Source organism: Pristiophorus japonicus, chromosome 15, assembly GCF_044704955.1.
Source record: "Pristiophorus japonicus isolate sPriJap1 chromosome 15, sPriJap1.hap1, whole genome shotgun sequence".
NCBI classification, from domain to species: domain Eukaryota; kingdom Metazoa; phylum Chordata; class Chondrichthyes; family Pristiophoridae; genus Pristiophorus; species Pristiophorus japonicus.
The window spans coordinates 52,983,149-53,127,327 of record NC_091991.1 but is presented as its reverse complement, the minus strand read 5'-3'; the positions used below and the strand labels follow the sequence as shown (position 1 = coordinate 53,127,327).

The 144,179-nt window shown below is 45.1% G+C and overlaps 1 protein-coding gene across 1 annotated transcript; it reads right to left on the bottom strand.

Moving 5' to 3' along the window:
- Positions 1-56,987: 56,987 nt before the first annotated feature.
- LOC139281478 (protein mono-ADP-ribosyltransferase PARP12-like) lies at positions 56,988-132,245 on the bottom strand. Its single transcript, XM_070901649.1, has 12 exons — positions 131,799-132,245; positions 87,159-87,294; positions 84,473-84,737; positions 81,830-81,931; positions 79,765-79,888; positions 77,784-77,952; positions 73,304-73,406; positions 70,671-70,767; positions 69,400-69,496; positions 64,729-64,859; positions 59,797-59,951; positions 56,988-57,310 (listed from the first exon to the last, which is right to left on the bottom strand). The coding sequence occupies exons 1-12, from the start codon at positions 132,131-132,133 to the stop codon at positions 57,048-57,050; spliced, it is 1,977 nt and encodes a 658-aa protein (XP_070757750.1). The 5' UTR covers positions 132,134-132,245; the 3' UTR covers positions 56,988-57,047.
- Between the last annotated feature and the right edge of the window lie 11,934 nt (positions 132,246-144,179).

Genomic DNA, 144,179 nt, shown 5'->3' with positions numbered 1-144,179 from the left:
GAAGACACTCCGTACAGACCCGGGAGGCCGGAATTTCTGGGCCATTATCTGTCATGCATTTAAATAAACAAATCATACAATGTGTGTTTATTCAAAGTTAATGTAATTCTTCCCCACAAACCTGTAGTTTGAACCAACCTTGTAACATATGTATCAGAATAAGCTTGGTACAGTGATCTGAAATGCAATTATTTTTTAAATTGCTGATATACAGTGATTGGATTTAAGGGCCAGCGCTAATTAAAATTAGCCAAAAATGCATAATCTTTGTCAAACCAGTATTCACAGTGGTGTGTATAAAGTTAAAAGGGGTTTTGATATGGCACTGGGGATATTTCAGACAGGTCCAACAACAACCTACATTTATAAACCATGTGCAGGAAGACATCTTTGTAACAAGGAGTGAAGGGATACAGTGGACACCAAGCATGAGGTGACAAAACGGGGGAAGAGGGAAAAGTAGATAGAGAGCTAATGGAATGGTTGAAGAGAATGATTGTAAGAATGATTTCTGAAAGTAAAGAGGGAGATGGGTATAACGTATGCATCTGTGAGTATGCTCGCAGGTGTGTAGAGCTGTTGTGCTCAGGCTTTTTGCCTGGAGCACGACCCGTCTCCTCTATCTGTGAGTCTTCCTTAGCCCTGACGCGGAAGCCTGGCCGGCGAACTGGCAGGAGCTGGAGGCCAAAGTCGCTGCTCGCCTAGGACGCTGGATAGGACTGCTCCGAGTGCTGTCCTACAGGGGTCGAGCGGTAGTCATAAACCAGATGGTGGCCACTATGCTGTGGTACCGGCTGGTCACTTTGACCCCTCCCCCTGCATTTGTCTCCAAGATACAGAAGAAGCTGGTGGATTTCTTCTGGAACAACAGGAAGCAGTGGGCCTCTGCTGCAGTCTTGAGTCTCCCGCTTAGGAAGGGCGGTCAGTCGTTGGTGTGCGTCAGCACCCAGCTAGCGACTTTCCGTCTTCAGACCCTGCAGAGATACCTTTACGTTGAGCCCCCTCCTAGGTGGCGTGCGCTGGCGACGTATTTCTTCCGCCAGCAGCACAGCCTCAACTACGACACGCAGCTCCTGTTTGTGAGCCTGGGGGGGCGTCAGGACCGGCGTCCAGGGGCTGCCTGTCTTTTACCAGAAACTCATCAGGGTTTGAAACAAAGTCTCCACCAAGTGCAACTCTCCACCAGCTGGAGTGGCCTGCAGGAGCCGCTGCTCAGGAATCCGTACCTGCACGACCGAGGCTTTAGGTGGCAGGCGGATGAGAGGGCTGTGGCTGGCGAGGTGGCCAGGGTCAGGGACCTGCTCGATGGCGGAGGAGCGGGCTGGATGGCGCCAGTCGTGCTGGCACGGCGCCTAAATTCGGCCGATGTCCGCCACACGGCCGATGCCATCGAGTCGCTAAAAACAGCTCTGGGCTCTGACTCCGTTAGGTGTGTCGAGGAGGCTCAAGCACGTGGGGAGATCCCGTCCGAACTGACCCCCATCCGGACGGAATTCCTCATTGGCGCCAAACCCCAGAACCTCCCTCGGGAGCCGGCGCCTCACAACTTGAGCCGCCTCGGGGAAATCCCCTCCGTGCCTTTCAGTTCTGCGCAGAGGGGTTTCCTGTACGGGCTGCTCCTGCACACTCTCAACTTTGCCATCCTCGTCTGCCGTCCGGACACGCCATGGCGTATCATCTTGCTGTCCAGAGGAAGCGGGGGTCCCTGATGGAGTGCACTCTACGCGGGAGTCCTCCCACTATTTATCGGGGACTTGGCCTGGAGGGTGGTGCACGGAGCAGTCCCGTGCAATAAATGTTTAAGCCGGTTCACGGGCTCCCAGGCCGCCTGCAATTTCTGCGGTCTGGAAGAGTCTGTGTTCCATGTTTTTATTGAATGCACAAGGTTGCAGCCCCTGTTCAACTATTTAAAGGGGCTGCTCCTGAAATTCTGGCTGCACTTCAGTCCCACACTCCTGATCTTTGGGCACCCTGTGCGGAGGGGAGCGGGTAGGTCCGAGGACCTCCTCAACTGCCCCTGGGCACAGCCAAGGGTGCCATCAGCCGGTCCAGGCAGCGGGCGGTCGAGAGGGTCGTTCAACCTGACTGCCTGCCTCTCTTCCGCTCTTACATCCGGTCTAGGGTGTCCTTGGAGATGGAGCACACAGTGTCCACCGGTACGCTCGCGGCCTTCCGCGAGAGGTGGGCACCGGAGGGACTGGAGTGCATTATTACCCCCGGCAACCAAATTTTAATTTGATTTTATCTGTTTTAAAGTTTAATTTGTTTTAATTGCCGGTTTTAGTGTCCCCCTCCCCTTTTATAGGGAACACTTGTAAAATTTATTATTTTAATGCCCAAAAAAAAAATCCCCAAAAAAACACAAAAAAGAAAAAAAAAAAGAAAAAAAAAGGGGACAGTTGAAAAGTGTCTGGAATGTCCCCCAGATCGGGGGGCACTTGAACTAATGTTTATTTTGTGTCCCCAAAAAGAGTTGTAGAGCTGTTGTGCTCAGGCTTTTTGCCTGGAGCACGACCCATTTCCTCTATCTGTGAGTCTTCCTTAGCCCTGGCGCGGAAGCCTGGCCGGCGAACTGGCAAGAGCTGGAGGCCAAGGTCGCCGCTCACCTAGGGCGTTGGATAGGACTGCTCTGAGTGCTGTCCTACAGGGGTCGAGCGGTAGTCATAAACCAGCTGGTGGCCGCTATGCTGTGGTACCGGCTGGTCACTTTGACCCCTCCCCCTGCGTTTGTCGCCAAGATACAGAAGAAGCTGGTGGACTTCTTCTGGAACAACAGGAAGCACTGGGTCTCTGCCGCTGTTTTGAGTCTCCCGCTTAGGGAGGGCGGTCAGGCGTTGGTGTGCGTCGGCACCCAGTTAGCGACTTTCCATCTTCAGACCCTGCAGAGATACCTTTATGTCAAGCCCCCTCCTTGGTGATGTGTGCCTAAACCAGCTGGTGACCGCTGTGCTGTGGTACTGGTTGGTCACTTTGACCCCTCCCCCTTCGTTTGTCATTGTTATATATCGATGTGTGTATCGTCCTGCGTCCTGGGGGGGGAAGTGAGATGTTATGTATTGATGTGTGTATCGTCCTGGTACCTTAAATGTATAATAAGCACAGAAGGCGCTGTGGTGGGAGACCTGAAAGTACCTGCAAGAGGCCGTATAAAAGGCTGACCGCCACACCTGAGAGTCACTCTGGAGCTGTTCAATAAAGGACAAAGGTCACAGCAGTTAGATCAACACCAGGCCGTGTGGAGTCAGTGATTTGTATACTACGTACACCACAGTTGCCAAGATACAGAAGAAGCTGGTCGACTTCTTCTGGAACAACAGAAAGCACTGGGTCTCTGCTGCAGTTCTGAGTCTCCTGCTTAGGGAGGGCGGTCAGGCGTTGGTGTGCATCAACACCCAGCATGCGACTTTCCGTTTTCAGACCCTGCAGAGATACCTCTACATTGAGCCCCCTCCTGGATGGTAGCGCTGGCGGCGCATTTCTTCCGCCAGCAGTACTGCCTCAATTACGACACGCAGCTCTTGTTTGTGAGCCTGGGGGGCATCAGGACTGCCATGCGTGGGCTGCCTGTCTTTCACCAGGAACTCATCAGAGTCTCGAACAGAGTCGCCACCAAGCGCAGGTTTCCCCTGTCTGGCGTTGCGGTTGTCCTTCGGGAGCTGCTGCTCAGGAATCTGTACCTCCACGACCGCGGTTTTAGGTGGCAGGCAGATGAGAGGGCCATGGCTGGCAAGGTGACCAGGGTCAGGGACCTGCTTGATGGCAGAGGAGCGGGCTGGATGGCGTCAGACGAGCTCGCACGGCGCCTATCCTGGGCCGACGTCCGGCCAATGCCATCGAGTCGCTGAAAACAGCGCTGGGCCCTGACTCCATTAGGTGTGTCGAGGAGGCTCAAGCACGTGGGAGATCCCGTCGGAACTGACCCCTGTGCGGACTGAATTCCTCATTGGCGCCAAGCCCCAAAACCTCCCTCGAAAGCTGGCTCCTCACAACTTGAGCCTACTCGGGGAAATCCCATCCGTGCCTTTCAGTTCCGCGCGGAAGGGATTCCTGTATGGGCTGCTCTTGCACACTCTCCACGTTGCCATCCTGGCCTGCCATCCGGATACGCCATGGCGCACCATCTTGCTGTCTTGGAGGAGGCGGGCGTCCCCAATGGAGTGCACTCTACGCGGGAGTCCTCTCTTTATTTATTAGGGACTTGGCCTGGAGGGTGTTGCACGGAGCAGTCCCGTGCCATAAGTTTTTAAGTCGGACTGCCAGTCCGTCTGCAATTTCTGCGGTCTAGAGGAGTCTGTGTTCCACGTTTTTATTGAGTGTGCGAGGTTGCAGCCCCTCTTCCAATATTTGAAAGGGCTGCTCCTCAAATTCTGGTTGCACTGCAGAACTATACTTCTGATCTTTGGGCACCCTTTGCGGAGGGGAGCGGGCAGATCAGAACGCCTCCTCGTAGGACTGCTCCTCGTCATGGCCAGGGGGGGCCATCAGCCGGTCCAGGCAGCGGGCGGTTGAGGGGGTCGTTCAGCCCGACTGCCTGCCTCTCTTCCACGGTTACATCCAAGCCACTGTGTCACAAAGCACACTCAAGTGTGTTGTTTGTATTTTGCAATGAGAATGCCACAAGATTCTTCTGCTTTTTCACCCTCAAAATAGTCTTTCATGAAAACTTTGATATCCTGACATCAACTAAATTGCCTTAAATGCACCTCCCCAAACTCAGGAACATTTTTTCTATTGAATTATCAACTTAAGCTTGACTGAGTGATATTACTTGTGCCTCTGAGTTAGAAGGTTATAGGTTGAAGCTCAAAACCCACTAAAAGATCTGAACACATAATCTAGGCTGACCTTTCAGTGCAGTATTGAGGGGATGCCACAGTGAGGTAAGTTCATCTCTCAAATAAAATGTTAAACTGTGAGCCACATCTACCTGCTCAGGTGGAAGCAATCATGGCACTATTCAAAGAAGAGGAGCGATCCCAATACTGAGTTAGTAGTAAGACAGAACCTGAACTAGACAATATGAACAAGTGTGTATAATTAATAATGTAAAAATAATTGGCTACATTTCTGCTAGTATCAGACATTCAACACTGGGTTGTTCCAATACAATATAAAGAATAATTTCACTATCAAATGGAAGAAAATCAGTACTCTTGGCCACTGCAACTGTGGGAAAGAAAATCTGATAAAAGAAAAGCAGCTATGAGAAAATCAGATACAAAAAAGCATTGGGGAGATATTGGAGAAGAGATGAAGCAGATGATATAGAGCACTAAGCATAAGAAACACAGGAGAGAAATTGGTCCCCAATGCGCCTGATTCTGGGTGGACAATAGAAGCTGGGTGGGCCAATGTCCTGTTCCCAATCTCACTGGAAATTGGCAGTCAGATACCTCCGAGTGCCCGCTCATCAGCCACCTATGCTCCATTCAGTTTTTCACGGTCTACAGGTGATCTTTAAAATGCTCTTACTTTAATGTGGAACCAAGAGGGGCAGAAGTGCAGAAGCAGAAAGAATTATTTCTGAGTCATATCTAAGAAATGTGTTTCTCAATCGTACAGTTTTTGTTCAGTCGTGAGCAAGTGTCAATTTTCCCTCATGGCAATTGCAGAAGAGAAAGCAACAGGACTCTGCAGAAAAAATTATAGAAGAATTTTAAGAAAGAAAAGAAAGACTTGCATTTATCTAGCACCTTTCACAGCCTCAGGACTTCCCAAAATGCTTTACAGCCAATTAAGTACTTTTGAACTGTAATCACTGTTGTAATGTAGGAAATGCAGCAACCAATTTGCGCACAGCAAGGTCGCACAAACAACGATAAAATACATGGCCAGATCATCCATTTTATGTAGTGGTTGAGGGATAAATTTTGGCCAGGACACAGCTTAAAAACGTTTCACATTACCAGTGACTTATTAGATTAGTAAGCCTCGTACCTTTCTTTGACTATTCTAAAGGACATTTGAATTGATGTATTAAATCATAGAATGGCTTCATTTTTATCATCAGAAGACATCAGAAACATAATTGAATTGTTTTTGAACCTCTATTAATCTATCAATAGATTGAAGAGGTTGTGTGTCAGTTTTCAAATACCACAATTTATGGTTAATAATAATTGCATATGTTGTCAATATACTACCTTGATCACTGAAATTGGATTATGTCATATTATATTCATGTTAATCATGTTGATGTTTTCAATGGCGCATTCTGTCCCTGCCCAAAAGGGTCACCTTCTCCCCTTGTAAAGCATTCTGAGATGTTTCCCTAAGTGCGGAATGATACATAGCTAAGTTGTTGTTGATCGCGTCTGGAGCTATAAAGTGTTCATTCTGAAAGTCGTGACAATTAAGTCTAAGAGCAAGATTTTACACTTTTTTTGCATGCATAATGCCCACTTAATGTCCATTTTATCACTGAGATGAGGTATAACGCCCAGATATCGCCCATTTAGCCACAAAATGGAAACTGACGTCCATTTTTCGGACACTTATCGGCGAGCGTTACTTTCCTCATGTGCGTAATGCCAGGAGAAAATAATACCGCCCGCCCACTTTTTTGGGGCGGAATCATCAAAATGGGCGAAACCAACGCCCATAATATCGCCCAGCATTACTTTCCGCACGTAATTAACACCGAGATTCAATAAAACTGACCGCCCACTATTTTTTGTCATGAAGATCACATTTGGTGAAACTAACACCCAGGAGATCGCCTAGCATCACTTTCACCACCTTGCACACATCTCGGCCACAATATCGCTCATCCAAAAAACAGCTCAGAAAAAGTGGAACTGTTCTGAACGAATCACAACGGTGTGGGTGCCATTTTTTAAATCACAGCTCGCTTCATTCAAAAGGCTGCTTCTACTTTGGGGGAGTTTGGATTCACTCTGGAGTTCTTCTCAGGTGAAGTGACCATCTCAACAGACATATTTTCAGACTCTGGACTATTGGGGTTTACTGTAGGTGTATTTTAGTGAGGAAAGTATTGCTGCTGATCAATCGCTATTATACTTTCAGTGCAATGGGGCCAGCCATTTCTCAGCCTGCATCGATTAATACGCAGATGCTGCAGAGTGCAAATGACTCAATGTGTAATGCACATCATTATGTGCCCAATTTAAGACATGCCAGAATGAGGAGGAGGTCCAGACCATACACACCCCGCACTGAAAGGGAGAAGAGGTCTTACCTTGATGTGTCTGAGCATACCTGCCTTTGGAGACTGTGCTTCCACAAGGTAGTGATTAATGAAATATGCAAGCTCATCAGGCCACACTTTTGTGCAGATCATTGCATGATATCATTGCTAGGTACTGTCACAGAGACTGATACAACACATAAGCGACAGATGTAATCATCATTATTATGATAATTATAATTCTTCACCTAAAGACATACACCGTGACCGTAGTCTTTGAGTGCAACATTCCCGATAAAAGTAAAGACCTCACATCTGATGATAGTCACTCATGACTTACAAATCAAATTATATACATAGAAACATAGACATAGAAACATAGAAAATAGGTGCAGGAGTAGGCCATTCGGCCCTTCGAGCCTGCACCACCATTCAATAAGATCATGGCTGATCATTCACCTCAGTACCCTTTCCTGCTTTCTCTCCAAACCCCTTGATCCCTTTAGCCGTAAGGGCCACATCTAACTCCCTCTTGAATATATCCAATGAACTGGCATCAACAACTCTCTGCGGTAGGGAATTCCACAGGTTAACAACTCTCTGAGTGAAGAAGTTTCTCCTCATCTCAGTCCTAAATGGCTTACCCCTTATTCTTAGACTGTGTCCCCTGGTTCTAGACTTCCCCAGAATTGGGAACATTCTTCCTGCATTTAACCTGTCCAGTCCCGTCAGAATTTTTGATGTTTCTATGAGATCCCCTCTCATCCTTCTAAACTCCAGTGAATACAGGCCCAGTTGATCCAGTCTCTCCTCATATGTCAGTCCTGCCATCCCGGGAATCTGGTAAACCTTCGCTGCACTCCCTCAATAGCAAGAACGTCCTTCCTCAGATTAGGAGACCAAAACTGAACACAATATTCCAGCTGAGGCCTCACCAAGGACCTGTACAACTGCAGTAAGGCCTCCCTGCTCCTATACTCAAATCCCCTAGCTATGAAGGCCAACATGCCATTTGCCTTCTTCACCGCCTGCTGTACCTGCATGCCAACTTTCAATGACTGATGTACCATGACACCCACGTCTCGTTGCACCTCCCCTTTTCCTAATCTGCCGCCATTCAGATAATATTCTGCCTTTGTGCTTTTGCCCCCAAAGTGGATAACCTCACATTTATCCAAATTATACTGCATCTGCCATGCATTTGCCCACTCACCTAACCTGTCCAAGTCACCCTGCAGCCTCTTAGCATCCTCCTCGCAGCTCACACTGCCACCCAGCTTAGTGTCATCTGCAAACTTGGAGATATTACACCCAATTCCTTTATCTAAATCATTAATGTATATTGTAAACAGCTGGGGTCCCAGCACTGAGCCCTGCGGCACCCACTAGTCACTGCCTGCCATTCTGAAAAGGACCCGTTTATCCTGACTCTTTGCTTCCTGTCTGCCAACCAGTTCTCTATCCACGTCAGTACATTACCCCCAATACCATGTGCTTTAATTTTGTGGGACCTTGTCAAAAGCCTTTTGAAAGTCCAAATACACCACATTCACTGGTTCTCCCTTGTCCACTCTATTAGTTACATCCTCAAAAAATTCTAGAAGATTTGTCAAGCATGATTTCCCTTTCATAAATCCATACCTAATACATGTAAATAAATGTAATACTTAGTCTTGCGGATCCGACAAGGTCGTTCCATCGTTTGCGGCATTGGTTGCCCTCACGCACCTCGTTGGTCGCTGACAGGACCACCTCTGCTATATTGGCCCATATCTTCTGGTAGGCCTTTGGAGTGGGCTTCCCACGCCCTCCCTGGGTCAAATCACCCCAGCTTAACTCAACCTCTTGCAGTAGCTCCAGGCCTCCGAGGCTACGTGGGAGGGGCCTGACCCTAGCCCTGGCCGAATGGGTTCACCAGTCGAAGGTCGGACTGGTCCTCCCTCCCCGTTCAGCTCCCTCCTCCCCCTCCCTCTCATTCAGCCTTCCTCCCCTCCCTCTCCCCGTTCTCCCCCCACCTCCTCTCTCCTCCCCCTCCTCTCCCTCCCCCTCCCTCCCTCTCCCCCCGTTATCCTCCCTCCCCCCTCTCTGTCCCCACCCCTCACTGTCAGAAACACAGAGACACTGACAGAGACAGAGACAGAGACAGAGACACTGACAGAGACAGAGAGACACTGGGGGTGGGGGGAGGGGGAGGGGGAGGCGCGTCCCAGCATGCTGTTGGAGGGCTCCCGGTGCTGCAGTAGGTGAGTAGAAATAACTTTTTATTGATTGATTGATTTTTTTAAATATTTAATTTTTTAATTTTTTTTGATTGATTTATTGGTTGATTTATTGACTTATTGATGTATTTATTATTTATTATTGATGATGGCTCTTTATTTGTAAAAGTGAAGTGTTTAATGTTTGTAAACTTCCCTCCCTCCCCCCATCTCTCATTCCCTACGTCTCATTTCTAAGTGTAGGCAAGGTTTTTCTGAGCGTACAAAAATCTACTTACTTATTTACTCCATTCTAAGTTACTTTGGAGTAAGTTTTCGCTGCCTAAACTTGCAAAACAGGCGTAAATGGCTGGACACGCCCCCTTTTGAAAAGAAAATCTGTTCTAAAATGAAACTATTCTAACTGACTCGAACTGGAGCAAACTAAATGCCAAGAATTGCAATTTCTAAGATACTCCATTCTACTAAACTAGTTGCTCCAAAAAAATGGGAGCAACTCAGGCCGAAACTTGAGCCTGAGTATTACACCTATTAATATCAGTTACATATAGTCTATCAGTGAGTTATTGTATTATGTTGGTTCTGAGGGGAATCTGAGTGTTACCACTTTACTATTAGTTATCAGTGCAATATCAATGAGTTACTATTAGTTACTGGTGGAATCAAAGTTCTTTCCAACTTCTGGTTTGCCCCTGTGAATCGCTCCCCCCTCTTCAGATTCCCCACCCTTGCTTTCCCTTCATCCCCACCCTCAGTTTCCCTCTTCCTCACCCTCAGTTTCCCCTCTTCCTCACCCTCAGTTTTCTTTTTCGTCACCCTCAGTTTCCCTCTCCTCACCCTCAGTTTCCCCTCTTCCCCACCTCAGTTTCCCTCTTCCTCACCCTCAGTTTCCCCTCTTCCTCACCCTCAGTTTTCTTTTTCGTCACCCTCAGTTTCCCTCTCCTCACCCTCAGTTTCCCCTCTTCCCCACCTCAGTTTTCTTCTTCCTCACCCTCAGTTTTCTTCTTCCTCACCCTCAGTTTTCCCCCGTCGCCTGCAAACATCCTGGTTCTTGGAACTTATGGAACACATGCTGCTGGCTTGAAACCACATGCAAAAATATTCAACTACAGGGGACTGAAGATTTAAAAGATAAATGCAATAACATTTGTAGAACCCATGTGATCGGGCATCACATGGTCAGATGTGGTCAGAAAGTCACATGATCAAACCTTCAGGAATGCCTCCAACCAGAATCGCAACCCTTGGGATGAGATGGCAGATTGCTTAATGTGCCTGGTAATCCTGGCTAATATCTTCAGAGGTCACTTTGAGCAATTATATAGATGTTGTGGGTTGAGTTAGGTTGTTTCCCAATAGGGTCTGGTCGCCAATGGGAACATATGACAACAGTGCCATCCAGTGGCCAGATTTTGCAGCTACATGCAGAATCAAAGCCGTTTTCAATATTTCCCTGTGACAAACCAAGCGTTACACCTCCGTGTCTCAGATTAATATTGGAAATCCTATTTATGCATCACCTACATGGGGAATAGTTACAGGTAAGTGCACTGCAGCAACTCACCAAGGCTTCTTCGGCAGCATTTCCCAAACCTGTGACCTCTAACACCTAGAAGAACAAATGCAGCAGGCGCAACACAATTATGTAATTTTGCCCTCTTTTATATGGATTCACTAGCTGATGTTTCCAGTGCACTTGAAAAATGATGTGGTACAAAGCAGACAGAGATCAAGTAGCAAGAATCTTGCCACGTTTTCAGATCAGTTATGCATGTTTTATGTCCCTTTATCAACTGTACAAGTTGAGAGGTAAGTGCATCTTCATGCAAGTTACCACAGAAAAAAGACTGTCATTAATTCACAGGCATTATGAGATCTCAGTCATCTCCAAAGTATATAATCATCAGTTAAAGATTATCAAACATCGATCCTAATTCCACTATTATTTGTACTTAAAAAGGATGAAGTCCACTGTAAATAATTTGAAGATGTTCAACACCATATTTTTGGGAACATCATTTGAAATTCAAGTCCTGCAATAAACATTTCTATCAAAGAGCTGCACTCCATTAATCAAATCAAGATCAGGGTCAGGAAAGTTGAACGTCACCATCAAACTTTTAGTCTTTGGAAGCTATTGATTGAGGTAGTTTTGGTCTTTTGATTCTCAAGGCATTGATCAAATAGTAGAAGCTACTCCAGAGATCTTTCTCTGTCAACTGTATTATATCATCTCACTAGGTGGCAACTAATATTATCCACATCCACAAGGGATAAGAATCAAGCACAATAATTATGGGCCAGTGTTCTTCCTGCTAATAACACCAAAGCCCATTGAAATCATTGTTAATGAGAAACTTTTGCATTACATACTATAGGCTCATGAAATTGGATTCAAATTAAGTTGTTTAACTTACCAGTTGAATGGGAACTGTGATATAGGAGCAGTGCCAGAGGACTGAGGATTGCAAATGTTACATCCCTTTTCAAAAAAGGGAAGAGGGATATAGCCAGCAACTACAGATCTTTCACCCTAATGTCAGTGGTGGGGAAGCTTTAAGAGACAATGGGCTGAAACCTAGGAGAACAGGAGAACGTGGCTGGGAAAATCCAGGAGAACAGGTTTCCCGCAGGCTCTGCCAATTTTAACAACAGCCTGATTTGCATTCAAAGCTTCTGTTTCCCACCTGCAGCCAGCCAGATTGAGAAATGTGTTTTATTTGATGGTGTCTGTTAGCATGGAGCAGACCTGATCGGCAGCGGCGTGTGACATAATTGAAATCATTATCACGTAGTTTACAGGCACTTGAGAGTCTGCCCCCCCCAGCCTCCCCACAGCCCCCCCACCCCACCACACTTGAAAATTTTTCCTGCATGCAGCTCGGGAACCACATCTATCAACCTGAGATGGGAGTTTTGTGGCCATTGCTCCAGCTGATTACTTGACAGCATGGAAAATAAAGCAAAATAAAAACATGTTGATTACATCAGCTAACAGATTGATGGAGATTCTGTTGTACTTGAAAAACTACTGGTGAATGTTAATTTTTCACTGGCTATTCTGAGCTGTTGCCTTCCAACTTTCTGCAGAGGTTCTCTCATTTTTCCATTGTTAACTTCAATGGAAGAGCTGCAGAAATCCCAGAAACGCACTGTAATCACCACTTACACTGTTTGTCAGGGATTCCGCAGTTCTTCCACTGAACTTGCTCAGATTTTAAATCCACCTCTTTACAGATTTAAAATCTGCTTAATTTTACGCATTACCTATACACACACATCTTTTATTTGTACCAGTTACTGATATAAAAGTCTATAGATTTGTGATTGAAGCACCAATAACTTACCAATTAATGTACTTTTTAAATTATGTTCTTGATCATATTTGTAGATGGAGTCATATTACTTAATGATAATTTTATTTAAATATATATATTTGTCACTCATATATAACTTTTATTATATTATTGTACAGTAACTTTTCAACACCCACTATGTTAGATTGAACTTAAAATGTAAGATGGCCAGGGTCCCTTTAAGGATACCGGCTTAAAATGCATCATGAATGACATCACCAGACCGGCTCCATTGAATTGGGCTGGGTAACATGCTGGATGGGCTTAATAGGCCCCATTAAGGTAAGTTAATTTTGTACACTGGGATGGAGCCAGCAGCAGGGTCGGGACCTGCCACGGACAATGGCCGCACCGGACCCACCAAGGTAAAGACAATTCCGGCCAATGCAGATCAAAGAAGAGGCTTCTAGCGTCATTGTAATATTTAAATTGATGTCCAGCCCCCTAGCAGTGGGTTGGCTGCCCGCCCCATCCCGCCCACTGTCATGCCTTCATTAAAGCCAAAAGTGGGAGGGTTGGAAGTGGGTTCAGGTCGGGCTTTCGATTGTTAACAATTTAACTACACCCATGCTCTAAATCCACCTATTTCTTTGAGTTAAAACTCCCCCCAATAATCCGAGACAAAATTAATTGGCACTTGGAAAAATATGGGTTAATAAGTGACAGCCAGCATGGATGTGTTAAATCATGTTTGACTAACTTGATTGAGTTCTTTGATGAATTAACAGTGAGGGTTGATGAAGGTAGTGCAGTTAATGTTGTATATATGGACTTGCATAATAGACTGTTAGCAAAATTGAAACCCATGGGATTAAAAGGACAGTTGTGTGGATATAAAATTGGCTAAGCGAAAGCAAAGAGTAGTCGTGAACGATTATTTTTTCAAACTGGAAGGAAGTATAGAGTGGTGTCCCCCAGGGGTCAGTATTGGGACCACTGCTCTTTTTGATACATATTATTGACCTGGACTTGGGTATACAGCACATCATTTCAAAGTTTGCAGATGAAACAAAACTCAGAAATGTAGCAAACAGTGAAGAGCATAGTAACATACTTCAGGAGAACCTAGTGAAATGGCAGGCATATAGCAGATCCAATTTAATGCAGAGATGTATGAAGTGATGCATTTTGGTAGAAAGAATAAGGAGAGGCAATATAAACTAAATGGTACAATTTTAAAGGGGTTCAGAAAAAGAGAGACCTGGGGGTGTAGTACATAGGTTTTTGAAGGTGGCAGGACAAGCTGTTAAAAAAGCATTCGGGGTCATCGGCTTTATAAACAGAGGCAAGCAAGGAAGTTATGCGAAACATGTATAAATCACTGGCCAGGCCACAGTTGGAGTACTGTATTCAATTTTGGGCACCGTACTTTGGGAAGGATGTCAAGACCTTAGAGAGTGTGCAAAGAAGATTTACTAGAATGGTACCAGGGATGTGAGACTTCAGTTATGTGGAGAGACTAGAGAGGCTGGGGTTGTTCTCCTTAGAGCAGGGAAGGTTAAGAGGAAATTTAATAGAGGTATTCAAAATCATGAATGGTTTTGATAGAGTAAATAAGGAAAAATTGTTTCCAGTGGCAAAAGGCTTGGTAACCAGAGGGCAAAGATTTAAGATCATTGGCAAAAGAACCAGAGGCGACATAAGGAAAATAATTTTTACACAGCAAGTTGTTATGATGTGAAATGTACTGCCTGAAAGGATAGTGGAAGCAGATTCAATAATAACTTTCAAAAAGGAATTAGATAACTACTTGAAGGGGAAAATTTTGCAGGACTATGGGAAAAGAGCAGGGAAGTGGAAAGGTTAACTCCTCATCTGAGAAAATCACTGCACACAGAGATAGAGGGCAAGACCAGCTACATAAAATGGTTTGCACAGGTTAGAAATTTGTTCATACAACTAGAGGTCATATTGGGTTCTTCATAAGGTTTTTTTATGTCATTCCAAAATAAACAAAAATCAGGATTATATCCTGAAGTATAGATTAGATTCATTCTTCAATTTAACATGCCAGAATGCCACTAATTCAAGGCTCTAAATTCAGATACTATACAGCTTAAAGTCCTTGATGTTCTACTGATAATTCTTATTTATAAATACCCCTATGGAGGTGAAAGAGAACACAAAATGAATCCTAATGATGGATGATTGCAACATCAGCAGCTTACTAGCATTTATACCCCAGTTAAAATCCCTGTAACTTTGTCTAGGTTACATTGCTAATTCCCAGATTGTGCTTCCAATTTACTGACCAGCAGTCCTCTAGAGTTCTGCTCCTCAGTGGAAAAATCCAGAGAATCAGCCTAACCTTTCTGCAAAAACTCTACATGCAGGTGACTCCTGCAGTAATTGGTGATCACTTGAGCACTTTCTTTTAGGCAGATCAGCTCAGTGCTCCTGCTTCAGCATAAAGATTTTTCCGGCTTGATAGGTGGGAAACACCTGAAAGATGAGCAGCTCAGAGTTGACGCGAATACATGACCTCATCTCTCTCATCTGGAGGGAGGCGAGCTAGCCGGGAGATCTCAGAGATGCAGTAATCATGACCATCTTTTAAAAAAGGGACAAGTCCAACTGCGGCAATTACAGAGGAATTTCCCTGTTATCAGCCACTGGGAAGGTCGTCGCTAGAGTCCTTCTCAACCATCTTCTCCCTGTGGCTGAAGAGCTCCTCCTGGAGTTGCAGTGTGGATTTCGTCCCCTACGGGGCACAACGGACATGATTTTTGCAGTGCGACAGCCTTCTTCAACTTTACAAAGGCCTTTGACACTGTCAACTGCGAGGGTCTATGGAGCATCCTCCTCCGCTTCGGACGCCCCCAAAAGTTCAGCACCATCCTCTGCCTGCTCCACGACGACATGCAGGCCGTGATCCTTCCCAATGGGTCCATTACAAACCCAATCCACGTCCGGACCGGTGTCAAACAGGGCTGCATCATCACTCCAACCCTCTTCTCAATCTTCCTTCTCCACCTCACAGTCAACAAGCATGGGCCTTACGCTGGAGTGGAACTAAATTACAGAACCAGTGGGAACCTGTCCAACCTTCGCCATCTCCAGGCCAGGTCCAAGACCACCCCAACCTCTGTCATCGAGCTACAGTACGCGGACAACGCCTGTGTCTGCGCACATACCGAGGCTGAACTCAAGGATATAGTCGACGTATTTACTGAGGCGTACGAAAGCCTGGAACTTACGCTAAACATCCGTAAGACAAAGGTCCTCCACCAGCCTGTCCTCGCCGCACAGCACTGCCTCCCAGTCATCAAGATCCACGGTGCGGCCCTGGACAACGTGGACCATTTCCCATACCTCGGGAGCCTCTTATCAACAAGAACAGGCATTGACGATGAAATTCAACGCCGCCTCTAGTGCACCAGTGCAGTCTTCATCTGCCTGAGGAAAAGAGTGTTTGAAGACCAGACCCTCAAAACTGCCATGAAGCTCATGGTCTACAGGGCTGTAGTAATACCCCCGCTCCTGTATGGCTCAGAGACATGGACCATGTACAGCAGACATCTCAAGTTGCTGGAGAGATACCAACAATGATGTCTCCATAAGATCCTAACAAGTCCCCAGGGGGGACAGACGCACCAACATCAGCGTCCTTGGCCAGGCCAACATCCCCAGCATTGAAGCACTGATCACAAGTGATCAGCTCCGCTGGGCAGGCCACATTGTTTGCATGCCTGACACAAAACTCCCAAAGCAAGTGCTCTACTCGGAACTCCTTCATGGCAAACGAGCCAAAGGTGGGTAGAGGAAACACTACAAGGACAGCCTCAAAGTCTCCCTGATAAAGTGCAACATCCCCACTGACACCTGGGAGTCCCTAGCCAAAGACCGCCCTAAATGGAGGAAGTGCATCCGGGAAGGTGCTGAGCACCTTCAGTGTCATTGGCGAGAGCATACAGAAAACAAGCGCAGGCAGCGGAAAGATCGTGTGGCAAACCAGTCCCACCCACCCCTTCCCTCAACGACTATCTGCCCCACCTGCGACAGAATCTGTGGTTCTCGTATTGGACTGTTCAGCCACCTGAGAACTCATGTTAAGAGTGGAAGCAAATCCTCCTCGACTGCGAAGAACTGCCTATGGTGATGATGATGATGATCAGAGATTAGAAAATCAAAGAATGGTGATATTTTTTCCACACAATAACTAAATGTACCCTAATGTAGTTTTAATGTCTATTACTTTTACTTTGTCAGATGCAACTATCAATGCAATAACATTTTCGAATCACAACCAGTCTGATTTGCCCACTCTACATTCCTCGATTTAAAAATTCTCATCCTTGATTTCAAATCCCTCCTTGGCCTCGCCCCTCCCTATCTCTGTAACCTCCCCCAGCCCTACAAACCTCCGAGATCTCTGCATCCTCCAATTCTGGCCTCTTGCGCATCCCCAATTTTCTTTGCTCTGGCATTGGCCTCTTCACCATCAGCTGCCTAGGCCCTAACCTTTGGAATTCCATCACTAAACCTCTCTGCCTCACTACCTGACTCTCCTCCTTTAAGATGCTCGTTATAACCTAGCTTTAGGTCACTTGTCCTAATGCCTCCTTATGTGGCTCGGTGTCAAATTTTGTTTGATAATTGCTTCTGTGAAGCGCCTTGGGACATTTTACTATGTTAAAAGTGCCATGTAAACGCAAGTTGTTGTTGTTGAAGCTCAACACCATCCAGGACAAAGTAGTCCACTTGATGATGTCCCAACCATTGGATGCAATATCATCCCCCTTCATCAATAGCATACTGTGGCTGCAGTATGTACTATCTATAAAATGCATTGTAGCAATTTGCCATGATTATTTCAACATGATCTCCTACATAAGAAATAAGAGCAGGAGTAGGACAAACGGCCCCTCAAGCCTGTTCTAATAATTAGTTGCACAGTCAGCTCCACTCAGTGCTTTACTTTTCCTGAACCAGTCACCCCCATTATATACCTTCTAGAAGCCTGGATTTTCCTCTAGGTCAGAGCAATTCCCCCAAAATCGGCCAAATCAAGAGAAATGCTTGCGGAATTTTAAGTGCAAATTATGCAAATGAGTTTCTGCGATTTTGTGAGTGTTATGTATTGATGCTTGGGGTCACTAGACACCAGAGGGCATCACTGTTGGAGGTCATCAGGCTGTACACGCGTGTGCACGGTCACTGCACAGGTATTATGTCACGTGTCTACTTTGGGCACGAATAAAGATGGCTCAGGTTTACACCTGAGGCAGTTTATAGTAACAAAACTCTTGAGTCATTACATTTGGCGACAAGGTAAATTAAGAACCTTCGCATGTACAATGGACACGATTGGAATTCTGGAAAAATTCATGGAGGGCAAGGATTGTGCGGATTTTATCAACCGCCTGGATCAGTATTTTGTAGCCAATAAAATGGAGGGGGAGGCTGACGCAGTTTGGCGCAGGGCAGTTTTCCTCACCATCTGTGGTCAGAAAATTTACGGCCTTATGAAGAACCTTCTCTCGCCTTTATGTCCAATGGACAAAGAGTACGAGGATTTGTGTGTTTTGGTGCATGACCATCTTAAGCCAAAAGAGGGGATCATCAGCTCACGCTATCGCTTCTATACGCATGTTCGTGCTGAGGGCCAGGATGTGTCGGGATTTGTCACCAACCTATGACGTCTTGCTGAGCCGTGTAAGTTCTGGAACATGTTGGAAGATATGTTGCGAGATTTCTTCGTGATAGGCATCAACCAGGATGTGATTCTTCGGAAGGTATTGGGTGAAGAGAAGCTGGTCTTAAGAAAGGCCATCGCGACTGCCCAGGCATGTATGACGACTGATGATAATTTGAGGCAGATATCATCGAAGAGTCGGAGCTCACGGCAGGTATTGTAAACAAAATTGAGTCGTCTTCTGGCAGAGCTGCTTATGGCAGGGCCTACTTGATTGTTTATGTGAAACCTGTAGCTGCTCAGAGTCCGCCAACTGGTACGAATCTGATTTCACCCTGTTGGCGTTGTGGGGGCAATCAGCGGCCTCATCAGTGTCAGTTTAAATTTATAATGGGGAATAAAGAAATGGTAGACCAATTGATCAAATACTTCAATTCTGTCTTCACAAAGGAAGACACAAATAACCTTCCGATTGTACTAGGGGACAGTAGGTCTAGTGAGAAAGAGGAACTGAAGGATATCCTTATTAGGTGGGAAATTGTGTTAGGGAAATTGATGGGATTGAAGGCCAATAAATCCCCGGGGCCTGATAGTCTGCATCCCAGAGTACTTAAGGAAGTGGCCGTAGAAATAGTGGATGCATTGGTGATCATTTTCCAACAGTCAATCGACTCTGGATCAGTTCCTATGGACTGGAGGGTAGCTAATGTAACATCACTTTTTAAAAAAGGAGGGAGGGAAAAAACGGGTAATTATAGACCGGTTAGCCTGACATCAGTAGTGGGGAAAATGTTGGAATCAATTATTAAAGATGTAATAGCAGCACATTTGGAAAGCAGTGACAGGATCGGACCAAGTCAGCATGGATTTATGAAAGGGAAATCATGCTTGACAAATCTTCTGGAATTTTTTGAGGATGTAACTAGTAGAGTGGACAAGGGAGAACCAGTGGAAGTGGTGTATTTGGACTTTCAAAAGGCTTTTGACAAGGTCCCACACAAGTGATTGGTGTGCAAAATCAAAGCGCATGTTATTGGGAGTAATGTACTGACGTGGATAGAGAACTGGTTGGCAGACAGGAAGCAGAGAGTCGGGATAAATGGGTCCTTTTCAGAATGGCAGGCAGTGACTAGTGGAGTACCACAGGGCTCAGTGCTGGGACCCCAGCTCTTTACAATATACATTAACGATTTAGATGAAGGAATTGAGTGTAATATCTCCAAGTTTGCGGATGACACTAAACTGGGTGGTGGTGTGAGCTGTGAGGAGGATGCTAAGAGGCTGCAGGGTGACTTGGACAGGTTAGGTGAGTGGGCAAATGCATGGCAGATGCAGTATAATGTGGATAAATGTGAGGTTATCCATTTTGGGGGCAAAAACACGAAGGCAGAATATTATCTGGATGGCGGCAGATTAGGAAAAGGGGAGGTGCAATGAGACCTGGGTGTCATGGTTCATCAGTCACTGAAAGTGGGCATGCAGGTACAGCAGGCGGTGAAGAAGGCAAATGGTATGTTGGCCTTCATAGCTAGGAGATTTGAATATAGGAGCAGGGAGGTCTTACTGCAGTTGTACAGGGCCTTATTGAGGCTTCACCTGGAATATTGTGCACAGTTTTGGTCTCCTAATCTGAGGAAGTACATTCTTGCTATTGAGGGAGTGCAGCGAAGGTTCACCAGACTGATTCCCGGGATGGCTGGACTGTCATATGAGAAGAGACTGGATCAACTGGGCCTTTATTCACTGGAGTTTAGAAGGATGAGAGGGGATCTCATAGAAATGTATAAGATTCTGACGGGACTGGACAGGTTAGATGCGGGTAGAATGTTCCCGATGTTGGGGAAGTTCAGAACCAGGGGACATAGTCTTAGGATAAGGGATAGGTCATTTAGGACTGAGATGAGGAGAAACTTCTTCAGTCAGAGAGTTGTTAACCTATGGAATTCCCTGCCACAGAGAGTTGTTGATGGCAGTTCATTGGATATATTCAAGAGGGAGTTAGATATGGCCCTTACGGCTAAGGGGATCAAGGGGTATGGAGAGAAAGCAGGAAAGGGGTACTGAGGGAATGATCAGCCATGGATCTGATTGAATGGCGGTGCAGGCTCAAAGGGCCGAATGGCCTTCTCCTGCACCTATTTTCTATGTTTCTATGTTTCTTAACAATACTCCTGTAATGGCTGTTCGAAAGTGGGGCATCTTCAGAGAATGCGTCTACAACTGAGCAAGCATACTGCTGCTCATCACATTGTTGATGAGATGAATACCAGTCCAGTGCTGGCCCGGATACAGAACCCGAGGAGGAAGCGTATGGTCTGTATTTGTTCTTGGCAAAGAGCCAGCCGATAATTGTTAATGTGAAGCTGAATGGCGTGCCTGTATCAATGGAGCTGGACATGGTGCGAGTCTGTCGATAATGAGCCAAAGGACATTTTACAAGCTGTGGGACACTGAGGCTATGAAACCTAAGCTGAGTCCAGTCAATGCCAAGTTGCGTAGTTACACTAAGGAACTCATACCAGTGATTGGCAGTGCAGTAGTCAAGGTGTCATATGAGGGTGTGGTTCAAGATCTACCATTATGGATCGTCCCAGGTAATGGTCCATTGCTGTTCGGCAGGAATTGGCTCGAGAGAATCAAGCTGAACTGGATTGATGTCAAAGCATTGTCCTCGGTGGATGATACTTCGTGTGCTCAAGTGTTGAAGAAGTTTCCTTCTTTGTTTGAACCGGGCATTAGTAATTTTACTGGAGCCAAGGTGCAGATTCACCTGGATTCTGATGCAAGGCCTGTCTATCATAAAGCTCGGTCTGTTCCTTACATGATGAGGGAGAAGGTTGAAATTGAGCTCGACAGATTCCAACAAGGTTATGATTAACCAATTTTTGAAACAGGATCAGTATCCATTACTGAAGGCTGATGACCTGTTCGCCATGCTAGCTGGTGGAAAGTCGTTCACTAAGCTAGATCTGATGTCGGCATATGATCTGTTTAAGTGTCTTGTATTGGCCTGTGATGCTTCATCATATGGGGTTGGCTGTGTACTCCAACAAGCAAATGAGTCAGGTAAGCTACATCCTGTTGCGTATGCTTCGAGAAGTTTGTCAAAAGCGGAAAGAGCTTACAGCATGGTAGAAAAAGAAGCTTTGGCCTGTGTATATGGGGTAAAAAAGATGCATCTTTACCTGTTTGGTCTTCGTTTTGAACTCGAAACGGATCACAAGCCACTCATTTAATTGTTTTTGGAAAACAAAGGTATTAATGCCAATGCATCATCCCGTATTCAGAGGTGGGCATTGACATTGTCTGCCTATGATTATGTTATTCATCATCAACCTGGTACTGAGAATTGTGCCGATGCACTGAGTCATCTGCCTTTGCCTACACCCGATATGAAGACACCTCAACCTGCAGATCTGCTGTTAGTAATGGATGCTTTTGAGAGTAAAGGAACTCCTGTCACTGCTCAACAAGTGAGGATCTGGACTAGCCATGACCCTATTTTATCAATTGTGAAACACTGTGTCCTCAGTGGTGATTGGTCTGCAATACCTATGGAGATGTGTGATGAGACCAAACCTTACAACCGTCACAAAGATGAACTGTCCATTCAGTCAGATTGTTTACTGTGAGGTAATTGTGTCATCATGCCTAAAAAGGTAGAGAAAAATTTGTACGTGAAATACATAGCACTAATCCCGGTATTGTCATGATGAAAGCCATTGCTAGGTCTCATGTATGGTGGCCTGGAATTGACTCTGATCGGGAATCATGTGTGCATCAGTGCAATACTTGCATGCAGCTAAGTAAAGTACCAGCAGAATCTCCGCTGAGTCTGTGGTCATGGCCATCTAAACCATGGTCGAGGATCCACATCGATTTTGCGGGTCCTTTCCTGGGAAAGATGTTTTTTGTTGTGGTAGATGCATATGCAAAGTGGATAGAGTGTATTATTATGTCATTCAGTACATCTACAGCTACTATTGAGAGCCTTCGTGCCATGTTTGTTACTCATGGCTTACCTGACATTGTTGTGAGCGACAACGGATCTTGCTTCACAAGTCTTGAGTTTCAGGAGTTCATGAAACTCGATGGTATTAGACATGTGAGGTCAGCTCCATTCAAACCTGCTTCTAGTGGTCAAGCAGAGCGTGCTGTTCAAACAATCAAGCAAAGTATGAAACATGTAACTCAGTGTTTACTGCAGACTCATCTGTCATGTATTGCTCAGTTACAGGACAAGACCTCATATGCTTATTGGGGTTTCCCCTGCTGAGCTAGTGATGAAGAGAAATCTCAAGACCAAGCTTTCTCTTGATTTGAATGATCGTGTTGAAAACAGACGTCAAAGTCAGCAAGGGTATCATGATCGTGCTGCTGTGTCACATGACATCTCTGTCAATGATCCGGTTTATGTACTGAACTATGGTCAAGGTCCAAAGTGGATCGCTGGTACTGTTACAGCCAAGGAGGGTAACAGAGTGTTTATTGTCATGCTCAAGAATGGGCAAACATGCAGGAAACATGTTAATCAGATAAAACTGCAGCACACGAATGAACTGGAACCGTTTGAGGAAGATGCAGTCAGTGACCAACCAACCAATGTTCATTCATCAGAGGACTTTGCTGTCATTCCTGAACCTGGACCTTCAGTCTCTGATGTGGTCATTACCACTCCCATCAGATCAGTTATTGAGCCTTCAGTCACAACTGACTCAGCACGCTCACCTAGAACTAAAGTTGAACTGAGATGATCAATTCGTGAGCGGAAAGTCCCAGACTGTCTTAATTTGTAAAGAGACTGATATTAAGATCTTGAAAGGGGGATGTTGATGGTTGGGGTCATCAGCCACCAGAGGGCGCCACTGTCGGAGGTCATCGGGCTGTACGTACGTGTGCACGGTCACTGGTATATAAGCGTGGGTACTATGTCACGTGTGTACTTTGGCCGTGAATAAAGTTGGATCAGGTTTACACCTGAGGCAGTTTACAGTAACAAGACTCTTGAGTCATTACAGTGAGCTAGTGTAAAAAACATCATGCTGGAAGCGGGCCCCGCCCACTAAACTGGCCACACCCCCAATTTGAATGAACAACCATTGAGTGGATCCGCTAATTGCACCAGTTTGCGGCCTTTGAGGAGGCTCTAAATATAAAGTTGGTTCTTTTGGGTGCAAAGGATACTAATAGGCACGTTTTAAAAGCTTGTGAATATAATTTTTTTTAATTTGCTAAGAAACTGACTACTGTATGCCAATATAACTAGCAAATGGTGTGTGTCATTTTTTTAAAAAGTCATTTTCATTCAGTTAAAATTGGGTTACTCATAGGTGGTGGATTGACATTGATTAATAACTGCTTAGTTTTGTGATAAACCTATTTTCAGCTGTATTAATCAAACTACACCTAGTTACCACTCTTAAATATATTAAGGAATTTTTTTCAAGCAAATTTAAAAAAAAATTACATTCTAAAATGCTGCCCGATTGCGCTGGTTCATGCCAGATTTTACATTCGCCGATATGCAAATGAGTTTGAGCAGAAGCTTGAGAAAAAAAAAGCTTTGCAAAACTGTCGCAATTTTGGGTGCAATTTGCATCTGGATCGTCGATTGCATCCAAAGCAAAACTCTCGCCCTCTGTATCATGAATATAACTACAGTTGACCTGAGTCTCTGGTCCATTTCTAAGGAAGTTTAAACACACTTTAACTTTAATAGGTAACGGAACAATTGACGGACACTATAAAATTAAGTTTAAAAAAAAATACATTCATGTTAATTGTTTCATCATGTGCTTTCAATGGTTCTGTACTGAACAGAACACTTTGTTCTGGGATTCTGTTCTATATATAGTTTCCGACCTAAAACAGTTAATGAGTTACTTATAACTAGAATGGGCTGTGACGACAATCAGCATGGATTTAAATAGATTTATGGAACTATATTTCCCTTTATTTGGAAGTCTTTACCTGAGCTTATTATTCACCAGAACCTAATCTTTTGGCATCATCATATGCACCCAAAATTAATTGACTAACAGTGTAAGATAGATAAATAATGTGAGTTTTTGCATTACTGGCTGAGCCCTGAAGTTATAAGACTTTCTTGTTGAATCTTCACCAGCTCCACCTGGTCTTTCTGCTCCAACCAGAAGCTGACAATAACTTATTGGTCAGCAGTGATTTTGACACCAATACTGATCTAACCAATTGTTTTTGGTTTCTGCAGTTCCAAAGGGCTGCTGTGTTTGTTACATATATAATTGCCACAGCATGAAATGATCATACTGAAGAGCTAGAATCAGAGTGGGCAATTCCTGCTTTGCTTCAAAAAAGTTAAATTACTTTGACATTAACATTAAACTTTTCTCTTTTATTTTAGGCAACTGAAAAAGAATTTTACAGACATGAGACTGAAGATGGTTTCGCTGCTCATTGCACTGCTCTACATTGATGTTACAGGTAGTTTCAATCATATATCATGTTTAGTGCAGTTTATTACTGTGAAGTGAAGGTCCTGGTTTGTCCAAGGCCCCTTGGACAAACCAGGTCCAAGCTCACAGTATTCTTGAACTCTAAAGATCTTACTAAGGTGATCCTGACTTGAAAAACTTTAGCCTCCAGTTCTATTTCATAACAAGGTGACTTCCTTTCAAACTGTCAGCCATTATGTGGGTTTGACATGGACCGTAGGAGGGAGGGAGGGAGAGAGAAAGAGAGAAAGAAAGAAAGAAAGAAAGAAAGAAAGAAAGAAAGAAAAGTCTTGCATTTATATAGTACCTTTCAAGATCTCAGGATGTCGCGAAGCACTTTACAGCCAATGAAGTATTGACGTGTAGTCACAATTGTAATGTAGGAAACTGGCAATTTGCGCACAGCAAAATCCCACAAACAGCAATGTGAAAATGGCTCAATAATCTGTCTTTTAGTGATGTTGAGGGATAAACATTAGCCAGGACACCGGGAAGAACTACCCTGCACTTCTTCCTAATGCTGGAGATCTTTTACGTCCATCTTAGAGGGCAGTCGGGGCCTCAGTTTAACATCTCATTTGAAAGATGGCACTTCCGACATGACAGCACTCCTTGAAGTGTCAACTTAGATTTTGTGCTCAAGTCTCTGGAGTGGATTCAAGTCCACAAACTTCAGAAGACTCAGCGGCAAGAATGCTACCACTGTGCCACAGCTGACCGCAATCCTTATGTCGCTCTATGATAGACAGACTTGAATTGTTTAGAAAGATAGTTTCAAGCAATTTTGGAAAGTAAGTAATAATGTAACGAGAAGGCAACTACAAAACTGAATATCAGGTAGGGCAAATTACCCCAAAATATGCTCTTCCCATTTACAGGCTGCTCTGAGGAGCTTGTTATTTGTTGCAAGATTCGATGGATATCTGAAATAATGGCCATTGGTTGCGATTGGGCTTCACTGGCTGCAGGGTGCCAGCTGTGCTGAAGACAGTGAGCCCGTGTCTATATATAGGACTGCATGACTCTAGAACTATAAGTTCGCAGAATGGAATCTATTAAGTGTTCAGTCTGACAGCGCCATTTAGAGAATAGAATAATAATAGAATGGAATCACAAACTTACTAGTAACCCAGCTATCTATTTCAATTCATGGAGAAGGTTTAATTTAAACGTGGATATTAAAATATCAGGATCTTATTTGTGTATATTTCCTTTTTAGCTCTTAATTCTCAATGTGTCATTATACTCACAACTGCTTCTTCAAGCTATTCTGTTCTTGGCTATGTTAGTTTTATCCCACGAGAGGTTTTAGTTCCTCGTGTTATTTCTGTCAGTCATTCGCCATAATATTCATTTCTTCATCTAGGTCTCAGCTTTTCACTCAAATAGATTTATTTCACTCTTCATCTTAGGTCAAATCATTTTTTTTGATTACCAGTTTTTCACATTTAAATTTTCATTAAAATAAAAATGCAGGAAAATACATTACCAAAGAGTTAATCAATCCTGAATAATTAAAAGTATTAAAAGTATATAATAAGAAAAGGTGAATTTTTATTTATTGTTTCCAAACTATGTAATTACTCTAGATTTGCTCAGATTAAATGCATAGTTATATAAAGTTCCACATTTAGAGTACCGTGCTCAGTTCTAGACACTGCACCTCAGGAAGGATACATTGGCCTTGGAGGGGGTGTAGCAGATTCACATGGGATTGAAGAGATGGTAGTAACTTGCATTCATAATTGTCTTAGGGATTGGAGGCAGAGAGTAGTGGTGAACGGATGGTTTTCTGACTGGAGTATGCAGTGGGGTCCCCTAGGGAACGGTATTAGGATCATTGCTTTTCTTGTTATATATAAATTCCCTAAACTTGGGTATAGGGAATACAATTTAGTAGTTTGGTGATTGTACGAAACTTAGCAATGTAGCAAATAGTGAGGAGCATAGCAGCAGACTTCAGGAGGACATAGACAGACTGGTGAAATGGCAGATGCAATTTAATGCGGGTAAATATGAAGTGATGCACTTTGGAGGAACAACATGGAAAAGCAGTATAATCTAAATGGTACTATTTTAGGAGTGTTAGGACTGTAGGCGATGCTCAACTGCTTCAGGTGGATCTTAATATATTGGGAGATTGGGCTCATGACTGACAAATAATGTTTCATTTGGATAAGTGCAGTGTTATGCATGTGGGCAGGCCAAATGCTCAACATTCATACACCATCCAAGACATGAATGAAGGTAGAGAAAGAAAGAGATCTGGGCAATCTAGTGCATGCTTCTCTAAAAGTACATGAACAATGCCATGGGTGATTACTAGATCAAATAGGGTGTTGGGGTGCATTCATAGGACAATTAATTTTAAGACAAGGCACACTATTTTGTCCTTGGTCTGGCTTCACTTGTCCAGTTTTGATCTCCAAACATGGTAGGTGATGTTGAGGCTTTGGAAAGGGTACAGAGGTGGGCCACTAAACTAATTCCCAGAATAAAGCATCTTAGCTATCAAGATAGGCTAAAGGATTTGGGACTCTTAACTTTAGAGAAGCGTAGACTTAGGGGTGATCTGAACGAGGTTTGTAAGATGATGAAGCAAATAGATTGTGCTCCAGTTGAAAGTTTGTTCTAATTAAATAGGTTAGCGAGGACCAGGGGTCACAATTTTAAGTTGTGCAAGGTCAGATCCAGATTAGTTTTCAGGAGGTGGTTCTTTTCCCAGAAAATGGTGGACCTCTGGCAGACATCAATTCCCTGAATTACTTTAAGCGAGAGCTGTACTTGTTTCTGGTTGGGACACACATCACCTTTTACAAAACGTAGGTACTAGTTTCGACCAACTAGATGGGTCAGAGAGGAACTTTCCAGATTCTTTTCCTAAAATTGGCTTTTAGCTGGTGTTTCGCCTCTCCCAGGAGATCACATGGTTTTAGATGGGGTGGACAGAATACAGAAGTTGTTTACCAGGATGGTACCAGGGATAAGAGACTTCAGTTATGAGGAGAGATTGAAGAAGCTGAAATTGTTCTCCGTAGAGCAGTGAAGGTTAAGCATGCAAGTCCATAAGAATTAGGAGCAAGAAGAAGCCATATGGCCCTTCAAGCCTGCTCTGCCATTCAATAAAATCATGGCTGATCTTCGACCTCAACTCTACTTTCCTGCCGATCCCCATATCCCTTAATTCCCTTAGAGACCAAAAATCTATCTATCTCAGCCTTTGAATATACTCAACAATTCAGCATCTACCTTTCGGGTAGAGAATTTCAAAGATTCACAACCTCTGAGTGAAGAAATTCCTTCTCATCTCAGTCTTAAGCGGCCGACTGCGTTTCCTGAGACTATGCCCCTCTAGTTCTAGACTCTCCTGCCAAAGGAAACAACCTCCCACCATCTATCTTGTCAATCCCCCTCAGAATCTTATATGTTTCAATAAGAGCACATCTCATTCTTCTAAACTCCAGAGAATGCAGACCCAATCTACTCAATCTCTCCTCTATCATACCAGGGATCAATCTAGTGAACCTTTGTTGCACAGCCTCTAAGATAAGTATGCCCTTTCTCAGATAAGGACAAAAACTGTGCACAATACTCCAGGTGTGGTCTCACCAAAACCCTGTACAATTGTAGTAACACTTCCTTACTCTTGTACTCCAACCCCCTTGCACTAAAGACCAACTAATTGTACATGCATGCTAGCTTTCTGTGTTTCTTGCATGAGGACACCTACATCTCTCTGAACACCAATGTTTAATAGTTTCTCACTACTTAAAAAATATTCTGTTTTTCTATTCTTCCTACCAAAGTGAATAACCTCACATTGCTCCAAATTATACTCCATCTGTCACCTTATTGTCCACTCACTTAAGCTATCTATATCCTTTTGCAGGCTCTTTGTGTCCTCCTCATTGCTTACTTTCCCACCTAGCTTTGTATCATCAGCAAACTTGGATACATCGCACTCTGTCCATTCATCTAAGTCATTAATATAGATTGTAAATAGCTGAGGACCAAGCTCTGATCATTGCGGCATCCCACTAGTTAAAGCCTGCCAATCTGAAAATGACCTGTTTATCCCTACTCTCTGTTTTTTGTCCATTAATCAATCCTCTGTTCATGCTAATATATTACCCCCAACCCCATGAGCATTTATCTTGCATAGCAACCTTTTATGTGGCACCTTATCAAATGCCTTTTGGAAATCCAAATATATTACATCCACTGGTTTCTCTTTATTTACCCTGCTAGTTACATCCTCAAAACAACTCTAATAAATTTGTTGACCATGATTTACCTCTCATAAAACCATGTTGACTTTGCCTAATCATATTATGATTTTCTAAGTGCCTTGTTACCACTTCCTTAATAATGGATTCCAACATTTTCCTGACAACTGATGTCAGGATAGCTGGCCTGTAGTTCCCTGTTTTTGCTTTATCTTCTTTCTTGAATAGTGGGGTTACAGTTTCTACCTTCCAATCTGCTAGGACCATTCTAGAATCTCGGGAATTTTAGAAGATAACAACCCTAGGATGTAGGCCATCAGGTCCAGGGGATTTGTCGACTTTTAGTACCATTATTTTCTTAAGTACTTTTTTTCTACTGATATTAATTACCTTAAGTTCTTCACTCTTAGTAACCCCTTGATTCCCCACTATTTTTGGTATGCTTTTTGTGTCTTCTACTATGAAGACAGATACAAAATATTTGTTTAAAGTCTCTGTCATTTCCTTAGTCCCCATTATAATTTCACCTGTCTCCGCCTCTAAGGGACCAATGCTTACTTTTGCTACTCTCTTCATTTTACAGAGTAAAGAGAGAAGGATAAACACAGCAACTACAAGCCAGTCAGCCTAACGTCAGTGGTGGGAAAACTTAGAGACAATAATCCGGGATAAAATTAATTGATATTTGGAAAGGTATGGGCTAATAAATGAAATCAGCATGGATTTGTTAAAAGCAAATCATGTTTCACTAATTTGATTGAGTTCTTTGATGAAGTAACAGAATGGTTTGAAGAGGGTAGTGTGGTTGATAAGAACATAAGAACATAAGATATAGCAACAGGAGTAGGTCATTTGGCCCCTCAAACCTCCTCTGACATTCAATAAGATCATGCCTAATCTGCTACCTCAACTCCACTTTCCTGCACTATCCCCATATCCTTTGATTCCCTTTATATCCAATATCGATCTCCATCTTGAATATACTCAATGACTGAGTCTCCACAGCCCTCTGGGGTAGAGAATTCCAAAGATTCACCATCCTCTGAGTGAATAAATTTCTCCTCAACTCAGTCCTAAATGGCCAACCCTTTATTCTGAGACTGTGACCTCTGGTTCTAGACTCTCCAGCCAGGGGAAACGTCCTCCCTGCATCTACCCTGTCAAGCCCTGTATGAATTTTGTATATTTCAATGAGATCACCTCTCATTCTTCTAAATTCTAGGCCTATTCTACTCAAGCTACTAAATGTAGGCCTAGTCTACTCAGTCTCTCCTCATAGGACAATCCCCCCATCCCAGAAATCAGTCTGTTGACCCTTCACTGCACTTCCTCTATGGCAAGTATATCCTTCCTTATGTACAGAGTACTCCAGGTGTGGTCTCACCAGGGCCCTATATAATTTCAGTAAGACGTCTTTACTCTTATACTCAAATCCTCTTGCAATAAAGGTCAAGATACCATTTGCTTTCCTAATTGCTTGCTGTACCTGCATGTTAACTTTCAGTAATTCATATATAAGGACACCCAGGTCCCTTTGAACAACAGTATTTCCCAATCACTCACCATTTAAAAAATATTGTGCTTTTCTGTTTTTCATACCAAAGTGGATAACTTCACATTTCTCCATATTATATTCCATTTGCCATGTTCTTGCCATTTCACTTAATCTGTCTGTATCCCCTTGAACATAAGAACATAAGAACATAAGAACATAACAATTAGGAACAGGAGTAGGCCATCTAGCCCCTCGAGCCTGCTCCACCATTCAACAAGATCATGGCTGATCTGGCCGTGGACTCAGCTCCACTTACCCGCCCGCTCCCCGTAACCCTTAATTCCCTTATTGGTTAAAAATCTATCTATCTGTGACTTGAATACATTCAATGAGCTAGCCTCAACTGTTTCCTTGGGCAGAGAATTCCACAGATTCACAACCCTCTGGGAGAAGAAATTCCTTCTCAACTCGGTTTTAAATTGGCTCCCCCGTATTTTGAGGCTGTGCCCCCTAGTTCTAGTCTCCCCGACCAGTGGAAACAACCTCTCTGCCTCTATCTTATCTATCCCTTTCATGATTTTTAAATGTTTCTATAAGATCACCCCTCATCCTTCTGAACTCCAACGAGTAAAGACCCAGTCTACTCAATCTATCATCATAAGGTAACCCCCTCATCTCCGGAATCAGCCTAGTGAATTGTCTCTGTACCCCCTCCAAAGCTAGTATATCCTTCCTTAAGTAATGTGACCAAAACTGCACGCAGTACTCCAGGTGTAGCCTCACCAATACCCTATACAGTTGCAGAAGGACCTCCCTGCTTTTGTACTCCATCCCTCTCGCAATGAAGGCCAACATTCCATTCGCCATCCTGATTACCTGCTGCACCTGCAAACTAACTTTTTGGGATTCATGCACAAGGACCTCGTAGGACTGCTCCTGGGCACGGCCAAGGGTGCCATCAGCCGGTCCAGGCAGCGGGCGGTCGAGGGGGTCGTTCAACCTGACTGCCTGCCTCTCTTCCGCTCTTATATCCGGTCCAGGGTGTCCTTGGAGATGGAGCACGCGGTGTCCACCGGTACGCTCGCGGCCTTCCGCGAGAGGTGGGCACCGGAGGGACTGGAGTGCATCATCACGCCCGGCAACCAAATTTTAATTTGATTTTACGTTTTAAAGTTTAATTTGTTTTAATTGCCGGTGCTTTTAGTGTCCCCCTTCCCTTTTATAGGGGGCACTGGGGAAAAATTGTGATTTTCGTGCCCAAAAAAAAACCAAAAAAAAGAAAAACACAAAAAAAAAGGAAAAAAAGGGCCTTGTAAACGTCTGGTGTGTCACCCAGGTCGGGTGGCACGGTTTAATGTTTTGTTTTACAGATAAACTCTAAAAGAGTTTCATGCACAAGGACACCCAGGTCCCTCTGCACCGCAGCATGTTGTAATTTCTCCCCATTCAAATAATATTCCCTTTTCCTGTTTTTTTTCCCAAGCTGGATGACCTCACACTTCCCGACATTGTATTCCATCTGCCAAACCTTAGCCCATTCGCTTAACCTATCTAAATCTCTTTGCAGCCTCTCTGTGTCCTCTACACAACCCGCTTTCCCACTAATCTTTGTGTCATCTGCAAATTTTGTTGTACTACACTCTGTCCCCTCTTCCAGGTCATCTATGTATATTGTAAACAGTTGTGGCCCAGCACCGATCCTTGTGGCACACCACTAACCACCGATTTCCAACCCGAAAAGGACCCATTTATCCCGACTCTCTGCTTTCTGTTAGCCAGCTAATTCTCTATCCATGCTAATACATTTCCTCTGACTCCACGTACCTTTATCTTCTGCAGTAACCTTTTGTGTGGCACCTTATCGAATGCCTTTTGAAAATCTAAATACACCACATCCATCGGTACACCTCTATCCACCATGCTCGTTGTATCCTCAAAGAATTCCAGTAAATTAGTTAAACATGATTTCCCCTTCATGAATCCATGCTGCGTCTGCTTGATTGCACTATTCCCATCTAGATGTCCCGCTATTTCTTCCTTAATGATAGTTTCAAGCATTTTCTCCACTACAGATGTTAAACTAACCGGCCCCATTGCATCCTCCTCACAACTTACATTTGCACCTAGCTTTTTATCATCAACAAAATTAGATACAATATATTTGGTCCTCTCATTCAAATCATTGATATACATCGTGAATAGATGAGGCCCAAGATCCTTGAAGTACCCCACTAGTTACAACCTGCCAACCTGAAAGTGACCTGTTTATTCCTACTCTCTGTCCATTCTATCCATTAACCAATCCTCAATCCATGCTCACATATTACCGCCAATCCCATGAGCCTAATTTTGTTTAATAACCTTTTGTGTGGCACCTTACCGAATGCCTTCTGAAAACCCAAAGACACCACATCCACTGGTTCTCCTTTATCCATTCTGCAAGTTACAACCTCAAAAAACTCAAACAGATTTGTCAAACATGATTTCCCTTTCATAAATCTGTGTTGACTCTGCCCAATCCTATTATTATTGTCTAAGTGCCCTGTTAACACGTCCTCAGTAATAGATTCTAGCATTTTCTCCACTACTGATGTCAGTCTAACTGGTCTCTAGTTCCCCGTTTTCTCTCTCTTCTTTCTTAAGTAGTGGGTTACATTTGCTACCTTCCAATCTGCAGGAGACGTTCTAGAATCTAGGAATTTTGGAAGATGACAACCAATGTATCCACTATCTCTATAGTCACCTCTTTTAAAAACCTAGAATGTAAACCATCAGGTCCAGGGGATTTATCGGCTTTCAGTCTTATTAATTTCTCCAGTACTTTTTTTTACTAATACTAGTTTCTTTCAGTTCCTTATTCTTGTAAGTTCCTTGGTTCTCCATTATTCCCAGGAGGTTTTTTGCGCCTTCTTCCGTGAAGACAGACAAAAGTATTTGTTTAATTTCTCTGCTGTTTCCTTATACCCCATTATAATTTCTCCTGTCTCAGCCTGTAAGGGACCCACAATTACTTTCAATAATCTTTGCCTTTTTTTATACCTATAGAAGCTTTTACAGTCTGTTTTTATGTCCCTCGCTAGTTTACTCTCATATTATATTTTCCCTTTCTTTATCAATTTCTTAGTCCTCCTTTGCTGAATTCTAAAATCCTCCCAATCCTCAGGCTACCTACTCTTTTAGGCAACATTATAATCATCTTCCTTAAATATAATACTATCTTTAATTTCCCAGTTAGCCATGGGTGAACCATTTTTCCTGTGGTGTTTTTATTCCTTAAAGGAATGCATATTCATTGAGAATTATAAATTATTTCTTTAAATGTTTGCCCTTGCATTTCTACTGTCATATCTTTTAATCTAGTTTCCCAATCTACCTTAGTCAACTCACCATGCATAGCTTGCTTTGTTCAGGTTTAGGACCCTAGTTTCAGACTTAACTAAACCACTCTCAAACTCAACATAAAATTATTATGATCACTGCTCCCCAGAGGCTCATTTATTGCAAGGTTATTAATGAACCCTGTCTCACTGCACATACTAGATCTAAAATAACTAATTCCCTCATAGGTGTCTTGATTTACTGATCTAGAAAACTATCTTGAATGTATTCCGTGAACTCTTCCTCTGCACTATTTCTGCAAATTTGGTTTGCCCAGTCTATATGAAAGTTAAAGTCCCCCATGATTACTGTATTACCTTTGTTACATGCATCTCTAATTTCTTGATTTATAACCTGCCCAACACTACAACCACTGTTTGAGGTTCGATAGACTACCCCTATTAGTGTTCTCTGCCCCTTATTGTTTCTTAGTTCCACCCAAACTGATTGTATATTTTGTTTTTCCAAGCCAAGATCCTTTCTCTCTACTGACTTTATTCCCTCCTTTAGTATCAGGGCTACCCCTCCTTTTCCATTCTGCCTGTCTCTTCTAAAAGTCTAATATCCTGGAATATTTAGGTCCAAAGCTTGGTCACTTTGCAACTGTGTCTGTGTAATAGCTACTAAATCAAACCCATTCATTGGTATCCGCGCTATTAATTCATCTATTTTGTTGTAAATGCTTCGTGCATTCAGATATAGTACCTTTAGCTTTAACTTTTTTCTATTTTTCCCTGATGTTATGTACATGTTTGACCATTCAAAAGGAGTTTAACAAACTACCACACAATAGAAATATTAGCAAAATGAAAGTCCATGGGATTAAAGGGACAGTGGCAGCATGGATACAACATTGGCTAAGGGATAGAAAGTCATGGTGAATAGTTGTTTTTCAGACCGGAGGGAAGTTTACAGTGGGGTTGGTATTAGAACCACTGATCTTTTTGAGATATATTAATGACCTGGACTTGAGTAGATGGGGCATAATTTCAAAGTTGGTAAATGACACAAAACTCAGAAATGTAGCAAACAATGAAACGGATAGTAACAGGCTTCAGGAGGACATAGACAGACTGGTGAAATAGACACAGGGCAGATGAAATTTAATGCAGAAAAATGTGAAGTGGGTCATGTTAGTGGGAAGACTGAGGAGAGGCAATATGGTACAATTTTAAAGGGGGGTGCAGGAGCAGAGAGACCTGGGAGTGTATATACACAAATCATTGAAGGTGGCAGCACATGTTGAGAAGGCTGTTAAAAAAAGCATATAGGATCCTTGGCTATATTGATAAAATACAAAAGCAAGGAAGTTATGATAAAGCTTTATAAAACACTGCGTCAGCTGGAGGGGCCAAAATTGCCCCTTTCAATAAGGCCTCTGACCGCCGGAAAGTGCCGACCATGCGGCGACGTGGAATGGCTGCCGCCTCTCTGCGGAGGGGCCGCCATCTTTGAAATTGCCCTTCCTCAGGTTTGGAGCAGTGTCTGAGACTGCTCCGCTCTTTTTCCTGCCACCGCGTGCACCCGTCGACCCCTTACCATCTGGCGGGGACCCGCTCTCTGAAATTGCCCCACGGGAGCGGATCCGCTGCTGGCCGGTGCCCCCGACAGCTTTTTCTGTCAGTGCACGGTGTGTAAAATGGCGGTGCAGCCATAATTAAAGAGGAGGGCACACTGCTGCGGCCGCCATCTTATTTATTTTTTCGCTGACTGCCAGGTTGGCCCAACTATTATGCCCCTGGGTTTGGGCGGGCCACCAACAGGCCCGGCCGAACCCCTCCCTTGTGGCCCAGTGAACATAACTTAAAAAGATGCAGCGCTGGCAGCGGCTGTCCCTTCTAACTGAAGGGGAGAGACGTTGTGAGGCGTCAGCGCGATGACATCACCAGCCTGGAGCTGATGACTGACAGCGGCTGAGAATCCGTCCCGCCTCTACTTCCGCCCCACTAGTGGTGGTCACTCCGATCCTGCCCCCACTTGCTCCTCCATTATGATTGACTTCCGCCCCACTTGAAAAAAAATGACAAAGAACTGAATTTCGCAAGATAGGCTGCCGCATCCATCATGGCAGCCAGAACTTATCAAAAATGGTAGGTGCGTCCCGTTTCCGACAGAGGTGAATTTCGACCACGGAGTATTTTGTTCAATTTTGGGTGCCACACTTTAAGAAGGATGTCAAAGTTTTGGGGAGGGTGCAGAGGAGATTTACTAGCATGGTATCAGGGATGAGGAACTTCAATTACATGAAGAAACTATAGAAGCTTGGGTTGTTCTCCTTAGAACAGAGAAGGTTAAGAGGAGATTTGATAGAGGTGTTCAAAATCATGAGCAGTTTTGATAGAGTAGATAAGGACAAATTGTTTCCAGTGGCAGAAGGGCCAGTAACCAGAGGACACCGATATAAGGAGATTGGCAAAAGAACCAGAGGCGACATGAGGAAACATTTTTTTTATACGGTCGTTGTGATTTGAAATGCACTCCCTGAAAGGGTGGCAGCAGATTCCATAGGAAATTTCAAAAGACAATTGGACATGCACTTGAAGGGGACTAAGTTGTAGGGTTCTGGGAAAAAAAGCTGAGATGTGGGACTAAATTGGACAGCTAAGAGTCGGCATAGGTATGACAGGCCAAATGGCCTCTTTCTGTGCTCTAACATCTAGGCCATGTATGAGTTCAGTTCAAGTTATTTGAGAACACCTTCAGGACAGTAGATCTTACTAAACAAATAGAGGGAGAAATTGGCCTCTTTTGCAGCTCCCATTAGCGCCTCCGGAGGGAGATAATGTTGCATTACCGGCTCTGCGACTGGACACAGCAAGAGTACAGATACCTGCCAACTTGCCGTGAGGCTTTGAGGTGGCGGTAACCCCTAGCGCCATGATCTCCTGCGGTCTGGAGGAAGTGTTATAAGGGAGCCGCCTGGGGAGCGGCATTTAAAGGTAATGCAGCTTGGGTAAGTTAAACATTTGTTTGGAGCGCTTAGGTAAATTTTTCACCATTTTGTTTGATCAACCCTGCGTTCTTTTAGAGTGGTTGGGGCTGATCATCGTGAATCGCGGTTGCTGTTGGCAATGAGGGACCTCATTTCCATGCAGAGTCTGCAGCAATGGTCCTTCCCTTTAAGGGAGGGCAGGAGCCTCCGATCCTGCCACCACTGTACTCGATATTGTGCAGCACTGCACCACTACCACCCCTCTTGCCGGCTTTAGCGCTCCAAGGGAAGTGGTAATGCTTGATTTAGTGCTCCACTTCCTTCCTGGAGCGCTAAATCGAAGTTCGCATCGGCTTCACTTGCATAGCGCCCACGATACTTTTGCGTGGCTGCAAGAGTTATCGCTCCAAATGGGGTGCTATGCAGCTGTAGTCCTCAAATCATCTGGTATTGTCACATTTACTCAGTCATAACCTAGTTCTATCGAGCAGGGAAACCATAATGTCATAGTCAGGAAATATATCAGAGCTTTTTTCCCATTCTGGTAAGCTGTTTTTAACAAAGTCTATTCACCCCCCACCCCCACCCCTGACCCCACCCCTTCCTCCATCCATTCATAATGTTCTTCTCATTCCTAGAAATCACAAGTAGCACTGTGGATGTCATCAGGTGTCTCCTGTTGCTTGACCTCAAAGAAGGGCATGTACAAGGAATGAATCCCTTGTTATTTTGGTCTTCTTCCTCTGGAAGACATGACTGTGACTGGTGAAACTTCCACTGCAGGAAAATTCAGAATCTAATGGCTTGTCAGAACCACAGAATTATGGCAAGAATATAAGAAAGTACAGAATGAGAGAAGTCTACAATAAGGTGGGAGCAACAGTTAGCTTGTAAATCTGTGGATCAATAAAAAGATCTATTCAAGAAGGTATTAGTGAATTAAAAAACAAGTATATATCCCAGAAACGTAAATGAGGTAATTCTGGGTGATATAACTATTGTGGACTTTTCTCATTGTATACTTTCTATACTCTTGTCTATGAGAGTGTTTAACATCAGTATTAAATAGAAAGGCCAGAATTTTACCGGCGCTGAGAGGACGGGGTCGGAGGCAGGTCAGCTGTGAAATTTGAAATGATTGGCAGCAGGTCGGGACCCCGCTGTCAATGCGACTCCATGCTACTTTACCAGATGTCGGGTCTGTCACCGCTGAACAGATCGACATGCAGTGGCGGGGGAGGCAATTGAGGTGATTAATACCTTGTTAAAACGTTATTAAACACCATTTTCAGTTGTACTTACCATTTTTCCAGCTTTTTGATGATGTTCATGACGCTCGGCTATCGCGTCAGGTAAGTAGCTCAGGTGTGCAATTAGTATCCAGTCTTCTGAATAGTTGACAGCTGCAAATGTGGTATAAAAGCTCCAATTTCATTGCTGTTCACATTCCAATCTCAGAAGCTGCTGCTTTCAGCATTTGGAAGACACATTTGAGCTTTATGCAGGTTGGAAGTGTTTGGAGTAAACTCTCTACCTAATATCACCTCATTAGAACAACCTCTCTCACCATTGACAGATCGCTTCTGTCATTTCTACTTCACCTGCCATCTATTTCATTAGCATAGATGCCCTTGAAACTATCTCACCTTGGTCCTCAGAATCCAACCACGATCAGCCCCTACACCAGCATTACCAGGCACACCAGCAGCACCAACAACAACACCAACCTTCTTTGCAATCAACTGATGCTGCATAGGACACAGGGCATCAGCACCCTGGCACATTGCTGCCTGGGACACCAGGAATGGCCTCACCATGGCCAGACTTACTTCAGTTGATGTTATACACCCTGGCTGCCACATGATGTGTCAGGTTGGATTCACCCCACACCAACACTATAAAACATCCCTACAATGCCCAAGCCATTCCTTTCACACTCCTCACCATTGCGGAGGTGGGGGGTACCCTTATATCTCACCATTCACTGCAACTCACTAAGCCACTTCCAAAGGTGCACACAAATCTGTCCAAGAATGCAAAGTGTTGAAAATAAAGATTTAAATGTTTGACAACACATTAACAGAAACCTTACATGAACTTTGGTGAAAACACCCAAGTGCCTATCCTTTTGTGTTGTTAGTTGGTATGATTGGACTAGGATCAGGGTGAGTGTGAGGGGTGGCTAGTGAGACGGGGAAATGATAATGTAGATAGAGAGAGAGGGATGGGTGGAGGTGCAAGGTAAGTTGGTGTGAGTAAGGATGTGTAGGAGTAGGGTAGGGAAGGCAGAGTGATGGGGATGTGGAGATGTGATGAGTGGCACAGCAGGTTGAGATTGAGTGTGGCTTTGCAGTAACTTTTCGTGATTTATTGAGATCATTGAAAGCTTTGCGCCACTGCAGCCTGGTCCCCCTGACGACATCCCTGCTTGTGCCCTCCTGTGCAATGTGCAACCAGGCTACGTTAGTCTCCTGGGGAGATCTTTTCTGCCCATTGGTAGGGAAGAGAACCTCCCTGCATGCTGTGTTTGCAGCAGCTCAATGCTGTAGAACAATGACAGCACAAATGTCGAATTAAAGTTGGCCATGGTCCCTTTAAGGAAAGCGGCTGATGACGCATCATCAAATGACATCAGACCCGCTTCTTTTTAATTGGCCGAGAACCTCGTTGGGTGAGCTTAACAAGTCCCATCAATGTAAAATCACTTCTGCAGAACGGGCTCCGACCCTGCTGCGGCCCCAGCTGAACCGAACCAGCCTCAGAATGGCAAAATCACGGTCAAGCTATGTAAGGGTGAGGTATAATCACAAGAATGAGAATTGGAACATTATAAAAAGCAACAATAGACCAAAAAGTAATGAGGGCAAAGAGGGAGAATGAAAATAAATTGCAGATAATATTAAAGATAGTATCAGCTGGTTTTTATATTTTAAATGTATATCAATAAAAAAGAGTGGTGAAGCTGGACCGTTATTAACGTATCTGACAGAGTGGTCTTCCTGTTATCTGCAGCCAGAGTGCACCTCCCCTTTAAGAGGTGTTAGCTGCCTTTAAGTGATGTCAGAGACGCCCAATATTTGGCCCACAAAAACAGGCTGTTACAGCCAATGAATAGCATGGGTAGTAGGAGCTGCACACCTGATAATGAGCAGGCAGCATGAATATTAAATACTGGCTGGGGCAACATTAACAAGCACTCCCTGCGCACTCGTTTTAGGGCACAATCTTATTTCTAGGTCTATATATTATCTGTTCTTGTACTGCGTCCCAGAATAGTCATTTTTACCTCTATGAAATGACTTATACTTTCATTCTTCCCTGTCGATTGTCCCTGGTATTCCTCTGGTCTATTGAAATCCCCAATGATTTTCACATTACAATTTCCTGCAGTATCTCTTACTTGCCAAAATAGCTCTCCATTTACTGGTTCACCTTAACTGGTTAGTCATTAGTAGTTTCCCATCATTACTTATTGCTCTTATTAATAATTTCTCTACATACTTTTTGCAGCTTACAATTTTTCTGTTATATTGCTTAAAAATTCTTAGGGATATTTCTGTTTTATCATAAATTATATTAAACAATAAGGTATATATTACAGACCTCCTTACCTGGTCTGCCATTAGCTTGATCAGTGATGTACCTATGATTGATAACATTTCTGTTATAACTTAAAATGTTTGGTTTACCCTTTAAATTATACAGCTTGCATAATCTCTGAGGCAGATTATGCCTCAAAATATTTTTAAATGGAACAGTTTAAGTAACATTGTCATTAGCTAGAATTTAGCTTAAGCACAAAGACTGATATTAGGGCTAAAAATTCGTTATAGCCCGGTTTGAGGCCGTGACACCGCCTGGGCACTAATTTTAGCGCCGGGCGATGTTTACCACCTCCAACTGGGATATTCACTATTAGCGTCCCAAAAGGGGAGTGGAACGCTAATAGGGCACTATTCATAGGGCACTATGGGGTGGTAGCGCTGCACGAATAACGAAGGTCTGGCGCCAGCAACCTAGCGTCTAAAGGGCAGCTGGACCACCCGAAAAATGAGAGAAAGCTGAAGGGAGCATTGGAAACATCAACAGCAGTCCGTCAGACCTCACAGAATCACAGCAATGTTGAAATATTTTACACTGAATACCCACCTGCTCCTGCTTTATAATATCACCCCGGGAGCTTCCACGGAACGCCTGCTCTCCCTGTTGGCAACGGCTCCAGGCGAAAGGAGTGAAGTTTGGGATCGTGGCGCTAACGTGGCATTTCACACTCATGACGTTACCAAGCAGGTGGTGCTAGAGTGAGCAATGCTAACTGATAGAGCCACCGCTAAACCACCAATGAAGTTCGCGGCAGGCACCAACAGCGCGGCGCTTGGGCGGTAAGTGCTTAGCGGCCCATTAGTGCCCCTCTCAGGATAACGGGTGACGCTAAATAAACAAATGTTTTGCCCAATGTCTTTAATTAGAAGTAAATAGAAAACTTTTGGGGCTCCTTGTGATTTTTTTCAACTTGTTTATCTTATTTAATTTAACAGCAACCGCCAGTATTCAGAATATAGCAAGTCGATTGAATGAGAAGAAAATTGAATCTCTTCGTCACCATTTGCCTGACAACAATATTCAAATGAAATTTCATCCTCATCCTATTCCTTTTCCTGAGAACAACAACCCAGAAATACCTTATTCCCATCCTATTCCTTTGCCTGAGAACAATCCAGAGATACCTTTATCCAATTCTATTTCTTTACCCAAGGGCAACAACGCAATGGCACCTTATCCTTATCATTATCCTATTCCTTTGCCTGAGAACAACAACCTGGAGTCACTTTATCGCCGTCCTCATCCATTTTATTCTCAGAACAACCCTCCTTTTACCCAAGATTTTGCTGCTCCTTATCCTTTACCCTCTCCCCATAGCTACCCTGTGCATGGCAATGCATTTACCTCTGAGGCCAATCCTTTTCCTTTTCCTTTTCCTTTTCCTAACCCTAATCCCTTTCCTAACAAACCTAAAGAACCATCTTATTCTTATCCTGAAGGGGAACCTTATCCCTCTTCAGAGCTGGAGTCAGAAGTAGAACCTTCTCATTCTCAGGAGAATGCAACAGAAGTTGAAATTTACCCTTCTTCAGAGGAAGAGATAGAAAAGGAACTTGATTCTTCTTCAGAGGATGAGATAGAAAAGGAATCTTCTCCTGCTGCTATAAATGGCTACAACGCTCAAGCACCTTGTTTAATTGGGTGGACATATAGTAGTGACATATCTACCTGTTACAACTTCTTCCAAGTTAAAATGACCTGGATACAAGCTGAGGTAAGAGCCTGCATGTGCTCATTTTTTCAGTTTTTAAAATAGCCTATCAGTTCTTAAATTAAGAAAATGCAGTAAAATAATTCTTCTTTTTGGTTTATATTTAGATTAACAAAGTATACTTTATCGCACATTCAATATTATCTGTGCATTGTCCTATATTTTAGAAATATGGGGCTTACATGCACTGGGTCTGAAAACCCCACAGAAATAATTGGCATTGGATCTCTTTGTTAGCACAGCATGTTGTGGCAGAGTGGCTATAATAGGTAAATAGGTAAATGTGCTGCTAAGTATGGAACTAAATGATAAAATTAGCAAGAACCCCAGGTTCAATCCCCTCTTTTGGACTGGGTTAATCACTGCAGAGACACTACATTTTGTTGGAGGGAAGGAAATGAGGGAGACAAAAGCTACTTACTGCTTAGGCTCAAACACGAAGAATGATCAATTGAATAAAATATTGGACAACAACTGATGCAAGATGAATCATACTTCTGCACAACTTGGCACCTTCAGGAGAGGAGGAAAGAAGACTAGGGCGCACTGACAAAAACACAATTGAGTCATTAACAAAGTCAAAGTTTGGATAATGTTTTTAAATCATTCAAACTTCATTCATTGGGTTGGAAGCCATTTGAACCACTGAGTGAGATTGCTGCCCAGTGAGAACTCCCAGGATTCAATCAGCCTATAAATATATAGTAATATACTAGTCAATCGCTCATGGTTTTGCACATAGGGCATTAAGACCAAGGACACTTGAGTGGAGAGAGATAAAGGTAGGAGGGGAGTAAGAGAAGAGAGGAGAAGGAAATGAGAGGTGGACAGGAGGAGAAGGGAAAGAGTAGAGGGGGAGAAGAGGAGGGGAGGAGAGGGGAAAAACTGGGGTTAGGAAAAATTCCCTATTTTGACTAATAATAATACATATTTTGAATAATAGAACAAGGGGGGCATAGACTCAGGATAAGGGGTCGATCTTTTAAGACTGAGATGAGGAGGAATTTCTTCATTCAGCGGGTTGTGAATCTTTGGAATTCTCTACCCCAGAGGGCTGTGGATATTGAATCATTCAAGGTTGAGATCGATAGATTTTTGGACTCTCAGATAATCAAGTGATATGGGGATCGGGCGGGGATATGGAGTTGAGGTCTAAGATCAGCCATAATTTTATTGAATGGCAGAGCAGGCTCGAGGGGCTGTATGACCGATTCCTACTCTTAATTCTTATGTTCCTATTATGAATAAGATTGGTGGCTACCCACTACAGGTACATCTTGGGCAATTACAATTAAAGAAGTTGGGTAATGTGGCCTTCACAGCCATTCATCTTTACACCAGCAGCCCCAGTGCCAGTTTCTAATGGGCCTGTCGGCCCAATTTAAAAGGGCCAATCTCTCTTCTTGGATGCTAATTTTTTTCAAGGGCCCAGTCCGACCCATGCCTGGACCCCAAGTCAGGCCCACTTGTGCTGGGCAGGTATACCAGCTTAGAAATGAGTTTGCACCAACTTGCCAGCACAAGATGAGAGGAGATGGATAAAGCGAGGGAACAAACACTGCACCTGAACAGGTAAGCCCAAGGTGCACCCGATATTGGGTGTCGGGCCTCATTTAAATGGAAATGGTAAGCTGCAGACACCTCCCCAGGGAGCTTGCCAGTAAAGAGGCTTTTAATTTCGGGCAGCTGTATCGTCAGTAGCTGTACTCAGGTACGTCAGAAAAGGGGAGTGACCGGGAAAGGGAAGTTTTTGGTGGCAGTTGGCAGTGGTTCCTTTAAAGACTGCCTGTTACACCACATGTAGACCTGATTTGCCTAAATGCAGCCAACCCAGTGCCAGATGCCACCCAGTGCTAGTTGCATTCAGAGCAAACCAATTTTGCACAGGAGTCTTTCAAATTGCGTGAGACCCCTTATTTGCATAAAGAAAATGTCGAACACCTCATTCATATGCAGGCCTTTGTCAGCTATTTTCTTTTGCTTATCCCAATTTGACAGCCGGCTCGTAATGAGTGTGTGCTTCCTGCTCACTATATTGGAAGGTTAGGCACCTGTATAGTGGCCGAAAAATGGGTGTACTGCCATTGAATTTCTAGCCCACGTTTCTTCTTCCAGTGTACCAGAGGGTCCCAGCTAGAACTGTGGAAACTTTGGCCTGGGTGTCCTCTTTCCTGGTCTTATGTGGGGGAACATGTTTGGGGCAGACAGAGGCTCCAGCCCAAACAAGGGTCCATTGATACTTGCAGTGGAGGCTGGAACCTGGCGCTAGTTCGAAAACTACACCAGGTTTGGTGCTGGGCCTATGCTGGGAGCAAAAGGGCCTTACTTTGCTTTGTATTTCTTTGCAAGTTTCATTATAATATGTATTACAACATTCAAGGGGGATGTTCAGGCAGTGTAGACATTTAAAAGTATATATTATTTGCTCTTGGACTGTGGGTGATGTTGGCAAGCTCGTATTTATTATCCAACATGAGTTGCTTTGAGAAGATACTGGGGACATTCTCCTGGAACCTCTGTAGTCAATGTGATGTGCTCCCACAATGATTTTAGATCAAAAATTCCAGAATTTTCACCTAGTGATGATGAAGAAACAGTGGTATATATCCAAGTCAGGATGGGCTGTGAGTTGGAGTGGATCTTGGAGGTGATGGTGTTCCCATGATGTTGCTGCTCTTGTCCTTCTTATTGGTACATGGGGTTGGGAGATGTTGCAAAGTAACCTTAGTGAGTTGCTGCAGTGCATCTTATAGATATTATTTACTGCAGCCACAGCCACCAGTAGTGGAGATACTGTATATTGGTGTTGAGTTTCTTAAGTGTTGAGCTGCACCCATCCAGGTGAATGGTGAATACTTCATCACACCCCTGACTTGAGAATTGTAGATGGTGGAGAGACATCAAGGGATCAGGAAGTGAGCCACCTGTTGCAGAATATCCAGCATCTGCCTTACTCTTGTAGCCATTTTGTTGAAAGGGCTTGTCCAGTTAAGCTGTGAGTCAAAGCCATTCAGGATATTGATGATGGAGGATGCCAACAGGATCTATAGCCTTTGCTGTGTTCAGTGTGATCAGCTGCTTCTTAATGTCACATGGAATGAACTGAATTGGCTGGACACTGCTATCTGTGATTGTGGATACTTTGAGAAGAGACCAAGTAGCATTATCCACTCAGCACTTAAGGTCAAACAGGCTGCAGACACTTCAGATTTGTCTCTTACACTCATGTGCTGGGTTCCACCATGGTCAAGGATGGAGACGTTCATGAAACCTGCTTCTCATGTTAGTTACCTGATTGTCCATCACCATTCTTGAATGGATTATGGTAAGGTTACAGAGCTTTACAAGCTCGACCTCTCCACCACCTCTCTCAACCCCTCCACTGCCTCTGTGTTATCAAACTGTTTATCTGATATCCAGTCATGGATGAGCTGCGATTTCCTCCAGCTAAAAGTCAGCAGACAGAAGCCATCACCATCAGCCACATCCCCAAATCTGTACCCTTGCCACCCATTCCATCCTCCTACTGGACTCTATCTCAAGCTGAACCAGACTGTAACCTCAGTATCCTATTCAACCATAAACTGAGCTTTCGACCTTATATCCTTTCCATGGTGGGCCCTACCAGCGCTAGATCGCCTGGTCTCACTATTAATAGCACTGGCCTGCTATTAGGGCAGATTAGGCACAAAGAAACTCTCGGCCTGGAAGTCTTCCTTCCCCACCTTCTGACGTGTCTCATTATGTTTGGGGTGGGTAGAGGCTGTACCCAATCGAGACCCTCCAGGAACTGCTGGGAAGTCTGTAACCTGGCGTTTGTGGGTTCTGGCATTATTCACAACCTTGTGCACTCCCACTGAACTTATGGTGAGTGAGCTGCAAGGGCCACAGGTTTTTGGCTCCCTTTCTTTAAATCTGTCTTTCCTGAGCTTGTTACTTGTTCTGTGTTTTGTAAGTTTACTTTTTTGTTGTTTTTCTTTATGAATTTCTTGAGTTTGTGTTTAGTTCTATTTAATTTGAAGTAGGGATGCCATTTGTTTATTTTTTGCACTCCAAACCTACAGCCACCATGCCTGTTTTAGCCAGCTGAAGCCATACCATGGGCACTCCTTTTGGGATACCTTTGGCTCTTTGCAAGGAGAGGAATGGCCAAGCAGCAACACATGCAGGTACGCAGGTGTACAGGTCCAGACATGGTTTCTTACGGAACTGTAGCCTTGATTGTAACTCAGGTGAGAACTGCAGGCAGAGGGTGGGCTTCGCCAGTCTGAGGCCTGTAAGATTTGGATCATAGGTCATACACAGATTATCCACAGGGTCTTAAGAGTCATAGTTCATTTTATTAAGGAGCGCTAGTTCAAATATAATCAAATACAACATGCAATCAAGTTACACATAGTAGACATACAACCCATAACAGAGATCATTGATTTACTGGCCCTGGAATGGATGGAAAGTCGGACGGACGAATGGGCAGAGGTTGAGGCAGAATGGTGGTCTCGGATCCCTGCAGCCTGCAGCAGTGGTCTCTTCCTCTCTAGTCGTCTCCTGAGCTGGCAGTGGTGTTAAGCCGAAGCTAGCATGAATCCACCCCGGGGAAACTCTTCCGCTCTCTGCCTATTTTTCCCTTTCGGCTGCCTGTTTATATACCTTATTTTGGGGGGCCGGTGATACCTCGTGTAAATCATTTGTTACCCATTCAATTGTCCAATTACAGGGGAACAGGTACCTATGGCAAATCCCACCTGTCCCATGAGATAATTCCTCTGCTTATCTCTTGTTTGGACATCTTGCTACCTTCTGTGAGACAGTTTGTTTATCATGAGACTCCTTACTCGACCTCTTAATAAGCCTGGCTATGTCTACTCAAAGGCCTGTTCTGTGTTATGTCCTTGTAACGATCTCAGCTCTTTGCGCAACTCCTTATCTGACATGATTTGAGTTCTTCTGTGTCATTCGGTTATCCTGGCTGCTGAGCTAGGCAAACCCATTTCTTTTATAAAACCATTTTTTTTTACAATTCACAATTTCTTCCAATTCACAATTTCTTACAGCCCTGCTGATTTTAACTCCCAGGTATTCTAATATGATTGACGGCTGCCTACCTGATCGTGTCGGGAAATGAATTTGCAATCACAGTTTTGAGCTTTCATTGAAACAGCACTGGACAGTATTCTGCTACCAAAAATGTGTTACTAATACTATCCTCGAGGACTCTGTGGAGGTGGTCATGGTAAGGAGTGAGGTATTGTTTCCCAGCACCCATAGGAGCATCCCCATGGCAACTATCCATCAGGCCTGCATAGAGGTGGCTGAGAAGGTCAGTGCCATCACCCCCAGGACCTGGTTAAGTGTAGGAAGAGATTCAATTACCTCATGAGAGCTGCAGGGGTAAGTACAGCTCTTCATCTCTCCATCTGGCATGGTTGAATGCTGCAGAATAAAAGCATCATGACGGCTGCCTGGACACCTTGCACAAACTTGCATGATCCTGTTTGTGTGATCGGAAACTAGCTGAACATTATAGTGTGGCTGTCCTCCTGCTGCTGGCTGCTGTACTGGTGCCCTAATGGCAACATGTATGCAGTCAATGATGCCCTGCATGCAAGGGAAGCTCTGCAACTTCTGCGGAGACTCACTGGGGTGGCTGTGGGAGGTGCAAAGATTGGAGGAGAGCTGTCAGCCTCAGGTTGGTAATGGGTTGCAGCACTTAGATAACTGTGTGCTTTTGCTGTCTGCAGGCATTCTGATGACTTGAAAGGCTTCCAACAATTGCTCAGTTACATCTTCTGATTCACAAGTCAGAGAAAACCCTCTTAAAATGAATGTCCATTGTGTCTCTCACAGGTGCTGAAAGCTTACAGAAAGATTTATCTGACCAGCAGCCTGGCATTGCCAGAGGGACTCTTTCTCCAGCTTATTCACTCACTCTATCATGACACCTCACCTTATTCAATCACCAGCCTAGATACACTCACTTGGCACAACAGCATTAATGAGACAGTGGAGATATCACAGGGTGAATCAACAGAGCACCAGTGAGCAGTTGGAGCTGAGAGAGAGAATTATGAGAAAACAGCTATCTCTCTCAGGAGGGGGCAGAAATAACTCATCTCAGCTGAACAGCCCAAGGGCCAAGATCGCTTAGACCCAATCTTTAAAAGATCTATTATTCAGGAGCATAGATGTCATGCGCAGGCAGAGCAGACAGTTTTCTCTTGTGTGTTTCAGTTGGTGAAAAAGTTAGAAAAGTCCACAAGTCCCATTTGCAACACAATGCAGGAGGTGTAGCACGATGTGAGCAATTTAAATTGTCTGGATTCTCACAGAGGAAACTCGAGCAGTGTCTTAAAGGGTTAGCCCAGGATAGCAGCTAAACATCAGAGCAATCCTCCATATCTACCCCAGACTACTTGTGAGCAATTCTACTGGGGATCTGTTTGTTAAATATTAGTTTTGTCTTTATTGAAAATGTCTGGGAAACTATAATCATATTAAAGAGTGATGGAATTGAACATAATCAATGGAAACAAAAGTATATCACTGAAATTATTTTATTTCAATTTCAAGATGTCTTGCCAAATGTATGTTAAAGGTGGTCATCTTGCCTCCATACACTGGGAAGAAAACAATCAGTTCATTCAGGATTTGATAAAACATAACAATCCAGCGCAACCCAGCACTTGGATTGGTCTGAGCGATTGTCACAAGGTAAAGCTGACTGAGTGATTGTACCCTGGACATTTACTGTTTCAGCAATATTCATTGGTTCACTGAAAATCGCTTCTGAGAATGTCACTGTTTGCTAGAACTGTGGTAAAATCTGCCTTTAAATGCCTTCCCCATGACCATCAATGAAGCAGCAGAATTAATAATCCAGGCTATCAGGTCACCCTCACTGCAGCACCCCCTTCAAGAAACTTACCCTCCGTTATCCAGCTCGATGGGACTGCCCCTTCTTGCTTCCACTCTTACTTATCTGAATATAGCTAGATAATTTTTAACAATGGCTTCTTTTCCCACCCAATTATCTCTGGAGTCCCCCAAGCATCCACCTTTGGCCTTCTCCTCTTAGTCATCTACATGTTGCTCCTTAGTGATATCATTCAATCATACATTGACAACACCCAGGTCTGCATCTCGATTACCTTTTTCAACCATTCCATTGATTCTGTGTTGCCAGACTGCTTGCCTGACATCTAGTCCTGGATGAGTTACAGTTTCTTCCAGCAAAATATTGCGAAGACCGAAACTATCATCTTTCGGTCCCCATCACAAATTCTATAACTTTGCCAACTATTCAACTATTCCATCCCTTTCCATGGTCTCTTCTCAGGCTCAACTAGGCCATACTCAATCCCAAACTGAACTTCTGACTCCATATCCTCTCCATCACAAAGCTTCTGTTCTTATTATCTCTTCCAGCCCTGCAATAATCTATACTCCTAAACTCTACATTCCTCTGACTCTGGCCTCTGGTATTTCCCTCCACTTCCTTTGCCCCACAATTTCCGGCGGTACCTTCAGGAGTCTAAAACCCACCAAATTATCTCTGGATTCTCTCTTTAAACTTCTCCACATCCTTTCTTTCCTGTAAAACCATCCTTATATCCTCTTTGACCAAGCTTTTGCTCACCCATCCGAATCACTGCTTCTTTGGCTCATTATCCCTTTTTTGATCATGCTCTCTATATTAAAGGCGCTATATAAATGCATGTTGTTGTTATATTCATAGTAATAGTTATAATAGAATGACAGCTCTGTAACTCTCCAAGAGTGCAGGCTTCACAGCTGATGCTGACAGTATTTTCCAGTTTTATGTTACGTGATTGATATTTTGATAGATATTAATTAGATTATTTCTCACAAAGGTGGGTGTTTACCTGTGGACTGATGGATCTGCAACAGACTTCACAAAATGGAATCAAGTCCAACCTGATGATAATGAAGAGAGTGAAAACTGTGTGAACATTAATTCTAAAGGTACATTGAGATTGTAAACTGTGTTACGATGTACGTACCTACAAATGAATTTCAGAAGTATGGAAAGACTGATTGATGTACTGAGACAATGGGGTAAATTCTCACCCACAGTAAAGCAACAAAGAAGACCCTGCAATGAGGCTGAGCATTGTTTGCAAGAATAGATCTACTGAAGATCAGGGCTGGAACTGCTCCTGCTCACCACTGTGTCTTCGCTGGAAGTTCGAATGGAAACCTTGTTTACAAGTTAGGGTTAGGGTTAGGATTAGGGTTTACAGAGAGCAGTTTCAAGGAAATTCCCAACTTCAATCTCAGGAAGCTATCAATCCAACAATAATATTTTATAAATGTGAAGGGATTCTTACAAATAAGTTCAATTTGCAAATTAAACAAAGCCCAGGATGAGCCCCTAGAACAGGTGGAATGGGTTCATTATCTGCCAGGCTACAATAGTGGAGAATACAGTCCACTATCCATTTGTCTTTACATTATTTGCTTGCTGGTTTGTCCATGGGTTTAGTTCTATAAGAATTGAATGCTGATGACAGGTATGCTGACGACACCCAGCTCCACCTCACCATCGCCTTTCTCCACTGTCTCTAATTTGTCACATTGCTTGTCCGACATCCAGTACTGGATAAGCAGAAACTTACTCCAACTAAATATTGAGAAGACCAAAATATTGCCACAAACTCCATTCCTTGCCACAAACACCGTTCCCTGGTCACCAAATCCATCCCTCTCCCTGGCAACTGTCTGAGGCTGAACCAGACTTTACGCAACTTTGGTGTTGTACTTGACCCCGAGATGAGTTTCCGACCACATAACCGCTCATCACCAAGACTGCCTACTTCCAGCTTCATAACATTCCCTGACTCCACCCCTGTCTCAGCTCATCTGCTGCTGAAATCCTTATTCATGCCTTTGTTACCTCTAAACTTGTCTATTCCAACGCACTCCTGGCCGACCTCCCATCTTCCACCCTCCATAAACATGAGCTGCCTGTATCCCATCTCACATCAAGTCCCGTTCATCAATCAATCCTGTGCTTGCTGACCTACATTGGCTCCCGGTTTAATATCACCTCAATTTTAAAAATCTCATTCTTGTTTTCAAATCCTTTCATGGTTTCACCACTCCTTATCTCTATAACCTTCTACAGCCCAAAACCCTCAGATATCTGCGCTTCTCCAATTCTGGCCTCTTGTGCATCCCCGATTTTAATCGCTCCACTTTTGGCGGCGGTGTCTTCAGCTGCCTGGGCCCTAAGCTCTGGAATTCCCTCACTAAACCTCTCTGCCTCTCTATCGCTCTTTCCTCCTTTAAAGCGCTCCTGAAAACCTACCTTTCTGACCAAGCTTTGGGTCATCTGCCCCAATATCTCCTATGTGGCTCGATGTCAATTTTTTTTTCAGATTGGTCCTGTGAAGTGTCTTGGGGCATTTTATTATGTTAAAGGCACTATATAAATGCAAGTTGTTGAATAACTGTCATGACTACAGAAAGACTTTGTGCAGTTGATGTAACTTTAAAAGAATTCTGCAGGCATCATGGAAAAGAACCAGTAGTGAGATTCTAATTTGTTAGGTGAGGATAAAATGAAGAAATAATGATCTCCTGACCTAAGTGAAGATGAGAGATTATTTTAAAAAAGAAATAAAGGTGAGTTTTGAGAATCACCTAATGAAGAAACCAGAGCAAATAGAGCTGAGTATAATGATGGCTTGCAACTCATTAGCCCAGAAATCGCGGCCACCCCGGGTCCGTATGGAGTTTCTACGGACCTGGAAAGGCTTCGGAAAAGCGGGTTTTCGGCGCGCAATGCGCATGTGCTGAAAACCGGCTTTTCCAATCTGTCAAGTTTCTGGCTTGATAGGTCGCACACATCTCGGGAGCGAGGACATTTCCACAGCAGAGATTGGCCTATTTGCCCATCTCTTGTCCTGCGAATGTCCTTAAAACTCTTGCGCCTGGTAAAAGCAGGCGCATAGCCTATTTTAACCAGTGTAAGAGTTTAAAAACATATCAAAAACATAATAAAATAAAATTTAAAAATACATTTTTATGTTAAAACCCTGCCCTCTCAGTTAATTTTATTTTAAACCATAATTAAAACTTTTTTTAAAAAATCTGCAAATTTTTTTTTTCAAAAACATTTCTATCAACTTTAATTTCTATTTATGTGAGGTGTTTTTTTAATGTTTTATTTAGTGTTTGAGTGTTTGGGGGTGTTTCTCATTCATAGTAATAGGAGTTTTGGACTTACGAAACTCCTATTATTAGGAATGAGAAAATACTTTACCGTGATTGGGTGTCCACTTGACTCCTACGGACGTCCCAACGTGAACGCACTCTGTTGCCCAAGAAGAGGAGGCCTCGACTCCGGGATCTCTGGCGAGCATTTGATCAAAAGGTAAGTGCGCATCTTTTGTCTTATTTTTAGTCGAACACCCATGGGAAGAAGAAACCAGGATTTCTGGGCCATTGAGTTTGTGCACTGTAACTGATGGTAAGTTCCAAAGAAAGGAACTATAAATCACATGAATTCACAAGTTCAAATGAGGTATTCATTAATTTTTGTGAAAGAGCTTTACTAAGATGATGAGACTTTAGTTATTAGGATAAACTAGAGAAACTGTAACCTTTTTAAAAATCAGAGCAGAAAAGGTCTAATAGAGATATTTAGAGAAAAACTATGGTTCCAAAATTCAAATGAGGGGGGAGGGCAGAAGCAGGGCGGGATTCCTTTTTCAAAATCGCTCCCCAATGTTCTCCAAATTGCCCATTGTTTTTCCAGGACTAATAGGAGTATGGAAAGACTCCTGCGATGTGTGGAGAATTGAGAATGGTGAAGAATTAATTAAGTTATTGAAACATATAACTGATAAAGCTAACTCTTTAGCACTGGTGGAAAGCCCTTCCTTGCTGCCAAGAGGAAAACTAGCACAGAATATGTTCAGTAGTTTCAGTCTTGAACTGTCTAATCTAGTACTCATGCCCGACAGGTGACAAATATTTGTATCTCAATAGAAGAAAAGGGGAACATACCTGTAGGTTGAACCTCCCTTATCTGGAACCCTTGGGACCTGTCCTGTTCCGAATAAGGGATTTTTCCGGATGAGGGGTGGTCACTTTAAATTGGATGACACAGATACTGAGCCAGGGATATCGGGGCTAGCTGGCTTGGGGCTGGGAGTGCGACAGAGAGATAATGGGTGGGGGGGGGGGGCGGGGGGCGGTGGATCATAGGGCCAGGCCAGCGATTGCGGGAGTCGGCAGTGAGGAAGGACTTCAATTTGTTTATGTCGGAGTTCTGCACATATGCCACCCGGTGGCCGGGAATGGTTCTGGCTGAGGGGTGGTTCCGGATAAGGGAGTTCTGGATAAGGAAGGTTCAACCAGTACTTGCATAAAGCAATCAGAGTCATTGAAGGATCATGTTTCTGACAGAAATTGTTCATCTTAACAATTACTATTTTTTCAGGTGTTGGAGCCACATGGGATGACAGGGACTGTTCAGAAGAACTTCCATTTATTTGTTCTTACAGGCTCTACTGACGTCAAAAAAACTCCACAATGCTTCAAGAATCCTTTTGATTTCATAGTGCTGGTATTACAATTTGTAGTCATTCTAATGGCTCAGTCCAGTAGCAAATAATAAAAACAACTGCAATATCATCTGTTTTGTTTTAGTTTATTTTTGGAGAAAGACCTGCAACCAACTCTGTCCCTAAAAACTAAATTATTAATAATATGCTTGTCACATTTGTTTTTTTGGGGGACAATTTTTCCGCATAAAAGATTTGGTAAAAGGGTTTACTTTTATGTTGCATGTTATAAAGCATTGTATATTCACATAAGTTTAAAGAAAGGCACAATCTGTGATTAAATTACTAATGAGCTACCTTTGATGTTGTTTCCCCATAGACTGTAAATAATAGGTCAGCAGCCTGTCCCAGAAATCAATAAGCACCTTGTACTCATTGCATTGGGAAATCTCTGATCTTTTTTGGCTATGAACAGAGGAAGATAAAAAATGGAGGAAGAGACACAGGCAGCCAATTGGAATGTTTTAAACAAAATGCCATTGGCAATTGGATATGTACTTGAAAAGGAAACATGTGGAGGCCTCTAGGAAAGAGCAGGGGAGTGGGGCTAATTGGATAGCTCTTTCAAAGAGCAGCAGCGGTACAACTGGCTGAATGTCCTTCTTCTGTGCTCTATGATTCTCTGATTGAGCAGTCAGACTCAGTAAAGGCTGTGAGAAAGTTAAAGTGTAGTGGAATAATTTAAAACTATTTTGTTTATGTCAAACAAGATGATGTGGGGAGGTGTAATGTGTTCATTATTTTGTATTATATGCAGAGATGAATTGTATAGATTGAAATAAATGAATCTGATCATAATAATTGCTCTGTATGCTCACTCGCTGTGAAATAAAAAAGCTTAACGATTCATTGCTGGCCTCGTCTTACCAAGAGCTTGCTGGTTCTACCTCCTGAGAAATTGAATGAGCACACATACAAATAACATAAATATCTAGCTCAGGCTTTAAATGTTTTATTGTTACACTCCTGAGTCACACAATTGCATAGTTAGATATTGAACAGTATGGGTACAATTATAACTAAGAGGATATCGAAAGGCAAGACTCTAAACATTTAATAATGATGTACAAGGACATGTAATAGTATCAAATATTCAGTAAAGTTAACTTTGAATACATCTCTCTTTTTGTTTTTATTGACCAAATTCAATTTTATTCATATTTTACTTCAAAGTATTTAAAGAGTTAAGCATTGGAAAGTGAAATCCAAAAATGTACAGGAATGTAGCTGCGTCTGATATCCAGACAGGTCTGCTGGTGTTAATCCATGAACACTATCCAACGTCTTTAATGCTAAAAATATATTTTAACAAACATTCAGTACAAAACTAGATTCCTTAAAGCACTACAATGAAGAACTGAGATGAATGCACTGCATGAACTACACAGATGAATTGTATAGACTTCAATGTTTAGTAACAGTAAAATCAAAATAATATGAAAACAAACATTAAGATTTTTGCAGTTAAAATGATGTAATTAGCACTCTGTCTTCATCTGATGGATGAGGGATACTCTCACTGCTCTCACAGCTACAATCCATATTCAAGAAATTGGAGGATCAAAGATTTCTGTCTATAGTAAAAAAAGATTATCAATCCAAAATTTAGGATCTCAAATAAGGCATGGTCGCTCAGACTACCCTAATATTCTAAACATGCTTACATACCAGTAGAATTTTCTAACAGAAAATATAATAATGTTTATGTTTAAATCCTAATTACAATAAAAACAGGTGAGGTGGAAACACCTATTTCCACCTCAACTATTGAGATCAGGTCAGTAAAAAGTGGTAACTCCCATTTACTAAATTAAAAACCTAGTGGCACAGTCACCAAAGTTATATGGTTCAAATTAATGCCACGCTTGCTAAGTTTTGTTCCCTGGAGTACATTCTATCTGATTAGAGAAATTAATGTTTCTTTTAATTAGCTAAACTACCCTCTTTGAGTGTAGAATGACCTAGATAATGCTGTTACAAAGGAGAAAGGAGAATTATGAGTGATAGAACGATGCAGTCCAGGCCAGAGGGTAAGTTACCTAATATGGGCAGTATACTTATAAAATACAGCACAGTCATTTGCAAAGTGCTCCTATTAGCCTTTAGGAGACAATGATGAAAGAGAGGAAAACAGCCTCCATTATGTTCACTCTAACCTTTAAACTGAGCAGAGACACTCACAAATAACACATGTTTTAGACAAAGACCATTAAATCCTGATGAAAGTATAACCTCCAGCCTGGGGAAACTAACCCATTCAGATTAGCTTAGTTTTGTTGGCATATTCTGAGAAAATAAAGACTCTCCAAGTATCACAGTGTGTAATGGAAAGTCAGTTAGGGCCTTTTTAAAAGCACTTGCGAATAAATACTGAATAATCCCCACCATAAACTGTGCAAAGATAAATGGAGTTGGCCTAATTGGTATGCTTACTAATACAATTTAATGGAACATGATATATCTTAAAACAGCAAAATGATACTGAAGTCCAATAAACCTATCACTTCTTAATTGATTTCAACCCCACCCTCCTGCCTTCTCACAACATCTCCCGTTAGAAAGCATTGAAGGCTGTATTGGCATCTACAGAAGAGCTATAGGGATGGTCTACATCTCCAGAAGAGCTACAGAGATGATCTTGGGATTCAAAAGATCTTTGAAATTAAATTTAAAATCTCATCAAAGAGATTGAGTAACAGATTAGGATCACTCCTGTAACTTGACCTGCAATGCAGATTGATCTGATAGAATGAAAGTATCTTCTCTCTGCAGCTTGTATGGATCCAAAATTACATGAGTTTTGAGCATTTACAGCCCATGGATTCAGAACAACATTGCCTGCAATCCAGCACAAGCTATCCCGAAACTGGCATCCTTGTTCAGACAGACCATAAGAAGTGAGTGGAGAAGACAGCGCTCTTCTGTGAAGGTTGGAGTGAGGCATATTTTTGGAGTAACTTCTAGGGACCATGTTACCCTTACCCTTGGAGCAATTTATGTTGATACTAAGGACTAAACTTTGAGACCCCACACCACCAGCAGGGCCTTGCATGCAGCTGCCACTTTTGGAGAATTGCATGCAATTTTCTGACATGCACTGGCTGGATTTGAGGCTCCGCTGGAGGTGCATGCCCTCACAAAATCCACCCTTATTTGATAAAAGTAGAAAGTATTGAATTCCCAAGTGGTATCGATCTTTTGAACCAAAAAATATGCTGCTTTCATCATATCTCACCATTAAAAATCAGTAATAGACAAAGATTGTCAGAAACATTTGATTTCTACTTAATTCTATATTCTATGACATATTCTGGGTAAATCTGATATTTCTCAAATATAACAAACACAGATGGGTCATTGGTGCAGTCAACACAGCTGTCAAAGAGATTGAAGCTTGTGCCATCTATGGATGGTGGCCGACGATAACTTGAATGTCCTTCAGTAAACTGTCCTACCAATACCCGTGCCACGAACATGACGTGCAGGTTTATTGCCGAATCGGAGTCAAGGATGGAACTGGATGCTTTCTTGGCAAAGTAGATCCCTGCAGATCAGAATAAATGAATTGATTTGTTATCGAATTCTACAAATGGAAAATAAATAATTTCTTCTCAAGGCCTCTCCCAGCAGGAATTTCCATTTAAAAGCTAAAGCATTACAATGTAAGAAAGTTTGGAATGAGAAAATTAAGCTTTAAGCCCCCTCCTTCCTTATTGCATTTATAATGTACGTCACCAAAGATCTCTATCCCACCGTTTTAATTTCCTAAAGGGAAGTTTGGCATAAACACTTTGATTCCTGAGGACAATTAAGTAAAACTCTAGAATATTTATTCATCCTCACATCTTTACTCTTCAATACTGCACTGTTGCCTTCCACAAATAACACTATCCTCCTCCTAGCCCAATGGTCCCAGAATCTGAGGAACCATTATGCCTCATGGATTTAGGCCATACTAATTTGTACAGATCTTGAGGTGTTGGCAATGCTCATGTTTCCAAAATGTGCTATACTGTACTGAAAGGTTATATTTTTACATGTGGAATGTTAAGTATATAAAGGTGTCAGCCATGACATTTATTGGCCATTTGTTGCATTGCTGTTTGCAGGACTTTGCTGTGTGCATATTGACATTCCGTCTTTCCTACATTATAATAGTCACTACACTAAAAAAAACATTTCATTGGCTGTAAACCACTTTGGGACATTCTGACATTATAAAAATACACCGTATAAATGCTTGTTCTTTCCTCCCTGAGATACATCAAATATTCACTCTGATAATTACATATCAGAATAACTTTTACTGCAATTAAATGTGTCAAATCTACATTATTGTATGGATAGTGGGTTAGCATTTCCCCTAGTACACGTGATTGCACTATTCTTCCTGTTCGCAATTCAGTGATAACTTTACTGATTTTCTATTTTTGTCCTTATTATGTTGTTCATCAAGGTGAGGGATGTTAGTCCAAGGGAAAGGAATGCATCATATATCTGGTAGCCATTGGCAACATCAAGAACTCCCAGGTCAGGTATAGCACAACTAAATGCACAGGAAAGGTCCTTCTTTGCCACTGAAACTCAGAAGGGCACCTCCTGCTACACCAGTGTGGCATGTATCCATTTCCACACAAGCCATCTTGTGGCCTGAGGGCCCCAGTGCCACACTAGGAACAATGTTGTACTGAAGGCCAATACTTACTATGAACTGGATTGAGACTGCCCAAACTCATCTTATGTTGGATGCTGACAGCCAGCATACAGAGGATACTTTTATTCTATCTGTGCTGGGTTGGATTTAAGCACGTGTTCCACAGGTGAAAGGCCATTGTCTAATCCATAGCACTACACAAGTATTGATTCCACCAAAAAGTATTGATTTTCATCAGCCTATTGGATTTAATGTTTTTGTTTAATTTTCCAGCGTTCTTTTCTCCTCTCCTCTCCTGAGTGCAATAATTCATTCTGGGGTACAGTTCCATGGGGACAGGCTGTCCTCCAGTATCTCACCCAAATATCCATTCATTGCGTGTGAGCCTTAACAGTGAGTCTCTGCAGCCAATCCAAATGTAGGGACATGGCAGCTGAGAGTCATTCTGTCCTTTGGAGCACCCCAACTGCAATTAGCTTATTCATTACAGAGCAGGGATTGAACCAGGAACCTGCCTGCGAGATGGGGGGGTTCTCATATTGTTTTAGATACTTTTACACAATTTCCCCTTTTTTTCTTTTCTACTTCACTTGGAAGCTAAGTAGGCTCATAAAGTAACCATGAAGATGAAGATAAAATTACAATTTAGTTGGAGCCAGGACTCTGAATTTGCTGTATCCAGGTATTTTTTGTAAGTTGCTTCTTGAAACTTAATGCTAATAAAAAGCTCTTGGCCCCAGTTTTCATGAGCTGCAAGGCCCACCCAAGTGCCGCCCAAAGGACCGCCAATGGCCGCCGAGAGACCGGGCGGTACTTTGCCTGAAAGATTCCTCTAAAAGAGGTGGCAGTACCGCCTAGCAGCCAAACAATGGCTTACACCATCAATCTGGGCGGCAGCGGGCAGGAGCTCTGAACCTCGGTGGCAAATGAGCTTGCCGCCCAAGTACCACCAAGAATGGAGTCGGGCCCAGGGAGGGGGGATCTCTGAAAAGTAAAAAACATTACCAAAAAAAAACACCAGAACACCTTCAGGGGACCCCATCCAGGTAAGTCACTGTAAAAAAAAAATGTTTCAAAGATGTTCACTAACCTTTTCTTGCAGGTCTTCATACCTACCGTCGGGGTTAGACCTGCCTCCACGAGGGGTCCTTCCCACTGCTGGCGCCGACTCCCGCTTGCACCAATCTGGCAGCTCGGCGGGCGGGAGGCCACTTACACAACTTTCCCACCAGAGGACGTCAGCGGGTGGTTCCCGGCGGTTCTCCCCTTCTGCTCCATCTCCAGCCCAATTGGAAAATGGCGAGGAGAGGAAAATGGCAGCAAAACTCAGCGGCAGTGGGCGGTAAGGCCACCAATATCGGGGCCACAGTACCTACCTTTTCCATATAAATTTTCATCCTGTGCGAAGCTTCCCCAATCAAAGTTCTGGTAGCAAATGGCATCAACAATTGAGTGATCTGTGATTCCATGAAAAAGGAATTGTTCATTCACATTATCAGCATCATTCTTTTTCCTCATCTGTTCTTTCTTCCTGAGAAATGACACACACACACAGACCAGTTAATGCATTGGAAAAGCAGCCTACAAGAGCCAATAAATCATACATTTCCAAAATGTTCATTCCAGCTTACTGCGTGATTGATTTTCATTTCCTTAAAGATCTACAATTAATTTTGAGTTTTTCACCATGGTATGTAGGACCCCTTTTTACAGTTTTCTCTTGTCCTTATCTGAAGTAGGATACTTATACTGAGGTACAGTTCCACTGGTGCTGGCAGTCCTCTAGTAACTCACCTGAGTGGTCATTGTTCATGTATGAGCCAAGACTGTGAAAGGTCAGCAATTTATTCAAGTCAAACCCAATCCTGTCCTTAAGCAATGCCCATAATACACTTGAATTTTCCACTGGGGTGAAGAAATCTCTGAATAGCAATTAAAATTGGGAACTCCGATTGATCCTCTCCCTCCATGTCCCAGAAGCGCTGAGGCAAATCAAATGTGGAACCTCTAATGTAATTCCAGTTAACTCAGAAGAGACTGGAGATCGAAACTGGGGCCTCCCTGATCTCCATAGTTCAGTACCATATTGGACAGTATATTTAACCGCCAAGCCCTATGTGTGCAAGCACTATCAAAACTCTGCATCAAGTCACAGGCACTTTATATTCCAATGGAATTCATAATTAGCTCTGATTAATAAGTGTGGTTTTGTGAAGATATAAGGATTATCATTACTAGAAACAGTAACAAATATAAGTTGATCAATAAATGAACAACACAAATGTATTGGGTGTAAGATACAAGGCGTAAATTTTTCTCTCAATGCATGGTGCCACTTGAACCTCTCAACTGAATTTCAGCTTTGTAAACTACTTTCTGATGGTTGTTTTCCACTATAGATTAAATAATAAATTTTTAGAAATGTATACAATTCAATTGAATGCTTTAATCTGACACTGACTGCGTGATACTGAACTGAACATTACAGTAAATTTAACATGATCTGGAAGTCAAAATATCTAAGATCAGGTGTCAGCTACAAAACTTTAAAAGTGGCATATTCAATGAAATAGGGAGCAGCTAAAACAAATAAACTAGGAGAGATTGTTCAACAATACTTTGTAGAAGACAAGTGGATCATCTTTAAAGGCATAATGTTAAGCATGCAGGATAAATGCATTCCCAAAGCTAACAATCGCAGACCAAGCAAATATGACCCTAAATGAATTAATTGAAATTGAGATAAAAAAGAAATAGATTTATAGATTGAGCTAACCAAACTGGAAGCAATACGGTGGAGGAGGATTTCCTGGAGTGCATAAGGGATGGTTTTCTAGACCAATATGTCGAGGAACCAATTAGAGGGGAGGCCATCTTAGACTGGGTGTTGTGGAATGAGAGAGGATTAATTAGCAATCTTGTTGTGCGAGGCCCCTTGGGGAAGAGTGACTATAATATACTGGAATTCTACATTAGGATGGAGAATGAAGCAGTTAATTCAGAGACCATGGTCCAGAACTTAAAGAAGGGTAACTTTGAAGGTATGAGGTGTGAATTGGCTAGGATAGATTGGCAAATGATACTTAAGGGGTTGACAGTGGATGGGTAATGGCAGACATTTAGAGACTGCATGGATGAACTATAACAATTGTACATCCCTGTCTGGAGTAAAAATAAAAAAGGGAAGGTGGCTCAACCGTGGCTATCAAGGGAAATCAGGGATAGTATTAAAGCCAAGGAAGTGGCATACAAATGGGCCAGAAATAGCAACGAACCCGGGGACTGGGAGAAATTTAGAACTCAGCAGAGGAGGACAAAGGGTTTGATTAGGGCAGGGAAAATAGAGTATGATAGGAAGCTTGCAGGGAACATTAAAACGACTGCAAAAGCTTCTATAGATATGTAAAGAGAAAAAGGTTAGTAAAGACAAACGTAGGTCCCCTGCAGTCTGAATCAGGGGAAGTCATAACGGGGAACAAAGAAATGGCAGATCAATTGAACAAGTACTTTTGTTCGGTATTCACTAAGGAGGACACAAACAACCTTCCGGATATAAAAGGGGTCAGAGGGTCTAGTAAGAAGGAGTAACTGAGGGAAATCCTTATTAGTCGGGAAATTGTGTTGGGGAAATTGATGGGATTGAAGGCCGATAAATCCCCAAGGCCTGATGGTCTGCATCCCAGAGTACTTAAGGAGGTGGCCTTGGAAATAGCGGATGCATTGACAGTCATTTTCCAACATTCCATAGACTCTGAATCAGTTCCTATGGAGTGGAGGGTAGCCAATGTAACCCCACTTTTTTAAAAAGGAGGGAGAGAGAAAATAGGGAATTATAGACCGGTCAGCCTGACATTGGTAGTGGGTAAAATGATGGAATCAATTATTAAGGATGTCATAGCAGCGTATTTGGAAAGAGGTGACATGATAGGTCCAAGTCAGCATGGATTTGTGAAAGGGAAATCATGCTTGACAAATCTTCTGGAATTTTTTGAGGATGTTTCCAGTAGAATGGACAAGGGAGAACCAGTTGATGTGGTATATTTGGACTTTCAGAAGGCTTTCGACAAGGTCCCACAGAAGAGATTAATGTGCAAATTTAAAGCACATGGGATTGGGGGTAGTGTGCTGACGTGGATTGAGAACTGGTTGGTAGACAGGAAGCAAAGAGTAGGAATAAATGGGTACTTTTCAGAATGGCAGGCAGTGACTAGTGGGGTACCGCAAGGTTCTGTGCTGGGGCCCCAGCTGGTTACATTGTACATTAATGATTTAGACGAGAGGATTAAATGTAGTATCGCCAAATTTGCGGATGACACTAAGTTGGGTGGCAGTGTGAGCTGCGAGGTGGATGCTATGAGACTGCAGAGTGTCTTGGATAGGTTAGGTGAGTGGGCAAATGCATGGCAGATGAAGTATAATGTGGATAAATGTGAGGTTATCCACTTTGAAGGTAAAAACAGAGAGACAGACTATTATCTGAATGGTGACAGATTAGGAAACGCAGAGGTGCAACGAGACCTGGGTGTCATGGTACATCAGTCATTGAAGGTTGGCATGCAGGTACAGCAGGCGGTTAAGAAAGCAAATGGCATGTTGGCCTTCATAGCAACGGGGTTTGAGTACAGGGGCAGGGAGGTATTACTACAGTTGTATAGGGTCTTAGTGAGGCCACACCTGGAGTATTGTGTACAGTTTTGGTCTCCTAACTTGAGGAAGGACATTCTTGCTATTGAGAGAGTGCAGCGAAGGTTCACCAGACTGATTCCCGGGATGGCAGGACTGACATATCAAGAAAGACTGAATCAATTGGGCTTGTATTCACTGGAGTTCAGAAGAATGAGAGGGGATCTCATAGAAACGTTTAAAATCCTGATGGGTTTAGACAGGTTAGATGCGGAAAGAATGTTCCCAATATTGGGGAAGTCCAGAACCAGGGGTCACAGTCTAAGGATAAGGGGTAAGCCATTTAGGACCGAGATGAGGAGAAACTTCTTCACTCAGAGAGTGGTGAACCTGTGGAATTCTCTACCACAAAAAGTTGTTGAGGCCAATTCACTAAATATATTCAAAAATGAGTTAGATGTAGTCCTTACTACTAGGGGGATCAAGGGGTATGGCGAGAAAGCAGGAATGGGGTACTGAAGTTGCATGTTCAGCCATGAACTCATTGAATGGCGGTGCAGGCTCGAAGGGCCGAATGGCCTACTCCTGCACCTATTTTCTATGTTTCTATGTTTCTATGAAACATGACATGTAGAAACATTGCATGGGGAAAGGAGAAGAGGCTGACTGGGATGCATACAAGAAAATGCAGAAGCACTTTGATGGTTGAATACAGGAATAAAGAGAGTCAGTTATAATGGTTTAGTACATTTGGAATAAGATGTCCACTCCAATTTCAGATACAGGTGTCCTTTTCTTTTTAAAATGTAAAATGGACACTGTCAGGACAGTAGGTGTTGAAAAAAGTTAGCAACTGAGGCTAAGCATTTCAGTAAAAAAATGTTTCTGTGCCACAACAGCAAGAGGACAGTCAGCGAGCAGGTGAAAACCATAAAAGATTAAATTTGTTTTGAAACTAGGGATGAGCAGAAAATAGTAAATATTTTGAATGAGTATATTCAAGTATTCACAAGAGAAGACATGAGAAACATATCCACTCCATCCAATGCAAATTCATAAAATCCTCCCAGAAAGTTTACCAACAGCTGAAGTAAGACTAACTGGTCTATAATTTCCTGAATTATCCCTTTCCTATTTCTTGAACCATAATTTAATATTAGCCACTCTCCAGTCATTTGCCAGAAATGACAATTCCAAAGATTTGGGGGAAATGATGGGTAGTACCTCCACCATCATTTTCAGTTTTCTGGAATGCACAGCCTCTCGGTCTGGTGACATTTCCATTTTTAGTTCAATTATCTTTTTTTAATACAGTTTCCTTTTGAATATTTATCTCCAATAGTTTCTCTTACACACCCTCCTCGGGTATTCCTACAGTCCCATTTTCACCCTGCTTTTTAAAAACTGAGATAAAATGCTGGTTTAGCTTCTATCTCCTTCCTTATCTCATATACAAGATAGCTTCCTGCAAGTGCTACCACCATTTATTTGATCAACCCTTCACTTCTTATTTGTTTATGAAAGTCTTTGCTATTTCCATTTGACTGCCAGCTTCATACTTCCCTTTTAACCTTATTAATCTTCCTTTTTGCTATCTTCTATATTGTTACATGTGTCATAGATTTCTAATATGTTGCAAGTAGAAAGACATTACTAATTGCCACATCTAATAGTGTTTTACAAACCATTGAAATATTTCCCAAAGTCCAAGGTTTTGGACTCTGTCAATTTTCTGGATTCTGCTGGACTGCATGCTCCTGTTGAAGAGGGACTGGATTTTCTTATACTCTTCGGAGAACTGTGAGAGCTGAATACGCTGCAAAAATAATCCAGAACATCAGAATATTAAAATAAAAATTAATTCTGTAGGGGTCATTCTATGATTGAATATTCCCAGTAGGGAAGTCTATCTGGGGAAATGGCAGGTTTCCAGCCTTTTATTTCCTTCCCATTAAATCATAGAATGTGGTTTCTTCCTGGCTAGTACTACAACATCAGCTAATTTGCTATCCATATAGGGATCAAACAGGTGACAGATGTATTGGTCAACATGTCCAGTAATTTTATCTCCTTCCGCAAAGAATAGCATGACACAGCTGCCCAATGTGTATTTCCCAAAGTACAAGGGGAGGGTCACTGATGTCTGCCTTGTACACATCCTGGGTGTTAGTAAATGACCAGTTTGTGTTCCAATGCTTTGATGTGTGAAACACATAGAAAATGCATGAGATACTATGACAAATTTATATGGTTGTGTGAGGGCTTGGTATGGGCAAACAGTAAATGAGCAACAGGTTGACAGGCAATACTTTATAGCATAAAGTATTGGTACCATTAGAACGTCTTACCATACCAGGTTCCTTAAAGTGTGCTGTCTCCTATATCTGTTGTTATGTCCAGCAGATGTTGTGCACAGCATTGGGCCTGGCCACTTCTGCCAAGCATGATGCAGACAGGTGTCCTGGAGTTCCAAACAGAGCCATCTTCCTTGTAAACAACACATGTAGCAGCACATCCACTTTGACAGCCAGAAAATCATGGCAATATTCGTCTGCCATTTGCCTACAACTCTGTGTTGTCCCTATGTGTTTGGTTCCCTTTCCATTTGTTCTTGGCTGTCATTTCTTCCTCTCATGAGCCTCTAAAGAGGTTGAAAGCTTTTCAAGCTTGTTTTAAAAGAACTCCAACATTTTTCCCCATATACATTTAAGTAACCATCCCTTTAATGGTGAGCTGCAGACCTAATTAAGAACATTCTATAAGAACATAAGAAATAGGAGCAGGAGTAGGCCATTTGGCCCCTTGAGCCTGCTCCACCATTCAATAAGATCATGGTTGATCTGATCATGGACTCAGCTCCACTTACCTGCCCGCTCCCCATAACCCTTTAATCCCTTATCGCTCAAAAATCTGTCTATCTCAAATATATTCAATGACCCAGCCTCCACAGCTCTCTGGGGCAGAGAATTCCATAGATTTACAACCCTCAGAGAAGAAATGTCTCCTCATCTCAGTCTTAAATGGGCGGCCCCTTATTCTAAGAGTATGTCCCCTCGTTTTAGTTTCCATGATGAGTGGAAATATCACCTCTGCAACCTCCTTGTCGAGCCCCCTCATTATCTTATAAGTTTCAATAAGATCACCTCTCATTCATCTGAACTCCAGTGAGTATAGGCCCAACCTACTCAACTTATATTCATAAGTCAACCCCCTCATCTCCGGAATCAATCTAGTGAACCTTCTCTGAACAGCCTCCAATGCAAGTATATCCTTCCTTAAATACGGAGACCAAAACTGTATGCAGTACTCCAGGTGTGGCCTCACCAATACCCTATACAGTTGCAGCAGGACTTCTCTGCTTTTATACTCTATCCCCCTTGCAATAAAGGCCAATATTTCATTTGCCTTCCTGATTACTTGCTGTACCTGCATACTAACTTATTGTGTTTCATGCACAAGGACACCCAGGTCCCTCTGTACTGCAGCACTTTGTAATTTATCTCCATTTAAATTATAATTTGCTTTTCTATTATTTCTGCCAAAGTGGATAACCTCACACTTTCCCACATTATACTCCATCTGCCAAATTTTGCCCACTCACTTAGCCTGTCTATATCCTTTTGCAGATTTTTTGTGTCCTCTTCACAATTTGCTTTCCCACCCATCTTTGTATCATCAGCAAACTTGGCTACATTACACTCACTCCCTTCATCCAAGTCGTTAATACAGATTGTAAATAGTAGAGGACCCAGCACCAATCCTTGCGGCACCCTACTAGTCACTATTTGCCAACTGGAAAATGACTCTCTGTTTTCTGTTAGTTAGCCAATTCTCTATCCATGTTAATATATTACCCCCAACCCCGTGAGCTTTTATCTTATGCAGTAACTTCTTATGTGGCATCTTATCGAAGGCCTTCTGGAAATCCAAATATACTACATCCACTCGTTTCCCTTATCCACCCTGCTCGTTACATCCTCAAAGAACTTCAGCAAATTTGTCAAACATGATTTCCCTTTCATAAAACCATGCTGACTCTGCTTGATTGAATCCTGCTTTTCCAAATGTCTTGCTACTGCTTCCTTAATAATGGACTTCAGCATTTTCCCAATGACAGATGTTAGGTTAACTGGTCTATAGTTTCCTGCTTTTTGTCTATCTCCTTTTTTTAAATAGGGGCATTACATTTGCAGTTTTGCAATCTGCTGGGACCACCCCAGAATCCAGGGAATTTTGGTAGATTACAACCAATGCATCCACTATCTCTGCAGCCTCTTCTCTTAAGACCCTAGGATGTAAGGCATCAGGTCCAGGGGACTTTTCCACCTTTAGTCCCATTATTTTATCGAGTACTACTTCTTTAGTGATAGTGATCGTATTAAGTTCCTCCCTCCCTATAGTCCCTTGATTATCCACTATTGGGATGATTTTAGTGTCTTCTACCGTGAAGACCGATACAAAATATTTGTTCAATGTCTCTGCCATTTCCCTGTTTTCCATTATTAATTCCCCAGTCTCATCCTCCAGGGGACCAACATTTACTTTAGCCAATCTTTTCCTTTATATGTACCTGTAGAAACTCTTACTATCTGTTTTTATATTTCGTGCTAGTTTACTTTCATAATCTATCTTCCTTCTCTTAATCATTTTTTTAGTCGTTCTCTGCTGGCTTTTAAAAATTTCCCAATCCTCTGTCCTCCCACTAGTCTTGGCCACATTGTACGCCTTTGTTTTCAATTTGATACCATCCCTTATTTCTTTAGTTAGCCATGGATGGTTATCCCTTCTCTTACAATCTTTCCTTCTCATTAGGATATATTTTTGTTGTGAGTTATGAAATATCTCCTTAAATGTCTGCCACTGCTCATCAACTGTCCCAGTCTTTAGTCTATTTTCCCAGTCCACTTTAGCCAACTGTGCCCTCATACCTTTGTAGTCTCCTTCATTTAAGCTTAGGACCCTGGTTTGAGAACCAACTTTCTCACCCTCCAACTGAAATCGAAATTCAATCATATTATGGTCACTCATTCCTAGAGGATCTTTTACTACGAGATCATTTATTAATCCTGTCTCATTACACAGGACCTGATCTAAGATTGCCTGCCCCCTGGTTAGTTCCATTACATACTGCTCAAGGAACCCGTCCCTTATGCATTCTAGGAAGTCTTCATCAAGGCTACCCTGACCAATTTGATTTATCCAATCAATATGGAGGTTAAAATCCCCCATGATTATTGCTGTTCCCTTTTTACAAGCACCCACTATTTCTTGGTTTATACTCCGTCCAACAGAATTGCTACTGTTAGGGGGCCGATAGACTATGCCCACCAGCGACTTTTTTCCCTTATTATTCATTATCTCCACCCAAACTGATTCAACATCTTGATCCTCTGAGCTAATATCGTTTCTCACTAACACACTGATCTCATCCTTTATTAACAGAGCTACCCCACCTCCTTTCCTTTCTGCCTGTCCTTCCGAATTGTCAAATATTCCTGAATATTTAGTTCCCAGTACTGGTCACCTTGCAAGCACATCTCTGTAATGGCTATCAGATCATACCCATTTGTATCTATTTGCACCATCAACTCATCTATTTTGTTACGAATGCTACGTCCATTTAGACAAAGAGCTTTTAAATTTGTTTTTTAATCTTTTTTTCCTGCTTGTTTCCTCTGTCCTTCTAACTCACTTTCTACGTTTTTGCTTTGTAATTCCAGCTTTAGTCCCCTCCCTATTGAATCTATTCTCAGGTTTCCAGCCCCCTGCCTAGCTAGTTTAACCCTTCCCCAACAGCACTAGCAACCACCACCCCCCCCCCCCCCCGCCCCCCCACTGCCCCCCATAAGGATATTGGTGCCGGCTCTGTTGAGGTGCAACCCATCCGACTTTTACAGGTCCTACCTCCCCCAAAAGCGGTCCCAAAACCCTCCCTCCTGCACTATCTCTCCAGCCACGCATTCATCTGCTCTATCCTTCTATTTCTGTACTCACTAGCTCGTGGCACCGGGAGTAATCCAGAGATTACTGCCTTTGAGGTCCTGTTTTTTAATCTCTCTCCTAGTTCCTTAAACTCTGCCTGCAGGACCTCATCCCTCTTTCTACCTATGTCAATTCTGGGGGGCCCCTTTATCCCATTCCCTTATGCAAGACCCAGGCCATAGAAGTGCATGAGAACAATATTCATGATCTGGCTTGCAGCATCTGAGAAGGTCATCTCATTATTCTAGCAGTACACATTGTGCAGCTGTCCCAGTGCCTTGTTAGCAGGGATTGGTAAATTGGTTTAAATGAGAACCTGCTGCTGCAGAGTCTCAGTAACACTACTGTGCAATGTAGCAAATAAAAGCTTTTACCTTGCATCCCATGTCTGGCAAAGCTGATTTGTCCCAATTTTTTGGAATGTTTTTTGGTTCCCAGGCACTGGCTTGCCTTTGTGCCAATTGGACTTTGCTGCAAAAATAAAGAATGTTAAATATTTAATCTATTTTATATTACACAACAGAGAATTAGCCAAGAAAGTTGCAACATTTATGTATTTGGCTATCGGTGAAATAGATGTCAGAGGTGAGGAAATAACCATTTTTTCATTTCGGCATCAGTTCCATGAAGCACTCCCAGGCAAGAGACAGTATAGGAGAAATGCAGAGTGATGGTCTATCTGCACTCTCCCATCACACACTCCCAGATCAAGTACAAAGCTGGTTAACTACAGACTAAAGCTCCTTCTACATAATCTCAACTTTGAACACCCCTTACTGCACCAATTTTCCACAACAGTCATTCTTCTGACCTCCCAGAATGAAACCCCAAAAAGTAGAGCTGGGTGTCGCTAGCGTACATTGGGACACCCTGAAGTCAGGTAAGGTGCTATATAAATGCAAGTTCTTCTTTCTTTCTTACATATGGAAATTGACCTTATGTCTGCAGATGATGTCATCAAGGGGCAGCACCTACACAAGGAAGAGGAGAGGGTAGGAATAGATCCATGGGGGCTCCAGAGGTAACAGTACAGGGGCAGGAAGAGAAGCCATTGCTGGAGATGCTCTGACTATGATCTGATAGGCAAGCGAGGGAAGTCTCACTGTGCTAAACAATGGTAGGAGGATGCTTTGGAGAAGGATAATGTGATCAACCAGGCCAAAGGCTGCAAAAAGGTCAAGGAGAAATACTGCACCATAGTCAGTTACTGAGGAAGTCATTTGTGACTTTGATAAAACCATTGTGGTGCTATGGCAGGGGTGGATGCCTGATTGGAGAAATTCAAACATGGAGTTGCAGGAAAATTGGGAACGAATTTGTGAGGCAACAACATGCTCAAGGACTTTGAATATACAGGTGTGTTCCTGGAGAAACAAGAATAGATATTGGGAAAAGTTGGAAAACTTGGGATAAAGGCACATTGCTTGGAGAGAGTACAAGAAACTTCAGGCTGCCTTTAGCTCTGCCTCCAATACCTACCCTGGGGGTGCTTGATGCTGAGCTAGAAAGCATTCTATTCACCAGCTCCTCAGCCGCTCACCTTGGTGAATATTAAATTTCACCAAAAAAACAGAAGATGAATTGCCAAAAGTACAAACTATGAAGAATTCTTGCTAATCTTAGGGGTTAATTTTGTTTTCAGCACCTCTGTATCTTTCTTTCCATGTCTTCTTTAGAGATAAATCTCGGCCTTCTCCGAACTTTGTTTGTTCCTTCGGAAAGTTTGTCTTTCTGAATCATTTCTGAGAGAAGGAAAACATTAGTACTTCAAATATAGCCAACTAATAAACAAACAAACAAATAATTCAAGGTCTAGGTTTGAAACTTTCAAAGAGTGTGTCCCCAGACAATTTCGGAACTCCTCGTCTATCTGCCATATAGTCAGCATCACCCCATCATAAATTCATTAAGTATTTTTGCACCTGTGGGTGGGGATTCTGAAGTGCAGCAGCTTTTAAATGGCTGCTGCACCAAACAGGAGGAGCAACCAGTTTTGGTGAAAGCTAACTCGTTGAAAATAATGGCTGGAGGAGCTGCAAGAACTGCTGCTTCACTGTAGAGAGCTGGGGATTGTGCTTGAGGAGGTGACACTGAGCAAGCAAATGGCCATTTTGGGGGCTGAGGGAAACCTTTCTAATAGAGTACTGGCATGGAAGGAAGCCTGCACATAAGACACTGATCTTCTCCATAACAGACAGCCTAACACAACTGTACTCATTGGTGTCACCCATTATTGTGGAGCACAGCTCTTCCCACAACAAATACCTTCAGGACATATGGCAATTGGAGCAAGGGATTCTGTTTGCACCTGGAACTGGGGAGTAATCTGAGGTTCTCATATCAGGCAAACACCGGAAAGAAAATTAAAGGCCCTTTTATCATGCAGCTCTCTAACTTGGATTACAGGCGAGTGATGGTCAAACACTTGTTCCTCTTTCAATATTTGCTGAGCTCCATTAAATAATTTTTCTCATCCATGGATATGCGAAAGAACCAACATTCCTAATTCTTTATTTGCCTTTTATGATCTGAAAATAAAATCAATGAAAAATCTGCTGACCCTTTTGAGTAGAATTTTTGGATAGGGCTAGATTCGGGCTGTGGAAAAAGAGCATTCAATGGCCTGAAGATTGCAGCTGAGCTAGTTCGACACGTTTGCATCATGATGCTTGCATTATGCTGGGAGCATGCAGCAGTGCATGATTTGCTTGACCTGTTCAGCGAGTTGCAGGAGGAGCAGTTGTTCAGACAGGCGATAATAACATTCACAAATAAAGTCTCTCTACCACTGTCAGCAGTTTAGAAGACAGTTTGTTTAAGTGTGTCATTAACAGCTTGAGAATTACGCATCAGGAGTTTATGGCATTGCATCAAGGTAAAAGCATTTAGGTCAACAGCAGTATCCTGCTGAAGCAAGGCAAGAAGATCACCCCAACCAGCAAGACCATCAGTTAATGTACATTTGGATTTCCCCTCCACCCAGCGCAATGAAATTCCAGGAACTGAAGTGGGGAGGGAGTGGGGACTGATTTGAAGCATCCGGGAAATTTGGAAACGCGGGTAACGTGGAGGTCCTGCTGAATTTTATGGCAGGACCTCATTTAAACCTTTTGTCCCCATTTCCTGGCCAGGAGCCAGCCAGATTGAGAGGCTGGATGGCTGACGAATGTGAAGGCCTGTGGCACAAGGCCACAGTCAGGGTGCGGAAAGGAGGGTGGGAGAGATCGCGGGTCGGGCTTCGGACTAGGTGGGGTTTCAGATCGCAGGGAGGGAAGATTAGCTTGAGGGGTGGGGGGGGGAGGTTAGCTTGAGGGGTGTGAGGGGGGAAGGTTAGCTTGAGGGGTGTGGGGGGGGGGCAAGGTTAGCTTGAGGGGTATGGGGGGGAGATTAGCTTGAGGGGTGTGGGGGAGGTTAGCTTGAGGGGTGGGAGGGAGGTTAGCTTGAGGGGTTGGAGGTAGGTTAGCTTGAAGGGTGGGTGGGGGGGAGAGGTTAGCTTGAGGAGTGGGTGGGGTGGGTGAGGTTAGCTTGAGGGGTGGGTGGGGGGGGGGGAGGTTAGCTTGAGGAGTGGGTGGGGGGGGAGGTTAGCTTGAGTGGTGGGTGGGGGTGGGGGAGGTTAGCTTGAGGGATGCTTCTCCTAGCCCACAAGCTGTGCTAGAATGATGCTTACCTGCTGAATCCAGCCGTTCACCCCTCCCTCCAGCTGCCATTCCCAGCCCCTGGGAATCAAGGCCCGCAGCAATGACAATGCTCTCGACAGCTGAGTCTGTAATTTATTTTGATGAGGCGGTGTGAAGATATGACCTGTAACCACCAGCATACCTTACCACCAGGGGTGCACTTGCAAGAGACAGGTATATAAGGACAGGTCTCAGGCAAGTGCAGCATTCCAGAGCTGTGAAATAAAGGTGCAGGTCCAGAGTGACCTTGACTTCACTACATGCCTCGTGTGAATCTGTACTGAGGGGACAGGACTTTACAAGCATGTTAGTTGCCTGCCCCCAACCGACCTCCGTTCACACTGGGAGTTGGAGGCGGGTTGGGGTCGGGTTTCACATTTTTGACATTTTAACTGCTTCCACCCACCCCCCCCACCCCCCTCACAATCAGGGGGTGGGGGTTAAAATCCCCCCATTGCATGACAGAATATGCACAGCCCCCAATTTATTCTTTTGCAGACACCATGAAATTAAAATGCACAGTGGCTTTACATGATATTTTTCTGTATGTAAAGTTATGAAAATATAACACAGATGACATTGTTACATGAACTGACTGTACCTTTAAAGCTTAGTCTTTCACTGAATTCTCCAATAGACACTTCATCACTGCTACTGGCCAAGTAGACATTCTCCAAGTCTGCAGATGCAACATGCACTTGATCCTGTTAAATATGCCAACCTGATGATTAGACTTTCTGTTCATGATGTCTTTATTTTTCCGCAAAGATTACTAACACGCCAGTTACTCCTTTTTCCCTTAAGATGGTACAGAAATGAGCAAACATGGTAACTCTGGTGTCTAAAATTTACGTTATGAGAAAAAGTTAAGGAAGTTATGTGTGATTTCTTTGGAGAACATGATCTGATGATGTTTTCAAGTATATGAAAGGATTGACGAGGATGATCCAAGAAAATTGTACACTGTGCTAAAGGATTCAAATATCAGTAGGAGCAAGTTAAACAGCAGGATGTTGAGAATAAGAAGGGAATCCTTTTTGCACATAGGGTAATAGACAATGACACAAGTTAGTGGCAGAAATCATTGAAGCAGACAGTGTAAATGGGTTCAAGAAACAATTAGATACATCTCTGGAGAAAGTACAAATTGAGGGATATGGTGAGAAGCTTAGAATTGAGATCTATGAAGAAGGCAAGGACTTGTTGGGCCTAATGAGCTTTTCTTGTTCCTGAAAATGGCAATGTTCTCATCCTCTGAAAAGGCTGAGCCCTGGCAACTCAGGCTTCTCTCTATACACTGCCAGTCAATGTTTGCCAATATTTATATATATATGTTAAGGTAAGGTGTCATCATCCCTCAGCCAAGTTTCCATTAGGGCCATGATGTCGATGCAATCATCAATGATAAACTCATGGATGGCAAGGGCCTTGTCCGCAAGTGAACGGACATTCTGCAAGGAGATTCAGAGAGCATCTGTGATGCACAGGATCAGCGCTTGGAGGGATGAGTTTGACGAGGAGGAGATTGGCAAGGTTAGCCTCCCTGGGCAAGCTGGGCTGGAAGGTCGGTGAGACAGTAGGATGGGACAGTTGGGGTTGCTCTTCGTGAGGAGACAGCGATGAGTCTCCTCTGATCATCAAGGATCAACAAGGATCATCAGCAGCTCAGGGCTTTCAAAGGAGCGTACCACTTCAAGGAGAGCGACGGCTGTGAAGGTGGCGACTGGATTGGACGTCACCAAGGTCCAGGTTGCTGATTGGAGCGTGGGCAGGTACAGCAGGAATGGCGAGGTTGGGGTGCAGGAGTAGGGAGTGATCATGGTGCAACATGATTGGGGCCCAGGAGAGGCGTGAGTTTGGGGCCTAGAAGAGGCAAGAGCCCAGGGGCAGCACGGACCAGCCCACACTGCGATATGTGTGTGCACTGGTCCACGCAGCAGAGCTGGTCTCCAGTCGTCTTGGTTCATTCTTGCCACAGGACCAAGACCTAGCTCTGTCAAGCCCATGTGGTGGGTATGCAGCAGCCACCACACATTAAAGAAATCCATGCACAGGCATCTTCCATCCTTAAGTATGTAGTTCTGGACCTGGAATATTAGGTCCTTCATTGAAACACCTGCGAACTCATCCTTTTTTGGCGTGGAAGCAAGTCATCCTCGATACGAGGGACCGCCTATGATGATGATATATATTAAGGACAATGGTGGACACAGCACTGATCCTTGGGATATAATTATACATGGATGATTTGACTTCAGACATAGATAGCACAGTATTGAAATTTTTTGATGGCACAGAAGTAGGAATTTGCAAAACAAAAATGAAAGGGACTGAAAAAGGCTCCAGGAGGATGTAGACAGGATAGTAGAATGGACAGACAATTTCATGCAGTAAAGTGTGAGGTCATGCATTTTGGAATGTAAAACAAGGAATGGGAGTATGATTACAATCAAAAGATGCTGAAGAGTGTGAAGGAACAGAGAGACCTAAGGATGCAAAAACATAGTCCCTTGAGCTGGGTGACATCAACCCTTATGTGGAAGATGACAGTGTGTCTGTGAAGGATGTCTCCAAGAGACAGTATAAAATGAGGATGAGAAGGGGGACAAGAACAAAACAAATGGTTAGAATAATGGTACAGTTTTGGGTGCAATATTATAGAAAGGGCATTAAAGCCGTAGAGAGTGTTTGCTGTAGATACCAGGGATGAGAACCTATAGTTTTGAGAAGAGACTTGAGATGCTGATGATAAACATTTGAAGCAGAGAAATATATAGGGCTATAGGGAGAGGCCAGAGCAGTGGGATTATTTTCCAATTGCTCTAACAAACAGCTGACACAGCCCCAATGATTCAAATGGCCTCCTTCTGTGCGGTAAACAACTTTGACTCCATAAGTAGTAATACATCATCATCATAGGCAGTCCCTCGGAATCGAGGAAGACTTGCTTCCACTCTAAAAATGAGTCCTTAGGTGGCTGAACAGTCCAATATGAGAACCACAGTCCCTGTCACAGGTGGGACAGATAGTCGTTGAGGGAGAGGGTGGATGGGACAGGTTTGCCGCATGCTCTTTCTGCTGCCTGCACTTGATTTCTGCATGCTCTCGGCGATGAGACTCGAGGTGCTCAGCGCCCTCCCGGATGCACTTCCTCCACTTAGGGTGGTCTTTGGCCAGGGACTCCCAGGTGTCAATAGGGATGTTGCACTTTATCAGGGAGGCTTTGAGGGTGGCCTTGTAACGTTTCCTCTGCCCACCTTTGGCTCATTTGCCATGAAGGAGTTCCAAATAGAGCGCTTGCTTTGGGAGTCTCGTGTCTGGCATGCAGACAATGTGGCCTGCCCAGCAGAGCTGATCAAATGTGGTCAGTGCTTCAATGCTGGGGATGTTGGCCTGGTTGAGGATGCTAATGTTGGTGCGTCTGTCCTCCCAGGAGATTTATAGGATCTTGTGGAGACATCGTTGGTGATATTTCTCCAGCGACTTGAGGTGTCTACTGTACATGGTCAATGTCTCTGAGCCATACAGGAGAGCAGATATTACTACAGCCCTGTAGACCATGAGCTTGGTGGCAGATTTGATGGCCTGGTCTTCGAACACTCTTTTCCTTCGGTGGCCGAAGGCTGCATTGGCACACTGGAGGCGGTGTTGAATCTCATCGTCAATGTCTGCTCTTGTTGATAAGAGAATCCCAAGGTATGGGAAATGGTCCATGTTGTCCAGGGTCGCGCCGTGAATCTTGATGACTGGGGGGCAGTGCTGTGCAGCGAGGACAGGCTGGTGGAGGACCTTTGTCTTACGGATGTTTAGCATAAGGCCCATGCTTTCGTACACGTCAGTGAAGATGTTGACTATGATTTGGAGTTCAGCCTCTGTACGTGTGCAGATGCAGGCTTCATCCGCGGACTGCAGCTCAACGACAGAGGTTGGGGTGGTCTTGGACCTGGCCTGGAGATGGCGAAGGTTGAACAGGTTCTCACTGATTCTGTAGTTTAGTTCCACTCCAGCAGGGAGCTTGTTGACAGTGAGATGGAGCATGGCAGTGAGGAAGATTGAGAAGAGGGTTGGGGCAATGACGCAGCCCTGTTTGACCCCAATTGGGTCTGTAATGGATCCGCTAATAAGGATCACGGTCTGCATGTCGTCGTGGAGCAGGCGGAGGATGTTGACGAACTTTTGGGGCATCCGAAACGGAGGTGGACGCTCCATATACCCTCGCAGTTGACAGTGTCAAAGGCCTTTGTAAGGTCGAAGACGACCATGTATAAGGGCTGGTGCTGTTCCCTGCATTTTTCCTGCAGCTGTTGCGCTGCAAAAGTCATATCCGTTGTGCCCCGTAGGGGCCGAAATCTGCACTGTGACTCCGTGAGGAGCTCCTCGGCCACAGGGAGAAGACGTTTGAGGAGGACTTTAGTGACGACTTTCCCAGTGGCTGATAGCAGGGAGATTCCTCTGTTGTTGCTGCAGTCGGATGTCCCCTTTTTTAAAGATGGTCACTGCATCTCTGAGATCTCCCAGTATGCTCTCCTCCCTCCAGATAAGAGAGATGAGGTCATGTATCTGTGCCAACAGCATCTCTCCGCCATACTTTAGCGCCTCAGCAGGGATTCCATCCGTTCCCGTAGTCTTGTTGTTCTTAAGCTGTCTTACTAATGTAGTAATACATTCCCTTGCCCTCCCCAGTGACATGCACTAACTGATAAATACACAGGGCTATTGTTTTTGCATTAATTATGGAAAAAGTGAAAAAGTTATACAAAGAAAAGGAAATCTATATTATCCATCGTTTCTCACTTCATTATTGAAAGCAAATGCAACAAGGTTTCAAATTGCGTCGGATATTTTCTGAAAGATTAACCATTTTAAACAATATTTCTTCTCTCCCTCTCCGGTTTTCTTCCCTCCTCACCTGAAGCAGCTTACTCTCGATAAAATATCAGTATTATGCCTGGGCGCCAACTTGAAAATCTGCCCCAAAGTTACAACTTTCACTGACTCGGCTGTTGACGCATTGCACAGAATTCCTGGAATTGTTCTGTGCTGGACAAGATCCAAGGAAGGAAAATGAACAAGAAACTTACTTGAGTTCCATATTCAGTCCATTTTCCAACAGCATTCTCCATGTACCACAGCCATTCAGTAGTCAGGATATAGTGTGGGGGTTTTGTAACCGAGGATGCAGTAGACAGGCGCCTCACCGGATGAGACTCACACATCATCGTCTCAAAGTTAATGGGAGTAGGTTCCAAGCTGTTAAAATAATTTGGAGAAGAGAACTTGAAGAGAGACATGATCTGGGTATTAAGCACAAAAGTGAATGGAACTGGTTTAAAACTAATAATCCTCAAATGAGACTGGAAATCGGGATGTATTTTTCCTGACAGAGTAATGGATCTGTGGAACTGAGTCCCAGCAATGTACTTAAATATCTTTTTTAAATAAATATCTTTTTTTTTGAGAGGATTGGTAGGTGCAGGGATAAATACAGATGGAGATTGTGAAATATTCCATGTTTATGATTGCTGTGTTCCTAATGTAGGGAAATGATGTTTGTGGAGGGCAGCAGGCCTGAGGATGAATTGTAAAGATGGCTAAGGTTTCTGTAGATTTCTTAAATTACTTTTAGAGTTCAGTGAGTATTTATATAGAACTTTTAGGAGTTTAAATTTGTGGGGTAGAGTCTATGGGGCCCATTTTCACCACCTCACCGCCCACTGCCACCCGCTGCCATCCACTCCTGCCGACATTCCTCTTGCAGATCCGCCCAGTGCCACTTTCAGGATGGCCCGGAGCGGACGGAAGGGGAGATTCACCGGGAACCGCCTGCTGACGTCAGCGGATGGCCGAGTGGCACAACTGAGCTCCCGCCCACCGAGTTCCCAGGGTCATTAAAAGTTGACATGTTTTGGGTGGGTTGATGTTCGAAAACTGTTTCCTGATGGAAACATTAGTTTGGTAATTGCAATGTCCTTTTGTTCTTAGTTTTTCGCATACAGGCTGGATTGGGCCTCTTTGCGATGTATATGCTGAAATGGTTTTCCAGTTTCAAGTTGATGGTTAGCTATCTCTGGGTCATGTTGTAATGTTAATGTCTCTTGTGGAGAAGGATTCTTGAATACCCATTTCTCTAGACAGGTTAGTTTAGTCCTCACACCCAGGTAGTCTCGCTGATCAGGTTATCTCTTGTTAGTTCTTTAGGCCCGCCCACAGCCTTGAATTTTTCTTATAAAAGTTCAAAATTCTATAAAAGTTCGTAGTTTCTTCCATAAGCACTTTAGTGTTCCAGACTTTTCGGTAGATAGTCCCAAATTTAATTTCCTTTTGAATGAGCCCAAACACATTGGGGTGGGGGTGGGGGGGTGCTCTTGTGAATTTTGTACCCTTTCAGTTGAGAATAAATAAAATATTATAAAAACAATGGGAAAGATTTTCAACTTGTTGCCCAGATGTAACACTGGCATTGCAGATCGGCTGCCTATTGTGGAAACCACTCGATTTTCTTTTGAAAAGTGGAGGCTGATCCATAATGTCAGTTTTATGCTCGAGCAACAAGTTGAGAATTTAACCCAATATTGCCTAGTAATAAATATCAACTGGGAGAAAAGCAATACAGGATCCCATTTCCCATCTAGGCCAAATAGCTTAAATGAGATGTTCCCGATTGAAATGATGAAATCCGTAGTTAACCCTTTGTTGTATGGTCCATTTGAGACATGTTGGGATTGGTTGTCTTACAGAGCTGTATGACAAGAGAGCTAGTAGATTGAGGATTACATAGGAAGATAGGATTAGGTGTAGGCCATTCAGTTCCTCACATTTGCTCAAGTAATTTTCAGGACAATTTGGATAAGGATTTGGAATTATCCTTAAACTTAAGAGGGTTGATCTTGAGATTAAACTGGTTCATGGGGTACAGGAATGCATCAAAGAATGCCACTACATGCAAATCTGGAATGCAGTGATTTACTGTGCTCTGTACTCTCAATAATTCTATTTTTAACACCACCAGCATTGGGGATATGATTTATTGTTATTATAAAATTCATTATATCAGAAAGTTACCTGGTGATATTGTTTGGGTCACAGAAAGCCATTTCAATCTCTTCCATGTTTGGGAAATCCTGCCATGTTCCCTTGCATATCTGCCACCTGTAGGGAAGGCTGAAGTGAACCCGGAGGCACATATCTGCACAAAGCAATAATATGAAAGTAGTTATTAACCCTTCGGCTGGGTTGATTCAGGAAAATTCCTATTTTCCTGAGTGAATTGTTTTTTATAAGTTTTGATGAAATGCAAATGTTAGAGTATTACAGTAATAAAGGAACCAAAAGTCACTGTGGCAAAAAAGTCAGCTTTGTCTGTATTACACTATTGATTTTAAATCTGTACTACTATTGGCTTCAATGGAAATTAACATTTCTATGGATTTCAATGGAAATCCCACAAACAGCAATGAGATAATGACCAGATAATCTGTTTTAATGCTATTGGTTAAGGGATAAATATTAGCCAGCACACTGGAAAGAACCTCCCTCCTCTTCTTTGAAGAGTGCCATCAGATATTTTACAGCCATCTGAGAGGGCAGACGGGGCCTCGGTTTGACATCTCATATGAATGACGGCACCTCTGACAATGCAGGTACCCTCTCAGTACTGCACTGGGATGTCGTCCTAGATAACATGTTCAAATCTCTGGAGTGGAACTCACCAACTTCAGAGTGCGATCAGTGAACCACGGCTAATGCAGACATAGTGATGTAAGCAAAGGCCCTGAAACCATACAAGAAATGACAGGATGCTACAATGGGGTTCATCATCATCATAGGCAGTCCCTCGGAATCGAGGAAAACTTGCTTCCACTCCCAAAGTGAGTTCTTTGGTGGCTGAGCAGTCCAATACGAGAGCCGCAGACCCTGTTACAGGCGGGACAGACATTCGTCGAGGGAAGGGGTGGGTGGGGCTGGTTTGCCGCGCATTCCTTCCGTTGTCTGCACTTGACCTCTTGAAATACGATTGGACTGAATGGCTTTCCTGAAACATAATTATCCTGTGATCTTGTGATTAGTGTGTGAGCTAAAAACAAAAGTAGTTAGCTCAGAGAGACTGGAATTAGTCCAAAGGGTAAACCACCCAAATAGGTTCCAGATTTTTACATACCTGCTGTCAGCTTGAGTTACCTCAAAACACAATGAACTGAATAACACCTAATAATGTTTTATTTCCTTATCAAAGAACAAGTATATTTCTGGGTTGATGAAATCTGAATTAACATATAAGTCAGATATTAAATTTGTAATGCACAGATTTGACATCGGCTTATGCAGGAGTGAGATTGCACCTGCAGCATACTTGGTTATTGAATAATCAGTTCATCTCGATCCACAGAGCAACTTAACAGCCAAACTCAATTGACATTTAAATATTGTATCCAACACACATACCTAGATCAATATTTTATGACAGCCGTTGGGCCCTAATGTTCTTCTGACATTTCCTCCACTGACGGAGACATCAGTCTTCAACCTATTTTATTTTATGTGTATTGCTTTATGCTGTGTTCAGATTACAGAATTGTTTGAACAAGTTTTATATTATAGGCTGAGGCTGTCAGATCTGTGGAAACTGTCTCATTCACATTGCAGTCCAGGTTCCACAGCACCAGCACAATAGACAAGCAACTACACTTCACTGAGTTTTTGAAAATTTCAATTATTTTATTTTTGGTTGATCTTTCCTAATGGGTGGAAAATGTAAAAAGAGGGAATCAGATATGTCATTCACTTCCCTCTATGTCTGGACTAGATCAGAAGAGATACACTGGACCTCCAGAGGCAACACTTCTATTTGACATCAGTGTGTTGCTAGCTTCAGAGGAAATCACTCTCTTGGTTGATCTTGGCGCTTCCATGGAAGCAGTACCACCTCAGTTACCTTGTAACATGGCCTTGTTAGTTGGAGCTGCTATCTGTGACAGAACTATAAGGCAAATGGAGCATGAGTGAAAAGCAAATGGGTACAAAAGTGCCATGACTGTGTAATTCAAACCTAGTGTAAGAAAAAAAATCATTAAAACTGCTTAGCAGACTATTGTCATCTGTGACAGAACTCGAGTGCTTTTATAGATACCTTTGAAACTGCAGTTTTTTCTGATGAAGTACAGACAGATCTCCTCAGTGCCCGCATTTCTCTGGGTGTTTGTGAAATAAGATGGAGAAGTAGCATTCATTCCTGCAAAAACACAGCAAAGAATTGTAACCCCTGGTACTTCCTGTTACAGAGGTAACCATTTGGATATGGAAAAGTTTGTTGAACTGATTTGCACCTGCAAAGGTCAAAGGGCCTGACAAGCCACGGGTTACTTGAGTTGCAAATGATGAAATGATAGTTAGAGGTGTTTGAAAATAGATGAGCCTCACATACAGGAGGGCTCCAGATCGAATCCCTGGCCTGTGCTGAATTAGCTACTTACCTACATTACAACAGCAGTACTCAGTATCAAAACTCATACCAATACTTGCCAATTAGGTGAGGTGGCAAAGAATAGGAGGGTGCAGGTAGGGAAAGGAGGGGAAATAAATGATAAGATTACTATTATTTTTTTAAAAACAAGCCAAAAAATATTTTCTCATGAACACAGTAACTTAGGATACTGGGTAATATAATGAACTAGACATTGTCCTTCAGCTCCAGGACCTAAGTTTGAATCCAGTCTAGGCCGGTGGGATGAATGTTTCCTCCGTGAGTTATCTGCAAGGGTCTTCTGTGATTATGTAGTCTCAATCCAGTTCCAAGTTGGCATGAACTATGAAACAAAATTTCCTTAATTTGATATTAATTGAGGCAACCTCTCTTAGACAGACCGCTGGATGATTGGTGTGGAACATGTAGAAATGTCGCACTGGTGCACTCGAGGTGCTTTAATAATGTAGGGACATTTTTGGGACAAGGTAATCTATCAATATAATAATTACCCAGTGCCTGATTGAATCCCAGCGCCAGCAACAAACTGCAGCCCTGCAAGCAATGAACAGAGACAAAGGCATGAGGGTTGAACTTGGAACCTTCTTGGGCTGTAAAACTCAATGCCACACTGTATTCAGTTATCAGGAAGAACTCCTGCATCAATGTTTATAATGCCTTTAGTGACCATGTGCTTTACTGCTGCTCACTCAGCATCAAGTATAGACTGGTTCAGGGATCATAGAGTTGTATGAAAGAATTTACCGACTATGTTTGGGTGAGACATTAGCACAGTGAGAGGGAAATTACTGCATTCAATTGGTTGCGCTTGAATAATCTGTTTATATAAATCTGGCATCTTGATCAATTTGTGCTAAAACCTGAATATGGTTAAATGTGTCAATCTGCGCCTGTCACGTCAACTCTTTCATTTTTCTTTTCCCTTTCTTTCACAGCTCTTTCGCTTAATCTCTCTTTCTGAATTAATGATTCTCCCGTATCACTGAGTTACTGATCTTGGTTGACCAACAGCACTGTAAAGCAGCACCACATTGAGATCAAGGGCTGGATATTCGGTTGTCCAACGCTTCAGTTAGTGGCCAAAGTGGGTGTTAATGCGAGCGTTAGAGTTTAGCGACCGGGCGCGCAGCTTTTAGTGCCCCGACGGGAAATTCATTAGAGGCTCGTCAGGGGTGCAAACCGCTAGCGCCTGGCTGCTGGCAATCACTCCGATCATGACTTCATCCTGATGCAATGCGCACGCTTGCGCCCTGGTTGATAAATCCAGTATGTGTGCCTCATTGAGCGACCGTCAATAACAACGTCTGGCAAAGTAGTCGGTACAGGCTTGCAGAGTCGTTAACTTAAAGGGATGAGGAAGCTCTTCCCTCGGAGGTCAGTGCAACGTTTACACACAACACGGTGCGTGAGCCTTCGAGTTTGCAGCGGCAGACAGACATAACAGTACGGGTTGAAAACAAGTGATTTTGAAAACTTTAATGGGTGCATTACTATGCCGTGCCTTTAAGACTCGGCTTTTCCCAGGATCTGATTCAGAGTTCCGCACATGTGCAACGGGCCCGCAAAATGTACCGACCAAACATTCGTTATCGCGCCCCCCCAGCTCTGGTGTGCAATGGCTAATTTATCGCCCCTGTCAGCTCTTCGACCGATTCTGATGAATTTCTGGGTGGGAGGCACAAACTTTTTCAAGGCGCTAAAAGTACCGCTCCGCCTGGATTAACGCCGCAACAGAGGCGTGACCAAATTTCTCCCCCCCACCCCCAAGTGTTTCCTCAATACAGTTCAGGGGAATTGGAAAGAGAGTAACTTCAAGCTTTGTTATCGGTTTCCTGAACAGCCAGTTCTGAATGGCAGAGTCTGTGAGCAAGGGAACATCTATCCACACAACTGTAATAATTCATGCCTGGGAAAACCAGGAATACATCGGGACATAGGTATTGTGAGATGAAAAAAGACCAAGGTTCATCTAGCTCGCCTTAATTCATCCTGGTAGTCGCACAATACAATGCCAATGGAGATATCCTACATTCACCAGGCTATTCAACTACAAGGAACATTACAGTCAAGCTCAATCCTGTTCTCAATTGGCCTCCACACTTTCACACTCAGCAGGAGGGACTCCGAAGCCAATTGTAGCATCTCTATTGCCATCCTGTCTGAGATGAGTTAGCTCAGTATTGACTCAGGACTGAAACTGGTACCATAGAGGCCTGGAGTACTACTAGGAGCCATGGAGGTGTAACCCAATGTGAAAATATTAGAAATAAGCTGCGATCATATCCTCACCATCAGTGCTGGGCGCTTGTTTAATGTGGTTCCTGTTCTGATATATCAGCAGCAGATTGTGCACCACATTCTCGTCCAAACAAAGTTTCTTGAGAAGGGCACTGACGTCGTCGTCACGGAAACTGTGGGAACGTCGACACTCAGCCCTAAATCTACAGTTTCCTGAAATGAAGTACGAGCAAATATGGAGTTTATTGCAAATGTCTTTATGTGAACAGCTTCCAAATCGAAGATTCTCACTTCCCCTGTTGTAATGCAGGCAGACCTAGAAAAGGAGAGATTTCAAGTTCAAAGTTAAAAGTGAACTGAAGCAGAGGACAACATTGCGTGTCTTTTGAGGACTTTATCTTGCACTCCTCAATTGAAGGAAGTGACTGTTGTGAAATTAAAATGACTTACCGGTAAGTACAGGCTCGCTACACCTTGCAACATCAATTACTCCTCGATCAGGAATAACGTGGATTAGATGCTGGGTAGAGCTAGGGTAAACTGCACCCCTGTGCCTACTGTCTGCTTTGTTACTAACTCATACAGATGACAGAAGGCCCTAGATTTATTCCTTTGATTAGACTAGCTGAGCTGTTCTCAGCTAGAATGATGGTGAGACCACTACAATTGGCATCAGTTTTCCTGGGCTATGGAGGGTACATTCAGACAGGGTTCCTACTCCAGATTAATGACTCCTGCTGGAAAGTGCATGTGTGTGGATATCAAATGATGACTGGAATGGATATGATGCCCTTGTGGTTGAATAGCCTGCTAACAATTACAGTTTGGTCACTTAGAAAAAAAAGCCATTTGAGTGCTGCCAGAACCTCTGATATTGTACCCCATCATGAGCCTGCAGTGGAGATGGGCTGAAAATTAGTAGTGGGAATAATTTATATTACACACTGGAAGGTATACATTGTACTTATATTATACTATAAATCCCATAATATTTTAAAAAGTAATTTAAAGATTATTTTTTGCCATTGTACAAGTCTGCTATGTTCTTTCATAAATATTTTAAATAAATATTGCACTTTCTCAATAGAAATCTACTATTGGATTAGAAGGTAGATTGGTTTGTGATTAGGTATCACTGTCCATGTTCACAACTGCCATCTAACTTTTGGAACCGTTGTGTTGCATTCTTTTTTAAAAATGATTTTTTTCCCCTCTTCTCACCTTCTAAAGGAGTTGACTCTTCGGTGAGGCATCAGAGGCCATCCAATTCTGGAAAGTGGCCGCTAGTTATGTGGCGCCTTGACAATGAACGTTGACCACAGGGGCAACTTGGGCCAAGCTGTGTCCTCATTCAACATACGCACACATGCACTTTCAACTTGGGAGGAGGCGGGTGATGGGGGATGGAAATCAAACAAAGGCAAAAACCCAGCCAGCTTTTCCCCTCCCTTACACTGCTAATGCCAATTAATTCAGCACGTACCAGCAATGGAATCAGAGACCTCTCAGATCATTGTGGCTCAGCTATTCACTGGGCAAACTCACTGAACCACCAGCTGGGTTTCGGCTGCATATTCCAACTTTAAGCTTAGAATCGCTGATGTGTGTAAGTGGCTGCCACCTTATGCAGTGGGCCCTGGTTCAGCATTGGGAACTGGATCAATTCCTAATACCGCAAGCAGTAGATATGGAATCAGAGTAGGATTACAACCGGTTTTGTGAAGGGGCTGCTGGGAATTTCTAAAATGTAAACCAGACTTTTTCCAAATTTAAACCAGATAAGAGACAGAGTAGGTATGGGAAATGGGATGAAACATGACCTGAGTTCTGAGTGGTAACTTCATGAGACTGCTGCTGCCACGGATCCTCATTAGATGGGAGTGTGGTTCAGAGATGCAGCTATAACTATAGCCCTGCTCCTGCAACTTGTATTTTCATCAATAGTCAAATAAAAACTGAAAGCAGTAATTTCATAAAGCTCCACTGATGGCAGCATGTGCAGGCCGGAGGATTGAGGCTGTAGTGTTATAGCCCTAAACCACCCCCCCCTCCAAAAAAAAAGGGCACTTGAAAAGTGTTTGGAGTGTCCCCCCACTTTTAATCAGGGGCCACTTGACTTCATTGATTTTTGTTTTGCAACAAAAGAGTTGTAGTGTTACAGCGCGATCTCTGAGCTGTGCTGGCCTCTAGCACTACTCCATGCTGGCACAGGGCCTTGCTGCTGGCAAGTGAGCTCAGAGGATCGGGGCTATAATGGAGCTCTGACCCACAATCCCTTCTAGTGAGGCAACGGAGAGACCTCTTACAACTCAAATCATGTTTGATCCTGAGTCTCATACCTATTCTGAGTCCTGTCTGGATTTAGAAAAGGCACAACCCCATATTTGAGGGATAAAAAGATAAATGGCAGTCAGATAAGTTCTGACACATGAACTTGAGAATTCAGCAAAGTTTAACTTCAGTGATCCTGCCTAAGGTTGGAATGGTTACTGTAACTCTAGCCTGCATCATTATCTGCTTCATAAGTCCCTCCCTACACCCCTCTCGCTCACAAACATAAACATTTGCATGCAAAGAAATTAAACAAAATTTTATACAGTCAAACTTTGCACCTAGTTAATTATTATGATATTTTCATATCAGTATATTTAGTAAATGCAGGCTTTTTTTTTAACCAGTCATTGATTGCTCCATTGATCAAGGACAGGAAGTGTTGTAAAGAATTTAGAATACAGACCTCAGGAAGTAATGATAGGTCATTCTGAAGCAGGAGGAAGCGCAGCTCATTCACATTCAGTTCCTGGAGCTTGTTAACACGGATGATTTTCCAATTGTGAGAGTCATGGATGTCATGAGAATGTTTGCAAGTATTGCTGAAAGGTATAAGAAACAATGGCTTAGAAATTGGAAGTATTAGCATTGTGGTTAAGGCCCATTTTGGAAAATAAATGGCAGCTGCCTCACTTTCGCCCGCTGCCAATGGGTCCTGCGGTGGCCACCATTTTTGATTGGGTGGCAGTGCTGCCAATGCCCGTGCCCGCTGGGGATATATAGATTATGCAGATCATGACACCTGACACCCGATCTGCGATTTTCGCATTCGCCGCTCCACTTACCAGCCTGTGTTAATTGTAACCAGCTGACCAAGTGTTCACAAGCAGGAAGGAGCTTCCAGCAGCGTTATTTAAAGGGATCATCAGCAACAACATGCAGCTAACATGGTTTCTCAGTTTGATTGGCTCTGTGTAACTTTCTGCAACACTTACAGCTTTCTAAACGTGTGCCAAGTTCCTTAGGTAACAGTGAGTGTTGGGGCAAGTGGAGTACGCCTTCATTCTTATGTAAAGGCTTATGCTCATATTATTTGCTCAGAGTTATTGGGCTCTACTGGCAGTCCCCCTCAAGTATCTTTGGGAGAGGGAGCAGAGGCAGCAAAGAAGAGAAGATGTGCGCAGACGGAGGAGGAGAAGGGCCAGAGGGAGGAGGTGGAGGTGGGCCAGGAGGGGTCTCTAACCCTAACAGGAGACCTTACCCAGCTAGGGTCTTCACATAGTACGTTTCTTATATCAACTTAAGCGAGGAGTAGTGTATTAGGAGGCTCACTTCGCCAGGAAGGTAGTCACAGAACTCTGCCATCTCCTGGAACCAGACCCGCAGCCCAGAGCAGAGTGACGACGACTCTGCCAGGGGCTCTCAAGGTCACCGTGACCATCAATTTCTTCTCCAGCGGATCCTTCCAGTCTGCAGCAGGAAATATAGCTAACGTCTCCCAGTTCACCATCACTGAACAGAGAGAAGTAGGAAGAGCATGCCTGTCGCTTTTCCAGGATAGCAAGGCTTCCCCAAGGTACAGGGCACAATTGATTGCACCCATATGGCTTTGCAGGCACCGTATACCAATCCTGTGATCTTCCGTATCCGCAAAGGCTACCATTCACTTAATGTGCAGTTCGTGCGCGACCACGCCCATCACAGCCTGATGGTGAATGCTCGCTATCCTGGCAGCAGTCATGATGGCTTCATCCTGCATCAGTCCAGTGTGCCAGCAATCATCCAGCCACCACATGAAACCTGAGGGTAGCTGCACAGAGACAAGAGCTACCCGCTCTACACCTAGCTGATGACTCCCCTTCGCAACTCCACCACTCATGGCCAGCACTTGAGGTACTGTAAACTGCAAGAGCTGGGAAGTGGGATTAGGATAACTCTTTTTCGGCCAGTGCAGACACGATGGCCCGAATGGCCTCCTTCTGCGCTGTAAATTTTTATGATTCTACAACAACAACAACTTGTATTTATCTAGCGCCTTTAACATAGTAAAATGTCCCAAAGCACTTCACAGGAGAATTATAAGACAAAATAAGTAAATTTGTCACCGAGCCACATAAGAAGAAATTACGGTAGATGACCAAAAGCTTGTTCAAAGAGGTAGGTTTTAAGGACCGTCTTAAAGGAAGAAAGAGAGGTGGAGAGGTTTAGGGAGGGAGTTCGAGAGCTTGGGGCCTCGGCAGCTGAAGGCACGTCCACCAACAATTACTTAACCAGGAGCCAATGTAGGTCAGCGAGCACAGGGGTGATGGGTGAGCAGGACTTGGTGCGAGTTAGGACACGGGCTGCCGAGTTTTGGATAGAATGTAGGAGGCCAGCCAGGAGTGCGTTGAAGTAGTCAAGTCTAGAGGTAACAAAGGCATGGATGAGGATTTCAGCAGCAGATGAGTTGAGGCAGGGGCAGAGACAGGGAATGTTATGGCTATAATATAATGAGAACCATGCTGCCATCAGGAACATCATTGAGCAGATCATTGGGTTGCTGAAGTAACGGTTTTGATGCCTTGACCAATTGGGAGCAGGACTCACCGGAGCGGGTGTCCCATTTCATAGTGGTATGCTGCATCCTCCGCAACAAGGACATCATGAGGGTGCAGCCCTTTCTAACAGGGATTGCAAGACCAGCTCAGGAGGAGGATGAAGGAGAGGACGACAAGGAGGAAGAAGAGGAAGAGAAGGAGGACAAGGAGGAAGGGAGGAGGCAGGCAGCAATTCCCCTTTCCGAATGGGCTGTCCGTGAATGCCTCATTAGATTCCGAATCCAATGAATGAAACCCTTGATCCCTAATGCTCATCACATCCCCATTGATATGTCCTTACGATACAGTATAAATGCACACGAGGCCCATACTTGAGAGAAGGTCACTCTGTAACCAGTTACCTTTATTACCAAGACCTCAAGTGATGAAGGGCGGTGGAGCTTCCCCTTTTATACCTGAAAGTCCAGGTTAGGAATGTCTCCCACAAGTTCACCCCTTGTGATCAATGTTCTCAAGGTGGACAACTTAGGTCAGCTCATACATGGGTTACAATGATAGTTAAATACATGACATCAACTCTCCCCCAAAGTCTTATTGGGATCACAGGTTAAGTCTCTCTGGTGGTTTACGCTCCCTTGTAGAGCGCCTGAGTTGGGGCTCCGGTTGTTGGGCGCTGGCCTGAGTGTCTGCTGTTTGCAGTGCCTCAGGCCTGTCCAGACTGCCCACAGTGACTGGGCTCTCCTCCAATTGGTTCCGGTGTTCGGTCACCTGTGGTGGAGTAAACTCTATGTCGTGTTCTTCCTCTGCTTCTTCTACAGGGTTGCTGAACCTCCTTTTAGTTTGATCCACGTGTTTGCAGCAGATTTATCCATTAGTAAGTTTAACTACCAAAACCCTATTCCCCTCTTTGGCAATCACAGTGCCTGCAAGCCATTTGGGCCCTGCAGCGTAATTAAGGACAAAAACAAGGTCATTGACATCAATACATCGTGCCCTCACATTCCTGTCATTGTAGTCACATTGTGACTGACGCCTGCTCTCAACAATTTCTTTCATAGTAGGGTGTTTAAGGGATAACCTGGTTTTGAGCGTCCTTTTCATTAGCAGCTCTGCGGGTGGAACCCCTGTGAACGAGTGTGGTCGGGATCTATTGGCCAACAGGAGGCGTGATGAGTGGCTTTGTAGGGAACCCCCTTGGATTCTGAGCATCACCTGTTTGATTATCTGCACTGCTCGTTCCGCCTGGCCATTTGAGGCCGGCTTGAACGGTGCCGTTCTGACATGGTTGATTCCATTGCCTGCCATGAAGTCCTGGAATTCAGTGCTTGTGAAGCACGGGCCATCGTCGCTGACCAAGACATCCGGTAGACCATAGGCGGCGAACATAGACTTTCTACCGTGGCAGAGGATGTGCTTGAATTGGCACACTCAATCCATTTGGAGTAGGCGTCTACTGTAACCAAAAACATTTTTCCCATGAAAGGACCTGCGTAGTCCATAGAAACATAGAAACATAGAAACATAGAAAAATAGGTGCAGGAGTAGGCCATTCGGCCCTTCTAGCCTGCACTGCCATTCAATGAGTTCATGGCTGAACATTCAACTTCAGTACCCCATTCCTGCTTTCTCGCCATACCCCTTGATCCCCCTAGTAGTAAGGACCTCATCTAACTCCTTTTTGAATATATTTAGTGAATTGGCCTCAACAACTTTCTGTGGTAGAGAATTCCACAGGTTCACCACTCTCTGGGTGAAGAAGTTCCTCCGCATCTCGGTCCTAAATGGCTTACCCCTTATCCTTAGACTGTGACCTCTGGTTCTGGACTTCCCCAACATTGGGAACATTCTTCCTGCATCTAAACTGTCTAACCCCGTCAGAATTTTAAATGTTTCTATGAGGTCCCCTCTCATTCTTCTGAACTCCAGTGAATACAAGCCCAGTTGATCCAGTCTTTCTTGATAGGTCAGTCCCGCCATCCCGGGAATCAGTCTGGTGAACCTTCGCTGCACTCCCTCAATAGCAAGAATGTCCATCCTCAGGTTAGGAGACCAAAACTGTACACAATACTCCAGGTGTGGCCTCACCAATGCCCTGTACAACTGTAGCAACACCTCCCTGCCCCTGTACTCAAATCCCCTTGCTATGAAGGCCAACATGCCATTTGCTTTCTTAACCGCCTGCTGTACCTGCATGCCAACCTTCAATGACTGATGTACCATGACACCCAGGTCTCTTTGCACCTCCCCTTTTCCTAATCTGTCACCATTCAGATAATAGTCTGTCTCTCTGTTTTTACCACCAAAGTGGATAACCTCACATTTATCCACATTATACTTCATCTGCCATGCATTTGCCCACTCACCTAACCTATCCAAGTCGCTCTGCAGCCTCACAGCATCCTCCTCGCAGCTCACACTGCCACCCAACTTAGTGTCATCCGCAAATTTGGAGATACTACATTTAATCCCCTCATCTAAATCATTAATGTACAGTGTAAACAGCTGGGGCCCCAGCACAGAACCTTGCGGTACCCCACTAGTCACTGCCTGCCATTCTGAAAAGTACCCATTTACTCCTACTCTTTGCTTCCTGTCTGACAACCAGTTCTCAATTCATGTCAGTACACTCCCCCCAATCCCATGTGCTCTAACTTTGCACATCAATCTCTTGTGTGGGACCTTGTCGAACGCCTTCTGAAAGTCCAAATATACCACATCAACTGGTTCTCCCTTGTCCACTCTACTGGAAACATCCTCAAAAAATTCCAGAAGATTTGTCAAGCATGATTTCCCTTTCACAAATCCATGCTGACTTGGACCTATCATGTCACCTCTTTCCAAATGCACTGCTATGACATCCTTAATAATTGATTCCATCATTTTACCCACTACCGATGTCAGGCTGACCGGTCTATAATTCCCTGTTTTCTCTCTCCCTCCTTTTTTAAAAAGTGGGGTTACATTGGCTACCCTCCACTCCATAGGAACTGATCCAGAGTCAATGGAATGTTGGAAAATGACTGTCAACGCATCCGCTATTTCCAAGGCCACCTCCTTAAGTACTCTGGGATGCAGTCCATCAGGCCCTGGGGATTTATCGGCCTTCAATCCCATCAATTTCCCCAACACAATTTCCCGGCTAATAAGGATTTCCCTCAGTTCCTCCTCCTTACTAGACCCCCCGACCCCTTTTATAACCGGAAGGTTGTTCGTGTCCTCCTTCGTGAATACCGAACCAAAGTACTTGTTCAATTGGTCCGCTATTTCTTTGTTCCCCGTTATGACTTCCCCTGATTCTGACTGCAGGGGACCTACGTTTGTCTTTACTAACCTTTTTCTCTTTACATATCTATAGAAACTTTTGCAATCCGTCTTAATGTTCCCTGCAAGCTTCTTCTCATACTCCATTTTCCCTGCCCTAATCAAACCCTTTGTCCTCCTCTGCTGAGTTCTAAATTTCTCCCAGTCCCCAGGTTCGCTGCTATTTCTGGCCAATTTGTATGCCACTTCCTTGGCTTTAATACTATCCCTGATTTCCCTTGATAGCCACGGTTGAGCCACCTTCCCTTTTTTATTTTTATGCCAGACAGGAATGTACAATTGTTGTAGTTCATCCATGCGGTCTCTAAATGTCTGCCATTGCCCATCCACAGTCAACCCCTTAAGTATCATTCGCCAATCCATCCCAGCCAATTCACGCCTCATACCTTCAAAGTTAGCCTTCTTTAAGTTCTGGACCATGGTCTCTGAATTAACTGTTTCATTCTCCATCCCAATGCAGAATTCCACCATATTATGGTCACTCTTCCCCAAGGGGCCTCGCACAACGAGATTGCTAATTAATCCTCTCTCATTACATAACACCCAGTCTAAGATGGCCTCCCCCCTAGTTGGTTCCTCGACATATTGGTCTAAAAAACCATCCCTTATGCACTCCAGGAAATCCTCCTCTACCGTATTGCTTCCAGTTTGGTTAGCCCAATCTATGTGCATATTAAAGTCACCCATTATAACTGCTGCACCTTTATTGCACGCACCTCTAATTTCATGTTTGATGCCCTCCCCAACATCACTACTACTGTTTGGAGGTCTGTACACAACTCCCACTAAAGTTTTTTGCCCTTTGGTGTTCTGCAGCTCTACCCATATAGATTCCACATCATCCAAGCTAATGTCCTTCCTAACTATTGCCTTAATCTCCTCCTTAACCAGCAATGCTACCCCACCTCCTTTTCCTTTTATTCTATCCTTCCTGAATGTTGAATACCACATGGATGCGTGACCATGGCTTGGCCGTTCAGGACCAGGGGCGAAGGGGGGCTTCCCTGGGTGCATTGCCCAGCTGAGCACATGTGTTGCACCTGCGAACACAAAGTTCCAGGTCTGCATCTATCCCTGGCCACCAAATGTGTGATCTGGCAATTGCCTTCATCATGACAATGCCTGGGTGCTCATTGTGAAGTTCTCTGATAAACACCTCTCTGCCCTTCTGGGGCATGACTACTCGGTTTCCCCACAGTAGGCAATCTGCCTGAATCGAGAGTTCATCCTTGCGCCTAAGAAACGGTTTAAATTCCTCAGGGCATGTCCCGTATGTGGCGGCCCAGTCCCCATTCAGGACACATTTCTTAACTAAAGACAGTAGCGGGTCTTTATTTGTCCAGACTTTAATCCATGACCATCTCAGCATCATGCTCAGTTGCCCCCTGTGGTGGCTAGTGGGAGCTTGCTGAGTGCATCGGCGCAGTTTTCAGTGCCCAGTCTGTGCCGAATTGTGTAGTCATAGGCAGCTAATGTAAGTGCCCACCTTTGTATGCGGGCCGCTGCATTCGCATTTATGGCCTTGTTGTCGGCCAAAAGGGACGTTAGGGGTTTGTGATCTGTCTCCAGCTCAAATTTCCTGCCAAACAGGTACTGGTGCATTTTTTTTTACTGCATATACACATGCTAGCGCTTCATTTTCTACCATCCCATAGCCTCTTTGTGCCTGGGACAGACTTCTGGAGGCATAATCTACTGGCTGTAACTGACCATTGGCATTGACATGCTGCAACACACTCCCGACCCCATAGGATGACGCATCGCACGTTCAAATAAGTTTCTTACACGGGTCATATAATGTTAACAGTTTGTTGGAGCATAACAAATTGCGTGCTCTATCAAAAGCCCTTTCCTGGCTGTCCCCCCAGACCCAATTGTGACCTTTGCATAGGAGCACGTGTAGTGGCTCTAACAGCGTGCTCAATATGGGAAGACAGTTACCAAAATAGTTCAGGAGCCCCAGGAACGAACGCAACTCTGTCGTGTTACGGGGTCTGGGTGCTCTCTGGATCGCTTCCGTTTTGGACACAGTAGGTCTGCTGCTACCCTCATCCCCAGGAATTCTACCTCTGGAGTTAAGAAGACGCACTTCGCCTTTTTCAGTCGCAGCCCTACCCGGTCCAGTCTGTGTAGCACCTCCTCCAGGTTGTGGAGGTGTTCTTCAGTATCGCGACCCGTGATGAGGATCTCATCTTGAAAAACCACCGTTCTTGGAATCGACTTGAGGAGGCTTTCCATATTTCGCTGAAAGATCGCGGCGGCCGAACGAATCCCGAATAGACATCTGTTATACTCAAACAACCCCTTGTGTGTCGTGATGGTGGTCAGCTTCTTCGACTCACTCGCCAGCTCCTGGGTCATGTAAGCTGAGGTCAGGTCCAATTTTGAAAAAAGTTTGCCACCAGATAGCGTCGCAAAGAGGTCTACTGCTCTCGGTAGCGGGTACTGGTCTTGGAGCGACACCTGATTGATGGTGGCCTTGTAATCGCCACATATCCTGACCGACCTATCCGCCTTGAGCACCGGCACTGAATTTGACTGGCGAGATGATGCCTTCCCTCAGCAGGCGGTCCAATTTGCATTCTATCTTTTCCAGCATCACGTACGACACTGCTCTGGCCTTGTGGTGTACTGGCCTGACGTCCGGGTTTATGTGAATCACTACCTTGACCCCCATGAAAGTGCCGATGCCAGGTTGAAATAATGAGTCAAATTTGTCCAGGACCTGTGAGCATGATATTTGCTCCACAGAAGAAATTGCATTGACATCACCCCATTTCCAGTTCATGACAGCAAGCCAACTCCTCTCCAGTAGTGCGGGACCGCCCCCAGGGACAATCCAGAGTGGCAACCTGTTCTCCAAATCTTTGAGTCACGACTACCATGGCGCTGCCTAGCACCGGAATGATCTCCTTTGTATATGTCCGTAGCTGTGCATCAATCGGCAATAATTTTGGCCTCCTGGCCTTGGACACCCACAACCTTTTGAACTGTTTGATACTCATCAGGGACTGGCTGGCCCCCGTGTCTAGCTTCATTAATACTGGGATGCCATTGAGGAGCACTTTCATCATTATCGGTAGCGTCCTGGTATATGAACTGTATATGTGCTCCACATGAACTCGCTGAACTTCAGCTTCCAGCGATTTCCCCCAGTATTCATTTGGCCTCGTAGGGCTTACATCGGGCCCGTCCTCCTCATACATCAACCTGGTTGGAGGCTTAGAAACATAGAAACATAGAAAATAGGTGCAGGAGTAGGTCATTCGGCCCTTTGAGCCTGCACCACCATTCAATAAGATCATGGCTGATCATTCCTTCAGTACCCCTTTCCTGCTTTCTCTCCATACCCCTTGATCCCCTTAACCGTAAGGGCCATATCTAACTCCCTCTTGAATATATCCAATGAACTGGCATCAACAACTCTCTGCAGCAGGGAATTCCACAGGTTAACAACTCTCTGAGTGAAAAAGTTTCTCCTCATCTCAGTCCTAAATGGCATTGCCCCTTATCCTAAGACTGTGTCCCCTGGTTCTGGACTTCCCCAACATCGGGAACATTCTTCCCGCATCTAGCCTGTCCATTCCAGTCAGAATCTTATACATTTCTATGAGATCCCCTCTCATCCTTCTAAACTCCAGTGAATTAAGGCCCAGTTGATCCAGTCTCTTCTCATATGTCATTTCAGCCATCCCTGGCATCAGTCTGCACATACGCACCAAGTGACCGCTGACGTTGCAGTTTCTGCAGGTATATTGCTGATACCTGCAAGCTTTGGCTGGGTGTTTGCCTCCACACCTCCAGCATGAGCTGGAGGCGCTGTTGTTGGAAACAAAAGGTCCATTACCAGTTGATCGTCTCTGACTGTCTCTGTAACTGTCCTTAAGCGCACCATTAACAGGTGTTGATAGCCCCATTACTGGCAGCATTGTCCATTGTGATGGCATGAATTGCCGTTCAGCTAGCCATTGTCCCTGTTGAATTTCCCCTTTGGGTTCGACTACAGCTGCTGCATGTCCGATTGCCCTTGTCTGCCTAGAGAACTGTGTGCCGCATTAACAATGTCGACTCCCTGGTCGTTTGCCGCATTTGAGCCAAGATTATTGTCATACATCATTCTGATCTCTTCCTCCCCTGAGATAAATGTCTGGGCTATAAGAGCCACCGCTTCCAAGGTCAAGTCTTTGGTCTCAATCAGTTTCCTGAAAACCCCAGCGTGCCCGATGCCCTCAATAAAAAAGACTCGCAGCATCTCCGCTCTGCATGCCTCTGGGAACTTACATAGGTTCACCAGTCGCCGGAGATCTGCCACAAAGTCTGGAATGCTTTGCCCTTCTCGCTGCCGGTGCGTGTAAAACTGGTGTCTCGCCATGTGCATGCTGCTCGCCGGTTTAAGGTGTTCCCCGATCAACTTACTGAGCTCTTCAAACATCTTGTCCGCCAGCTTCTCTGGCGCTAGAAGGTCCTTCATCAGGGAGTACGTTCTGGATCCATAAACCGTCAGGAGATGAGCCCTGCGTTTGTCGGCCGAATCCTGACCCAACTATTGCTTAGTGACAAACTTTGCTGTAGTCTCTCAATAAAGTCATCCCAATCATCACCAACACAGTACCTCTCTTCTGTGCTGCTAGTGGCCATGCTCGCGTGGTTTAAATCCCAGTTTCTCATCGCCAATGATATGTCCTTACTATACAGTATAAATGCATACGAGGCCCATACTTGAGAGAAGGTCACTCTGTGACCAGTTACCTTTATGACCAAGATCTCAAGTGATGCAGGTGGGTGGAGCTTCCCCTTTTATACCTGAAAATCCAGGTTAGGAGTGTCTCCCACAAGTTCACCCCCTAGTGGTCAATGTTCTCAAGGTGTAAAACTTAGGTCAGCTTATACATGGGTTACAATGATAGTTGAATACATGTCATCCATCATCCCATCCCTCTATCACGGAACATTACAACGTCCTGTTGGATACAAAGCTGAAATGGGAGCCACCACGAAACAAACGTTCCAAACAAAATGAATAACTTTACAGATATTCAGTTAACAGTACCATATCAACTAATTACCCTTGTGCATTCCCTTAGAGTCTGTTGTTCATGTGTCCTTTCTTACTCAAGTGCTCCCCCAGTGGCTGCAGCACGGCTAGCGGAAGGCTGCTGAGTGTCAGTGCCAGAGACTGCAGATGGACTTGCAGGATGACCTAGAAGGCCCGGCTGTAGACCGCACCACCTCGGCATGGGCAGCAGTCTGGGCTGGCTAGCTGACACGCAGCAGCAGGAGCAATGTTGAGTGGCAGTGGTGGGAGTAGGAATGCTGTCATCCTGAGAGAGGATGGCAGATTGCTGCCCTGCTGCGACGCCCTGCAGGTCCCTTTCGAGATTCGTAAACTCAGCCACGATGGCAGTTGTCTGAGCTTCCACTACAGCAGTGAGACATTGGGTCGCTTCCATCTGTGCTGCAATGGAAGCCGCGACATCGCAAATCTCCCACAGCATCATGTCTGGGTCGACAAGGTCTCTAGTGGAAATGTCCATCATTTCCAGCCTGGAAATCATGGGCTCCCAGCTCTGCGCAAAGCTCTGTCCAATATTGGAGCAGGACTCCTCGATGTTCCTTGACACTGACAAAAAGCTCTCTGGCAGGCTTGCCATTGCACCCAGCATTCCCATGTACATGCCCGTCACCCTTCTTCTGAATTCCACCCCATTGAGGTCATCATCTGAGTCCTGTGCAGCAGAACTCATGAGCGAACTCGCCCTCCGGGGAGCTGGCCCCCGAGCTATCCTTCCCCCCTGGCCTGGCTGCAGCCCGCTCCTGCTCGGTGCCTCACCCTCTAAATTCCACAGTGCCATTTTCTGAGCTAGTGCCTGTGAGTGTCAGATGCAGTGACGTTGTGTCTTCTTCTTCATTTCCACTCTCCTCCATGACTTCGGGGACAGGCTGAGCTGGTGGCAGATCTCGGGGACAGGCTGAGCTGGTGGCAGATCTCGGGGACAGGCTGAGCTGGTGGCAGATCTCGGGGACAGGCTGAGCTGGTGGCAGATCTCGGGGACAGGCTGTGCTGGTGGCAGATCTCGGGGACAGGCTGTGCTGGTGGCAGATCTCGGGGACAGGCTGAGCTGGTGGCAGATCTTGGTTATCTGAAAGCAGAAAGGTACAAGGGTTGGGTTGTGGTGAGGGAAGGGGGCGAAGCAAGACATCCATGCATTTACCATCAGCAGCTTGTAAATGAGAAGAGATTGTGGGATGAGGGAGAAGTGGGATGTGAGAAGAAGGATTAGGATTAACCATACCGTTATTGCAAGGGCTTCAACTTCGCCCATTGCCACGGCCTCGGTGACTTCCCCTCCAAAGATATTGAGCGCCGTCTCCTCCAGTTGGCTGAAGGCCTGTAGAGCGGTTGGCCACCTCCCATCTGCCGCCAATGGGAGATGGGAGATTGTGAGTCACCTTGGCCTGCAAGAGAAAGGGAAGTGTGTCAGTGAGTGTGTACAATGTGTTTGGGTAATGTGCCTGCCATAGATGAATAGCTGTCATTTTGTGCAAGTTGTGAGATGTGGGTGTAGATTCTAAGGTAGAGAATGTTGGTAGGTGAGTGATGGGGGATGGTGCATTGAGCAGTGTGTGAGGCTTGTGGTGCAGATGGTGGGATAGGACATTTGCTGAAGCCTTGACTCATCTTGATCTGCCGAGTGAGGTCATTAAACTTCTTACGGAATTGGGTCCATATCTGCAGTACGACACTGTTGGCCATGACGTACCCAGTTATCTCTTGCCACAGCCTTCTGCAAGTGAGCTTTGATGGCTTCCTGCCACCCTGTGGGAACAGGACACCCCACCTTCTCTCCAATACCACTACCAAGGCCTCGAGAGCTGCATCAGAGAACCTTCTGGCTCACTCTCTGTGTTGCTGCTGAGCCATGTGTTCAAACTCCAATGACAATGAGGTACTGCTGCATCAACACACCGTTTTAAGTAGTGGAGAGAGACGAGGCCAAACATTTCTGGCCATTAGACTGCACATGATATAGGTCCATCTGTTGAGTGTTAAGCCAACCAACAGCATGATTAGCTCTGAGATCAGCACTCCAATCCTGTAAATGAGCACGTTAAAATGAATTTTACATGCTCTCTGCACCACTTTGAACGGGCACAGCCAGATCGCCTGGCCCTTGACACCGCCCGTTTTCAGGCCATATAAAATTTCTGCTACAACTGAGGCAGTATGGGTTTTCGCCTGCATATCTAGCCCAGGTAGAATGACCCTGATATATTTGTTGGGGTCAGCCTATTACAATATATTTGGTGGACTCACTGCTGCATTCACACAGCTATGCCGAGCAGCCTATTACGAGGGGTGGAGAGTGTAGAATATGACTGAATGACCTGGTGGAGCGCGTGGACTGTATGTGTCGAGCCCAGGAGTTGTGACACCCAGGGTATCATTACTTGCATTGCACATGGTTCCCAGTATGTTGAGTGAGGGTGGAGTGGTTGTATCTGGGGGCCTTGCAATGTTCCCTCTAATTTTCTTGCCGCATGCACGTTTCTTACATCAAAAAGCTGGCTGCGTGGGTTCTCTGGAGTATTGCACAGCTTAGAGGAAATGCTGGGGCCTCGTGGCTCCTGGCTGGCACCTAGTCAGCGACTTGCCAGAATTGCTTCAACAGCACTTCCCTCCTCTTGTATCCTCTGCCATAGAGAAGGACTAGAGCCATTGTGACATTGATATGTATAGGGCATTCTTTCCCTGTGGCTGGGTCAAAATTCTAGAACTCCCTCCCTAACAGCACTGTGGGAGCACCTTCACCACACGGACTGCAGCGATTCAAGAAGGCGTCTCACCACCACCTTCTCAAGGACGACAAGAGATGGGCTATAAATACCGGCCTTGCCAGCATCATCAAAATACTTTTTTCAATTCATCCTAGGGTTGAAAGGCTGGCAATTGTTGCCTATCCCTGGTTGCCCTGTGAACGTGATGATGAAGGGGTTGCCTTTATTACGACTAAGCTGCTTGCAAGACCTTTAGATTCAAGTCATGTTTAGTGTGGAACCAGATTCACATATAGGGCCAGATTGGGTAAGGAGGGCAGTGGGTCTTTCAGCACTGCTTCACTCTGGATGTGGAAGTGCTGCCTCCATTGGGAAACAACAGCAGGTGCTAGATCACAGGCTCAAAAAGGCTATTGGAATCTTGCACTTCATCTCAAGCTACAGGATTTAAAAGCAAGAAATTACTACTGCAATTATATAAAGCACTAGTCAGGCCTCAAGTGGGATATTGTATTTAGTTTTGAGTCCCCTGCCTTAGGAAGGATAGACTGGAGAAAGTTCAGTGACCCTTGGCAGTGTGTTATCTGGGACGAAGGAACTGAGCTTTGAGAGGCTGACTACACCAGGCTTATTCCTGATAGATGACAAGGCCAAAGGGTGATCAGTGATGGCGATTGTTACAACTGTATTGGTGAGACCACACCTGGAGTATTGCGTACAGTTTTGGTCTCCTTATTTAAGAAGGGATATACTTGCATTAGAGGCAGTTCAGAGAAGGTTCACTAGGTTGATTTCTGAGATGAAGGGGTTGACTTATGAAGAAAGATTGAGCAGATTGGGCCTATATTCATTGGAGTTTAGAAGAATTAGAGTTGATCTTATTGAAACATTTTGAGCTAGACTTTCTACTTTGTTCGCTAGGGCCCAAAAAATGGGTGATGTTCCAGGTTAGCGATGTTGCAACCTTCATGATCGCTGGACCATCGGCCATTTTTTGGATCGCAACTTTCGGCTCGGCGATAGCCCAGCGATGTGAAATGGTCAAAGCAATAGCCCAGCGATGGTGAAGGCAAAAGCTTCCCTAGCAACAGCCTTCTGCACATGTGCGAATTATTTTTTTCTTTTTGCTGACCATGTTTTCCCGCGTTTCAGGAGGTCAGGGGTCATCCACACATGCGCAGAAGGGGGAGAGAGAGCGAGAGAGGAGAGAGAAAGAGAGAGATAGAGAGAGAGGAGGAAGGCAGAGACAGAGTGGTGAGAGAAAGAGAGAAAGAAAGACCGAGAAATATGTCTGACAGCGATGAAAGTGGGAGAGATGTGCAGAGGGGAAGGAAGAGGCCAAGAGGCCCTCGTGGTAGAGGTGCACTCCCGCTGGGCCCAATTGACTGGGGGGGGGGGAGTGTGGTGGGAAACCAGCACCACGGGTGTACCGCAGGTTATGGGGCGATAGCCGATGTCGTCTCATCTGTGTCCCACAAGCCCAGGGGCTCCGACCAGTGCCGCAAACGCTGGAACAGCCTCGTTGCTTCAGCAAGAGTAAATATGACTTTATATTTTAATGATGCACAATCTAAGTATAATAATCATTATAATGGTAATTCTCCTGGCTTGAATGTAAGCTTGTTATTCTAACTTATATAACATATATCATCCCCGCTAAGAACTGGACAGGGCCATGAACCAGTGCCTGTTTTAAGTCTCTCTGGCTGCTGACACTTACACAGGGGCCCAGCATGGACTGGCGGAGAGCTGCTTTTGCTCACTGTCTGGCATGGGACAATTTTGGACATTAGATACTGTCATTGCCGACTTCAATGTAGATTGTATTCGAGAGATGTATATGGCAAGCGTTAGCCACTAAACACAACGATCTTAGTTATAACTGTGCATCAATTGTGGACACAATCCCTATTAGCATATAACGTTTGAAACTGTTGAGTATAAATGACATAACCTAGTCAAGTAGCTTATGCCATGATCTATTCACGTTTGCAGAGGAAGATATCTTATAATCGGGCTCAGCAGAGGTGCACCAGGGGAGGCCCTGCTGTACTACAGACCCTCACTAACCTGGAGGAACGTGCTGCAGCACTAGTGGGGCCCACAGTCGAGCGGTCACTGCCCGTGGTGTTGCCGGACCATTCCATGCGCCACGTGAGTAATGTGTAAGAGCTATGTGACATCATTTCATTCTCATATCATAGACGAATGATGTCATGGTATGCATGCAGCCTCTGGGCGACTCTCTGCCACACTCAGGTCGACAACATAACATAAGAGCAGTCCATCTGGCCATCTGTCCCCTTCTCTGTCCGCACCCCATAAACCCTGACTACCTTATCATTCGGTCTATCTGCGACTGATCCAGACTCCACAGCTCTCTGGTGCAGTGATTTCCACATAGATGTACTGCCATAAATACCACCATATGATGCATTAATATGTAACATTTCTCGATCACATTTATGAGATTAGTGCTGCTCCTCCTACATATGCCAGCGCGGTGCAATAATGCTTTCTGCTCTAATAATCTCAATTGTGTCTTGCAGCTTTACCAGCTCCAGAGGCACAACAGGAGGACAGACGTTCAATGGACCTGACACATTGAATGTGTCATTTACCACAGGTGGTGAAGAGGAGGAGACCACCGAGCTCGAGGAGGAGGAGGAATACCTGGAGACAGAGGAGGATGCCCCTTGCATTCCTTTGTCTGGGGAACCTGTGGCCACGATGGGAATCCCAGCTGAGGAGGTACCGGAACCAAGCAATATGCAGTTGGCGATGCCAAGGCGCACATTGGTGCCGTCACAGACCCCACGGAGGCCGGATCAGTGGCTTGAGCAAAGGCCTACCCTGGACAACCGCGCGGAGAGGTTGGCACGACTGTGCGAGGAGTCTGTCGCGATCCAGTGGGAGCAGCTCCAGATGTTTGTGGGGTTCACGCAGGAATTCTCCCAGGTGTCTGCTAACCAAGCGGAGGCAACGCAGAAGAGGATCCTGGAGTTGCATGAAATCTCCAGCTCCAACCATGCCATGCGGCATGCATTCTTGGCGGTACATGGCGCTGCACCCCGAGCTCCCGTGACCACAAGCACTGGCACACAGGCGGGTCAGGAGGATGCATCACCTCCTGACTCGGAAAGCGATCCCCCTGTTTTATCTTCCCCGCCCACAGCCCCCCAACAGGCGATCGTCCCACATGTCCCCCACCACGGCAGGAAGTCTTGCCATCGCCCACTGCACGCCGGCTTCGCAGCAGTACCCGGGGACCAAAACGGGTGGGTGGGGTAACGACACGGGGGGGAGGGGGGGCGCAGGATCTGGAGGGAAACGTGGCCACAGGTAGGGAAAGGGGTGCACTTTTTAAAATATTGTTCCTATTGTTCACATTTATTGTTGGTGTTGTCGTTTCACTGTTGGGATGTGGGTGAGGGGGGTGGTTGGGAGGGGGGGTTGGGGGGAGGGTGGGAGAGTGTTTTGGTGTTTGTAATTAAAAAATTACGTTAAAAAGTTGTCATTTAATTAAAACCATTTTATTTCATTTACAATTGTTGTGCAGTGTCTTCCAATAACGTAAGTTAAAATAGAACATTAGTGCAACTGTTGTTAAACAATGTCCAGGCCAGACCAAGTAAGTATGAAATGTCACTTAATTATATAAATATAAGAAAACGTCTAATTGTGAGTGTATCTTTCTTTAAAAGGCCCTTAAATAATTCACAAACTATCTAAGATCCTGTTTAAGAGACCTCCTGTCTTCCTCCGACGTTCAAAATGACGTCTGTAGTGTCGAGGTCTGTGAGGAAGGCTAAGCAATAGCAACTATTCACCAGCGACGTTCTCGGCGAGCGATCAGCCCGGCGATGTGTTGGCAATGTGCCGAAGGTTGGGCTGGGCGATGTGTGGGCGATCACCTCGGCGATCACCTCAGCGACGTGAGCCGAAAGTTGGGCCGGGCGATCAACTCAGCGATAAGCTCGGCGATGTGTCCAACTTTCCATCTTTGGGCAATATCAGCCCTTTTTGGTTGATCTATAAGCACTAGTCCAGCGATGTGAAGTGGGAAGTCTAGCCCATAAAGCTACTGAGGGGGCTCGACAAGGTAAATGCAGAGAGGATGTTTCTCCTCGTGGAGGAATCTAGAACTAGGAGGCATAGCTACAGAATATAGGATCGCACATTTAAAATGGAAATGGGGAGGAATTTCTTCTCTCAGTGGGTTGTGAATCTTCAGAATTCTCTACCCCAGAGAGCTGTGGAGGCTGGGTCATTGAATGTATTTAAGGTGGAGATAGACAGATTTTTGAATGATAGGGGAGTGAAGTGTTATGGGGAGTAGACAGGGAAGTGGAGTTGAGGCCAAGATCAGATCAGCCATGATCTTATTGAATGGCGGCGCAGGCTCGAGGGGCCAAATGGCCTACTCCTGCTCCTATTTCTTATGTTCTTATGTTGCAAGGACCTCGGGTACCTATGACAGCAGAGAGGGACTGACTGCCTCTCAGCAACTGAAGAGAAGAAACTCTTCATTTAAACATTTTGAGGTCGAAATTGCCCTGTTTTGCTCCTCCTGTTAGCGCCTTCAGTGATACTGTTTTCGACTGGAGAGCCGGGGGGGGGGGGGGCCTCCCGCGGGGACCCTACCAGCTCCTGCGGAATTGCATGGGAGTTAACGGAGACGCTGACACGGTAGCGCCGCACCTCGCCGGTAACGCCTCGGAAGGCCACGCAACCGGCGATGACATCGCCATGGGAGGCAATGCCTTAGCATGGTGCGGCAACCCCTTTCCGTCCCATGGCAGAAATTGCCGAGCGCCCCGCGAGCAGTGTCAGCGCCAGCCTCGCGGGTCATGAACTGGGCCAACATCCGCTCGAGAGACGGAAGTTAAAGGAGAGGTGGAAAGTGCCACGTGCCACCACTTTGTACGTTTGGCCAACTCTTCGGTCGGCCCGTCTTGATCCTCTATTCCAGTGTCCAGGCCGCCATCGTGCAGCTCAGCACTCCGTTTGCGTGCCAGGCTGTGACCTCGGCACCACGCCGACCTGGTGGCCCAATGGAGGCCCTGCGGAATGCGGAGCGGCACTCGCCTTTAACGGAAGGAGTGGGGCATTGAAATGTGTCAACACTACGTGGAGCAGCCGTGTAGCACTGGCAAATGCGCCCGAGTAGCGCCCCCAAACCAGCCCCAACAGGAAGTGGGGTGCGCGACATTGTGTTCCACTTCCTGTGAGGGGCGGTAACCGCAATTTTACGCACTGCTCAATGCACCACACTCCCAGCACTCACCCACCAACAATCTCTATCTAGCAACACTCACTCCCAGTCCGACACCACCGATATGGTGTGCAGCGCTGGAACCGGCATCAGCTGTCATTACAGCTGCTAACAGCATTTCAGCGCCATCTCCTGGCGCTAACATGTGACACAAGACACTGGGCACCAGAAACATCCTGGTACTCCTGGCATTTAGTGTCACTATAGAGGGAATAACAAAGAATGAGTTGTTGCTTTCTGGTTGGGCATGGTTCATTTGTGTGGGGTGGCTGGCTGAATTGGAGGGAGAGTGCCCCAAGAGACAGCTCCCTTATACGTGCTGACTCCTGCCACGCCCTTATTGCTGGGCCCTTGGTTAGCATGTCTTGCCAACCGTGTGGGGCACACTGCAAGGCTGCAATGGAGTGATGCTATAGCCTCACATTAGGGTACTGTCCAGCTCATTCCCCAGAATAGCAAACCCAGACAGAACTAAATCATGGTCATTGGCATGCAAGGTCTCTATCGCATGAGATATAGCATTCCCTAGAGAAGTCACAACTGTGTTTAAGACTTCTGACGGGGAAAATCACTGCAGAGGTCACTGGAGGTGTCACATGCTCCAAGGTAGACTGTAATTCCATGAAGCAGTCATATATGTGGGTAGTGACTAGCTGTGGTAGTTGGCTGAATGTTTTGCACATTCTCAAATGATTCAATAAATAGACCGGGTTCAGACAGTTGTATTCTTCAATAGATAGGTCCTGGATAGCACCAATGCCCACCACATAGCATTTGAGGGTGATCTGGCATTAGCTTTCCAGCCAACCCCTTCCTGTTCCTCTTCTGGCACCTCCACTTGCTCATCCTCATTTGTGTGCTCCACCCATTGCATTCTGCTCTAATTCTGTTTCTACATCTGATTCCACTGGACTGGATATCCTGATGCTTGTTGCAGCTGGAGTGAGCGACACTGTGTAGTGTGAGCCAAATGCCCCCACAGCCACAGGCCTTGTAATCCACTACAACATAGGATAACATGCATGCTAAACAGTGAAAGCAGCATGCTATAGACAGAGCTAAGCGATCCCACAACCAACAGATCAAATCAAAGCTCTGCAGTGCTGCCACATCCAGTCGTGAATGGTGGTAGACAATTAAACATTAAAATTAATGGAAGAAGCAGGCTCAATGAACATTCCCATTCTCAAAGATGGTGGAGTCCAGCAAGTGATTGCAAAAGGCAATTCTGAAGCATTCGCAACCATCTCCAGCCAGAGATGCGCGAGTGGATGATCCATCTCGGCCTCCTCCTTGAGGTCCCCACCATCACAGAAGTCACTTCCACTTGCTCATCCTCACTTGTGTGCTCCACCCATTGCACTCGCTCTAATTCTGTTCCTACATCTGATTCCACTAGACGGGATATCATGATGCTTGCTGCACCTGGAGTGAGCGACGCATGATATTAAGAAAATGCTGAGCACACTAGATACAGCAAAGGCTATAGAACCCAACAACATCCTGGCTGTAGTGCTGAAGACGTGTGATCCAGCACTAGCTGTAACTCTAGCCAAGCTGTTCCAATACAGATACAACACTGGCATCTACCCAACAAAGTGGAAAATTGCCTGTGTATGACCCGTCCACAAAAGGCAAGACAAATACAACCTGGCCAATTACTGCCCCATCAGCTTACTGTCAATCATCAGCAAAGTGATGAAAAGTGTTGTCAACAGTGCTAACAAGCAGCACTTACTCACAAATAACCTACAAACCAATGCTCAGTTTGGGTTCTGCCAGGATCACTTGGCTCCAGACCACATTTCAGCCTTGGTCCAAACATGGATTGAAAAGCTCAATTCCAGAGGTGAGGTGAGAGTGACTGACATCATGGTAACATTTGCCTAAGTGGTTTTGCCCTTGGTGGTTTCGAATAACCCCCCTTACAACAGTTCTATACACCGGAATTATACTGGTGAACAGAAATACACAGTTATGGCCAGATCTTTCGGTCTCAACCATCACCATGCTTTTGCTCAAGTTAAAGCACACACCTGCTCCCAGTAAAACACAGCCTGGTAATGTAAAATAAACAAACACAGTACAACACACAACCCTGGCCCACCTGAACAGGCCCCTAACGCAAAGTACCCATGACTAAAACACCCCTGCTCAGATTCAAAAGTGCACCACCAAATCTGTCCAACAGAATTGTGCGTACACTTACGATCCATGCAAAACCTCCCCACTAAATCCCTAAGGCTTGGTTGGGACACACGACACCCATTCACAGTGGTCTTAAAGATGTGTGGGCTGGGATAAATGCTCACCAATTATCCCTCTGGCTTACTTGCTGCTTCATCTGATGAGGCGTATCTTCTGGTTCTGTATCAATCTGTGGTATTCAAGTCCAGTCTCAAGGTCAGCTTCCCAGTCGAAACAGCGAGACTCTCTTTGCTCGTAGATGTTTCTTCTCTCCGTCCTAGATGGAGTGCTCAGTCCTTGTGTGTTGAAAGAAATGAGTAAGCGTAGAAGAGGGGAGTGAGAGAGAGAGAGATGACAGCCAAAAGCTGACACTCTTATACCTGCAAAATGCTTCTTCTCGCGCCAAAAGTTCAACTGTCCTTCACCTGAGGCAGTGCAACTAAAAGAGCACAATTATGTCTTCGGCATGTTCCTTTGTTACTGGGCTGTTTCCTCGATAAGGTTCCAACAAGTCTGGGTGGTCGAATAGCTTCCTTTGTGTCTTGAGCACCGTCTAATCGCTCACTGATTACATGGCAAAGGGTCCAGCCATCAACCATCTTCCTGCCATTTCAGCCATTGATTCCTGCCCATGTGTATTCCTGTGGGACATGTTTGGATTTGTCCTGTATCAGGCTGTCTGCTTCGCTGCAGTAACAGCAATTAAAGCAATGTCCAAAACTTTAAGTTCAAAAGTTTGTGCTTTTGCTGTCGATGTTTTCGTGGAATTCTTACAGCCCTGGTAAAATTGAAGTCAATGGAGATCAAAGGGAAAACTTCACTGGCTGGAGTTATACCTAGTACAAAGAAAGATGATTTGGTTGTTGGAGGCCATCTCAGTCCCAGGACATCACTGGGCAGTGTCCTCGGCCCAACCATCTTCAGCTGCTTCATCAATGACCTTTCCTATATCATAAGGTCAGAGGTGGGGATGTTCGCTGATGATTGCAGAATGTTCAGTTCCATTCGCAATTCCCCACATGCAGGGAACGGTGGCATAGTAATTATGTGACTGAACTAGTAATCCAGAGGACCGGACTAATGATACAGGGATACAAGTTCGAATCCCACTACGGCAACTGGGGAATTTAAATTCAATTAAAAGATCTGGAATAAGAAGTTAATATCAATAATGGTAACCATGAAACTACTGTATTGTCATTAAAAACCCATCTGGTTCACTAATGTCCTTTAGGGAAGGAAAGCTGTTGGCCTTACCTGGTCTGCCCTATATGTAACTCCAGACCCATAACAATGTGGTTGACTCTTAATTGTCCTCTGAGATGGACTAGCAAGCCATTCAGTTGTATTCAACAAGGCAGCTCACCACAGCCTTCTCGAGGGCAATTAGGGATGGGCAATAAATGCTAGCCTTGCTGGCGATGTCCACATTCCGGGAATGAATAAAAAACAATGTAGCAAGACATGGACAACATCCAGACTTGGGCTGATAAAGTGGTAGTAACATTTGTGCCACAAAATGACCATCTCCAAAAAGAGAGTCTAACCACCTCCCCATGATATTCAATGGCATTACTATCACCAAATCCCCCACCATCAACATTATGGGGGTCACCATTGACCAGAAACTTAACTGGTCTAGCCACAAAATACTGTGAGTACAAGAGCATGATAGAGTGACTCACCTCCTGAATCCTCAAAGCCTTTCCACTATCAACAAGACACAAGTCAGGGGTGTGATGGCATAATCTCCATTTGCCTGGATGAATGCAGCTCCTCTAACATTCAAGAAGCTTGAGACTGTGATATCTTGAGACACAGCTGCACAAGCACACACACTTACAAGATGGCTCCTAACAGAACTGTGTGACCACATACTTTATTGTTATTACATCAGTAGTTATTATATCAGTAGTCCACTAGAGGGAGTAATCCACTAGTCAACAACACTTCTTACTCCTTATTGAAGAAGTTAATCATAACAAAATAATCACTATAGATAACCTGCATGGTATACACAACAAAAGATATGAATTTATTTTTCCATATTTACAAATCAAACTGGTTTTCTATTTTGAAGAAGATACCTTCATTCTTGAACAGAACTTTCCAATCTTGTTGTAGGACTTAGACTCATGTTAGGCTGAGCCTGAGGAGAGCTTTTCTCCAAGGGCTAACCTTGATCTACATTTGAACTCTCTACACCTTCAGACTGTTTGTCTGCCTGACTCGGACTCAGACTTAAATTCTGACTTTCTCTTGGACTTGATTCTAGTACAGGGTACATCTGATGTAGGATTTGCTACCACTACTCTTGTAACCAGACTATCTGACTTATCAGAATAAATTAAACATTACAACTTTCAACTCCTTCCACATCGGTAGCTAAAATATGATCAACGTGAACAAACCTAACCTTTCCATGATCAAACAATTTGACCAAATATGTGCGAGGGCCACATATCTTCCTGGAAACCACTTTTACCATTTATGGTGATGGTTCTTCACTCTAACCTTCTCATTCAATGTCACACTTCTCTCTCTTGCATTACCTCTATCATGACTCTCTTTCTGTCTTGATTGTCTATCTTCTACTGACTGTGCCGAGTTTGGCATTAACAATGAGATCCTGGTTCGTGGCTCATGTTTGAGAAACAACACTGCTGGTGTTCTATCAGTAGTGGTATGAGAAGTATTCTGTTAAGTAATCAGAAAATTTGCCAGTTTGCGGTCTAACGGCAACTACCGTTTCCTTGGATTTGGATCCAACATTTGCTTGATGAGGGCATGTTTTACAATTTGTACTGTGTGCTCTGCTGCACCATTTCAAGCAGGGTGGTATGGTGGAACTTTGGTATGTTTCACCCCGTTTCTGCTCATGAACTGTGCAAATTCTTCTGAACAAAATTGCACCCCATTATCAGACACAATTTCTTTTGGGAGGCCATATGAAGAAAACAATCTTCACAAATTGTCCAATGTTTTGTTTGTTATTTTCTGCCTCGGAAACATCTCTACCCACTTTGAATGACTAGCTATCACTATGAACAATTGCTTCCTTTTAGCTTAGCAAAATCTACATGTAACCTTTGCCACACACTGGGAGGCCATTTCCATGGCTGTAATGGTACTGATAATGGTTCCTTGCTCACCGATCGACATGTTGTACACTGACTGACAATGCACTCTATGGGTCTGAAATTGGTCAATGCGTAAGGTCCGCCCATTTCTCAGCTGTATGCTGATGCTACGTCGTTTCATACCGCTGGTATACCACTGAGGATAAAATTGGTCAAAATGTTTCGCCGGTATGTCGGTGGTATGTCAGTCTCCATCGGGCAGTACGTATCATAGTAGTCGATCCAGATCGACTATCTCCTCAATGGGTGGTGAGACATGGAACTGCGCAAGCACAATTTCTTTTCCCGTTTTTTTTACACAAGCATTTTACCTGCGATTTCGGGGGTCAGGGTTCACCCGCGCATGCGCAGTGAGTTGAAGAGGAGGGAGGGAACGTGAGAAGGAGCAGCAAGCTAGTTGACAGGCAGTTACTTGAAAAATACCAAATATATTTCTACCAACTAATAATCTTCAGTTTGAAGACTAAGAAGAGATATTTAACAAAGCAAAAATCATACAAATACAAAGGTTATGGCAATTTAAAAAAAGACATCCAAGCGCAGGAACATCGAGAAGGAGGGGAGGTTGAGGGCACCTGCCTTCGATGAGACGGAGTTACCTGCCCTTCTGGAGCACATAACAGAGAGATATTCCGGCTAACCAAGGGCGGCCGTGGAACGCCTCCCCCTCCCAAAGGAGTACAACCGAATATCGGACGAGATCAGGGAGGCTGTGTCCTCTAAAAGTACCATGGTACGTACCAAGGAAAGGTGCTGTATAGAGGTGGAATGACCTGGTGAGGGTAGCAAGAGCAAGTAATGATTTTATTTATGCACCCCCCCCCCGCCACCCGCCCTTTATGCACCTCCCCCTCCATGTGCCATGTACCATGTAAATGTGAAGCAGGTGCAAAATTCACAAGAAACCCCGCCAGTGGCTGGGCTCATTCGAAAAGAAATTTAATTTGGGACAATCTACCGAAAAGTTTGGAACTCTAAAGTGCTTATGAAAGAAACTACGAACTTTAATAGAATTTTGGATTTTAAAAGACAAACTCAAGGCTGTGGGCGGACCTAAGGAACAAGCAGGAGACAGTCTAATTAAGTGAAGCTAACTGGGTGTGAGAACTAAGTTAACCTGTCTGGAAGAATGAGTATTCGAAAATCCTTCCCACACAAGAAACATTTACATCACAAAATCACCCAGAGGTAGCTACCCATCAACATGGGTCTGGACAACCATTTCAGCATATACATCACAAAGAGGCCCAATCCAGCCTGTATGTAAAAGACTAAGCACAAAAGGACATTGCAATTACCAAACTAATATTTGCATCAGGAAACAGTTTTCGAACATCAACTCACCCAAAACATATCAACTTTTAATGAGCCCGCCAAAAGATTACAAAGAAGAACTAAGCCCGCCAAAATTATACAAAGGGTTTTGAACAGATTTGGCGCCAAGATTAGAAACACTGAAATCGTATAACTGGCCCCTGTTTTCAACAGAGGTTAGGTTGCTAGATAGCTACAAGGCTGCTACTACCTCAGATGACACTTTGACTGACAGACTAGTACCACACTACGCTGTGTCATCAAGACAAGGAGAGAAACCAACGCGACAGTTGTAAACTAACTTCTCCAGCCTCGAAGTCCTGAAGTCCTGAAGGAAGGAAGAACATCACCATCGCGGCAGCAACCGACCACAGTCAACGTGGTATCAACGGAAAAACCACCGCGATCGACCAAAACTTGAACCAAACTCAGGGAAAAACCGAAGAATCGAAAAGTTTCCACTCTACAATCTAATCCTGACCTACCAATGGGTAAAACCTTACCTAAAAGACTGTAGAAACCTATTTCTAACAAAGAAAACCAGGTGCTTACCCCATAGATCCAAAACGTACCTTACCGCATCAGCGGGCTCAACCCAACTGAAGATTGCGCAGCAAGACGTCTTCTCCGACGTTCGGGGTACGGCAAGCAGACCCTACCACATCCAGCGAACATCGAAACTGAGATCTACCGTTAACTGTTAAAAGGATTGGTAAGCATAGTCCCTGCCTGCCCTGGAGTTTAACCTAGCTAGAATTAGGAGGTGGGAAGTATAATTTTACTGTAACCCCCTTTGAATATGTAGTGTATGGTTATTAGAGTGATTATAAGTTTGACCTTGTACCTTTCCTTGTATTGTCCTTTATTAGACTGATTGTAAGTTTGGCCTTGTATTTTCTTACCAGAGTAATAAGCTTGTATCACCTTGACTGTAATAAAACCAAAGTTCTTTTGCATCAAACCAGTTTCCTTTTCACTTTTGTCACAGCCCCCAAATAAATCCCGAGTACAGAACCCAAGGGAGTGGGAGTGATTCGAACCACTCAAGTTGGTCAGAAGGGAACTTGACCCCCTCATAGAGACCACCCCCCTCTTACAAAATAGAGACCGCAAAGGCAGGACTCTGGTACAAGGGGTGTGATGTGGAGAGTGCTGGTTTGGGGCAAAGAACCAAGATGGAAGAGAGGATTTTCTCCTATGTGTATAAGAAAGTGAATGTCACTAAAGAATGGGTGCTTAGTCTATTGCGCGCGGAGCGTCCAACTGACACTGCAACCCAGTGGACAGGAAGCAAAGATCACAAGGAAGCAGTAGAGAAAGCAATTTGGTTGGTCTGTCGACAGCGACAGGTCCAACTCCTAGACAGAATGAATGAAACATTACAGGCAGAGTTAAGGGAATGCGCAGAGGACTACCAGGAAAGGGTTATGTCAGAAGAATGATTATCGGGAGAACTCCGTAAGCTAAAACAGAAAAGGACCCAGATAATGGAAAGGTTTAAAAACAGTCAGGACTATTTTCAATGTCAGGTTATCGAGGTCAAAGGTAATGAAAAGTCACTGAGGGAGGAAAGCACTCACCTCACCCTACAAGTAAAAGAGCTCCAGGAAAGATTGAAAGATGTGCAAGCAGCGTATAAAGTAGTTAGCAGTAACGGGTTTGAATCGGGAGACCACGGTCCCTGCCAGCAACAAATTAAGAGTTTAAACCTTGCTCTGTCCAAGGCAAAAGGCATGGTATGCCTAATAAGCCAGGGTACGCCTCAGGTAAACCTGGAAGAGAAGGAAGAAACTACCTGGCCACTACCTGTGGCACCGGTGACTGCACCGTTTCAGCAGCAGGAGGGGCAAATCAGATGCGGGGCGAACAGGGATAGTGAACCACCACCACCTGTAGCACCGAGTTTCAGCTCAGCTTGCCCACAGGGAGGAGAGGGAGGAGAGTCAGTACAGGGAGAGCCAGAACCAGGGCCAATGTGCCCAGTCCGGCAACAGAGGTTTGGCCCGCCCACCCTTGCCAGGGGTCCAAGGCCACTGGAAAGTCAGTTTGTGGTCCCCCACACTCCCCACACCTTAGGGCTATGATAAGCCACCTGGGAAAGCTAACTCCAAAGGGAGACCCCTCGGTTCACTTTGTGGAAGTGGAACAGGCAGGGGATATTAATGAGTGCGATGATGCAGAAATGGCCAATGTGCTTCTCCTCTCCCTAGACAGCAAACTGTACCAGTCCCTCTCTACTGAGAGCAAAAGAGGACAGAAACACTTGCTGCCATCCAAAAGGACATTTTAGAAGCTATGGGCTGCAATAACGGGAGTCCCTTCTCTAGAGTAGAGAAAGAGGTGCAGCTCACAGGAGAAACCCCACAGGCTTTCTCAGACCTATTGTGGCCGGTGTATAAAAGCGCCTGTAGTGGGGACAAAGACAGAGATCACTTAAACCCGGACGAATTAGCACACTGGCTCCGAAGCCTAGTAGCCACCAGTTTACCCAGAATAAGAACTAAGGCTGAGGCCTGGTTCGACCCAAGAAATCCCCAAGCCACAGAACAGAAGTGCTTAGGCAACTGACCCTAGCTTACAGAAACGGCAGAGGGACCGAAGAGCACCCACAAAAAGGAAGGGTTCACGAAATCCGACCTAGCCAAGATAAGAGGGGAAGGCACAACCCCTCCGATACAAAACGTACCTGCTTCGGGTGCGGAAAGTGTGGGCACTGGAGAAAGGATTGTAAAAATCCTTGGAAGAATAGCGCAGGAAAGAATTCTCCAGCCCCTGCCAAAAAGACCGAGACAGATAAGCCAGCCCCTCCCCACTCATTCGATACCTTTTTAACTGCGCTCCGAGCCATGTTAGATGGCCCTGGGAAGGTAGCCACCGCCACCGATTCCGAGATCCCATCTGCCCCCTCCCAACCAAAACTGTGACTGGGACAGGCACAGCCTGTCCACCTGTGTGCCCTTGAGTATGATGCATGGGGGAAGACCGACTGTACAGATGGAAGTGGAAAAGGTGAAAGGGACTTACCTGCTGGACACCGGTGCCTCAAGCACCCTTGTCTATGCAGCTAACCCTGCCGCCTCACCTCTCTCTAACGGGGTCCCCTACAGCTTGGTGGGTTTCACAGGCACTGAACAGACTGGCTCATTCTCAGTTCCGCTCTCCATCCATTTAGGTACACTCCACACTAAGTGGACTTGTGTCCTGATGAAGTGGGAGCAAGAAGGGAGAGGGATCCTGGGGGCTGACTTCATCCTGGGCCACGGGATCCGAGTGGATTTAAGAAACCACTGTCTTTGGGGGTCAGTCTGTACGGGACAGGAGAGTGAGGTGATGGTTATCCCGGGAAAACAGGGAAAAGGGACGGTGTGCACCATGAAACCAAAGGAGGGTTACGACCTCGATTCACTGGTTAGTAACACCCCTGTAGAATATCAAGAGTATGTGAGGAAAAACCTTGCAGCTTTTGCTACTCACAAACACGACTACGGGAGAATAAATGGGGTCGAGGTTAGCATAGATGGGGACCTCATGACCCGACCACAGAAACAGTACAACTTCCCCAGGGAGGCGGAGGCAGACATGGAAACAGCCTTGGGTTCTTTGGTTAAACAGGGGGTATTGAGACCAATAGCTACCCATGTGAACTCTCCATTGTGGCCGGTTAAGAAACCGGACAACTCCTGGAGAGCCACGGTGGACTATCGAGTACTCAACTGTAACATCCCCGCCTGTGCACCCACCATTGCTGCTGTCGCCGACCTCATTGGAAGTATCCCAGCCTCCGTGACCACCTTCACGGTGCTGGATATTTCCAACGGGTTCTGGTCCATAACTTTAAGAAGGGAAGATCAGTACAAGTTTGTTTTTACCTTTAAAGGGCAGCAATAAACTTGGAACTGTCTCCCTCAGGGCTTCCACAACAGCCCCAGTATATTCCATCAGTGTATGGCCAACTGTTTAAAGAGTTTCAGCAGACCCCAGCAGTTAGAACAGTATGTGGATGACCTGCTCCTGTTCACCGATGAGGGGGAGGAGCATGGCCCATTGCTGGCTGAACTGATGGAGCTGCTGAAAGAAGAAGGATTTAAAATAAACCCCAAAAGGCACAGATCGACCTGAAGGAAGTAAAATTCCTAGAACTGGCTGTGCACACTGGGGAAAGAGCCATTGACCAAGCTAGAAGGGAAGCAGTGCAGCGGTTACCAGCCCCCAACACAGTAACAGGAGTAAGATCTTTTCTAGGGCTAACCGGGTACTGCAGAGACTTCATTGAGGATTATGCAGCCACAGCAGCCCCTCTGCTCCGACTCCTACACAAGGGGGTGGAGTGGGAATGGGACAAAGGTTGCGAGGCAGCATTTATCCAACTCAAGAAAGACCTGCAGGCCGCGCCAGCTCTAGGGGCCATAGATGGGGGTAAAGAGTTTTTCCTGGAGGTAGCAGCCAGTGGGGACAGCCTGAGTGCAGTACTGCTCCAAGAGCGACACGGCCGGCTGAGACCAGTGGTCTACTCCTCCAGGATACTCACGGATGTGGAGAAGGGATACTCCAACTGTGAGCGGCACCTCCTAGCCACTCACTGGGCTGTGAAAAGATCACTGATCTTCACAGGGGGGTCCCCTATCACACTCCTTACCCACCATACGCCCACCCAAATGCTCCTGGACGGGAGAATCAAGGATGGGACAGTGAGCAGTGCCCGCATTGCTCGCTGGACCCTGCTCCTCTCTCAAATGGACCTAAGGGTAAAGGGTCTTTGCAAGCCAAGACTCGCAGCCAACATGATTTATGCAGGGACAGCCCATCGGTGTTCTGTAGAAGGAGTATGGGAAATTAACATAGGCTTTCGGGCTGGGTTGCACCCCACAGGCCAAGCGATCTATGTGGACGGTTCAAGCACGTATCTGCGGGTGAACGACTCACAGGCTGCGGAGTTTATGACCCCAAGGCAGGCATTGCCCTGGCGATTAAACTCCCCAGTACTATTAGCGCCCAGCACACTGAACTGTCTGTGATGGTGTACGTAGCCACACACCCCGAAGAATTCCCTACCCCATACACGATTTGCTCGGACAGTATGTTCACATGCAATTTGTGTACGGAGTACCTAGCTATCTGGTCCCGCCGCAGATACACATCCGCAGACGGGAGACCGCTGGCAATTAAGCCCCTACTGGAAAAGATCATGAAAGCCGTAGGGGAGGAAGGGAATATCTACATACATAAGGTGAAGGCACATTCCACCACAGAACCCCGTAGCGAGGGAAACCAGCAGGCTGACATGTTAGCCAAGCAGTGTGCCCGTACAGGCAAGCTCTGGGATCCGTACAACCCAGGACCCATCGCAGCAGTCAGGGGCAGGATAGGGACGGCAGGGAAGGCAGGGATAGCTTTGACCCCGGACCTAAAAATGGTTCAGACCAAGACCCTGTCCTCAAAACTGTCCTGAACACGCTAGCTAAAGGGGAAAGGATAGACGGCCCGTTCGGCACCGCAGCGATTGCCATTAAAGAAGGCAAGCTGTTCAGGGGGGAGCAATGCTTAGTACTGCAATTCCTCCAGCTGGCCCACGAGAGTCCAGGAGCAGGACACCCCAGACCTGAGACCACTTGGCAACGAGTGGAACAGGCAGGGTGGTGGCCAGGACTCAGGGAAGACGTCTGCGAGTTCTGTGCTAACTGTCTGGTGTGCGCGGCCAACAACCCCGACCCCCAGAAAAGAAAGGTGTCTATGGGACATATCAGGAGGGTAGAGGGACCCTGGTAGTTGATCCAAATCAACTACATCGGGCCCCTACCCACTGCCCAGGGAGGCTACAAGTACTGCCGAGTATTAGTGGATGTATTCACCAAATGGGTGGAAGCCATCACATGCCAAAGCCACTGCCCTGGGAACATAGAAAAAAACATAGAAACATAGAAAATAGGTGCAGGAGTAGGCCATTCAATGAGTTCATGGCTGAACATGCAACTTCAGTACCCCATTCCTGCTTTCTCGCCATACCCCTTGATCCCCCTAGTAGTAAGGACTACATCTAACTCCTTTTTGAATATATTTAGTGAATTGGCTTCAACATCTTTCTGTGGCAGAGAATTCCACAGGTTCACCACTCTCTGGGTGAATAAATCTCTCCTCATCTCGGTCCTAAATGGCTTACCCCTTATCCTTAGACTGTGACACCTGGTTCTGGACTTCCCCAACATTAATAAAAACATAAGAACATAAGAACATAAGAATTAGGAACAGGAGTAGGCCATCTAACCACTCGAGCCTGCTCCGCCATTCAACAAGATCATGGCTGATCTGGCCGTGGACTCAGCTCCACTTATCCCCCCACGCCCCATAACCCTTAATTCCCTTATTGGTTAAAAATCTATCTATCTGTGATTTGAATATATTCAATGAGCTAGCCTCAACTGCTTCCTTGGGCAGAGAATTCCAGAGAACAGCCAGGATCCTGGTCAGAGAAGTATTCTCTCGATGGGGACTACCACAATACGTGGAGGCCGACCAAGGGAGTCACTTCACCGGGCAGGTGATGTAGGAGACCCTTTAGGTGCTCGACATCCAATGAAAATGGCATGTCGCCCACAACCCGCAGTCATCCGGGCCTGTGGAGCGTTTGAACCGCACCATCAAAGAAAGGCTGCACAAAGAGACAGGGGACTCACCCAAAGGGTGGGTAGAGGTCCTACCACTGGTCCTCATGGGGATCCGGGCCAGCCAGTCAAAGAGCACGGGGTACTCCCCATACGAGCTCATGACCGCAGAGCCATGGAACCCCCATCCATGTGTTAGCCCGATACTCATGGAAGGTCAGCTTAGAGAAGTGAACCAGGACAGCTTTGTCAGGAATCTGTTTGAACACCTTAAACAGATTCACTGGCAGGCTGCTAACAACATGGGAAAACTGCATCGGAGCAACCGACTGCTGCTAGAACCCCGCAAACACCATGAGTGGGAGATAGGGGACCAGGTTATGGTGAGGAACTTCGCTAGAATAGGGGTCTTTGGGGCACTGTACATGGGACCGTACCACATTGTCGACAAGGCAAGCCCCATGGTCTATGCCATAAAATTGCCCCGCCGTACAAAGTGGTTCCACATAAATCAGTGCAAACTTTTCAATCCAGGAACAGCAGCTAAACATAAGGGACAGCCAAAAACTGTAAGCTATACTAAAAACAGGGACCCCCAGCCAACAGCTTCCGGCTGTGCAATTCCCACAGGGGATGTGGCAGACCCACAGACGTCACCTAGAGGGGCGGTGGACTGCGTTACTGGAGAGCGGTTCCCCCAAACATTTGGACTCGGACACACCTCCAGCAGCCGGAGCCTTAAGAAGGACTCCCCGCACACCACGGCCAAAGACACCGTGGTCACCAGCGCTCCAATTTAAATGGTTCAGCCCCGGGAAAGGGACCAGCTGCAAAAGGGCACCTAAGGTCAGAGACCAGCCCGCGAACAGGGACACCCAGCCGGTAGCCTCGGGCAACAAGGGACCCCCCAGAAGAGATAGCGGTGGACCAGCCACCAAGTGAGAGTCCCCAGCCCGTAGCCCTTGACCAGGCAGAGCAACCCCCAGGGGAAAAAAGGAACCAAGCAGCCACCCCCAAAGGAGCGGTGTGCTGCAGCACCGGAGGGGACGTTCCCCCGATAGTGTGAGACTCAAACCCACGTCCGGTCAGGGTACTTAGGGTTAGACGGTGCAGACCGACCTATCACCTACTTTGCTGGACACCCAGCGGAAGGAGAAGAAAGAGAGAAGGCAGGAATTAACCTGGCCACCCGGAGACGGGTGGCAGATGTACATATATAGTATGATATGAATTTAAGAATGTTTAGTGAATAAGTTAGAGTAGTGTAAGATTCTGTGTAATGATAAGTATATATGTATTATTTAACTGGGGTAAAGAAAAGAATCTACCTGTGCAGCTATTAAAAGAGGCACAGGCCGGGTAATACCGGGGAGTAAGAAGAATCTACCGGTATAACTGTTAAGGAGGCACCGGTAAGATAAGAGCAAAACGACTGTGAGATAAAGTTAAAAGCAGACATCAGTCCACAAGGAACTGAAAAAGACAGCCAGTCAATTAAAGACTATGAGCCCAAATTGGAACTCGGTCACCTTTGTCAAGCCAGAGAGCTTTCTCAGGGCTAGACAATCTGTTTTATGTGCCCCTACAGGAAAGAGGATGGCATAAGAAGGATCCTGTTCCTGCTCGCCCTGATAGGGATGAGCAGCGGCGACCGAGGAGACGTGGAAGAATCCCTCATCTACGGGTGTTCAGGAGAAAGAGCACCGATCGTAACCGCCGGGGATGGCCCCCGAGACGTGGAAGAACTCGCCGTTTATGCCCACGAGGGAAGATGGCCAGGGTGGCTGGGATCTAATTCTACCCGCTACTCCAGCCAGGAAGGTTTTACCTACAGGGAGGCCTCAGTTCCATGTCCCCGGATGCGGATCATCGCTGCCCGAGTCAGTGTTACAGAGGGAAAACATGTATGTTTGACTTGCAAAGGGAACATTCCCCTGGGAAGATGGTCGTGGTTCAGAAAACTCAGCAAGGACGCATGGGACCAGGAATCGGACTGGGAAAGACTCGGTAATGATATGTACCGCACCATCACGGGGACACGGGGAGGAGTAAAAGTGTGTTGGGACAAATGGTGGGAATCCGAACAAGGAATTTATGTTTGCATGTGGGGATCAGACAGTATTTGTCCCGCAGACATATCGATCACCTTCGCTAGGCAAAGGCAAGATGAAGGGGAAGGGATGGGGTGGGATTCTAGCCTACATGGGTGTGCGATCCCACACTCCTCACTCCCAATTAACGCCACCGAACTAAGAGAACACATTAAGAAACCCCTGCCCACAACCCCGCCAATACGCACAGTAATAGAAAGGTGTGCTACCACCAGCAAGGGACCTGGGAACGGATTAGTATTGGTACTGACCGAATAGGTGTTATATCAGGGGGTACATGATGCAATAGCTTCAGTAATATTAAACCTTACCGTGGTATACCTACCTGTATGATGTCCAAAGGATTCAGAGCTGCTATACCAGGCCCTACTCAGAGACATGTTTAAGAAATTTTATGAGTTAGACTTTGGAAATGTAGACAAAGCAGACCTATACACTCTAAATACTAGGGACACCATAGGCTCAGGGAGACCTAGAAGGGGTATCATAAATGACGTTTTCACTACTTACAATACAGCATCCTCTGTAATAAATAGCCTAGATGATATAGAATTGCAAACACAGATAAACAGTTTAAAGACCCAATTGAGAAAAATCCTGAAACAGGTGAACACCATAGTAAGATCAGAACAACAGGAGGACCAGGCTATGACTGTCCATTTAAAAGAAATAGTGGCTGAGCTGGAAAAACATGCACAGACGTGGTATCAACAGAAAAACCACCACCTTCGGCCAAAACTCGAAGCAAACTCCAACGGGGAAAAACCGAAGAATCGAAAAGTTTCCACTCTACAATCTAATCCTGACCTATCAACGGGTAAAACCTTACCTAAAAGACGGTAGAAACCTATTCTAATGAAGAATACCAGGTACTTACCCCATAGATCCAAAACGCACACCACAACAGCGGACTCAACCCAACTGAAGATATCGCAGCAAGAAGTCTTCTTCGACATTCGGGATACGGCAAGCAGACCCCACCGCATCCAGCGAAACCCGAAACCGCGATCTACCGTTAACTGTCAAAAGGATTGGTAAGCATAGTCCCTGCCTGCCCTGGAGTCCAACCTAGCTAGAATTAGGTATTGGGAGGTGGGAGGTATAATTTTACTGTAACCCCCTTTGAATACGTAGTGTATGGTTCTTTATTAGAGTGATTATAAGTTTGACCTTGTACCTTTCCTTGTATTGTCCTTTATTAGAGTGATTGTAAGTTTTGCCTTGTATTTTCTTACTAGAGTAATAAGCTTGTATTACCTTGACTGTAATAAAACCAAAGTTCTTTTGCATCAAACCAGTGTCCTTTGCACATTTGTCACACCCCCCAAATAAATCCAGAGTACAGAACCCAAGGGAGTGGGAGCGATTCGAACCGCTCAAGTTGGCCAGAAGGGAACTTGACCCCCTCATAGAGACCACTCCCTTACAAATGTAGGTTCAGTGTCACACAAAGGGACACTGGATGGGGCAGAGGACATGGGCGGGGAAAGTAAAGAGTCTTTTTGTTGTAATTGAAGTTTGATTTGTAAAAGTTCATTAAAGTTGTAAAATTTTTGTTAAAGATGGTATTAAAGTTGTTAAAGTTTTATTAAAGGTGTTATTAAAGTTGTTTTATAGTTACAAGTTTTACACAGTTTTGAAATTGTATGCTTTTTACATTTTTACATCAACATTTGTATTGAATTTAAGCACTCTCTCCATCTCAATCCCGTCGATTGCCACGGTTATGATTTCGGTATACCTCTGCCTCCTATAATGGTGCTCACATGACAAACTTTTAGAGTAACAGTCATCAGGATCCCAAAGCGCAGCTCTCCACATTCAAGCAAAGCGTTCATTTATGAGCTGCTGATGTAACAATTTTGCAGTGGCATACGCTCCGTGTTCCCTCCGCTGTGGTGTTGTGGGGTTGGTGCCATGGGTTCATCTCGATTCTCCTCCTCATCGTCCTGCCCCTCATTTTCCTCCTCTTCCTCCTCCTTCTCCTGCACTCTCTCCTCAGGTGGTCCCGCAGTCTCCCGTGGCAATTCCTGTCCCTGCATGATTGTTAAATTAAGTAACATGCAACACACCACTGTGAACTAAGCAACCTGCTGAGGTTGGTATTGCAGCCTGCCTCGTGAGTGGTCCAAGCTTCAAATTTGCTGTCTCAGAGAGCTGTGGAAGCTGGGTCATTGAATAAATTTAAGAGAGAGAGACAGTTTCTTAACCGATAAGGGAATAAGGGGTTATGGGAAGCGGGCAGGAAAGTGGACCTGAGTCCATGATCGGATCAGCCATGATCTTATTAAATGGCGGAGCAGGCTTGAGGGGACGTTTAGCCTACTCCTGTTCTTATGTTTTTATGTTCAACACTCCAATTGTCTATTCAATTATGTTATGTGTAACTATATGGCTCTTATTGTATCATTGCTCAGGTTCTATCTCAGGGTTCTGCAAGGGGTTCAACAGCCAGGTGGCGAGGCCGTCCCCTTTGTCACCCAGCATCCAGCAGTTACCTTGTGGCTCAGACTTGAACAGGTCAGACACAATGCTCTCCCGCAAGATGTGCGCATCATGGATGCTCCCTGGAAAGTTGGTATTCACTGCCATTATCCACTGTGTGTGTTCACATATGAGCTACACGTTGAGGGAGTGAAATCCCTTACGGTTTCTGTACACCTCCACCTCCTGTAATGGTGCTCACATGGCAATATGGGTACAGTCAATAGCACCCTGCACCTTGGGGAAGCTGGCAAGGCATGCAAATCCCAAAGCCCTGTCACTCAGTGTCTCCCTGGTCATTGGGGGCTACCCCAACCTCTCGTTGAGCTACAGTACGCGGACAATGCCTGCGTCTGCGCACATTCAAAGGCTGAACTCCAGGTCATAGTCGACGTATTTACTGAGGCATACGAAAGCATGGGCCTTACGCTAAACATCCGTAAGACAAAGGTCCTTCACCAGCCTGTCCTCGCCGCCCAGCACTGACCCCCATCAAGATCCACGGCGTGGCCCTCGACAACGTGGACCATTTCCCACACCATGGGAGCCTTTTAGCAACAAAAGCAGACATTGATGAGGAGATTCAACACTGCCTCCAGTGCAGCCTTCGGTCGCCTGAGGGAAAGAGTGTTCGAAGACCAGGCCCTCAAATCTACCACCAAGCTCATGGTCTGCAGGGCTGTAGTAATACCCACCCTCCTGTATGGCTCAGAGACATGGACCATGTACAGTAGACATCTCAATTTGCTGGGGAAATACCACCAATGATGCCTCTGCAAGATCCTACAAATCCCCTGGGAGGACAGACACACCAACATCAGTGTCCTTGTCCAGGCCAACATCCCCAGCATTGAAGCACTGACCACACTCGATCAGCTCCACTGGGCAGGCCACATTGTTCGCATGCCAGACACGAGACTACCAAAGCAAGTGCTCTACTCAGAACTCCTTCATGGCAAACAAGCCATAGGTGGACAGAGGAAATGTTACAAGGAAACCCTCAAAGCCTCCCTGATAAAGTGCAACATCCCCACTAACACCTGTGAGTCCCTGGCCAAAGACTGCCCTAAGTGGAGGAAGTGCATCCGGAAGGGCGCTGAACGCCTCGAGTCTCATCACCGAGTGCATGCAGAAGACAAGCGCAGGCAAACGGAAAGAACGTGCAGCAAACCTATCCCATCCTCCCGTACCCTCAACAACTGTCTGTCCCACCCATGGCAGGGACTGTGGCTCTCGTATTAGACTGTTCAGCCACCTAAGGACTCATTCTAAGAGTGGAAGCAAGTCTTCCTCGATTCCAAGGGACTGCCTAAGATGATGATGATGGTCATTGGGAAGTTTATAAATTCCATCCGGCGTGCATACAGTGCTTCGGTTACCTGTCGAATGCACCGATGAGTAGCGTACTGAGAATTAGAGCATATGTTCCCAGCTGATGCCTGAAAAGAACCACATGCATAAAAGGAAAGTGCCGCAGTCACCTTCATCTCGACAAAGAGTGCAGCAATGTTGCTGGTAGTGGGCTGCAGGTCTGCCTTATTGAGTTGGCAAATCTCATTGATCACCTCTTTTCGGAAGCGCAGCCTTCGAACACACTGTCGATCGGTCAGGTCCAAGGAGGAACAACTTCTCCCTGAAGATCCTGTGCCAGTAAGGCCTCCTCCTCCTCATCATCATCATCATTCTGCGACCTCTTCCATTACCCTTATAACTATGCTGAATAAACCTCCTCACATCTGGTTCCTCTATTAGACAGGTTGGCAGCAATACAGGCTGAGATAATACAGGCCCCATTCTTGAAAAAAATATAACTAAAGTGCCTTTCTATCTTAATAAGTTACTCAATAATAGTAAATATACCTTTTCCAATCAACATCGCACTGTGAAGTCACTGTTCACTTCAGAAATACAGAGGTGCTGCTTTAGCTGACAGTTCCCGATTTCCAAAATGGCGGCTCCCAGCACTCCGCCCATTCCTGCCGACTTACCATCATGTAAAACCTTTTCCAGGACGGTATGTAGCTCCGGTAGTATGTCGGCAGTATGCGATGAAAATCAGACTTTTTGGGCGGTATGCGGGTGGTCCTGCATGGCGGATGGTGTGTCGGCGGTATGTCAATGATGAATATTCCATCGAGCGGTATGTCAGCGGTATGCAAGTGTTTTTTGACCAAAATCGCATTTTTGGATGGTATGCCGGCTGTAGGGGCCAGTATGTCGACCAATTTTGGCCCCTATATCTTTATATAAACCTGGCCACCATAAGTAACTGCGTGAAAAACTCTTGGTCAAGCACATTCCCAGGTGCTGGTCATGAAGATCTCCTAACAATTTGGACCTGAACTTATTTGGGATTACCACTCTTGCTCTCCACCTGATACAATCTGTATCCACTGACAATTTATTCCAAGAATGAATATGGATGAATATCTTCCTCTGATACCTGGTTTGGCTATCCATTTGCAATGTGATCATACACCTTTGACATAACTGGGTCACGTTTGGTTACCTTAGCAATCTCTTCAGCTGTGACTGGCAGTTCATCAATGTATGAAAAATAGAACACTTCTTCCCTATCGGTTGTAACTTGTGATGGGGAAGGCAATCTGGACATAGCATCAACATTACTGTGATCAGCTGATCGTCTGTAATCAATATCATATGTATATGCCGATAAAATCAAAGCTCATCTCTGCATTCAGGCTGCAGCTAAGGTTGGAACTAGAGACTTTGGATGGAGGATTGCTGTCAGGGGCTTATGGTCAGTAACTATGGGAAACTTACGACCAAACAAATATTTGCGAAACTTCCTGATCCCAAAAATCAATGCCAAAGCTTCCCTTTCTATTTACGCATAATTCAGCTCACTGGCACTGAGAGTTCATGAAGCAAAAGCAATTGGCCTCTCCTCCCCACTATGTAACACATGATAGATCACTGCCCCAACTCCATACGGAGAGGCTCCACATGTTAGCTTGATCTCCTTAGATACATCATAGTGAACTAACATGTTACTCTCTATCAATTGGCTTTTACACATTTTGAATGCTGTATCACATTATTATAACCACTTCCAAAGGACCCGTTTTCTCAACAGCACATTCAGTGGATGTAAAACTGCCGCCAAATTTGGGAGGAACTTCTCGTAATCATTCAAAAGATCCAAAAATGATCAAAGTTCAGAGACATTCTTGGGAGTGGGTGCATTTTTGATTGCATCCAGCTTTCCCTTGGTTGGTTGTAAACCATCTATGTCTACTCTGTGCCCTAAGTATTCCACTGAGTTTTGAAATAACTCACACGTGCGAGCAGTCACTTGTACGCTGTGCTTCTCTAGCTGTTTGAGCACTTCATGCAATACATTTTTATGGATTTGCCTGTTTGGTGCTGAAATAAGTATATCATCTAAATAACACACTATCCCTTCAATCCCTTGCAAAATCTGGTTCATCACCCCTTGGAATATGGCGGGGGCGAAAGACAGTCTAAATGGTAGCCTATTAAACTGATATAGGCCTATATGAGTATTTATAGTCAAGCATGACTTAGACACTTCATCTAAGCCAAAGGTGGGCAGAGGAAATGTTACAAGGACACCTCCCTGATAAAGTGCAACATCCCCACTGGCACCTGGGAATCCCTGGCCAAAGACTGCCCTCAGTGGATGAAGTGCATTCAGGAGGATGCTGAGCACTTTGAGTCTCACCGCCGAGAGCATGCAGAAATCAAGCGGAGGCAGCGGAAAGAGCATGCGGCAAACCTGTCCCACCCATCCTTTCCATCAACGACTATCTGTCCCACCTGTGGCCAACTTTGTGGTTCTCGCACTGGACTGTTCAGCTATCTAAGGACTCATTTTTAGAGTGGAAGCAAGTCTTCCTCGATTCCGAGGGACTGCCTATGATGCTAACTTTGAGGATGCGATGAAAATGTGTGTTGCTGCCATGCCATCCGAGAACGGCGGAAGAAGATAATTTCAGCAGGCAGATACTGAGCTTGGCAATGTTTTTTTTGTAAAAGGTGTTAAACGTTTGAATTGCCAACCACCTGAATATAGGCACCACCTTGATTTGCTCCACCACCTGGTCAGCTGCCTTTTGAGGTGGTTGCCCTTCTGAGCCTAAGTTAGCAATCCTCCTTTGACTCATCACCCTCAGTATTACCTCCGGTCAGAAACGGAAGCAGTCGCTGCTCCTCCCATGGCCTTTCCCGACTGCTCTGGTGTTCTGAAATATCAAGCTAAAAGGATTTGTCGACCAGCAAACAGTAGATCACAGCAGGAAATGCAGGGGATGGTTTCAGGCACAGCAGCTGGTGTTCTGGGATGCTACCAGCAACCCCAAAGAACATTGTAGTAGCCCCACCCCCTTCCCATCCTCCCTCCCGCTACATGATGTCACCGGCTTCTGCAGCGGAGAAACCTTGAGCTGGGTGATGTCACCTTCCTCCCCATCCTCTGCCACAGAGAGCCAGCCCTTTACAATCCGTGTACATTCCCTTTATCGCTACTTTCTGTTTCCTATCTGCCAACCAAGGCTAATTTCACGAGATTACCTTGAAGGTGCACTCTCATTTTTATTCATAATAGGCCTGAATTTGCGGCCCCTACGGGCATGTGCCTGCACCTAAACCCAAAACTTGTAATCTGTCAAGTATTTTCTTGCCAGATCGCTGCATCTGAAAGTAAAGAGCCTCTGTGGGCGGAGAATTGGGCTATTTGCCCAACTTCTGCCCAGCGAATGTCCTTGAAATTCTTACGCTGATAAAAGAGTCTTCAAAAATAGAAAAATAAAATGTTATCACCCTTTTCTATATTAAAAATCCTGTCCATTCAGGTAAGTTTATTTTTAGCCCTGTTAAAACATTTTTAAAAGTTTAAACAATTTTTTTTGCATAAAATATTTAATTAAATTGCATTTTAAATATGTAATGTGTTTTTTTAATTTAATGTGTTTGTGTGTTTTGGGGGTATTCCCATTCACACTTTTGGCAGTTCCGTAGAAACAGAACTCACTAAAAGTATGAATGGGAATACCCCCATTTTGATTGGTTGGGCCAGCCCACGTGATCGCTGGGATATGTACAAAGCACATAGGCTCCTAGAATACGTGGGCCTTTATACAGGCCTTCATGTAGAGACCCAGGGCCACAAATCTCCGAACCTCCAGGACAGCCAGGTACTTTAGTAGAAAAGTTTGCAGTCGGAGGCATCTACCCGCGGGGAGCTTCCAACCGCAAATTCTGGGCCAATACCTTGTGTGGAACCTTATCAAGTGCCTTCTGGAAGTCTATATGGACAACATCCATATGTAAAGTCACAGTTAATTCTTTATATTAACTTTAGTTTTTAAATGAGTTTGTTAGATGGCTGGAAGTGTCAGTTTCATTTACAGTGAAATTAGAAGTTACCAGAGGGGGAGAAATTCGTGTGGCATTTGCACTAGGAGGTGGCGGTAAATTGTCAATGACTGATCTAATGACAGCTGATGCCTGTTCCAGCGCCGCACGCCATATCGGTGATGCCAGTAGCGCTATCGATAAACTCGATCACTAGGAATCTCACCATCCTGGAGATCGTGAAGTCAGTGAGTGTGCAACCCTCACTGGACACCCGATCTCCAACATTGGATTTAGCCACTTACCTTAACGCAGCACAGAACAATGACAGGGAGAGCTGGCCCTTCAAGCAGAAATCAGGCTGCAGCAGCGATATTTAAAGGCACCATCCCCAATCAACTGTGTCAGAGGACGAGTGGGAGGAGGATGAGGATGAAAAGGAAGAGGACGAGGAGGAGGAGGAAGAGGAGAGAAGGCGGAGGCAGCAAAACAATTGGTCTTCTGGACATGCTGTCCATGAACGGCTCATCAGACTCCGATTCACATGAATGAAACCCCAGATCCCTGTAGCTCACCACATCCCCATCATACCATCCCTGTGTCATGGCGTATCACAGCATCCTCCTTAATAAATGTACCTATAAACATATCACACATATAACATGAATTCTAATAACTAATGACCATTGTGCCTGCCATAGTTGTCATTGTATACAAGGTGAGTGTTGCTAGGTAGAGATTGTTGGTGAGTGAGTGCTGGGGGTGTGGTGAATTGAGCACTGTGCGAAGATTGTGGTACAGATGGTGATATGTAGCATTTGTTGAAGCCTTCACTCACCCTGACCACTTGTGTGAGCTCATTAAACTTTCTCCACCTAGTCCGGCAGACTTCTCTCCACTGCTAAAACCAATGCCTCCAAAGCTTCCTCAGAAAACCACCAGGTTCGCTCCCTGGGGCGGCATCTGCCATCAGCATTTGTAAATAAGTGCTCCTTCTCTCTTTGTCCTTCTTATGATTGTTGAGGCAGCAGTATATCCAACAATGTTGAGAATGAGATGTTGCACCATCAATGGACCTCCCCTCTAAGCAGTGAAAAAAGCCTGTAGCAATCATTACTTGTGTGCAGTCTAGACAATTTTCAACTGCTGCTACTTAACCATTTTTAGTCTGAACGCTGCCCATTTCTTGGCTATAATGAATTTCTAGCCCTGACTTTAGCTGATAAGCATTCAGTTACAAGCTTTCTTTTCCGAGCCTCATAGATATCTCAGCTGTCCTCCTAGGAATTAAAACTTCCAAGGACACATCTGCACAAGGCAAGTGATAACTTGCCTTTGGAGAGTCCTGGGTTCCTGTAATTGTTTCCAGTTGAATGAATTGATTAACAGTTCAGTCAAGGTGAAGGATTGGAGAATGATTCTTGTTAAAACTAAAGTCCAGGTAATTGGGTGAGGTAATACATGCAGATTCTTGTGTATCACAGTAAAAGATACGTATAAAAAGAAGGGTGTTAGAACAGATAGTTTAGAATTCGACAGGGCTATGCCAGCCAGTCCCCTCGAGCTTGAAACCTGTGCCACGGTGAATTGTCTGGTAATTCGTTACACCATAAGTATCTCAAGTATATGAGTAATTATTGTTAGCAATAGTTATCATTGTATATGTGTAGTTATTAGTAATAATAGTTATCTTTGTAGGCTTAATTCATATGAAAGCCAATAAATGCCTTTGAACTCCATTTTCTTGTGGAATAACTTATAAACTTATAAGAGCATCCATTCCTTAATGCATAGATGCTCACCTGTCCACCATGTTAGTGACCTCCTCAAATAATTCAGCTACATTAGTCAGACATGGCTTACCATTCACAAATCCTTGCTGACTCTCATAGATCAGCCATTCTATCCCTGATGATAAATTCCAGGTCTGCAGTTTCCCAATTTCTCTCTCCCTCCGATCTTAAATAATTGACGTTTGCAATTTTGCAATCCAAAGCCACAATTGCCAAATCTAGAGATCTTTGGAAAATTATGACTGATGCTTCTGAAATTTCCCCATCCATTTCTTTTAATACCGTAGGATGGAAACCATCAGGACCTATGATTTGTCTATCTTAAGTCCCATTATTATCTCCAATACCACTCAGACTCTCCCTCACTCTATTTAAATGTTAATACCAGAACTTTCCAGCAAAGCAATTATTACTTTGCTGGAAGTTATATATAGATTATCAGGAAGTTACTGTTGGTTATGAGGGGAATCTGAGTGTTACAAGTATTACTATTAGATTTTGGTGCAATTTCAGTTAGTTACTATTAATTGTTGGTGGAATCGAAGTGCGTCCCACCTTTGCTTTCTCCCTGCGAATCCCTTCCCTGCCTTCGGTTTCCCTTCTTTGCCTGCTCATGGGTGCTCTCCTGATTCTCGGAACTTTTCGCATAACACCTGCTGGCCCGAAACCATGAGCAAAGATACTGAACTGTAGGGCACCCAACCTTTTGAAAGTAAATGCAATAACAGGTGTCATGTAATCGGAGCGTCACGTGCGAAAACCTCCAGGAATGCCTCCAACCAGAGTTGGCACGCTTCTGCCCTAGATATTCCCACGCACCCCCCTTCCCCCTTGGCTGGTCTCCGTGCTCCCAGCACAGGACCCAATTAGCACTGGGTCTGCTCTGAGGGGGCTTCAGAAAATATTGGAAGATTCTTTCCCTGCTTCGGTGGCACAAGATGTGCTGGTGCATGTCCAGGCTCACTGCTGTTGCAGCAACTGAGGAACATCTCCCTCATAATTCACACCTTGCAGACACAAATACGAAGTACGGAACAGACAATAGATTCTTTACGATGATAATACAGTACCACAAAGGCTACTTTCTAGAATACTTTTATATATTTTATATATTGCCATTTTCTATAAATAGTTGTTTACATTTTGCTTAGGCTTCCATTATCTTAGTTCGCAATAGTGTTTCACATTGGTTCAGTACCTTCCTATTATTAGTATACTGGTCTGCTGATTACCTTTCTTCTGCATATTTGCAATTGCCAAACATAAAGAACCTGCACAGGTGAAGCTTTCCACAATCCTGACATTTCTTGTTAGGGTAGTCCTTACAGAGCCTGATGACAGTGCTGGCAACGATTCGACTGTCCAAGGTCAGCTCACATTCAGGTATTTTGCTCCCTGTTCCTCGGACAATGGTAAAAAGCTGGTTGTTTCTCAACGTCATAATTAGATTCAAGTCAGACACTGCATCACTGTCAGAGATTTTTCTGCGGAGCTCCTCATAACACAAAGATCCATTATTAGAACAGAGGATCTTGATGATATTCTGAGGGAGCTTTGACAGAGCCATTTCTTGCCCCAACTTCCTGCCAATCCACAGTAAATAAAATCTTTCTTCATGTGTAAGCTGGGAATCTAGGAAATGAAAGTAAAACTTAAAATTACGTGCTCTCTTCTCCAGATCAGAATAGCATGACTACAACCAATTGGAACTGTGCTGCAATCACCATGGAGATAGATAAGGGCTGATTTGGTTATGACTGTGTGTTTGTTTTAAAGCTTCTTTCCTCCCTTATCGTCATTGTCTCATGTTGCGGTGTGTTTCTATGGGCACCATCAGTCCTTCCATATCTCTCCCAAATCACCATTCTTTGTGACAGTCTAGGCAGTGATTGCGGCCATGGTACTTCCTACAAACACCAGGATAAACAGTCCAACATGTAAAAGATCCCACAACACTATTCAAAGAGGAGTAGGGGAGTTCTCCCGGCCAATATTTGTTTCTCAACCAACATCAGTGCAACAGATTATCTGGTTATTATCACACTGCTGGTTATAGAACCTTGCTGTGTGTAAGGCGCTATAGAAATGCAGGTTCTTTCCAACTTAGGACAGGGTTTTGCTGCACTATGAATGCCAGACCCAGTTGTGGAGCTTTTGAAATATTATATAGTTGCATAACTGAAAAAAAAGTAATAGCTGAAATGGCAGGGAACTTTCCAGAAAGAGAAATACACATTTTACTATTCTCTTTAAGTTTACTTGCCTTACCATTTTCAGCTGTGAAGCTCAGTATGGAAGTTGTGTCAGGTAAAGAAATTGTGCGATGAGTCACGATAGCTGTAGGCAAAATTCTTTTGCCACATTGGGGAGGAGCGATTCTCTTTGCTATTTTAAGGAGATCATAAAAACATTCATCACAAATAATGAGCAAAGAAAACCTGTAACTCAGGTTATTGATCTCGCTTGTGGACTAAAAAAGCTTCACTCCCTGACATAACTACATAGGATATATGGCGCAGAAACAGGCCATTCAGCCCAACCAGTCCATGCCGGTGTTTATGCTGCACTCAAGCCTCCTCCTGTCTTTCCTCATCTAAATCTAAGCACATAACCCTCTATTCCTTTCTCCTTCATATGCTGGTCTAGCCTTCCCCTAAAAACATCTATACTATTCGCTTCAACCACTCCCTGTGGTAGCGAGTTCCACATTCTCACCATTCTTTGGGTAAAGAGGCTTCTTCTGAGTTCCCTATTGGATTTCTTGGTGACGATCTTATATTAATGGCTCCAGTTATGCTCTTCCCCACAAGTGGAAACATTATCTCTGTATCCACTCTATCAAAACCTTTTAGTGGGAGTTATTAGCGGCGCCGCACCCGAGCGAAAAGTTGCTTGTGCTCCATTAGCGCCCCCGGAGGCACTAACGGGAGGTGCAAACTACCCCAATTTCTCCCCCCTGGATTTCAATCTAGCCCAGACTGATAGGGTAAAAGTCTCCTCTCTACTTGCATTTGGGATCTTACGTGGAATTAATCTGGGCCCATTTCAACACAATTCTAAGTGGATGTCAATCCAAGCCAGACACTACAAAGAAGTGGGAGAATTGTAAAATTGTCAGTCTTCTTCGGATAATTTACAAGTAGGGTTGATGTGGGATATGGTGCAGGTGGAGGTACTCTGCTGAGGTTGGGGCTAATGTACACTGAAGGAAGATTCTGCCTGTGTTAGCAGATTGTAAAGGAATTCTAGAATGTGCTTTTATTTTTGGTAGAAATAGGGAATCTTCAAATTATTATGCTGTTACTGACACACAATGACAAGAAAAAATCTTCTGTCATTGTTTGGGCAGGGGCTGAGGTGGGCTTTCAAGTTAGCCATTGAACCGGTGCTTACCTGATGCAAACATTGATTCCTGAAATGGGAAGCGTTCCATTCCCAGAACCAACATGTTTCTCTGCCGTATATACTATGTAATCCTATGTAACCTTTATTTCCATCATGACCATATGTCAACATTCGGTATTGCACATCTTCTATAATATAAAACCTTGGAGGTCTCCTCACACTAGGTGGCACTGCTGCATTTCCTAGTCATGGCTCCTAAGTCCACCCACACTTTGTTATTTCATCCACTCCCCTCCATCTGATATCCTGTCAGTAGGGTACCACCCTCTACTCCATTTCAGCTATTTGTGGCTGCTTAATTCTGATTTCAGATGTCAAAGCCTATTCACTCCCTCGCAGTTTGGTTTCCTGTCATGAACAAGTAGTCAGGCTTTGAGCACTGCACTCCCAACATCACGACCCCCAACCTTGTGACTCCTTAATCCTCATATTGTGTCAAAACGCTTTATTGCCAATGAAGTACTTTTGGAATGTAATCACTGTTATGATGTGGGAAATGCAGCTGCCAATTTGCACACAACTCCCACAAACCATCATAGGCAGTCCCTCGGAATCGAGGAAGATTTGCTTCCACTCTTAACATGAGTTCTTAGGTGGCTGTACAGTCCAATACGAGAACAACAGTCTCTGTCACAGGTGGGACAGATAGGCGTTGAGGGACGGGATGGGTGGGACTGGTTTGCCGCACGCTCTTTCCGCAGCCTGCGATTGATTTCTGCATGCTCTCGGCGACGAGACTCAAGGAGCTCAGCGCCCTCCCGGATGCAGGCGGTGAAGAAGGCAAATGGTATGTTGGCCTTCATAGCTAGGGGATTTGAGTATAGGAGCAGGGAGGTCTTACTGCAGTTGTACAGGGCCTTGGTGAGGCCTCACCTGGAATATTGTGTTCAGTTTTGGTCTCCTAATCTGAGGAAGGATGTTTTTGCTATTGAGGGAGTGCAGCGAAGGTTCACCAGAATGATTCCCGGGATGGCAGGACTGACATATGAGGAGAGACTGGAGCGACTGGGCCTGTATTCACTGGAGTTTAGAAGGATGAGAGGGGATCTTATAGAAACATATAAAATTCTGACGGGACTGGACAGGTTAGATGCAGAAAGAATGTTTCCGATGTTGGGAAAGTCCAGAACCAGGGGACGCAGTCTAAGGATAAGGGGTAAGCCATTTAGGACTGAGATGAGGAGAAACTTCTTCACTCAGAAAATTGTTAACCTGTGGAATTCCCTGCCACAGAGAGTTGTTGATGCCAGTTCATTGGATATATTCAAGAGGGAGTTAGATATGGCCCTTAGGCTAAAGGGATCAAGGGGTATGGAGAGAAAGCAGGAAAGGGGTACTGAGGTGAATGATCAGCCATGATATTGAATGGTGGTGCAGGCTCGAAGGGCCGAATGGCCTACTCCTGCACCTATGTTTCTATGTTTCCACTTAGGGCGGTCTTTGGCCAGGGACTCCCAGGTGTCAGTGGGGATGTTGCATTTTATCAGGGAGGCTTTGTGGGTGTCCTTGTAACGTTTCCGCTGCCCACCTTTGGCTCGTTTGCCGTGAAGGAGTTCTGAGTAGAGTGCTTGCTTTGGGAGTCTCGTGTCTGTCATGCGAACTGTGTGGCCTGCCCAGCGGAGCTGATCAAGTGTGGTCAGTGCTTCAATGCTGGGGATGTTAGCCTGGTCGAGGACGCTAACGTTGGTGCGTCTATCCTCCCAGGGGATTTGTAGGATCTTGCGGAGACATTGTTGGTGGTATTTCTCCAGTGACTTGAGCTGACTACTGTACATGGTCCATGTTTCTGAGGGTGGGGTGGGGGGGGGCGGGTATACTACAGCCCTGTAGACTATGAGTTTGGTGACAGTTTTGAGGTCCTGGTCTTCAAACACTGTTTTCCTCAGGCGGCCAAAGGCTGCACTGGCACACTGGAAGCGGTGTTGGATCTCGTCGTAAATGCCTGCTCTTGTTGATAGGAGGCTCCCGAGATAAGGGAAGTGGTGCACGTTGTCCAGGGCCGAGTCATGGATCTTGATGACTGGGGGTCAGTGCTGTGCGGCGAGGACAGGCTGGTGGAGGACCTTTGTCTTACTGATGTTTCATACGCCTCAGTAAATACGTCGACTATATCCTGGAGTTCAGCCTCTGTGTGTGCGTAGACGCAGGCGTCGTCTGCATACTGTAGTTCGACGACAGAGGTTGGAGTGGTCTTGGACCTGGCCTGGAGACGACGAAGGTTGTACAGGTTCCCACTGGTTCTGTAGTTTAGTTCCACTCCAGCGGTGAGCTTGTTGACTGTGAAGTGGAGCTTGGCGGCGAGGAAGATTGAGAAGAAGATTGAGGCGATGACGCATCCCTGCTTGACCCCGGTCTGGATGTGGATTGGTTCTGTGATGGATTGGTTGGTAAGGATCACGGCCTGCATGTCATCGTGGAGCAGGCGGAGGATGGTGGCGTACTTTTTGGGGCATCCGAAACGGAGGAGGACGCTCCATAGAGCCTCGCGGTTGACAGTGTCAAAGGCCTTTGTGAGGTCGAAGAAGGCCATGTATAAGGGCTGGCGCTGTTCCCTGCATTTTTCCTGCAGCTGTCGTGCTGCAAAAATCATACCCGTTGTGCTCCGTAGGGGAGGAAATCCACACTGCGACTCCGGGAGGAGCTCCTCGGCCACAGGGAGAAGATGGTTGAGGAGGACTCGAGCGATGACTTTCCCAGTGGCTGATAACAGGGAGATTCCTCTGTAGTTGCCGCAGTCGGACTTGTCCCTTTTTTTAAAGATGGTCACGATCACTGCATCTCTGAGATCTTCCGGCATGCTCTCCTCCCTCCAGATGAGAGAGATGAGGTCATGTATTCGTGCCAACAGTGCCCCTCCGCCATACTTCAGTGCCTCAGCAGGGATTCCATCTGCTCCCGTAGACTTGTTGTTTTTAAGCTGTCTTATGGCTTTTTCTACCTCGTGCAGTGTTGGGGTTTTACTGATGGGGTGGCGGGTAGCATGCTGCGGGATGGAGTCGAGAACACTCGAGTCAAAGGCAGAGTCTCGGCTGAGGAGATCTTTGAAGTGCTCCTTCCAGTGGGCCCTGACTGCCTCGGTGTCCTTGATGAGTGTTTCCCCGTTCTTGGCCGGCAGTGGGGTGGGGCCTTGGATGTTTGGCCCGTAGGTGGCCTTGACTGCAATGAAGAATCCTCGCACATCATGGCTGTCGGCCGCTGCTGTATCTCCTGTGCTTTCTCCATCCACCACCTGTTCTTTAGGTCCCGGGTATTTTGTTGGACCTCAGCCCTGAGCCATTGTGATGCTGCTTTGCTGCTCCCGAGTTGGGTTGTTGTTTAAGGCTCAGAAATGCCCTGCGCTTGCAATCTATTAGCTCTTGAATCTCCTGATCATTCTCATCAAACCAGTCCTGGTGTTTTCTGGTTGAGTGACCGAGCGTCTCTTTACAGGCACTAGTTATGGAGACCTGGAGGGCAGACCAAGCGCTGTGGGCATTCTGTGTCTCGGGGTTATCAAGGCACGCCAGGTTAGCTGTGAGGCGCTGACTGTATAGGGTTCTCTTCGCTGGGTCCTTAAGTGCCCTGCTTTGGGGCTATGTTGATATCAATGATGGATGGGATTAGACGATGGTCCGTCCAGCAGTTGTCAGCTCCTGTCATGGCGCGGGTGATGCGCACATCCTTGCGATCCCTGGCTCGGACAATGACATAGTCGAGCAGGTGCCAGTGTTTGGAGCAAGGGTGTTGCCACGATGCCTTGACTTTGTCTCTCTGGCGGAACAAGGTGTTGGTGATGACAAGTTCATGCTCTAGACATTTTGTTAGGAGGGTACCGCTGGAGTTGGCTTTCTCTACCCCCTCTGCCAATCACGCCTCCCCAGAGGTCTGTGTCCTTGCCGACCCTGGCGTTGAAGTCACCAAGGAGGATCAGTTCGTCACCCGTGGAGACACAGGACAGGGATTTTTCGAGGTTGGAGTAAAAACCCTCTTTGGCCTCATGCATCGAATGTTGGGACGTACGCACTGATGACTGTAGTGCACTATTTCCGGGATAGGGTTAGTCGAAGAGTCAGGAGGCGTTCGTTAGCCCTGCAGGGGGAGTCTTTGAGGCGGTCGACCAGCTCGCTTTTGATGGCGAAGCTGACTCCGTGGAGGTGGCGTTCTTCCTCTGGTTTCCCTTTCCAGAAGAAGGTGTAACCTCCACCTTGTTCTTTGAGCTGGCCTTCCCCTGCCCGCCGGGTCTCGCTTAGGGTGGCGATGTCGATATCAAAGCGTCTAAGTTCCCAGGCAACTATGGCGGTGCGGCGTTCCGGTCTGTCGCTGTTGGGGTTGTCCATGAGGATCCTGATGTTCCAGGTCCCAAACTTCATGTTAAAATGGTAGAAGTTGCCTGTGCTTGAGTTCTTTTAATGTGGGGTGGTCATTGCACACTGGCTACCACACGGGCTTAGCAGAGCAAGGTCTTGGTCCAGTGGCAAGGGGGTCCAAGATGACTGGAGACCAGGCACTGCTGTATAGGCCTAGTTGCCTACGGCGAGATGTTGGCCACACGCTCGGCCCTGGGTAACACCCTTGATGGTAGTGGTCCGAGGCCTGGTTGGGGGCAGCATTGGGAGGGTCAGTGGCCCATTGGGGTTCAGAGTTGGAGGGCAGGGGGGGTCACAGCCATGGCACTCACCACGTGTTGGAGGAGGAAAAGAGGCCAGGTCATCAGTGGGGAAGTCGTCGCTGAATGAGAGATGGGCGGGGGGAAGAGGCCAGCCGACCCGGTCGCCATTGAGGAGGAGGTTGTCTATCACAGCAGGAGGTCCAGCCTTCGCTGAGGAGGCCCAAACTCCGTTGCGGAGGAGAGGCCCGTCTGCCGTCGCTGGAGATGTTCCGATCGCTGCTGGAGGGGTGGTATCATAGAAACATAGGTGCAGGAGTAGGCCATTTGGCCCTTCAAGCCTGCACCAATATTCAATAAGATCATAGCTGATCATTCCCTCAGTATCCCTTTCCTGCTTTCTCTTCATACCCCTTGATCCCCTTAGCCATAAGGGCCATATCTAACTCTCTCTTGAATATATCCAATGAACTGGCATCAACAACTCTGTGGCAGGGAATTCCATAAGTTAACAACTCTCTGAGTGAAGAAGTTTCTCCTCATCTCAGTCCTAAATGGCCTACCCCTTATCCTAAGACTGTGTCCCCTGGTTCTGGACTTCCCCAATATCGGGAACATTCTACCCGCATCTAACCTGTCCCATCCCGTCAGAATCTTGTATATTTCTATGAGATCCCCTCTCAACCTTCTAAACTCCAATGTATAAAGACCCAGTTGTTCCAGTCTCTCCTCATATGTCAGTCCTGCCATCCCGGGAATCAGTCTGGTGAACCTTCGCTCCACTCCCTCAATAGCAAGAACATCCTTCCTCAGATTAGGAGACTAAAACTGAACACAATATTCCAGGTGAGGCCTCACCAAGGCCCTGTACAATTGCAGTAAGACTTCCCTGCTCCTATACTCAAATCCCCTAGCTATGAAGGCCAACATACCATTTGCCTTTTTCACCGCCTGCTATACCTGTATGCCAACTTTCAATGACTGATGAACCATGACACCCAGGTCTCGTTGCACCTCTCCTTTTCCTAATCTGCCGCCATTCAGATTATGTGATCATGTGAGAATGACCAGATAATCTGTTTTAGTAATGTTGATGTTAAAGTGTTTACAAGTGATAAATTGTTTATACTATAAAAATGTAAAGTATTAAATGCCTTAACCTTAAAGTCTCTCAGCTCAGTGCTTATAAATCTTAAGTTTCATTTCAGTGTGGGTGACAAAATCTCTGATCACAGGGAAGTGAAACAGAACAGCAAAACGGAGGAAGCAGTAGTTCCTGGACAACCAGGAAGAACTGCATGAACAAAATATATGATTCAATAAAGTATTAACTATTTCATTGCTTTAAAAAAAACTGAAGCATATTTCAGTACTGCTAAATAGCCTTTTTTTTTGGAGCTAGAAGTTTGGGTTAGAGAGATGGCGAGGAGAATGGGGAAGATGGTAAAGGTAGGAGAGGGGAATGGGGTGATGGTAGGGCATAGGTGAGCGTGGGAAGGGGATAGGAGCAATGCATGCCATGAGAGTGTTTAAGGTTAGTGTGTGGAAGCAAGAATGAGGTGACAATGGAAGGAGAAAGATGGCTTGAGAGGTAGGGGAGAGAGTAGCAGGACTGACAGGAGGCATTTGGATGTTGATGGGGACAGTATTGCATGATCATGTGCTATACTCCGCTGTCCCCCAGTGTTTATGTTTTTCAGCCACATCCCTGATGTTTGTGCTTTTAATCCTAATTCCAGATGTTTGTGTGCTTTAGGCCGCCGCCCAGTTTTACTGTTTTTAAATATCAGTATTTTGGCCAAGCCCACACTGTTCATGTTTCGTTTAGTCACACTTCTGCTCTGGTGATTATTTTCTTAAGTTCTTGAAACTCAAATTTCCACAGGGATTCTTCAGTGGAAGATCGGCAGAACTTCTGGAGAAATGGCCTAAATGCTCAAAAACAGCCCTTTTCATCGTTTCTCCAGGGTTTTTGCCAACCTTCCACCAGAGTTATGGCATGAAAGCAAATTACACGTGTATACACCCTCAAATCCCCATATTCCTCTGTTTTGCTGTTCTGTTTCACTTTCCTGTGATCAAAGATTATGTCACCCACATTGAAATGAAACTTAAAATTTCTAAGCACCGAGCTGAGAGATATTTATCTTTTCCACATCCTTTCCCTCGCTATTGAATTCATTGTATATGTATCAACTTTCTGTCTCCTACTCTCCTGGACGAGGGAGAAACACACAAACTAAGCGAGAGAGAGGGCCACAAACTGGGCGAGGGAGAGAGATGCAAACTGGGCGAGGGAGAGAGACAAACTGGGCGAGGGAGAGGGACAAACTGGGCGAGGGAGAGAGACAAACTGGGCCAGGGAGAGAGACAAACTGGGCGAGGGAGAGAGACAAACTGGGCGAGGAAGAGAGACAAACTGGGCGAGGGAGAGGGACAAACTGGGCGAGGGAGAGAGACAAACTGGGCGAGGAAGAGGGACAAACTGGGCCAGGGAGAGAGAGGGACACAAACTGGGCGAGGGTGAGACAGAGAGAGGGACACAAACTGGGCAAGGGAGAGGGAGAGAGACACAAACTGGGCGAGGGAGAGACAGAGAGAGGGACACAAACTGGGCAAGGGAGAGGGAGAGAGACACAAACTGGGCGAGGGTGAGACAGAGAGAGGGACACAAACTGGGCAAGGGAGAGGGAGAGAGACACAAACTGGGCGAGGGAGAGGGACAAACTGGGCGAGGGAGAGAGACAAACTGGGCGAGAGAGACAAACTGGGCCAGGGAGAGAGAGGGACACAAACTGGGCAAGGGTGAGACAGAGAGAGGGACACAAACTGGGCAAGGGAGAGGGAGAGAGACACAAACTGGGCGAGGGAGAGGGACAAACTGGGCGAGGGAGAGAGACAAACTGGGCGAGAGAGACAAACTGGGCCAGGGAGAGAGAGGGACACAAACTGGGCGAGGGAGAGAGACAAACTGGGCCAGGGAGAGAGAGGGACACAAACTGGGCGAGGGAGAGAGACAAACTGGGCCAGGGAGAGAGAGGGACACAAACTGGGCGAGGGAGAGAGACAAACTGGGCCAGGGAGAGAGAGGGACACAAACTGGGCGAGGGAGAGAGACAAACTGGGCGAGGGAGAGAGACAAACTGGGCCAGAGAGAGAGAGGGACACAAACTGGGCAAGGGTGTGACACAAACTGGGCGAGGGAGAGAGACACAAATTAGGCCAAGGAGAGACACAAACTGGTGAGGGAGAGACACACAAACTGGGCGAGGGAGAGAGACAAACTGGGCGAGGGAGATAGACAAACTGACGAGGGAGAGAGACAAACTGGGCGAGGGGGAGGGAGGGAGACACAAACTGGGGATGGAGAGAGACACGAACTGGGGATGGAGACAAACTGGAGAAGGAGACCGACAAACTGCGATGGGAGGGAAGAGAACAGAAACTGGAAGGAGGGAGAGTTCATGTTGGCCAGTGAGGTGCACTGTTGTAATGTGTTTCTTTACAAGAGTCAAGCTGCTATGGTGCTTCTCCCGGGGAATTGAGCCTCACCTCCTGGATTTCAGCGGTGGGGTGTGGGAGTCAGTGAACTGAATTCTGTTTGTTTTTTTGTTTTATTTATCATTTTTATGACTTGCTTTGTACTGGAAGTCAGAAAATTGTACAAAAACTTTAGTTAGAAGTTACTTATATTGATTTTGTTTTTTTGTTGAATCAGTGGAATTTACTTGGTATTTATTATTGCGGTCGATGCAGTAGAAACATCACAAATAGTTTGGGCTAGAAATTCACCCCCTCAGCACCACTCCATAGCACTATGAAATGACGCTAAAACGCCTGCCGCCGCTCTTTCGTGGCGGTTGCCGCAATGGCCGCTGTTTGCGTCCCTACCTTGTTAATGCCAGTTCATTGGATATATTCAAGAGGGAGTACGGCTAAGCGGATGAAGGGGTATGGAGAGAAAGCAGGAAAGGGATACTGAGGGAATGATCAGCCATGATCTTATTTGAATGCTGGTGCAGGCTTGAAGGGCCGAATGGCCTACTCCTGCACCTATTTTCTATGTTTCCTTTGCGCTGCCTGTAACTGGGAGCACCATGCAGAAAGAAAATGGCGGTGTAGCAACATCAGTTGCCGTGCAACAACGACTTATCACCAATTCAAACTTTGACCAGAGCGCTGAGTTCAGCACTGGATCCTAAGCATGCCAGATTAACTAGTGACGATGTCAGCACCTCTTAAAAGGGACACACACATCTTTCAGGCAAGATTGGATTTAAGCTTTTGGACTGGGTTTTTTGATTTTATTGAAGTAATGGCTTGCTATAATAGATGTTAAAAGTTTTTTTTTTAAAGTGTAAAGGGAATACTGCTGGCTGGCCTCTACAACAGAAAATGCTGCATCCGTGGAGAGAAAAACAGAGTTCACGTCGAGATGCTGCCTGACCTGCTGAGTATTTCCAGCAGTTTTTGCTGTCGTTTCAGATTTACAGCATCCGCTCAGAGTGAAGAGGAAGAAGTCAAAGAGGAGGAAGCCGACAGAAGGATGCAACCCAGGCACCCCCTTTGAAGCCGGGATATCTGGGAAGGAATCATCTGCCTGCGGTACCAGTGACCACAACCCCAATGCCCCTTTCAACATTAGTCCCACACTTTACGTTCCCTCTGGTACTGACCATCACATCGTCCTCTTGGCCACAATGCTGAAATAAAAGCCACCACAAGTCAAAAACTTTCCAATCCAACTTTATACATTTATCCATCCAATATGACATCAAGAAATCAACTCATCACCCTTATGCATTCTCTGAGTGACTGTCTTGTGTGTGCCTTTGCCTATCCTACTGATGTCATGCAATGCTACTCCAGTGACTGCAGCATGGCTGGTGGAAGGCTGCTGACTTTCAGTGGGGGACACTGCAAAAATGCCTTGCTGATCAACGTTGAGAAGCTCGTGGCTGGGAGTGTGATATCAATAATCTTCTTGTTCTTCTTCACTCTCCTCTTCTTGGTCACCCATTGTCTGGGCTGGCTGCATTTCTTGCATGTGTGAAATAAGGCACAAGGGTGGAGTTGTGGTAAGGGGAGGGTGGGAAAGCAAGAGGGAAAAGCAGTGCTTGTGTGAAGGAGGATAATGGATGAGGATACCATTATCTTGTGTCCTTTCAGCCCCGCCATTGATCATGGGCTCAGCCATGCTCCTGCCAAGAATGGCCTGCACCATTTCCTCCAAGGAGGCGAGGTGAAGCAAGGAATGGGAAATGTGCCTCGTGATTGTTGGTAGGTAAGTGATTGGGGGTGGGGGGTAGGGGTCGTGCATTAAGAAGTGTGTGAGGCTAGTGCTGCAGTTGGTAGGAGAGGGCTTTGAAAGATACATTCACTGACCTTGACCAGTGGTCTGAGGTCATAAAGCTTCTTTGGGCACTGGAGCCAGGTGGTGAGGGCAACACTGCCAGCAGTGACTATTTCAGTCATGTATTCCTCCCCACATTCTTCTTTCTGGAGGGAATCCTGGCCCCTGTGTGTAGAGGATATCTCTTGCAGTATTGGCCCCTTGCACAAAGCTGCAGTGGTGCATGTGAGACCCGGGGTACCCCTTATTTGGCTTACTGAGCTGTGTGTT

What these genes read in the sequence shown, in the direction of transcription:
- LOC139281478 (XM_070901649.1), bottom strand. Translation starts at nt 132,133, where the DNA reads ATGGCTCTGTCAAAGCTCCCTCAGAATATCATCAAGATCCTCTGTTCT. An exon ending in GGACTGAATATGGAACTCAA is followed by an intron (nt 73,407 to 77,783) that starts GTAAGTTTCTTG and finishes CATATTTAACAG; the next exon opens with GATCAAGTGCATGTTGCATC. An exon ending in CTTTGGGAAATATTTCAATG is followed by an intron (nt 59,952 to 64,728) that starts GTTTGTAAAACA and finishes GTCATTTCTCAG; the next exon opens with GAAGAAAGAACAGATGAGGA.